The 144,179-nt window shown below is 43.3% G+C and overlaps 3 protein-coding genes across 10 annotated transcripts in view; all 3 read right to left on the bottom strand.

The window, feature by feature from the left end:
• dip2ba (disco-interacting protein 2 homolog Ba) overlaps positions 1–65,127 on the bottom strand; it is a 74,550-nt gene extending 9,423 nt beyond the window's left edge. The window contains exons 1-32 of one of the 6 annotated variants that reach the window (XM_024383865.2): positions 64,871–65,127; positions 32,483–32,554; positions 23,324–23,503; positions 22,745–22,870; positions 21,936–22,169; positions 21,529–21,675; positions 20,541–20,552; positions 20,081–20,200; positions 18,170–18,367; positions 14,125–14,216; positions 13,804–13,914; positions 13,397–13,520; positions 12,985–13,094; positions 12,702–12,804; positions 11,907–12,065; positions 11,457–11,576; positions 10,583–10,697; positions 10,166–10,305; positions 9,722–9,858; positions 9,300–9,380; positions 8,861–8,988; positions 8,305–8,419; positions 7,929–8,130; positions 7,623–7,735; positions 7,351–7,374; positions 6,840–6,920; positions 6,437–6,560; positions 6,161–6,282; positions 5,874–5,985; positions 5,619–5,728; positions 5,282–5,412; positions 91–259 (exon numbers count right to left, since the gene is read on the bottom strand). In XM_024383865.2, the coding sequence (XP_024239633.1) occupies positions 91–259; positions 5,282–5,412; positions 5,619–5,728; positions 5,874–5,985; positions 6,161–6,282; positions 6,437–6,560; positions 6,840–6,920; positions 7,351–7,374; positions 7,623–7,735; positions 7,929–8,130; positions 8,305–8,419; positions 8,861–8,988; positions 9,300–9,380; positions 9,722–9,858; positions 10,166–10,305; positions 10,583–10,697; positions 11,457–11,576; positions 11,907–12,065; positions 12,702–12,804; positions 12,985–13,094; positions 13,397–13,520; positions 13,804–13,914; positions 14,125–14,216; positions 18,170–18,367; positions 20,081–20,200; positions 20,541–20,552; positions 21,529–21,675; positions 21,936–22,169; positions 22,745–22,870; positions 23,324–23,503; positions 32,483–32,554; positions 64,871–64,955 (3,897 nt within the window). In that variant the 5' untranslated portion in view covers positions 64,956–65,127. Of the gene's footprint in view, positions 1–90; positions 260–5,281; positions 5,413–5,618; positions 5,729–5,873; positions 5,986–6,160; positions 6,283–6,436; positions 6,561–6,839; positions 6,921–7,350; positions 7,375–7,622; positions 7,736–7,928; positions 8,131–8,304; positions 8,420–8,860; positions 8,989–9,299; positions 9,381–9,721; positions 9,859–10,165; positions 10,306–10,582; positions 10,698–11,456; positions 11,577–11,906; positions 12,066–12,701; positions 12,805–12,984; positions 13,095–13,396; positions 13,521–13,803; positions 13,915–14,124; positions 14,217–18,169; positions 18,368–20,080; positions 20,201–20,540; positions 20,553–21,528; positions 21,676–21,935; positions 22,170–22,744; positions 22,871–23,323; positions 23,504–32,482; positions 32,555–34,406; positions 35,146–64,870 lie in introns of those variants that run through there. The other 5 variants (XM_042303625.1, XM_042303621.1, XM_042303622.1 and 2 more) reach the window with 5 other exon arrangements.
• Positions 65,128–75,001: 9,874 nt separating this feature from the next.
• atf7a (activating transcription factor 7a) lies at positions 75,002–125,606 on the bottom strand. 3 transcript variants are annotated; one of them, XM_042303618.1, is made up of 12 exons: positions 125,529–125,606; positions 97,269–97,340; positions 90,901–91,012; positions 89,347–89,477; positions 88,926–89,102; positions 88,380–88,567; positions 88,025–88,109; positions 87,490–87,609; positions 83,526–83,669; positions 82,944–83,132; positions 82,662–82,767; positions 75,002–78,926 (listed from the first exon to the last, which is right to left on the bottom strand). In XM_042303618.1, the coding sequence occupies exons 2-12, from the start codon at positions 97,314–97,316 to the stop codon at positions 78,646–78,648; spliced, it is 1,581 nt and encodes a 526-aa protein (XP_042159552.1). In that variant the 5' UTR covers positions 97,317–97,340; positions 125,529–125,606; the 3' UTR covers positions 75,002–78,645. The 3 variants fall into 3 exon arrangements, with proteins under 3 accessions (XP_042159552.1, XP_042159554.1, XP_042159553.1); XM_042303620.1 differs by having other exon boundaries at positions 88,941–89,102; XM_042303619.1 differs by having other exon boundaries at positions 90,916–91,012.
• Positions 125,607–130,802: 5,196 nt separating this feature from the next.
• On the bottom strand, positions 130,803–135,061 carry asb8 (ankyrin repeat and SOCS box containing 8). The gene is made up of 4 exons (XM_024383861.2): positions 134,930–135,061; positions 133,951–134,172; positions 133,536–133,640; positions 130,803–133,125 (listed from the first exon to the last, which is right to left on the bottom strand). Exons 2-4 carry the CDS (start codon positions 134,077–134,079, stop codon positions 132,490–132,492), a joined length of 870 nt encoding a protein of 289 aa, XP_024239629.1. The 5' UTR covers positions 134,080–134,172; positions 134,930–135,061; the 3' UTR covers positions 130,803–132,489.
• Between the last annotated feature and the right edge of the window lie 9,118 nt (positions 135,062–144,179).

Below are 144,179 nucleotides of genomic sequence, written 5' to 3'. Positions count from 1 at the left end.
GGATTTGTAAACCAGGACATCATCAGTACAGCTCAACTTGGCTCGGCTCAGCTCAGTAGTGTGAAAAGGGTAAGTGTGTGTGTCCCTCACCTTGAGTGCGTCAGTCTGCGTTCCCAGGCCCTTGGTGCAGAGCTCCATGACAGAGTAGGAACAGAAGGTGTCTCTGATCTTGTACTGGCTCAGGGTGCTCAGCCACAGAGGCAAGGACAGCTCCAACTCCATAGGAGGGATCAGGATGGACTGGTGACCTGAGTAGACACTAGACACACCAAGTATTTAATTACAATATATACTGAAATTGATCATCTTGCTATTACAATGGCCAACCTTACATACACACAAGACACTCACTGGGACGGAAGCAGCCTGTCTTTCAAATACTTGGATCGTTTGATTGAGCTTGTGAGCTGGATGGGCGGGGTTTGCACTATTCCATTGGTTACATTGAGCTAGCCAGACAAGCTCAATCAAGCACAGATCAAGTATTTTAAAGAAAACCAATACTATTTTAACTATATTTTTTAAGGACCAAAAAATTGACAGCTGTGCCATACAGGATGCAAATAGCTGGGAAGAGATTTCCAATGTACCGATTCCAAGGCACAACGACGCCAGATTCAAAACTTAAGAGTTTTCTATTTAAACGATCATACCAAATTCTTGCAACCAATAGAATGTTGTGTATGTATATATACAGTGCCTTGCGAAAGTATTCGGCCCCCTTGAACTTTGCGACCTTTTGCCACATTTCAGGCTTCAAACATAAAGATATAAAACTGTATTTTTTGTGGGACACAATCATGAAGTGGAACGACATTTATTGGATATTTCAAACTTTTTAACAAATCAAAAACTGAAAAATTGGGCGTGCAAAATTATTCAGCCCCTTTTACTTTCAGTGCAGCAAACTCTCTCCAGAAGTTCAGTGAGGATCTCTGAATGATCCAATGTTGACCTAAATGACTAATGATGATAAATACAATCCACCTGTGTGTAATCAAGTCTCTGTATAAATGCACCTGCACTATGATAGTCTCAGAGGTCCGTTAAAAGCGCAGAGAGCATCATGAAGAACAAGGAACACACCAGGCAGGTCCGAGATACTGTTGTGAAGAAGTTTAAAGCCGGATTTGGATACAAAGGTTTCCCAAGCTTTAAACATCCCAAGGAGCACTGTGCAAGCGATAATATTGAAATGGAAGGAGTATCAGACCACTGCAAATCTACCAAGACCTGGCCGTCCCTCTAAACTTTCAGCTCATACAAGGAGAAGACTGATCAGAGATGCAGCCAAGAGGCCCATGATCACTCTGGATGAACTGCAGAGATCTACAGCTGAGGTGGGAGACTCTGTCCATAGGACAACAATCAGTCGTATATTGCACAAATCTGGCCTTTATGGAAGAGTGGCAAGAAGAAAGCCATTTCTTAAAGATATCCATAAAAAGTGTCGTTTAAAGTTTGCCACAAGCCACCTGGGAGACACAACAAACATGTGGAAGAAGGTGCTCTGGTCAGATGAAACCAAAATTGAACTTTTTGGCAACAATGCAAAACGTAAAATTTTTTGAACTGTTAAAAAAGTTTGAAATATCCAATAAATGTCGTTCCACTTCATGATTGTGTCCCACTTGTTGTTGATTCTTCACAAAAAAAATACAGTTTTATATCTTTATGTTTCAAGCCTGAAATGTGGCAAAAGATCGCAAAGTTCAAGGGGGCCGAATACTTTTGCAAGGCACTGTATATACATACATACAACCATCCCAGCTCTGCAGATTTTGCTGCGAAGAGACAGAATCATTAGATCACTTGTTTTGGTACTGACATATGTAGCTTGTTTTTGGTCGCAGGTTCAGGAACGGCTGAAGAATTACAACATTTACCTGGAGCTAACTCTCCAAATAGCACTGCTGGGTGATTTGAAAAGTCATAGTCATTCGATCATTAATATAATAATACTCTTAGCAAAACATTATCTTTAATTTACAATCTGTAGAAACAATGAGAAAAGAAAGGTTCAGAACCTTAGTGAAACATCACAGCACATTTGAAAAATATATGGAAAATAGAAATAAAAACTGGACGGTGTTCAAAGATAGATGGGAGGAGTTGAGTGGAGCTGAAGGGTGGGGCTACTGGAAAATACTCATGTAAAATAAAAAATATACTGTGTCCGTAAAATGTATATAGTATGTATACGTCGGAAGTAGAAGCCTAAGTATTGTTGTCCAGTAGTTTACTCCAATTAGGGGAGGGAGGATGGGGTTACTGGAAAATAATAAGGAAAAAATATGTATTTACCCAAAAATATATGGGGGATCGGAAATGATGCAGACAATTACATTGATAAATGCCACAATCTATCTGCAATATTAAAGCTGATCCACCCCTCAAATAATAATAAAACATATGCATATCTATATATCTATGGAATCATGTAGTAACCAAAAAAAGTGTTAAACAAATCACAACATATTTTATATTTGAGATTCTTCAAATTAGCCACCCTTTGCCTTGATGACAGCTTTGCACACTCTTGCCACTCTATCAATAAGAGTGCATTAACCTGCAATGCTATTTCCAATAGTCTTGAAAGAGTTCCCACATATGCTGAGCACATGTTGGCTGCTTTTCCTTCACTCTGCAGTACAACACATCCCAAACCATCAGGTTGGGTGATTGCGGAGGCCAGGTCATCTGATGCAGCACTCCATCACTCTGCTTTTTGGTCAAATACCCCTTACACAGCCTGGAGGTGTGTTGTGTTGAAAAACAAATGATAGTCCCACTAAGCCCAAACCAGATGGGATGGCGTATCGCTGCAGAATGCTGTGGTAACCATGCTGGTTAAGTGTGCCTTGAATTCTAAATAAATCACTGACAGTGTCACTAGCAAAAGCACCCCTACACCATCACATCTCCTGCTCCATGCTTTATGGTGGGAACTGCACATGCAGAGATCATCTGTTTATCTACTCTGTGATTCACAAAGTCACGGAGGTTGGAACCAAAAAATCTCAAATTTGGACTCATCAGACCAAAGGACAGCTTTCCACTGGTCTAATGTCCATTGCTCGTGTTCCTTGGCCCAATCAAGTCTCTTCTTCTTATTGGTGTCCTTTAGTAGTGGTTTCTTTGCCGCAATTCGACCATGAAGGCCTGATATACAGCGTCTCCTCTGAACAGTTGATGTTGAGATGTGTCTGTTACTTGAACTCTGTGAAGCATTCATTTGGGCTGCAGTTTCTGAGGCTGGTAACTCTAATGAACTTATCCTCTGCAGCAGAGGTAACTCTGGGTCTTCCTTTCCTGTGGCGGTCCTCATGAGGCAGTTTCATCATAGCGCTTGATGTATTTTTGCGACTGCACTTGAAGTAACTTTCAAAGTTCTTTACATTTTCCGAATTGACTGATGTCTTAAAGTAATGACGGACTGTCGTTTCTCTTTGGTTATTTGAGCTGTTCTTGCCAGCAGGTTTTCATCAATGATCTCTCTGTACTTGAGTCAGAATCAAGGGAAAGATGAACGTAGTAGTTTCCCAGTCCCTGCCGCTGAAAAACATCCCCACAGCATGACACTGCCACCACCATGCTTCACCAAAGGGATGGTGGAAGGTTTCCTCCTTGGCATTCAGACCAAAGAGTTCAATCTTGGTTTCACCCAACCAGAACATTTTGTTTCTCATGGTGGGACCTTTCCAAATCTATATAAATATATATATTTACAGTTGAAGTCAGAAGTTTACATACACTTAGGTTGGAGTCATTAAAACTCATTTTTCAACCACTCCACAAATTTCTTGTTCACAAACTATAGTTTTGGCAAGTTGGTTAGGACATCTACTTTGTGCATGACAAGTCATTTTTCCAACAATTGTTTACAGATTATTTCACTTATAATTCACTGTATCACAATTCCAGTGGGTCAGAAGTTTACATACACTAAGTTGACTGTGCCTTTAAACAGCTTGGAAAATTCCAGAAAATTATGTCATGGCTTTAGAAGCTTCTGATAGGCTAATTGACATCATTTGAGTCAGCTGGAGGTGTACCTGTGGATGTATTTCAAGGCCTAACTTCAAACTCAGTGCCTCTTTGCTTGACAGCATCGGAAAATGAAAAGATATCAGCCAAGACCTCCACAAGTCTGGTTCATCAACAATTTCCAAACGCTTGAACGTACCACGTTCATCTGTACAAACAATAGTACACAAGTATAAACACCATGGGACCACGCAGCCGTCATACCGCTCAGGAAGGAAATGCGCTCTGTCTCCTAGAGATGAACGTACTTTGTGGCGAAAAGTGCAAATCAATCCCAGAACAGCAGCAATGGACCTTGTAAAGATGCTGGAGGAAACAGGTACAAAAGTATCTATATCCACAGTAAAACGAGTCCTATATCGACATAACCTGAAAGGCCGCTCAGCAAGGAAGAAGCCACTGCTCCAAAACCGGCATAAAAAATCCAGACGACGGTTTGCAACTGCACATGGGGAAAAAGATTGTACTTTAATGACCATCGTTATGTTTGGAGGAAAAGGGGGAAGGCTTGCAAGTCGAAGAACACCATCCCAACTGTGAAGCACGGGGGTGGCAGCATTATGTTGTGGGGGTGCTTTGCTGCAGGAGGGACTGGTGCACTTCACAAAATAGATGGCATCAGGAGGATGGAAAATTATGTGGATATATTGGAAGCAACATCTCAAGACATCAGTCAGGAAGTTAAAGCTTGGTTGCAAATGGGTCTTCCAAATGGACAATGACCCCAAACATACTTCCAAAGTTGTGGCAAAATGGCTTAAGGACTACAAAGTCAAGGTATTGGAGTGGCCATCACATAGCCCAGACCTCAATCCTAAAGAAAGTTTGTGGGCAGAACTGAAAAAGTGTGTGCGCGCAAGGAGGCCTACAAACCTGACTCAGTTACACCAGCTCTGTCAGGAGGAATTGGAAAAAATTCACTCAATTTATTGTGGGAAGCTTGTGGAAGGCTACCCGAAATGTCTGACCCAAGTTAAACAATTGAAAGGCAATTCTACCAAATACTAATTGAGTGCATGTAAACTTCTGACCCACTGGGAATGTGATGAAAGAAATAAAAGCTGAAATAAATAATTCTCTCTACTATTATTCTGGCATTTTACATTCTTAAAATAAATTGGTGATCCTAACTGAACTAAGACAGAGAATTTTTAAATGTATTTGGCTAAGGTGTATGTAAACTTCCGACTTCAACTGTATATATACATACACACTATTTGAAGCCAGGTCTTACCTGGAGAGGCACCACTGTACAAAGCCCAGGCCGCAGTAGGGGTCCAGACAGATGGCTATTTGGCGCGAGGAGTAGAGCTCACACTGTAGCTTGATGGAGCGACACAGAGTACTGACCGCCGAGTGGGACATCTGACACACGCATACACACCACAGACAGAGACAAAAAAGGGAGAGAGAGAGACAGAAGACAGAGAAAGAAAGAAAAGAGATGCATTTCAATATATAATGTGCAAAACAATTACTATGGTGTGTTCCTAGTGGATACAGTATTTAAGTGTACATAGACATTGAGCAAATATACTTTTGGTCTGTTCATGTTACTGCTGAGCCCTTACCTTGACCCCGGTCAGCATGCCTGTGGTGGAAACACTGAAGTCCAGGTAGGCCAGCATCTCTGCTGTGGGGGGCTTGTAGAGCTGGGGGGGCCGCCTCCTGGGGAGGTCGTCTAGAAAGGGAGTGGGAGATTGAACTTAGGAAAAGATACGACCGTCTCAAAAGGTACGACTCTCACAATTAACAGCGGGTTCACTTCACTTCTCTCCTTGCGGTGAGCTTTGAATAGGTTACCACCAAATATCTCAGATCAGTACCTGTGTCTATGATAGTGGGCCAGGTCTTGACGTTGACGCTGGCAGCAGCCTCTCTGGACCGGAGGATCCTCATAAGGGGCTGGGTGGTTAGGATACAGGCTGCTTTACTCACCTTTAACACAGACAGAGACAGGGACGTTAAGAGTAGATGGGGGCTCATTTTTCAAGAACATTTCAGCGCTTACCAAAGTGTTCTTTGTACAACTATATGCATGTCTACATTTTATGTTGATCATTGAGGCCAAGCATCTTTTATAAAGCTGTTATGGTGGCTGTAGTTGACTCACGTCGATGATCATGCGGACTGTGGGCAGGGTAGCAGCCAGGTTCTGGGGGTGAGGGGGCCGCACTGTTACAGGGATCACCCCCGCGTACAGACAGCCATAGAAGGCAGCTATCAGATCAATGCCTGGGGAGAGGGAGGGAGAGAGATGGGGAGGGGGGGGGCTTTTAACAATAGCATATAACTGACTATTCTAAGGACTAGATTTAATTGAGGTGAGGAAGGCCAGTCGCAGCAGTCAGGTGTGTGTGTGTGTGTGTGCGTGTGCGTAGCTCCTCACCAGGAGGGTATAACAGCACTACGTTGTCTCCAGTGTTGAGGCCTCCTCTCTCCATCAGGGCTGAGGTTATCTTCTCTGCTCTCTTATGCAGCTGACTACATGTGGCCGTGCACACCGCTACCCCCTGCAGAATGGAGGTGGGAAAACAGATACCATATACACAACAGAACGGCTGCAGCTCAAATTCCCAGGAAAGTCTAGCAATTGTGACTGACCGGGGTTCGAACCTTGATCTCCTGCATGGTACCTGACTAATTAGCCCACTGAGCTGAAGGCACCGCAAATCATCCAGACGCTGTTACTCGTCAAGCGAGCACGGTTCCAAACTACCTGCCTAACACGACCATGTTAATGCTTTGAAGCTCATAAAGAAAACGTGTGAACATGAATGTGTGTGTCGTACCTTAGCGTTGAGCAGCACATAGAGGACGTGGTCAGGGTCGGTCTGGGCTCTCCACTGTAAGGCTTCAGACAGAAACTGGTGCTGAGAGAGAGAGCGAGAGAGCACGAGAGAGGAGAAAGAGGGAGAGAAAGAAGAGAGAGAAAGCCGAGAGAGGGGGTGAGCTGTGAGAGCAGTCAGGATCATTCAATACTGATATTACGATTTCAGTTCAGGACTTTTCAGGGCCAATCACACAACCAAAGACCAGAGTACAAGAACAGGACGGTAAGGGTCACTGTAACTGGGGAGGGAGAACAGTTACAGTAGCAGGCAAGCAGCCACAGTAAAAACACACACTGACATAGTGAGTTCTCAGTTGCTCCCTGGACGGTAGCATGCTGAGCTTGATTCCCTTCTCAACCACAGCCAGCAGCAGAGGTGTACACTCAAATGACTATCACTGCAAAGCAGCACATCTGACAGAGGCAACAGGAGCCGAAGCAACACCCAGCTCAGCTAGTGGTAGACTTACCATCATGGTGGGCCAAGAACAGAGCTACCAGCGCCACCGACAGTAGAGACAGAACACAACACAACCTTAGGACAGGAAATCAGCAATAGTCACCCCTCCCTGACTCCATACCAGATATAAGGATCCTGCGTGGCCAACCTCTTTCGTACAATAATAAGGTTTAGTCAATGCTGGTATAATCAGTTGTGATGTGGTTTCTTCCAGGCGTCAGTCTGTTTAGGAGAGAAGACAGACAGTAGGGGCCAGCCTCACCAGGTACATTAAGGTCTTACCTTCCTGACCAGGCCCTCTTCCTCCAGCACTCCCAGCTCTCTGCCTGCAGCCTGGGCCATCCTCTTCCCCGCTACCAGGTTACCAACCATGATAGAGGCCGGGCCCACACCAACTGTACAGGATAGGAGGATGGGTGAGTGAGTCAGAGATACACAAAGACTGAGACATTAGGCTAGCCAATCGCTATCACCCTGTTCTGTATACAAACACACAAAAGTTCAAGGTGCGAGACACAATCCCGAATCGCGCCAGTTCATGGGGAACTGAACCTCCCCCCAACATTCAGGACAGCCCATCGTCTTTACCTGGCTGTTTCTGTCGTGGTTTGGGCAGGTTGGTGACGCAGGTGTGTGGACAGAGGAGGATGTTACAGGGGTGCAGGTTCCCCTCTAGGAAGTTCTGTTTGGTCTCAGAGATGTGGATCCCTCCCAGCGGGGTCTTGGGTAACGTGTTGGCCGGAACCAGGGCCAGACAGTACAAACCCACCTGATGAATACTGTCTATGGCCTGCCGAGGAAAACACAGCATAAATGGTCATGTTCAGCTAGGTGTGCTAACTAACAGTGTACATATCGATAGAAGATGGTGTACCCAGCTATACATCCATCTAACTGTAACTGAAAGACCGATGCTATCCTAGATGAATGCTTAGGTGACATGCCAGGTGATGTGACAGGGTACCTGTAGTACTCGGCTCATCCACTGGAAGCTGTCCTCTTCACTGGCGTCAGGCCTCTGCTCTGCTACGATCACTATCCTCTCATCATAGAACACGGTCACTGAAAACACAGCGATCCTACACCAGGGGAGAGAGAGATTAGAGAGAGGGAGGGTCAGTCGGCAATAACACACAACCCTGTGAACTACCATAACACACACACACCAAAAGCAACGTACTCTGACAACACAACACACAGTACATCAGGGAACACCGCCACAGAGAACACAGTGATCCTGGCCCCGGTGCCGAGAGGAAGGACAGCACGACCCCACACAGCACGGCACACTTTCATACCACGCCCTCACGCCGCCCTCTTACGTCACTTAAGGTCAGCACCACACGGAGACTACATTTGAAACGGATCCAAAACGTTTTCTCCAGTGTCGTGCCTACTAAACAGGACCCAGAGGCTTCTGTATATCTCACCTCCCTCCTCAAACCACACTGCTACAAAAGGCACACTTGAACACAGCATGTGTACATTCACACGAGAAACCTGAGCCCTCTGACACCCACCTCCCCCTGTAGACAGTTTTAACAGGCTCCACGGCCAGGGCGGTGGCCACCAGGTCATCAGCATTGTGTCGTCTACCACTGACCGTCAGGAGCCCCTCGTTCTTTCCCACTACAAAGACCAGACTGCCCTGTGGAGAGAGGGAGAAGATCTTCACCTACTGCACATCAACAGACTAAAGAAGCAAATTCTAGATGGACAGGTTTTTTTCTATTCCTCCAGATCAGTAGAGAGCCTGGTCCCAGATCTGTTTGTGCTCTTGCCAACTCCATAGGTGTCAAGCCAAACTGTCTGGCCTCACTGCAAACTAGAAGCGTGAACTTTTTATCATTCAGCCAGACTGTACGGCAGGACAATTCCATAAGGAGTTGGCAAGAAAAAGGACTGGCACCCAGGCTAGCTCAGCATGGCAAGTCCAAGGGGGACTCAACGTGGTCTTACCGGCCCTACAAAGCCCAGCAGGCCAGTCCTAGTGAAGAGGATCTCTCCTAACGGAGCTCCAGCCTGGTTCACGGGAATCACCTGCATGGAAGACAGAGGGACACACGTTCAGTTATGGGGTTTACGGAAGGGGCCTGTATTAAATATATTTCATCGTGACCATCGTTTCAAAAACATCACATTAACAACACTTTTTTACTGTCAACACAACTCCTCAACTCCGTTTAAAGAGTAGAGAGTCCATAGGCAACCATGCCCAGTGAAGAATAAAGGTGGGGTAGAGCTTTTAGAAGTGTAATGCTCTGGCAGAGGAGTATTGTTTTTTTTAAGGTTGATGGCTACACAACAGTGCCAGTACACCACACGGCGGCCAGAGACGCAGAGGCTTGATGAGAGAGTACGGTAAACAGTCCTCTCCTCACCTCGAAGGTGTTCTTGGTGACTCCAGGTAGGCCGTAGTACATGGTTCCGCCAGCCCTGGAGTTCAACACTATCTCTCCGATCTCATCTGTCTTACAGAGCTGCGGAGGGCCGTCTGGCTTCACGATACACATCAGAGCTGAAACACGAGAGGACAATGACATTAGGGCTAAAACACGAAAAGCACACACACGTAAGAAACTAACTTCCGAAGCGTCTTTGGGTCCAAGATAAGCGCGATATAAAATCTATGTATTATTGAAGCAATGACTCGAACGCTGAGCCAAGTAGACTTAACACCAGACATTGACATGACAGTAAAAGCCCCACTGTTAAAGTAAGCCAGTGAGGAACAACTGTGAAAAGGAATTGAACCGTAACAGTACACAAACAGAATGTAAACACGTGTACTGTAGTGTGGTGCACGGTGAAGTCAGTTCGCTGACCTCCAGGCATGACATGGCCCACGTCCTGTACAGTGAGGGCAGAGTTTTTATCCTCTGTGTTGACCCTGATGACCCCGTGACTCAGACCGCCCATGGACAGGATGGCTCTGGCTGGGAGGGCTGCACCACGGGCACCAGGCCTGGAAGGGGAGGGAGGGAGGGGGAGATGGAGAGAGAGGGAGAGTAAGGGCAAAGAAAATACGGGAGTGTGACGGCTATGGAGACATGAGACACGTTTTCTCAATTGATGTGAGGAAGATTACTTTATTGTTCATATACTACATGAGCACTGGAAATGGGTTGTGTGTACGATTCCTTAGAGGTTGTATGTACAGTATATATATATATATATATATATATATATATATATATATATATATAGTGCATCAGTAGCTGTGAACTGGTGCAGTGTAGTACCTGCGGATAGCCACAGTGAGGGCTTCAGGAGAGGAGGCACAGGGGCAGATGACCTCCGGCTTTAACCCGTGAGACTGGAACACGTTGAGGAAGGCGTCGCACGACGACACGGACCCTGACGGACATCCCAAATACAGTGAGTGTGTGTCAATATTCACACACACACAATGCAAACTTGACTATACTTCCAATGTACTTTGATTAAGGTTAGATACAGTGCCTTGCAAAAGTATTCATCCCCCTTGGTGTTTTTCCTATTTTCTTGCATTGCAACCTGTAATCCAATTGAGAATCTGTGGTATGACTTAAAGATTGCTGTACACCAGCGGAACCCATCCAACTTGAAGGTGCTGGAGCAGTTTTTCCTTGAAGAATGGGCAAAAATCCCCGTGGCTAGATGTGCCAAGCTTATAGAGACACGCCCCAAGAGACTTGCAGCTGTAATTGCTGCAAAAGGTGTCTCTACAAATTATTGACTTCGGGGGGGGGTGAATAGTTATGCATGCTCAAGTTCTGTTTTTTTGTGTTGTTTGTTTCACAATAAAAATATATTTTGCATCTTCAAAGTGTTAGGCATGTTGTGTAAATCAAATGATATAAACCCCCCCCCAAAATCAATTTTAATTGTAAGGCAACAAAACAGGAAAAATGCCAGGGGGGGGTGAATACTTTCGCAAGCCACTGTATGATTGTTGACCGGCGGATGCACTGTAGCTTACAAATACTAAATCACAGTCTACCTTTGTAAATAAAGCAAGCACACTTCATGGCTTGCCATGTATATGTGACTCACAGGAAAGGTTGTGTGTGTGTGTGTGTGTGTGTGCCCAAAGCGTCCATGTGTATGTAGCCCACGCACGTGTGTGTTACTCACAGGGGTTGGCTCCATCGGCTACTATGAGCATGCGTATGGAGGACAGGTTGGTGTCTCTCTGGTCCCTGTGAGCCATCATAGCCCAGTGGAGGTCACGACACTTCACCAAGGCGACACGTGCTGCAGGGAGGGAGGAACAGTAGGGACAGCTCAGCCTCTCACACATAGTAGTTAATGACACAGGCGCTAATGCCAATTCTACACATTTAGGTTGTGTTCATTAAGGCACAAAATGGAAGAAACGTTCCAAAACAGAGTGAAACCGAGAGGTAATATCTGAATTTGCTCAATAAGAAACGCTTGTTTTCATTTCCCAGCAGACAACATCTTAAAACATTTTGCTACAATGTCTCCTAATGAACCCGACCCAAATTACCTTAATCCATAGTATGCAGTTTAGGATGCTAGTCTCTATGCAGTTTACAATACAAATGCTAACTGTAGCCTTACCTTTGTGTATGTGGACCCTCTGCACCCAGGACATGGGACAGGCCTTCATGACAGCGTAGGGTACAGTGATGGTGTGGATCCTGTTCATCACACTGGTTAACACCCCGTGCCACAAACCCATGTCCTTCTTACAATCTAGCACGTTGACCAATGTTTCTCCTGAGAGAGGACACACACACTCAATTGAAATACTTGATGTCAATCCACAAATTACATTACAGCCACGAAGGATTCCAACATTTCAACAGTTACAGATACTCGGACACTTAAGGATAGCGAAAGCAGCTTCTCCATATAGCTAGGCTGCCACAGGGCATATGATAATAGCTTTATATCACATGATAAGTATGTAGGCTACAATAAAAGTAAACTAATTATGGACAGGGAAACACCGTGTTCCAGGAACAGTCTTGCTGCCTGCCTCTGTGGATTCCCCTCACAGGATCTAATGTTCTCTGAGACACAGAGGCTAAAGTTCCCTTTGTCTAACAGATGATCTGAGTAGAGAGAGGAGAGAAGAGAGACAGAAAGAGACAGAGAGAGTACAGGAGAAGAGACCTCAGGCCCGATCAATTATTTAACCTGAGCGTGAGTATTCATGGTGAAGACAAGAGTAACAACATCACCCTAACCTCCTACAAAGGTTCCAGTTCCTTTAGCTTCTTCATGCTCCTCCTTGCATAATTCACAAACTAGTTTTGGGTCATCTCTGTGTATCTAGGTTACTAAGAGGGCTTGAGTAGATATATTGTCACTAAAACAATATGTGTCGGTGTGTGTTTTTCATGTACTGACCTTCACAGTAGTTGCAGGCCTGTGTCAGGGCCTGGCAGTGTGTCAGCAAGGCTATTTTAGACACGGCTACTCCCATCACTGTGCCCTCTTTACTGGCCTTGTACTGGAAGAGCAGAACACACACACACAGTCAGTCATAGAGTTAAATTAATTCACAAAATAAATCTGCGATACACAGCATAAACAGAAAGACAAACGATCATATTTTTGTATTTATTTTTTCAAATCTGTCAAATACACGTATAAATGGTCTGTATACTTCCCACAAGGACGCTGGTCTCACCTCGATGTAAGCTGTGTCTGTGTTGGCGGTGGGGATGTGGGGCTGCCAGTCTTTAGAGGGCTTGGTCAGGTACTTGGTGTCTGTCACAACCCACTTCATACGGGGCCAACCTGGGAGGCAAAACAACAACATCATCAGCGGACACAGGACAATACTAGAAGTCAGTTTGACGACTGGACAAAGATCCACCGTGGATCGAAACCTTGTAGCTTTCAAAAAGGTGGTATTAGGACCATTAGTGTGTAGGCCTCATTTCATTCATATGGGACAATGGATGTACAAATGTACATCTACCCACAGATAAACAGTATGATGAGCAATGGGCTCCTCCTAATGTGCCTAGCTAATGAGTCCCAGAGAGAAAGTGAGCGGGGTGACAACTGCAGTGGAGCATTTTGTGGTGTGTGCTGACCTTTGAACTGCATGATCTCTCCCTGGGGTGTCTTGGGCAGTCCTTTGAGACAGATCTCGCTAGTCAGGGCCAGGCCTACCCCACAGCTGCCCAATAGGAAGCCAATCTGAAGACTGCCTGCGTCCTGGGATGTGAAACACAAAGGTAACCATTACAAATTGACAGAAAATCTATACTGCCACTATTGGTCTGTAATGAGTCAGGTGACCACGTGGATCTAGCTATGTTGTTTGTGTTGCTATAGCTGGTAAGAACTGGCCCATGTCTACTGCATAGTGACTGAAAGCTGGATTTATGCTACTCTGATTTGATTTGGTTATTTGTCAGGAACCAAATATTCCATGAGATTGAGCTACATAGCTAACTAATGATGTCACTATAAAACACTCAACATCCTTGTCCCTTACCTGTCTAGACAGTGGTACCTCTATGGGTACAGGGATGACCTCTGCTAGGAGACAGCCATAGAAGGCCACCCAGAACATAGCAGGGTCACTGTTGGGGTACACCAGCGCCACCTAGGGGGCATAGACACGCAGTACAGTTTCAGAAAGAGCACCACACGTCACAACGGGAACATCTTACATTGTGTATTGTGTCGTCTGTGCATGTGCAATGCATCTCGAAGACACGTTTCACGTTTTTGAATAAAGATCAATCAATCAAAGTGGTCAAGTGGGAAGAAGAGGAATATCCCGTCTGAACCGCTGTGTGTTTTGACCACGTACCCTATCTCCAGGTCTCAGGACAGGCTCGTTCTTGGTGCCCAGTTTGTTCAACAGAGTGTAGGCCAGCTTCAGACTGCGGCTCCACAGTTTACCTAAGGGAGAGAGAGAGAGAGATACATACACCGTTGGCACAAGAGCAATTTCTTAGAGGAGATTAAAACGACTTGAGTTCTCCATAGATTGACTGAGAGGAGTGTGATCTTTGGTGTCGATGAACTATGGTAGCACAAGTCACAAACTAAAAAGGTCAGATCTGAGACACCCGCAATCCTCCTCCCACCTCGGCAACAGCATCCTCCAGGTCTGGGTTTCATGTTGCACTTGTAATGACTGGGAAGCCCCCTACCATGTTGCGTGTAGAACACCCACGTTTCAGGAAATCATTCGCGAGCTATTGATTGTTTGATAGCCCAAATGTCTGGCGAATATCGAAACTCAAGCCAACTTGACCACGTTTTTTTTCACCAAGCTTTTCGCTTTGGATGTTTTTATCTGCTCTTAACGCGCACCTGTCTGGTAAGGTTGAACGCCTCCTCTCCTACTCAGCCTCCCGAAAAAAGCTGGTGTGACACCTACTCCCGTTGCCTGCTGCACTGCTGTTTGGATCCCACCCATCGATCTGTTCCCCGTCTGCCCTGGTCTGTCTCCCTACCCCCGGCACACTCTCCAGCACAAACGCACACACCGCAGACTTGTGAATTTACTGAATTTTATGTAGGCTAATTAACTTGTGAAGCTTATTACATGAACTTACTCAAACGCTTTAATTAACAAGTATAGGACTACTATTTATTGATTTTTTTATCTCAGACTTTTATAGCCTACTGGACTCAGAGAGCTACTCTCTCAAGTTAATTTGAGTGAGTGAGTGACTCTTTGAACTTACAATGGCTAGCCCCAAGTCATTTGTATTATTTTCATGTGCTTTATGTTACTTGCCCTATGACTCCTGCGTGCTTTGTTGACTACAAACTTGCTTGTTTACCCGACCGTGGGACAGACAATGTTTGTTCCCACACTCGCGACTCGACTCTCTACTGGTTACTTCGGACTCTTGGCCTCCCATCCTATTCTAACCACCTCTCGCTGGCTTTGTATTTGTGTTACCTGATGAATTTGCTGTACAATACGATCTTGTTACCATCTGATGCACATTCAAATGTCATAGAGAATCAACACTGCAGAGCTCTCCCTGTCCTCTGCCGTGCCCTGATTGTATTACTGCTGATGATATCTGGAAATGTGCATGTACACCCTGGGCCATCTACTGTTGCTAGCCCCAATTCTGATTTATGCTCTGACATCTGTTTCACAGATTTCTGCTCTCGTAAAAGCCTGGGTTTTCTGCACGTTAACATTAGAAGCTTATTACCTAAAATTGAAAGTGTGGGTTCACAGCTCCAATCCAGATGTGTTGGTCATTACTGAGACGTGGCTAAGAAAGCGTGTTTTGAACACTTGATGCTAATCTTTCTGGTTATAACCTTTTTCTGCAAAACAGATTTCCCAAATGGTGGTTGAGTGGCAATCTTTACCAAGGAACCCCTTCATTGCTCTGTTGTCTCCACCAAGTCTGTCCCCAAACAATTTGATCTGATGGGTTTAAGCATTACACTTTCAAATAGCTCTTTCTTGACTGTTGCTGGGTGTTATCTTCCACCAATAGCACCGGCGTGTACCCTACCTGCCCTAAGCTCTCTCCTGGCCTCTTACACGGAGTCTGAATTTGTCCTGCTAGGTGACCTAAACTGGGACTCCCTAAATCTCTCTCAGATTATTACCAATCCCACAATGTATGACTCCAAATACCCAGAAAAGGCTACTCTCCTTGATGTTATCCTCACAAATAATCTGTTGTAATAATCTAATAATCTGTTTTCTGTAATGACCTTCATGATCACTGTTTACAGCCTGTGTTCGTAATGGCTGCTCAGTGAAACAACCTGTCCTGATTTGTCAGATGCTTGCTGAAAAACTTTAATGAGCAAGCCTTCCTTCATGACCTGGTCTCTGTAAATTGGTATAGAATCAGCTTGATCCCCTCTGTCGAAGACGCTTGGACCTTCTTTTTTAATATTTTCAGTGGTATCATTAACAAACACGCCCCCATAAAGAGAAATTACAATAAAAAAAAAGGTTCAGCCCCTGTTTTGACCGTGATCTGGTAGAGTTACTCCACCTCAAGAACACCATTTGGCGAAAGGCTCTGCACACAAATACTTAGGCTGACTGGCTGTCGTTCAGGCAAATGAGAAATAAGTGCACTCAAGCTATCTAGAAGGCCTTAGTTAGTTACTTTAAGGAGCAGTTTTCCCTCTGTGGGTCTAACCCAAAGAAGTTCTGGAAAACAGTGAAAGACCTGGAGAAGAAACCCTCCTCCTTACAGCTGCCCATGGCCCTTAATGTTTTTATTTTAAAAAGTAATTATGATTTAACTAGGCAAGTCAGTTAAGAACTAATTGTTATTTACAATGACAGCCTAGGAACAGTGGGTTAACTGCCTTGTTCAGGAGCAGTACAACATATTTTTACCTTGTCAGCACGAGGATTCAATCTAGCAAACTTTCAGCTACTGGCCCAATGCTCTAACCACTAGGCTACCTGCCGCCCCAAATGTTGATGATGTGGTTGTTCCTGACATGGAGCACATGACTGAGCTCTTTAAATCATCACTTCATTAAGTCGGGATTCCTATTTGCCTCCTCCTTGCCCGTCCAACATTTCCTCATCCCCCATTCCTTCAATGCGACTATCCCCAATGCTCATCCCTATTTTCTACCTGCCCCACTACACCACTTCTCCCTGAGGTACAAAGTAGCTCCTATGACCATTACATGACCCCAAAAAACAGCTGGGTCAGATAGTTTAGATCCTTTCTTCTTTAAGGTTGCAGCCCCTATCATCGCAGAGCATATCTCTGAACTTTTTTTTTACCTGTCTCTCCTCTCTGGGGAGGTTCCCATTGCTTGGAAGGCAGAACAAGCTGATCCTAACTGTTATAGGCCAATTTCTATCTTGACCTGTTTATCAAACGTGTTGGAAAAACTTGTCAATAATCAACAGACTGGCTTTCTTGGGGTCTATAGTATTCTCTCAGGTATGCAATCTGGTTTCCGCTCAGGTTATGGATGTGTCACTGCAACCTTAAAAGGTCCTAAATGATGTCACCATTGTCACCATTGATGATGTCACCATTGCGCTTGATTCTAAGCAATGTTTGTATTATTGTGGAACGGAAAAGGAGTATTGGTGTCTCTGAGGGGTCTTTGGCCTGGTTTGCTAACGACCTCTCTCAAAGAGTGCAGTGCCTGTCACCAAGGGAGTACCCCAAGGCTCGATCCTAGGCCACACGCTCTTCTCAATTTACATCAACAACATAGCTCAGGCAGTAGCAAGCTCTCTCATCCACTTATATGCAGAAGATACAGTCTAATACTTAGCTGGTCCCTCCCCAGATGTTGTGTTTAACGCTTTACAACAATGCTTTCTTAGTGTCCAACAAGCTTTCTGGACCGTTTTATCTCAACGACTCAATCATGGACACTCTTACTGACACTTGTGTCTGCTTCGCGTGATGGATTGTTATCTATACCTTTTTGCCCTTTGCGCTGTTGTCTGTACCCAACCATGTTTGTGCTGCTGCCATGTTGTGCTGCTGCCATGTTGTGCTGCTACCATGTTTTTCTGCTACCATGTTGTGTTGCTACCATGTTGTGTTGCTACCATGTTGTGTTGCTACCATGTTGCTGTCATGTTGTGTTGCTACCGTGTTGCTGCCAGGCTGTGTTGTCATCTTACGTCTTTCTTTTTGTAGTGTGGTGGTGACTCTAGTTGTGATGTGCTATATCTACATGTTTTATTTGAATCCACGCAGCAGGCCTTTTTCCTATTGGTAGGCCGTCATTGTAAATACGAATGTTTTCTTAACTGACTTGCCTAGTTAAATAAAAAAGCAAAATAAAAAAATTAAGTGGGTTAGCTGGAAATTACTCCCTATATAGCAGGGAATAAGGAGTCGAGTGCCATTTAAGACGGTGAGACCAACCGTATGTCAGCGTATAGAGGGGTTTCCCGGTAACGTCCAGGGCGGTGAGAGCGGGACTCTTGGCCTGTGTGGCTCCCCAACGTGCCAGGGCTGCCTGAAGGGCCGGGGGCCAGTTACTGACCACCCCCAGGGGCTCCCCCTTCACTGGGATGATCTGACGGCCCTCTGGCCTGGGGGTGTTGGGGTCTGGCTGGGGCACTACGGACAGGGGAGGAGACGGGGATGAGGGTGAAGAGGAAGAGGAAGAGAAAAATAAAGTGGGGTATAGTGAGTTAAATGTCTACTGTCTATATATTTATTTCAAGAAAGGAAGAATGCATTGTATTCAATGCAATGTAAGTATTGGAATGTACAGTGCCTTCAGAAAGTATTCACACCCCTTGACTTTGTTGTTGTTGTGTTACAGCCTGAATTCAAAATGGATTACATTAATAATTTTCCTCACCCATTTACACACAATAACACATAATGACAAAGTGAAAACATGTTTTGATAAATTGTTCCAAATGTATTTAAAATGAAATACAGAAACAGCTCATTTACATAAATATTCACACCGGGTCAATACTTGTTAGGAGCTTTCCGCACCTGGATTGTACAACCTTTTCCCATTATTCTTTTCAAAATTCTTAAAGCTCTGTAAAACTGGTTGTTGATGATTGCTAAACATACATTTTCAGGTCTTGCCATAGAATTTCAAGCAATTTAAGTCAAAACTAACTTGGCCACTCAGGAACATTCCCGGTCTTCTTGTTAAGCAACTCTAGTGTAGATTTGAACTTAGGTTATTGTCCTGCTGAAAGGTGAATTAATCTCCCACTGTCTGGTGGAAAGCAGACTGAACCAGGTTTTCCTGTGCTCAGGATTTTGCCTGTGCTTAGCTCCATTCCATTTTATCTTGAAAAACTCCCCAGTCCTTAACAATTACAAGCATAAACATAACATGATGCAGCCACCACTTGCTTGAAAATATAGATAGTGGTACTCAGGAATGTGTTGTATTTGCCCCAAACATAACACTTGTATTTAGGAAAAAAAGTCAATTGCTTTGACACTTTTTGTGCTGTATTACCTTAGTGCCTTACTGCAAACAGGATGCATGTTTGGATATAAAAAAAATTCTGTACAGGGTTCCTTCTTGTCAATTAAGATAGTATTGTGGAGTTACTACAATTTTGTTGATCCATCCCCAGTTTTCTCCTATCACAGCCATTAAACTCTGTAACTGTTTAAAAGTCAGCATTGGCCTCATTGTGAAATCCCTGAGCGGTTTCCTTCCTCTCCGGCAACTGAGTTAGGAAGGACGCCTGTATCTTTGTAGTGACGGGGTGTCTTAATACACCCTCCAAAGGGTAATGAATTACTTCACCTTGCTCAAAGGGATATTTAATGCTTTTTTTTAAATTGACCAATAGGTGCCCTTCTTTGTGAGGCATTAGAAAACCTCCCTGGTCTTTGTGGTTGAATCTGTGTTCAAAATTCACTGCTGGACTGAGGGACCTTACAGATAATTGTATGTTTGGGATACAGAGATGAGGTAGTCATTCAAAGATCTTGTTAAACACTATTATTGCACACAGAGTGAGTCCATGCAACTTAGTATGTGACTTGTTAAGCAACTCTACACCTGAACTTACTAAGGCTTGCCATAACAAAGGGGTTGAATACTTATTGACTCAAGACACTTCAGCTTTTAATTTTAAAACATAATTCCACTTTGACATTATGGGGTATTGTGTGTAGGACATTGACACAAAATCTCTTAATCCATTTTAAATTCAGGTTGTAACACAGCAAAATGTGGAAAAGTCAAGCGGTGTGAATACTTTCTGAAGGTGCTGTAAGTATCAGAATGGAAGTATTGTATTTTATGGAGCCTAAGTCTTGGAGCAGGTCCTCTGTGCTTCTTACCCTCTACGATCTCCTCGGAGTCATCCAGGAAGAACTCACTGAGCGCTTGTCTCTTGGGCCGCTTCAGAGTGTTCAGCAGCTGCTGGATCTTAGTGGAAACACGGCTGTTCACTGGCACACCTGGAGAGCACAGAGGTAGAGGCAGACAATCACAGACATGACCATAGACACAAACACACACTCACTAATAGTCCCAATCACGCACAAAAACACACACACTCATACACTCAGACATTAAATAGGCAAGCACGCACAAACGGACACAAATGCTCACAAACGGACACACACAACAGGTAGATGCAACTTTATTCTTGGTCAAAAACAGAAGGATATTTCTATCTGTGGAGAGTAGATGGAGAGACAGGGCAAACAGACGACAGAAGAGGTGAAAAAGCAAGCTGATTGGAATTGATCCCTCCATCGCCCCTCCCCGGCCCCGTCCCATTTTGATTCATATTACCTTTTCGCTTTCCTTTTTTTAATGAAAGACACGACACGTACAGCCGAAAAAGGGATCACCCCAAAAAAGAACAAAATATAGTATGTTAGCAGCTTTCCCAACACAACGCCTAGAATGGGGATGAGAGTGAGTGAGATTCATTCAATGTTATTATGTCTTGTCAGTGTGTCATTATGTCTGAATAAAAATAGATTATTAAAAAAGAGGGAGGTTGACATGAGCACCTAAATCATCCGAATGGATTCACATAGGTACTGTCCCAAATGGCACCCCATTCCCTATATAGTACACTATGTAGGAAATAGGGTATCATTTGGGATGCTGACATAGCCATTTCAAACACGGCAGGGTACAGGCTACATTCATGATTACTGCAAATGCAGTACAACAGTGCTTTGTCAGTCAGCCAAACCATCACCAGATTAAGGATGTTACAGAGATTATGGTTAAAAAACAGTGAGTGATCGCAGTGTGGTAGTTTTCTGCGGGGTGTTACCAGTCTGCTGCCGTATGTGTGTGAGATCGTACATTCTGAAGTGTGTGGTTGTTGTTCTACAGTGCGTTCTATAGTGTGTGGTTGTTGCTCTACAGTGTGTTCTGCAGTGTGTGGTTGTTGCTCTACAGTGTGTTCTATAGTGTGTGGGTATTGCTCTACAGTGTGTTCTATAGTGTGTGGTTGTTGCACTACAGTGTGTTCTATAGTGTGTGGTTGTTGCTCTACAGTGTGTTCTACAGTGTGTGGTTGTTGCTCTACAGTGTGTTCTACAGTGTGTGGTTGTTGCTCTACAGTGTGTTCTGCAGTGTGTGGTTGTTGCTCTACAGTGTGTTCTACAGTGTGTGGTTGTTGCTCTACAGTGTGTTCTGCGGTGTGTGGTTGTTGCGCTACAGTGTGTGGTTGTTGCTCTAGTGTGCTCTGCAGTGTGTGGTTGTTGCACTACAGTGTGTGGTTGTTGCTCTACAGTGTGTTCTGCAGTGTGTGTGTGCATACCGTCAGCGGTGGTATCCAGCATGCTGGTGCGGCTCTGTCCTCGGGGCATCCCCCTGGTCATAGCATTGGGGGGCAGGTCCACCCTGGACTCCACCCTTGAACCCCTCTCAGGGGTGTAGGACGTCACATCTGGGGGGACACTGTTCTCTGGAGGAGAAGGGACAAGGTTTAATACTCGGAGGTAAACTTACCTAAAGCTGTGGAGCTACAGACAATACATGTTCTTAAAGAAAGTGTCTCTGAGGGCACGAAGAAGGGCTGTTATGTGTGTGCGCGCCCACCCTTGTGCGTGTGCGAGTCAGTTCTCCCAATGCGTGTGCGTTGGATTAAATGTGTGCAGGGTGTGTTTGTCTTACCTATGTGTGGGGTGTGTGTGTTTACAGAGTGTGTGTGTGTGTGTGTGTTACCTATGCGTGTGCTTGCCAGTATGTCGGCCAGTGCTGAGGTGGGCTGTGGCTGCGGTTGCGTCTGAGTCTTATTTTCCCCGTGGGACAGGGTGGAGGAGGCGGAGGAGGAGGTGGAGGAGCTCTGCACTGAGCGGTTGATCCAGTAGTCTGGGCTCTGGAGACTCTGGGCCAGTGCTGCACTCAGAGTCGCCTGGCGACGCAGAGAGCCTTCATCCTCAGACGCTGACGATGTGTCTGACAGGGAGACAGAACGAGATCTATTTAGTAGATGACGCGTGGTGAGCTTTGTCGCACAAAATGGCTGCCTTGGCAGCACCCCAGGTGGTTTATATACAGTGTTTGTGGACACCCAATACACCTTCTCTTATTGGGGCAGAAGCAGTGATAACCTAACCAACCATCCCTGGTCCTGATGATGAGCTACAGGGTATGCAGGATTTTGTCCCAACCCACACCTGAATCGACTCATCAAAGGTTGTCCACTAACTGAACATCTAGACTTTGAATATGCTAAATCAGGTGTGTTAGTGCTGGGCTTGGAACTAAAAGCCTGCACAGCGCGCACCCTGTATTTTAGCTCTCTGGGACCAGGGTTAGTTATTGAACACTACAGTGTACTACTCAAACATGGCAGGGTTGGGGTCAATTTCAATTCATAAAGTAAACCAAATACCAATTCTAAAATCTCCTCATTGAAAAGCATTGAAGGGAATTGGAATTTCAGTGTACTTCCTGAATTGTGTGGAATTGAAATGGAATTGACCCCAACCCTCAAACATAGAATATAGTTTGATCTCTATGGTAGTGACCTGGAGGGGTGCAGTTGTCTACGGGTGACTGGACGAAGGCTGAGCGGCGCTTGGTGGGCATGGGCAGTGCCATCTTCTCCTCCTTGTGTTTGGCCAACGCTGCCTGTACCGCCTCCGTGTGGATATCTGACAGAGACGGTGAGTGAATGAGAACAAGATCAAGATCAGGACAGACCAATGAGAACAAGATCAGGACAGACCAATGAGAACAAGATCAGGACAGACCAAAAAACAGGGATGAGGAATGGAAAAAGTAGGTCAGTCACTGCATCAACTGTGTTCGATTAGACTCCTCTGTCACAATCAGAACCAACCACTATCCCTAAGCAAGGCAGCAGCTCCCACACATCCCACTACTACTGTGGTGCCATGCATGTTAGAGGTCTGTGTCATTTTTATGAAATTGCACTTAAGTCTACTTCCCATGTAAATATCCTTTGCTATGTTGTTGCTTTTAAATCTGTAATTTCCTCTGAATGCACTGTGTTTTCTGCTAAATGAATGGCCTCATTGAGGACATTAACGTTTTCGGAATCTGAATCAGTGACGTATGAATGTACAGTATGTGTGTGTCTGTACCTGATCTGTAGCGGTCATCCCTTGCCCCCCCGCTGCGGTTTCTGCGGCCCCCAGAGGAAGAAGAGGGACCAGAGGCCTCAGGACTGGCAGGGCTACGGTCAGAACTGGCAGGGCTGGGCTCACCACTGGTAGGGCCGGAGGACGACTGCTGCTGGACGTCTGGGAGAGGCAGATCCACACCTGGACAGAGAGGAACGACGAGATACTCAGCACCTAGCTCTAACACACACACACACACACACACACACACCCTAGGGCTGGTCGATATGGCCAAAAATCATTTACATTTTTTTTCAAACTTACGGGCGATTCACAAAATACACTATATATACAAGAAAGTATCTGGACACTCCTTCAAATTAGTGGATCCGCCTATTTCAGCCACACACGTTGCTGACAGGTGTATAAAATCAAGCTCACAGCCATACAATCTCCATAGACAAACATTGGCAGTAGAATGGCCTTACTGAAGAGCTCAGTGACTTTCAACAAATCAAATCAAATGGTTGTCACTGTCATAGGATGCCACCTTTCCAACATGTCCAGTTTGTCAAATTTCTGCCCTGCTAGAGCTGTCCCGGTCAACTGTAAGTTCTGTTATTGTGAAGTGGAAAAGTCTACGAGCAACAACGGCTCAGCCACAAAATGGTAGGCAACACAAGTTTACAGAACAGGACCGCCAAGTTCTGAAGTGTGTAGTGCGTAAAAAATGGTCCGTCCTGCAGCACTCACTGCCGAGTTCCAAACTGCCTCTGGAAGCAACGTCAGCGCAAGAACTGATCATCGGGAGCTTCATGAAATGGGTTTCCATGGCCGAGCAGTGGCACACAAGCTTAAGATCACCAGCCCAATATCAAGCGTTGTCTGGAGTGGTGTAAAACTCGCCGCCATTGGACTCAGGAGCAATGGAAATGGGTTCTCTGAAGTGATGAATCACGCTTCACCATCTGGCAGTCCGACGGACTAATCTGGGTTTGGCAGATGCCAGGAGAACGCTATTTTCCCCAATGCATAGTGCCAACTGTAAAGTTTGGTGGGGGAAGAATAATGGTCTAGGGCTGTTTTTCATGGTTCGGGTTAGGCCCCTTAGTTCAAGTGAAGAGAAATCTTAACACGACAGCATACAATGACATTCTAGATGATTCTGTGCTTCCAACTATGTGGCGACAGTTTGGGTAAGGACACTTCCTGTTTCAACATGACAATGGCCCCGTGCACAAAGCGAGGTTCATAAAGAAATTGTTTGTCGAGATCAGTGTGGAAGAACTTGACTGGCTCGCACAGAGCCCTGACCTTAACTCCATCAAACACCTTTGGGATGAATTGGAATGCCGACTGTGAGCCAGGCCTAATCGCCCAACATCAGTGCCCAACCCTCACTAATGCTCCTGTGGCTGAATGGAAGCAAGTCCCTGCAGTAATGTTCCATCAGTAATGGAAAGCCTTCCCAGAAGAGTGGAGGCTGTTTTAGCTTTATCAAGCTATATTTATAACGCACATTTCAGACATGGAATGGAACTCAATGTGCTTTACAAGAAAATAAAAGCTGAAACATTTACTATACAACAAACATAATATTAAAAAAACAAAAGAATGACAAACTGAACTACTAAAAAGCACCCTAAAGAAAAGTTAAGATCTCCTTTTGAAAATGTCCAGTTTCAGCCTCCTCATGCTCTCTGGCAGGCTATTCCAGAGGCTGTGGGCACAATAATTAAAGGCTGCCTCTCCATGCCTCTTGGTCCTAGGCTTTGGGATAGTTAAAAGGCTAGTGCCAGAGGACCTGAGGGACCAACTGGGTGCTTAACTTAAAAGCATGTCTGACATGCATTGAGGTGCACAGTCGTGGATTGATTTACAAAAAAAACAATATAAGAATCTTAAAATGAACTTTAAAAAATAAAAAAACTCACATGCAGCCAGTACAGAGACCTTAAAGCCGGTGTAATGTGTGCTCTCCATGTGGTCTTGGTCAGTACCCACACTGCAGCATTCTGTATGCTTTACAGTTGAACAATGGCTTTCTTGGGTAGACCAGACAGGAGAGCATTACAGTATTCAAGCCTGCTTGTTTGTTTGTCGAAGCATGGATTAGTCTATCTGTATCAGCCGGAGAGAGAAACAGCCACAGCTTGGCAATGTTCCTCAGGTGTTTAAAAAAAAAAAACATTTTTGGTTACATTCCTAATGTGCGATTAAAAATTTTGTTCAGAATCTAAAATAACACCTAGCTTTTTTACCTAATGTTTTATCTCTATTGCCCGTGAATTAAAATGTGCGGCTAGATTCTCTCTCTGTGCTTTGACTCCAACAATAAGTTCTTCGGCATTGCCTTGATTTAGCTGGAGGAAGCTGTGAGCCAGCAGTCTTATGAATATTAAAATCGCCCAACACATTGATTTTTTCATAGTTCTGAAGGAGTATAGACAATAGCTCAGATAAATCGGTGAAGAAAGTGGGGCAGTGCTTTGGTGGCCTATACAGGGTTACGGCCAGCACTGGTGGCCGACATTTAAACAGTATATCATGATGCTCAAAAGACCCAAAGTTGCCAAATGAAATTTACTAATGAAAGCATTTGTAAAACTAGAGGCTGTCGCCCCACCCCTTTTCTATTTTCTGATAGAGTAGCAAATCAAAGGTTGTCACAAAAAGAGACATTCCTGTCGTTGATAAGTTTCTTCAAATACTCATCCAGGGCAATGAATCGGTTGAAATGTTCCGAACCCTTTCGGTACCGCGGGAGTAGGCCAGAGGTAACTACTCTCTTCCCTGTGCTAGCGACAGTGCTTAAAACGAAAGTCATTAAAACCTACGTGAGTGACAATGGTGGCAATATTGTAGTAGTTGGCCAGAACCGTGGGCACTAGGGAGTTGATGTCATGGGCACGGACTCCTGAGTGACAGTGGACCTTGGTCAGTCCAAAATCTCTCACCATCGATCTTCCCACAATGATGGTGGATGTGATGGAATCCGATGGGGAAGCAACCTGCTGAACTGTGGTAGCTGTGGGGGAGGGGGGTGCCACTGGGCTTCGGAGTTGAGCTTAACATTGGTCCGTTGGATTGGGACAGATCAACGCCACCCGACTCATTGACAGCTTTACTACAGGAGGCATTTAAAACTGAGATTTGGTTTGCCTGGGTTACAGCTAGGTCGGTGAACTTAGAAAGCAGGTTATCCTTTTCTTGCAACCGAGCTAACAGACGGAGGATCTCTTCCCTAAACTGCTTGATGGTGGTGCATTTAGGGCAGACAAATCCCTTGTCCATTTTACTGTTACACCGTATCTTCCTTCTGTGATTGTGTGGAAACATCTCACACCTGACGCACGTGTCCAGCTGTGGATAAAAACACTGATGGGCTAGCACAGCAAGCATTAGCCTGATCCATTTTCATGATGGCTAGCAGCTATCTGCTACATCTCCATTTTTTTTGGTTTAATTTAAATTAGCGTCATTGTACAATTAAAGGTCAAATAGACTGCATTTAATTATTTTTACCAAATAGTTCAACCTTCTTTTTTTGTTGTTGCAATAATCACTGATCTGGCTTTCAAGTCAGTCTATGAAAATGCCATTTTTTGTTACAAACTTAACTAGAACCATGCATAATGCACATCCACTAATAATGACTGACTTCTTGTAGCAGGCATTAGACTATAGAACATTAAGAGGTCTTATCAACAATCTCTCAAGCCCACGAGCTAGTGATTGGCCAGCTAATCTTCATATTTCAGGTTTAGCCAACTTGGAACTATTTGCTAGCTAACAAGGTTGAACAGTTGGATTGCTTTGAACACACCCTTCTGTCTGTCTCCAACTGTTTGAAAAACACGTTAGCCTGTCCAGATGTTGAAATCAAGTGGCCGACATTATTTCTCAAAATGAAAACGAGTTGCCAAGTCCTTATAGATTAAACAGCTAGTATAACAGTCTTCGGCTAAAATGCTGCTAGCGGTACATGGTACCCCAATAATGCTGCGCACGACAAACAGCATTCATTTTCCAGAATCAATGTTCAATGACACTCTCGTTTTAGTAGTGTCTGCTCTAAGCGCTATTAAAGTAGTGGAGACATAAAATGGGTATCGTTAGAAAAGACCACTTCTCCTCTATTACAGTAAACTAAAGACCCAATGTGTTTGAGTCCAGATGACCAATTATGTTGGACCAAACCTCAAATGCAAATAGTAAGTTAAAACCACTTGTCCGGTAGGAAGATGTGATATCTCAACGTTGTTGGCGTGAGAGGTTTCACTTTCTAAAATCTGTCCAAAATAAGGCCAATGTTTTTCTTTGGGCTTATTTTACACCTAAGCTTGTCATCTGTTTTCCTGCCTTTGGGACAACAACTCCCATTGTTAGGGCTGAGACGTGCATCTCGTCATCATATAAAGATCTCTGTTAAAAATGGAAAGGCGCACAGAGGACCGAAGGAGACGAGACCAAAAATACAACATGAGAACAAGCGTACATAAACGCTCATAAAAAATGAAAACTAAACCTCGATTCTGCAATACAGGCATTTGCAATATCGCGCAAAAAAAATACATTCAAATGAATGTATTTTATATACCGCCCAGCAATAACACACCCACACAAACACGCAGACACACCATTTTGCATTGGTCAGGTAACTCTTGAAACAATATTTAATTTGATATAACCTTACTACTAACTAACAGACCACTTACAGTTGAAGTCGGAAGTTTACATAAAGTAGTTCTAATGACTATTGTTTTGTTAACAAACTATAGTTTTGGCAAGTCGGTTAGGAAATCTACTTTGTGCATGACACAAGTCATTTTTCCAACTATTGTTTACAGACAGATTATTTCACTTATAATTCACTGTATCACAATTCCAGTGGGTCAGAAGTTTACATACACTAAATTGACTGTGTCTTTAAACAGCTTGGAAAATTCCAGAAAATTATGTCATGGCTTTAGACGCTTCTGATAGGCTAATTGACATAATTTGAGTCAATTGGAGGTGTACCTGTGGATGTATTTCAGGGTCTACCTTCAAACTCAGTGCCTCTTTGCTTGACATCATGGGAAAATCAAAAGAAATCAGCCAAAACCTCAGGAGGTTCAGGCCTTTATGGCAAGACAGAAGCAACTCATTAAAATGCACATGACAGCCTGCTTGGAATGTGCCAAAAGGTACATAAAGACTCTCAGACCATGAGAAACAAGATTCTCTGCTCTGATGAAACTAAGATTGAACCTGAATTGGCCTGAACGCCAAGCATAACATCTGGAGGACAACAGGCACCGCTCATCACCTGGCCAATACCATCCCTAATGGTAAGGTGTGGTGACAGCATCGTGGTGTGGTGATGTTCTTGGGGACCTTCAATGCTGCAGAAATGTTTTGGTGTTCTTCCCCAGATCTGTGCTTCAACACTTTCCTGTCTCAGAGCTCTACGGACAATTCCTTCAACCTCATGGCTTGGTTTTTGCTCGGACGTTCACTGTCAACTGTGGGACCTTTATATAGACAGGTGTGTGCCTTTCCAAATCATCTCCAACTATTTGAATTTACCACAGGTGGAATCTAATTAAGGATGATCAGTGGAAACAGGATTAACCTGAGCTCAATTTCTAGTGTCATAGCATAGGATCTGAATACTTATGTAAATAAGGTATTTCTGTTTCTCATTTTTATTAATGAACATGCATATCAAAAAAGCTGTTTTCGCTTTCTCATTATGGGGTATTGTGTGTAGATTGATGAGGATTTTTTATTTATCTAATACATTTTAGAATAAGGCTGTAACGTAACAAAATGTGGAAAAGGGGAAGGGGTCTGAATAATGTAGATACTGTAAAATTGATTCATCTAGCTCTAAACTCACAATGGCAGGTAGTCAGTTAGTCAGCCAACAGAGTACCACTGGATGATGTCCATGTCAATTTTGTGGTGTGACCATCCCTGTACTGCTCAGAAAAAAAGCAGAAGAAAGCAGATATGGCCTAACAGGCTTTCAGGGAAGTATCTCACAGTTTTTAGTTTGTTTGTCATCTCGAACCAGTGGCCCAGAGGGACCTCTTGGGTCTTTAGTTGTTTCTACTCCCCAGTTTACCTCAGCTATGTCACATTGTGGTTCTGTGTTTTCTGTGGACACAGTTGAATGGGGGGAACGTAATGATCAATTTGAAGTCGGAAGTTTACATACACCTTAGTCAAATAGATTTAAACTCACAATTCCTGACATTTGATCCTAGTAAAAAAATTCCCTGTCTTAGGTCAGTTAGGATCACCACTTTATTTTAAGAATGTGAAATGTCAGAATAATAGTAGAGAGAATGATTTATTTCAGCTTTTATTTCTTTCATCACATTCCCAGTGGGTCAGAAGTTTACATACTGTACACTCAATTAGGATTTGGTAGCATTGCCTTTAAATAGTTTAACTTGGGTCAAATGTTTTGGGTAGCCTTCCACAAGCTTCCCACAATAAGTTGGCTGAATTTTGGCCCATTCCTCCTGACAGAGCTGGCGTAACTGAGTCAGGTTTGTAGGCCTCCTTGCTCACACACGCTTTTTCAGTTCTGCCCACAAATCTTCTATAGGATTGAGGTCAGGGCTTTGTGATGGCCACTCCAATACCTTGACTGTGTTGTCCTTAAGCCATTTTGCCACAACTTTGGAAGTATGCTTGGGGTCATTGTCCATTTGGAAGACCCATTTGCGACCAAACTTGAACTTACTGACTGATGTCTTGAGATGTTGCTTAAATATAGCCACATCATTTTCCTGTCTCATGATGCCATCTATTTTGTGAAGTGCACCAGTCCCTTCTGCAGCAAAGCACCCCCACAACATAATGCTGCCACCCTCGTGCTTCACGGTTGGGATGGTGTTCTTCGGCTTGCAAGCCTCCTTCCTTGCTGATCATTATGGCCAAACAGTTCTATCTTTGTTTCATACAACCAGAGGACATTTCTCCAAAAAGTACGATCTTTGTCCCCATGTGCAGTTGCAAACCGTAGTCTGGATTTTTTATGGCGGTTTTGGAGCAGTGGCTTCTTCCTTGCTGAGCGGCCTTTCAGGTTGTGTCGATATAGGACTTGTTTTACTGTGGTTATAGTACTTTTGTACCTCTTTCCTCCAGCATCTTCACAAGGTCCTTTGTTGTTGTTCTGGGATTGATTTGCACTTTTCACACCAAAGTACGTTCATCTCTAGGAGACAGAATGCGTCTTCTTCCTGAGCGGTATGACGGCTGTGTGGTCCCATGGTGTTTATACTTGCGTACTATTGTTTGTACAGATAAACGTGGTACCTTCAAGCGTTTGGAAATTGCTCCCAAGGATGAACCAGACTTGTGGAGGTCTACCATTATTTCTCTGAGGTCTTGGCTGATGTCTTTTGATTTTCCCATGATGTCAAGCAAAGAGGCACTGAGTTTGAAGGTAGGCCTTGAAATACATCCACAGGTACACCTCCAATGGACTCAAATGATGTCAATTAGCCTATCAGGAGCTTCTAAAGACAAGTTGTTTAAAGGCACAGTCAACTTAGTGTATGTAAACTTCTGACCCACTGGAATTGTGATACAATGAATTATAAGTGAAATAATCTGTCTGTAAACAATTGTTGGAAAAATGACTTGTCATGCACAAACTAGATGTCCTAACCGACTTGCCAGAACTATAGTTTGTTAACAAGAAATTTGTGGAGTGGTTGAAAAACTAGATTTAATGACTCCAACCTAAGTGTATGTAAACTTCCGACTTCAACTGCACATATGGTCACTGTGGGGACGATGTTGTCGATGCACTTATTAATGAAGCCGGTGACTGACGTGGTAAACTCCTCAATGCCATTGAATGAATCCCGGAACATATTCCAGTCTGTGTTAGCAAAACAGTCCTGTAGCTTAGCATCTGCTTCATCGGACCACTTCCCGAATTGAGTGTCACTGGTACTTCCGGTTTGAGTTTTTTCTTGTAAGCAGGAATCAGGAGGATAGAGTTAATCTCAGATTTGCGAAATGGAGGGCGAGGGAGAGCTTTGTATGCATCTCTGTGTGTGCACTAAAGGTTATCGTTTTTTCCCTTGTAGTTGCACAGGTGACATGGTGGTAGAAATGAGGTAAGATGGATTTCATTTTTTCTGCATTAAATCACTGGCCACTAGCAGCTTCGCTTCTGGGTGAGCATTTTCCTGTTTACCTACGGCCCTACACAGCTTGTTGAGTGCGGTCTTAGTGCCAGCATCAGTTTGTGGTGGTAAGCAGACAGGTATGAAAAATATAGATCTCTTGTAAATAGTATGGTCTACAGTTTATCATGAGGCATTCTAACTCAGGCGAGCAGAACCTCGAGACTTACTTAATATTAGAGATTGCCCACTAGCTGTTAACAAAGAGACACATACCCCCCGCCCTTGGGTTTATGAGACGCTGCCGTTCTGTCCTGCCAATGTATAGAAAAAACAGCTAGATTTATATTAACCATGTCCTCATTTGAAATTTAAAACGGTAAAGGTTAGGTACCGGCTTATGTTTAGAGTAAGGGTTTAGGGTAGGGTCGTCTGAAGGATTTCACTAAGCATCCACCATTGTACTTCGTTTGAGCAGCAATGTAGCTGTTCCGTCATCCACCACTAGAGTGCAGCAGAGAGCCATAAACTCTCCCATCGCCATAGGAACAAACAGAGGGAGGTCAAAAACAGATATAGTGGAAAAACAATCATGGGGAAGTCAGTTCAGTAACCCACTATTTGTGGAACAGTTTTGGTCTATCTGTGCATTCTTTCCCCATAAAAATGACTTGTTGGTACAAAACTGACTTAGTTGATGAGTTTGGTCATTGCTGTCAGTTGGATTGAAAAGGCATTTGTTTGAGTCTGGGGTTAGGCTGAAAACAGATAGTCATGTCTTGTTCTCTCTGCTACTGTATCATCTGTGCGTGGATGACAAATCAAGGGAGGTCAGAAGAAGAGAGCAATGAGGAGGAAGACAATAGTGGAGCAGGAGGAGGAGAAGGGACTGAAAAGACGAGAGGAGATGTCATATGAATAATTTATAAAAGGACAATGACAAAAGGGACAGAAAGAAAAAGATAAGAGGGGGAGATGCGTCTTACTGAGGAAGGTGAAAAGAGAAGGAGGAGGAGAAGGAGAGAAGAGAAAGGCCTGTACTTACTGGTGATCTGAGGGAGGAAAGGGGCCAGCAGCCTGGCTCGTTTCTTCTCATAGCCCTTCTGTGTGATGTCACCTAGCAGAGAAGAGAACAGGACACAGCCACATTAGTCACCAGTCAGTCAACACACACTACCATCAATCAATCAATCAACACACACACACACTGACTGTCTGGGGTTTGAGTATTAGGCCTTGACTGATTGATAAACACTATTACAATCAATTAAGATATAGGGCATCAAGATTGAGAGAACACTAACTCTAAAGTCTCTGATTATAGACATGCACACGCTGGTCATCACCCCCCCCCCCTGTATTTTTCCAGTTTTATTAACAGGGAGAAACATGAAATAAGGAGGGAGACCGATAGAGGACAGAGAAGTGTGTTGGGACTGGGTTTCGATCCCATGCGGTCAGGGGATTGCCTAGGTGCCGAGGGCGGCAACCTTAACCGCTCAACCACTCTCAGGCATCCTAACACACTTCAAAAAACCTTCCAGGGGAGATTCCGTCAGCTTCGGGTACAGCTTCACATGTCCTGTGGCTCACTGCAAACAGAAACTAATGTTCATTTGTCACATGCGTCGTAAAACAACAGGTGTAGGCTAACAGTGAAATGCTTACTTCAGGGTCCTTATCCAACAATGCACAGTAGAAAAAAAGAACAAATATTGAAATAGTGACACGAGGAATAAACACACAGTGAATAATGAATAATAATATTGAGTAAAAAAGGATCAGGTAAGATTATCGTTTCCCCTCCTTTAGTGGACAAATATGACAAGATCACACAAACCCCAGGGCAGGACAAACAACTAACAAAAGTTATTACAGCTACGGTTATAGTCTCCCACCAGAGAACAATACCAAAGTAGCTAATCGAGCCACAGAATAGTAAACATGGACATGGCTTGCATCTCAAATGGCACCCTATTCCCTACTATATATAGGGCACTACTTATGGCCCCTCGGGTACCATTTGGGATTGTAGCCATGGCAAAAAAAAGCAAAGAGGAAGCAATGGGAGGTAGTTTCACATGGAACCCAACTCCCCCCTCTCCTCTTTTCCCCTATTCTTCATTCTCTAGGGAGGGTGTGGGGGTAGAGGGGAAGGGGGAGAGCGTTTGGCCCAGCCCTCCCACAACTGCAAAGAGCAAAGTCCAAACACTCCCTAGGCTCCCCCAAAACACACACACGCACGGGCACGCAGGCAGGCAGGCACGGGCGCGTACACACTCACACACATCCCCTTATCTGTGACCAGCGATAGCGTCACAGGGAGAGATAAGAGGCAGTCTAAGTGGAGTAGAGAGGAGGCCTGGGGGTCTGTATCTCCGCATCCCATTCCTCCTAAACCTCCCTTAAAACTGTGATGATTTGAAAAACTTTTTTAAAATAGAAACTCAGATGTTTTAGGCTTAGTTATAGTGAAACATGTCAATTCTGGTCTTCATTTTGACAGTTTGTTGCAAAAGTGATGTATTTTGATAATTTAGTAGGAAATCTAGCTCTTTTTGCCCCTAATGGTTCAACTCTACTATTGAAATCGTGATGTAGAGCCTCTCAGTCATCTCAAGGGGGGTTCGGCATGAAATACACTCCCTTCTAGATGTGGTGGGTGGTACCACCTCAAAGCTAACTATAAAAGCAAGTGACGGCGCGCCTTATTTGGCAATGGTCGTGATAGGTGGGGTGTGCCAAAATATTTAGCATATGACGCTTCCTTGACTAGACGACTGACGTATCACAACATTTGTTTTTAAAAGCAGTAAGGCACATTTCCACGTATGACCAAATTCGAAGTTTCTGCTTACCGTGCTTTTACGAAGAAAGAAAACGTATAGGCTATGAGGATTACACGCTTATACTCATAGCTACATCCATCGTAATAATGGGCAAAGGCTGAAATTGGGGTTGAGAGTTACCCTTTAAGGCATCCGCATGCTTCCATCCGAAACAAACGGTTTTGGTCTTCGGCAAGGTTTTTTTCCTGGCTGTTCGTGCACACGTCATTTATTCTTGAGCAAAGTCGAACTTCGGGAGCCGAAGTCTACGCCCCTTCATTTGTGATTCGTCAAATGTAAGGGTAAATCGAGGCTCTTCTTCTTCTCGATTCAGCCGCAACTCAGTGTGGATTCAAAATGGCGAACGACAACAACTTGCAGCGTCGCTTGGTCGAGGAGGTACCTGCACCTCTACGATTCCAGCCCTTGCATCATATAAAGACTAGCATGTAAAGGCCAATTCATCCTTAAGTACACAAAATGTTGCTCCTCATCAATTGGGCGCATTTGTTGAACCAGCATGGCATACACCCCCCTCCGTTGTTCCTTCTCTGTTGAGTGGTCGCACTGACTATCTTCTCCCTTCACTCTCCTTTTATATGTGTTGCTAGGTAAAGTGAATTTAGTAGATACCGGGCCATTTTCCATTTTCTCGCCAGTCAAGTGTCTCTCTGTGAACACCATATTATTTCTACAGCGCGCCTCTTCCTTGCTTGGGTGTCGTCGTCACTTCCTTGTTTCGCCGTACTTGAGTATTACCAGCACTATTTCCGCTCTTCCCCTTTTCAAGCAAACGTCTTTAAAAGGGAGTATGCGAGCGAGCACGCTCGTTCAGTTTGCTTAGCCAGGTTCTACTAGGCGCCAGCCGAACCTGTCTGGGACGGCTTTATACCCCTACACCACCTCCTACTACAACTCCCACTGACTTGTGGAGGGACAGGGGTGGTGTGTGCTGCAGCCCAGACTAGAGGAAGATAAACGTACAATGAGAGAAACTGGTTGGGGAAGTGAGAAGGAACAAATAACGCGAGGGAGCGAGAGAGAGAGACCGATGGAGGCGTTTGATAAGCTGCTGGGCCTGGGGTGGTGTGTGTTTTATCTTGAAGGGACCGGCATCTCTCTCTCTCCCTCTGCGCTTGATATTACTGAGTAGAACAACAACGATTGAACATGAGAGAACTACTGCTGTGGGTTGTTTTTGGGGGCAGTATTATTTGCAACCTCAATCAGAGAAAAGGGGCAGGGCCCACAAGAGCGAGAAAGTAGAGAGTGACTGCAGGAGTGAGAAAGAGTAACAAAAAGAGAGACCTAGTGGGAAAAATAGAAAGAGTGACAGAGAGAAGGAGAGTAACAGAGTGATAGGTAGAGAAACCAACAAAGTGAGAGGAGAGAGAGAGAGTTCTGAGTGCTTTTTCATTCTGTGTCAGAGTGCTGTAGGGGCTCCCAGTATTCAGCAATGTGTTCATGCCTGGATACACACATTGTTACCGCTGCCTGAAAATCTGGCACGGAAACAGCAACTACAAGACACACACAAACAGGGACACACACACACACACAAACGTACGCAAAGGCCTACATTACAGACAAACACACTCTTTCCGTCTTTCACACACAAACACACAGAGAGGGAGTTGGCCCCACGCTCTGCCACAGTAAGTGGTAGATTGATGTTAGTGAGGAGTAGTGGACTGGAGCGCCATTGTGTGAGAGAGAGTTCTGGCCTACTCCAAGCATGAGCTCTGAACTGTGACTGATGTTGGGTCATTAACACAGAGAGACAGAGGGGTGCCTGTACTGGTGATGGGGTGGGACACAACAACAGGCACAGACTGGCACTACCACACAGCACCGTCATAGACAGCAGCAGACATCCAGACCTGGAGTTGGAGCTGGGCAGACAGAGTGGGCTGTGACCTGGTCAAGTCTGCACTGACCAACAGCTTGTGAGCAACACTTGCTACAGTTTGTGTATTAGAGAGAGATAGAAATAATGCTTTTGCAAAAACTGTTTGTGTGTGTGTGTGTGTGCGCGTGCGTGCGTGTGCGAGAGGTCTAAGGGCAGGATATGAGCGTTACCCCACCCAGTCTCCCCTGCCAAAAGCAGTTCGCAGTTTATTGAGACTACAGGAATGTGCACCAAATGGCACCCCATTCCTGAAATAGTGCACCACTTTTGACTAGGGCACATAGGGCTCTGGACAAAAGTGGTGCACTATATAGGGAATAATGTGCCATTTGGGACACCACCTAAAGGAATGTGCTGATGGGAGAACAGTCTCCTAACTGACTGGGCCAACTGGCTCACTGGACAAACTGTGTATGTGCATGTGTGAGATGCTATTCTGATAGTGTGTGTGTGTGTATGCGCGTGCGTGCACAGTGCTTTTCTGTGGTGTGTGGATGATGCTATTCTGCGGAGTGTGTGACTGTGTGTGTGTAACGCTGGAGCAGGTTAATGCAGGGTGGGGGGGGTTACAGTGTTTAGAAGAATGAGTGCTGAATTAGCTAGTGATGCAGTGGCACGGTGGGCCACCAGATCCATATGTGTCAGCACAGCAGCACCAGTTAGGGCTGCAATATATCGAATTCATTTGAATGTATGTTTTTGCGTGATATTCCAAACGCATGTATCGCAAGAATCAAGGCTTTGTTCTTTTTATGGGCATTTATGTCCGCTGGTTTCAATGTTGTATTTTTGGTCTCGTCTCCTTCGCTCCTGTGCTCTGTTCACTTTCCCATTTACACCAGAGATCGGTGTATAATGACGAGATGCATCTCCGCCCTAACAATGGGAGCTATTGTACCAAAGGCGGGAAGGCAGGCGTCAAGCTTAGGTCCCAAATAAGCCCATAGAAATGCATTGAACATATTTAGAAAGTGAAACCTCTCGCTTCGCCTCTTCTTCTGGTTTACAAACACCAAGCCCCTCCCCCTACCTCTCACGCCAACAACGTCGAGAGTTCACATCTTCCTCTCTGACAAGCGGTTTCAACTCGACATTTGCATTTGAGGTTTGGTGCAACAGAATTGGTCATATGGACACAAACACATTGTTGACTTTATTTTACTGTAATAAAGGAGAAGTGATCTTTTCTAACAATACTCTTTTTATGTCTCAACTACTTTAATTGCATTCAGAGCAGACACTACTAAAACGAGAGTATCAATGAACATTGATTCTGGAAAATGTATGCTCAGTTTGTTCCGCGTGGCATTGGGGTACCAAGTTCCGTACCGCTAGCAGCATTTTAGCCAAAGACTTATACAGTACTAGCTGTCTAGTCTGTGTTTCATAAATGTGTAATAAGCAGTGTTGTGTTCGAGACCACCTAAAACGAGACCGATTCAAGACCAGAGCAAATCGAGTTTGAGTCGTGACCGAGACCGGGAGCGAGACCGAGTCGAGACCGGGAGGGGGAGCGAGACCGAGTCGAGACCGGGAGGGGGAGCGAGACATGACCGAGACCGGGAGGGGGAGCGAGACATGACCGAGACCGGGAGGGGGAGCGAGACATGACCGAGACCGGGAGGGGGAGCGGGAGGGGAGCGAGACATGACCGAGACCGGGAGGGGGAGCGAGACATGACCGAGACCGGGAGGGGGAGCGAGACATGACCGAGACCGGGAGGGGGAGCGAGACATGACCGAGACCGGGAGGGGGAGCGAGACATGACCGAGACCGGGAGGGGGAGCGAGACATGACCGAGACCGGGAGGGGGAGCGAGACATGACCGAGACCGGGAGGGGGAGCGAGACATGACCGAGACCGGGAGGGGGAGCGAGACATGACCGAGACCGGGAGGGGGAGCGAGACATGACCGAGACCGGGAGGGGGAGCGAGGCATGACCGAGACCGGGAGGGGAGCGAGGCATGACCGAGACCGGGAGGGGGAGCGAGGCATGACCGAGACCGGGAGGGGGAGCGAGGCATGACCGAGACCGGGAGGGGGAGCGAGACATGACCGAGACCGGGAGGGGGAGCGAGACATGACCGAGACCGGGAGGGGGAGCGAGACATGACCGAGACCGGGAGGGGGAGCGAGACATGACCGAGACCGGGAGGGGGAGCGAGACATGACCGAGACCGGGAGGGGGAGCGAGTCATGACCGAGACCGGGAGGGGGAGCGAGTCATGACCGAGACCGGGAGGGGAGCGAGACATGACCGAGACCGGGAGGGGGAGCGAGACATGACCGAGACCGGGAGGGGGGAGCGAGACATGACCGAGACCGGGAGGGGGAGCGAGACATGACCGAGACCGGGAGGGGAGCGAGACATGACCGAGACCGGGAGGGGGAGCGAGACATGACCGAGACCGGGAGGGGGAGCGAGACATGACCGAGACCGGGAGGGGGAGGAGACATGACCGAGACCGGGAGGGGGAGCGACATGACCGAGACCGGGAGGGGGAGCGAGACATGACCGAGACCGGGAGGGGAGCGAGACATGACCGAGACCGGGAGGGGGAGCGAGACATGACCGAGACCGGGAGGGGGAGCGAGACATGACCGAGACCGGGAGGGGAGCGAGACATGACCGAGACCGGGAGGGGGAGCGAGACATGACCGAGACCGGGAGCGAGTCATGACCGAGACCGGGAGCGAGACATGACCGAGACCGGGAGCGAGACATGACCGAGACCGGGAGCGAGACATGACCGAGACCGGGAGCGAGACATGACCGAGACCGGGAGCGAGACATGACCGAGACCGGGAGCGAGACATGACCGAGACATGACCGAGACCGGGAGGGGGAGCGAGACATGACCGAGACCGGGAGAGGGAGCGAGACATGACCGAGACCGGGAGAGGGAGCGAGACATGACCGAGACCGGGAGAGGGAGCGAGACCGAGTCATGACCGAGACCGGGAGGGGGAGCGAGACCGGAAGGGGGACAAGGGGTCCGAGCACAGGAAAATGTTCAATTCAAGACTTTGCTTGTAATTTTGTCAAATCACCACTATAATAAGAGTTCAAAATGTTCAGTATTTCTGTGTTCATATTTCAGAACATATGGACTCTTTATACATTCTGAACAGTGAAAAATTGCATGCTGAGGGAAAATAGAGCCACTACAAATTATTACTAACCCAAACACAGTGGGGAACAATGGGCCTTCTACGCCTTCAGAGAAGGGCTAAGGATTTCTAAAATAAGGATTATAATAATAATATTAATTACAGTGCATTCAGAAAGTATTTCAGTTTTCAAATGTCAAGTTACAGCATTATTCTAAAATTGATTAAATGGGGGGGTTCTCATCAATCTACACACAATACCCCTACAGGGTTTGTAAGTAAGCATTTCAACATATGATGACCTTGGTCTCTACACTGATTGTATTCGGCGCATGTGACAAAATGTGATTCGATTTAAATGACAAAGCAAAAACAGGATAAGACATTTTTGCAAATGTATAATTACATTTTAAAAATGAAATATTACATTTACATACAGTACAGGTCAAAAGTTCATAAGCAAAAATTAATTCCAGGGTTGATTTATTTTGACTATATTATACATTGCAGAAGACATCAAAACTATGAAATAACACATATGGAATCATGTCGTAACCCCCCAAAAAGTGTTGAACAAATTAAATATATTTTAGATTCTTCAAAAGCAGCCCCATTAATATATTTTGGACTTGCCCCACAATCTAAACTTACTGGGGAGAAATAAGATCTAACATTGGAAAAATAATGGGATTTGATATAGAACAAACATTCATTTCTTTGTACTTGGAGAAAAGTACCTCTTGAAGGTCCTACTTGCAGCCAGGAAAAAGGATGTCAGTAGGAAATGGCTACAAAAAGAGCCTCCCACAGTGACACAATGGATAGACAATGTAAAAGAAATACACCACATGGAGCGTATGACCTTTGCTTTAAGAACACAAGAGATCATACGCGAGGTCAGGAATACTTTAAAAACAGGTTTCATACTTGAAAAAGGTTTAATTCAAAGATGTCAATGTAACTAATATAATGAAGGTATGACGTGCACTGTAACTGTCAGATCTTTTTTGTTCTTTTATTTTACTTGTTGTACTTTGTGTTCCTACAATAAAAACAAAGTATACCTTTTTTTTTTTTAAGCGGCCACCCTTTCCCTTGACCGTTTTGCACACTCTTGGCATTCTCTCAACTAGCTTTACCTGGAATGCTTTTCCAACAGTCTTGAAGGTGTTCCCACATATGCTGCGTAGTTGTTGGCTGCTTTTCCTTCACTTTGTGGTCCAACTCATCCCAAACCATCTCAATTGGGTTGAGGTCGGGTGATTGTGGAGACCAGTTCATCATATGGCACTCCATCACTAAAGGTCACTAATAAGAAGTACTGTAGGTATTCAGACCCTTTAATCAGTACTTTGTTGAAGCACCTTTGGCAGCGATTATAGCCTTGAGTCTTATTGGGTATGACGCTACAAGCTTGGCATACCTGTATTTTTATGGAGTTTCTCCTATTCCTCTCTGCAGATCCTCTCAAGCTCTGTCAAGCTGGATGGGGAGCGTTGCTGCACAGCTACATCCAGAGATGTTCGATGGGTTTCAATTCCGGGGTCTGGCTGGTTCACTCAAGGACATTCAGAGACTTGTCCCAAAGCCACTCCTGCTTTGTCTAGGCTGTGTGCTAAGGGTTGTTGTTCGGTTGGAAGGTAAACCATTGCCTCAGTCTGAGGTCCTGAGTGCTCTGGAGCAGGTTTTCATCAAGGATCTTTCTGTACTTTGCTCCGTTCATCTTTGCCTCAATCCTGACTAGTCTCCCAGTCCCTGCCGCTGAAACACATCCCCACAGCATGATGCTGCCACCCACATGCTTCACTGTAGGGATGGTGCCAGGTTTCCTCCAGGCGTGACACTTGGCATTGAGGCCAAAGAGTTCAAACTTGATTTCATCAGACCAGAGAATCTTGTTTCTCATGGTCAGAGTTTTAGGTACCTTTTTGGAAAACTCCAAGCGGGCTGTCATGTGCCTTTTACTGAGGAGTGTCTTCTGTCCATTTACCACAGGTGGACTCCAAACAAGTTGTTGAAACATCAAGGATAATCAATGGAAACAGGATGCAACTGAGCTCAACAGGATGCAACTGAGTTTCATAGAAAAGGTTCTGAATACTTATGTAAACACTTTTTTATTTTTTTTATACATTTGCAAAAAGTTCTAAAAACCTGTTTTTGCTTCGCCATTATGGGGTATTGTGTGTAGATGGCTGAGGATATGTTTTTATTTAATTTTAGAATAAGGCTGCAAAGTATCAAAATGTGGAAAAAGTCAAGGGGTCTGAAAACTTTCCGAAGGCACTGTATATTATTATTTTCAAGGATGTTCTGATTTAATCTCCTCAGTTTTTGTTAGAAATTAAAGGGTTGTCACCGGGGAGATAAGTCTAGCTAGCCAAGTCAGCCATTGGCTAGGCCATGAGAAGCTAGATGAAGGCATCTGTCATTCAACTGTATTAGGGCAAAATTTGTGAGTGACATTGGAATCAACCAATCACATCGAGTTAATGGGTGGGACATTTTTTACAAAAACGTATGGAAACTTCTGCCTCCTTGAAGAACAACAGGTCACTGTGCAATAGCGAGCAGTAGTTATCCCATGGTCTAGCTAGCCAGCTTTTGTTGTCGGTTAGTTTGCAGTGGCCGCAGCTACAGCAGATTTTATCAAAGAGGATGTTGTTGCTAATTTGTTAGCTTCACCCTTTTCAAGAATAACTTTCAACAAGAAGTAAGGTTCCAAATGATTCTCTGGTGAGGGGAACTGTGTTGTTTATTGCAGCGCGCTTGCTGCTGTTAGCCATCTCTTTGAAAATAACTTCTGTGTGTGAAACATTATTGCATTTAAAGTGGAACAGCATTTTAGCTAAATTAAATCTTATAAAAATCTGTTCATATACACCCCCAGGAAGAATGACTCTGAAAAGCGACCACTTCGATATGGACATTTCATTAATTCTTAGAATGTTTAGGAATTACATATACTAAGGCATTTGTGAAAATTCGATAGCAATGTAGAGCGGGAAAGCGGCCGTGCGTTTGGACAATTAATAGATAAATAAAATAATAGTCAATAAAAACACGTCTTGTCCAGGACCGGAGTCTACACAGACTGGTGCACTATAGAGTATAACAGTACTCCTTTATACAAACAAGCCATTTGCCACACAGGTCTGCCATCATTCCCTTTGAACTGGACTGTATGTTTACAAGCAGTTGCAACCGCGCGACTTTAGGTCATTAGAATGCATTTGTCCAAAAAAAGCCACAAAATACACCTGAATGGATTTCTGTAAATATGTAAACACCATGAGAGTCCCCTTACATTTGGGAACTTTACAGTCCTATTGATCAAACAACCATGAAAAGGTAGGCTCTATCTCCCTCAGTTATAAACATCAACAACACGATCAACAACTAATGCTAGCCAGAGCTAAAATCGAACAGAGGAACATTAGATAAACCCTCTCAAACTTTTTCAGCTAGTTGGCCGTCAAAATTGCAATGGGGAATTGCAGCCTCCACTTCCTTCTGCAGCTTGCCTGCCAATATGCATGCTTGTCCCAACCAAGCACCCATGCTAACTGGCTAAAGTTGGCTAGCTTGCCACTTCCAGACACAAATGAAAGAACACCTCACTCTGACCATTTTATTCACCCTAACAGACCTGGTTAGGCTGTTTGAATGTTATCTGGAGCGTTCTTGACTAATTATTACTTTTATTGCCTATGTTAACGGACACCGGTCATATTCAGGGGATGTTGCGCGTTTGTAAATTCATCAGTTGTTCTGCGCTCTGACGAGAGTGCTCTGAAGTCAGAGTAGATAGCCAGAGTGAATTTTCAAAAACAAGAGATATGCTAACTAGATAAGTCGTTCAAGTTCTTGCTAGCTAACCAAATGACACCTGTATCTCTAGCTGTGTATATCCACCAAAAAACAATATGAGGGGAAAAAGTCAGTGACTCACCCACTCCTCCAATGTCATGACATCCTGCTAGCAGCTAGCTAGCTAACATTAGGCTGTGTTTTTAGCTTGCTACATAAATAGATACGCTAGCCTATTAGCCACGTTACGACTGACTTGTGATCATTGCCCGTGCTAGCTTGATTGTATTGACATTCCCAGCCTTAGTTACATTTGTCCCTTTTTGTCCAGAATATTGAGTAATTTAAACTGAAACAGTGCATCCTGAACAGGAGGCAGAAAACAATGTACCAGGCCAGCTGTGATTTACAACCTGATCTAGGACTACCAAGAAATGAATTGGTGAATTATACATTGAGTCAAATACAACCTATTTTTAAAACCTCAAACTTTTGACTGATATTATGATTGTTTGTTTCATATCTGCAAAGTAGTCAAAACACTGTCAGTTCCACTTGAAACTATAGGTCACCAGTTACTTTGTGTGCTGAACTTTGTGTGCTTAAACGTGAAATGTTTTTTTTTTGTAATGGGAAGTAATAGTTGTACATTTCGATTGGGAAATGCTTAATGGTTGTGTTTTGTATTCTTATGATTGGGACCTAATGGCTTATTGTGTCAGAGTTTATGGACTGCTTATCCTTTAGTATTATGCTGTGTGTGACTGCTCTTTCCATCGCCCTATGCAGTGGAGTAGTGGTGCCTGGAGAATTTGCTATACTCTAATTTTGCCCAGTGAAGGAAATGAACCCTGTGTGCCCAGAGTGAAAGAGTTTTCACTCTGAAAATCACATTTTTTTAATATAAAAAATACAAACATGATGGTTAAAGTCAACAACAATGCTTAAACCACATCAATCTGATTGGGTCCCCAGTGGGCCTCTGTCCACCCAGGCCCATCCATGTCTACACCCCCGATGCAAACTACCATGATGACAATTGCGCATCACAAATAGTCTACTAACCAACACTTCGGACTAAACTTTTTGAATACCTGGTTTGCATACCCATTGTTTCCTACCCAACCGGCTACCGATGTCATTCTTCTGCCAATTCTTCCATGCCAAAACCAGTTCAGAGCTGCACTCTTGCTGCCTGCAGATGATATTCCACTGAAACTAGGGGTGCATGTGAATATATTTCGCGTGCGTCACGATTGTGTAGGCTACTTTGTCCATGATTTCCCTATTGTACTACATAATTGATAAGTCGTATACCTTCACTACACTACTTTGATACGCATCAGTGGGGATTAAAGAAGTGAGTATACGCAATGCCCACCAAGACAAGAAGAGACACTCAATGTGGTCTCAGGTACTGAGAAATAAGGTAGGCCACTTGATTTCAACATCTGAACAAAGTGGACAGGCTAACATGCTTTTCAAAAAGTTGAAAACAGACAGAAGGGTGTGTTCATAACAATTCGACCTTGTTAGCTAGCAAATAGATCCAAGTTGGTTGGACCTGAAATATAAAGATTAGCTGGCTAATCACTAGCTCGTGGGCTTTAGCAATTGTTGATGAAACCTCTTAATGTTCTATAGTCTAATACCTGCTACAAGAAGTTAGACATTATTACTGGATGTGCATTATGCATGGATCTAGTTAAGTTAATAACTAAAAAGGGCATTTTAAAAGACAGACGTGAAAGCCAGATCAGTGATTATTGCAACAAAAAAAAGCAGGTTGAACTATTTGGATTCAATTATTAGGTACTTATGGTTATGGAAGGCTTTATTTTATTTTAATTTAGATATAACTTCACAATTTATTAGATTATGGCTGACTGTTTGAAATGCAGTGTATTTGACCTTTAATTATACAACAATGCTTCTTTAGAGGAACCCCCCCAAAAATTGAGATATACAGTATATCGTGAATCACCCATAAATTAGATTTTTTTTTGTAAGCCATATCACCCAGCACCAGTATGTGTTTACACTTCATCTGTTTCTGTCTCAGTGAGTGTGTCTCAGTCAGTGTGTGTGTGTGTTTATCAGTCGGATATGAGAGGTTTTGGGAGCTTCCTGGACTCTCTGTTCTTGGTGGGGAGGGGAAAGGACCCAGAGTACAGAGAGGAAGCGTGTGTGACGGTGCCATGACGTCACACAGCTCCCGTCAGCAGGGCTGAGAGATCTGACTCCCTAAACATGATTAAGTTACACACTTATCATACACTGCCCTCATAACATTACCATCTTCTCCCTTTACTTAAAATAAGGTCTTTTAAGGGAGTATGCGAGGAGACTTATTCGGTTAGCTGAGTTCGGCTAGGCGTCAGCCGAACTGAAGGATGCTGACGCCTTAAGGTCTGATCTCTGACAGACAGCTGAAGCACAAGGGTCAGCTTGAGGTCATTGACCCGCCTTCTCTCCCTCGCTTGTCACTGTTCCCAGACCAGTTTATAGAAATACAAAAACACATAGTTTACCTTAACTAGTTGTTTGGCTTTAATGTTAAAGCCATTCTGTCATTACTGACCCCTTTTTACATTTAACCCACAGGGAGGCCAGGATGGATATTATGCCATTTTATCAAGGAATTAGTCTGATGTTCCATTATATAGTCATTCAGCCACTCAACACCCTTGGACAGCTCATCTTTTCAGCTCAACCCCTTAGTTCACTGGTGATTATGTTTCTTCATGTTAAACTTTGACCTTGGTGGGGTTGAGGTCAGCACTGTAAATGCTGTATGTTCTAATATACAGACTAGTAACTGACCCCAGAGAGATTTCTTGCCATGCTAGGGTAGCAGTCTAGCTACTGTATTTCATTCAACTACTAACCAACACTTCTTCATGTATAACTCAACCAGAGTAAATGCTGTAACTAAAATGGTATTTAATATGTACTTTAGGCCTAAATATAAAATAGGCTACCATTTATAGCTTCCACAGCAGTATTGGTAGATTAGGAATATGGTCATGGTCAGTGATAACTAAGGAGAGAGAGAACTGTAGTAGTTTCTATTCTAAGAGACTTGGATGAGCCTGGGATGAGCTAATGGTTGATGCTAGCAGACAGGAGGACTGGGTTGGTGTGGTAATGCGCTGATTAACGCCCACACACCCCCAACTAACACACACACACACACACAAAATCAGATTAGACTACAGTCACTGTAAATACGCTAAAATAAGCATTTGAGACTAGGGGGCTTTGGGAATCCTGGCTCAGGGACACTAAGCCCTTCCTGAAACAGTTGAATTAATTGTGAAATGGTGTGAGTAAACAACATCTTTAGTAACAATGCATCTTTATCCATTTTAGAGCTTGTGTAACGGATTTAAGATGTACCGTAAACTCACTCCACAGCAGCTTGGAATGTCGCCGGTGGAGCTATCGAATTAGATCTTTTTTTGACGGCTGGTATGTTGTCAAGGAGGGCGGTTACGTGTGCACGGTCACGTGTGTTTGTGAGCAGAGGATCACTGGTTCGAGTCGGGTATGATGACAGGGGCAGCGGAGGAAGCTTTAATGTTAGCAGCACACTGACATCCAAAATGTAAAGTGATAAACTCAACATCATTCTCATTGTTATTCTTGAGGTTGTGGCTGAAAGTGGCAATGGATGTCAATCAATTCTAAACTGATCTGTGTCTTCCTGTGTCGATCCCCCCCTCACCCACGTGTACCACAGCGGAGCGTGAAGAACACAGCGAAAACACATGCTCATATAACATACACACAACCTCTTGCTCTCTATAAATGTCTCTCAACATGTCGGTAAATGACCCCTCTGTGATCAGTCAGCCCCCTACTGAACGTATGCAGATCGACAGGTCTAATTACGGTTGAATGGACGGATCGGACTGGTGGCTGGTCCCATGCAGCTCTGGGAGGAAGCAACATCTTTATCTCCCACTTCCTCTTTCCACAGGCACACTATCAGTTCCCCTCGGCCTGAACTAGGAACACTACAACATGAGACACTCCCACTGTCTTAACCAGAAAGACTGGTAATAGAGGAAAGACAATACAACTCTGGCATCCATAAAGGTCCTTGCATCAATAACGGTCTATGAATTTGAGAATGGTTACATTTTTCCAGCCAGATCGCTCTTACCACCAAACCAAGTTGAGGGGCTGCTGTTGGGCTGAAAAACAAACTCCGAATTTAACCTGAGGTCCTGTTAATAGATCAGAAGGCAATAAAAATCTGCATTGACTCAGTTCATCATTATAACTAATACCATCTCTCTTCCATTAGCTGAGTAGTACGTACAGTACAGTCAGAGGGAGTGGGACATTCCCGCTGAGACCTCTCTATCATCTATTATCTCCATTCCAAACACACTCCCATCTCATGCCTGCCGTAATCCACAACTCCCTCTATAATCAGATTATTTCATGCAAAATCTGACAAGGGGGATAACTAAGGCTGACTACTGTCACTTTATCATAATCATGTCTCTCCGCCCTTGGCCAGTCTGTCCGTGCCTGTAGATTAACTTGTATCACCTCACCTTTAACTGGTTTGTTATAGATTAGCTTCAATATGTTTACAGATCAAGATGGAGCCTTGGATGGTTGTGGTGGATTGAATATTTTTCCTATTTGAGGTTATCGTGAGTGTTGAAATGAGTTCTAATTTAAGTAGCCGTCAGCCCTGGCCTGTATCACTTTACATTAATACTACAACATTACTGCAGTGAAACATGATACTTCACTTTCCCTGGTGGTGTCACACAGAGCTATGTTGAAACACTAGTCTGCCATGCAGTCAGGCAGCACTCCCTACATAACGGCCCTTTGTCTTTCTAAAGTGAGAGAGGAGGGTGTTAGAGCTCGAGTTTTGTTTACCTGTATATTAGCTAAACTTAAACCTCTATTGTTTTTGTGATTGAAACATGGATGTCCCATGGTATGGTGGGGTATGCAAAATTGGTCAATTTATGCACCTCTAGCTCCTGATTGTTTTGGCATTCAGGTCCAAAAAGTTACTTCCCGAACACTCCTACCATGGACAAGGTTTTGTTCAAATCAAAAGGGGTGCAGTCAGAAACTGACTGAAATCATATGAAACGTCCCCTTAGTAAGCAGGTTCAATAGTCCTGACAGCAGGGCCATGAGCCATCATGTAGGCTACTGATGAGTGGGTGGGAAGGAGGCAGACAGTACCTGCCTGGGAGAGGTTAGCGAAGTCACACTAGGTCGGACTACCCACCACAGGGAAGTCTCTCACATGACCATGAAGCTAGCCTCGACTCCGGCCGTTCTAGGAATACGGTGGAATGTCTGGATGTGCAAGAATACTGTAGACTAGAGAGCTAGCATCAATGTAGGTTAAGGTCCCAACAGTAATCACCATTATTAACCTAGCCAGTATGCTAACAGTCAGACAACTGTATAGCAGCAACAAAGTAGGTGTGTTTAGGTACCTTCTAAACCTTCACTGACTGACTCAGCAATTTACAAGAGCTACAAATGTTGAACTCTTTCATTTTGAGGAATTAAGTAACAAACTGTGGATTATCTATAAGAAGGCTTATAGGCTAGTCGTGAGAATCTGAGCGAGAACGATGATAGACAGTTTTTGTGTGGAGAAAAAGTGTTGGCCTGGATCAGACAGTGTGGGAAAGTGGGACGGGAGGGTAAAGTAAGATGGGAAACTCCTATTCAAATGGAGTTATGGATGTTGGGAAGAAAGGTGCAGGGGGGAATGGAGGATTGGTCTTGAGCTGGAGGATGAGTGGAATTTGCTGAAGTGGGAGCCTGGGAGGCAGCTGCGCTGCACTGCAGGGGTGGAGGATGGAGTGGGTAGTGGAGATTGGAGAAGAGGAGGGATTTCTCCCTGCCTATAGCTTGGCTAAATGTAGCCTGGAGTCTGGCACAGAACAGAGCTGCCGTCTCCTCTCTCCCACGCCCCCACCATAGCTGGGGGTAGTAACTCCCCCTTGGGGTCTGCTGTTCATAAACTGCAGCCTAATCTGGAGTGGACTCAGTAAAGATGAAATCTTGGTTCAGAGCCGCTGGCCACGATGACATATTTACAAGCCTTGTTTAATTGGCTCTTATCCAGATGTGGAAGTATGATGATAGTTCACAGCGGTAAATGTATGTTTGACGCTTTAGCCTACTCTCCCCTACTGAACTCACTATGTCACACTGACTCACTAAGGTCAACACACTCACAGTCGAGCTGGCCAAGGAAGAGTGCTGTCTGAAACACTACATAGTATGTTGTTGGCCGATACTAAAATATAAACTTAATGTAAAAGGCAAGAAGATGTGCAAGATAGAATAGGCCTATATGTATTATTGATAATCACATTCTCAAACCAAGCTTAGTTCACTGCTTGTATTTTTTATTTTATTGTTATTTTTTATTTAACTAGGCGAGTCAGTTAAGAACAAATTCTTATTTACTATTACGACATACCCCGGCCAAACCCTAACCCGGGCGATGCTGGGCGCCACCCTATGGGACACAGCCGGTTGTGATACAGCCTGGAATCGAACCAGGGTCTGTAGTGACGCCTCTAGCACTGAGATGCAGTGCCTTAAACCTCTGCGCCACTCGGGAGGCAGGCTACATATTGGGCTAGGTAGGCTACATCTTGTAATCGTATTAGCTAATTCCCACACCAATAGAGTAGTACTATTTTGAACTGGTAGAGGAAGTCTTGATTTAAAGAAAGGATTATTCGGGTCTGGATTCAGGCAGGGTTTAAACTAACTGCATTCTTTAGAGCTCGTTGCAGTGGGTCAAGACAGAGGAGGAGCATGCCAGGTCTCTTTGAGGAGGGACAAGGCAGGAGTAGCTAGAGGTGAACAGAGGACCTCAGTCTTTGATACCATCCAGACCACCACAGTCATCAGTGTGTCATTGGAGTCTGTGTGGGAGAAGATACAGATGAACACACACAGAGATGAGTTTGTGTAACAGATACTGCTAGTCCTGCTTCCTTACCTCCCATTAGTCATCACAGTGACAGACGGATTACCTCATTAGGCCAACCCATTACCCCCTCAGTCGTCAATGACACCATTCACTGACAAAGGCTACTGCATAACATAACCCACTACTACAGCAATAAGACATCTCTAGCTGACCATAAAATGACATGTTTTAGCTCATATTCAGGAAGTGACTAAGACTGGACTAATTTTCACTAATGGATTGTAATGGTTATAATAACACTTCCTCTACGGCAGGTATTCCCAAACTGGGGTACGCCCAATGCCGTCAGGGGTACGCCCAATAATAATGTGATTCACATAAAAATAATAATTTTGAATTCAATTTTATTCCCCCCACATTTTCAAACAGTACATTTAGATTTTCCAACAGGGCTATACATTTTTGACTCGCCTGAGTAGCCTCATTTCACTGCCAAAAATAAAATGAAACAATCTAGTGTTCAGAGAAATAACAACAATGTCAAATACAGGTAGCCGAGTCAAATAATTAACATCCGATCACATTAACCGTTACTCTCTCGCGGAAAACCTTCAGTCTTGCGCAGACATTTAGAAACGAAACACGCCAATTTGAAAAATAAGCCACAGGAGTTTTTGGAGCGAGAATTAAGATGACTTTCGAGTAGTAAGACATGTATAAAATTGATATTTTTTTAAGTACTGGACAGCTTTGTGACATCAAATGGACTTTGGTAGTCAAGATGTGTTGGTATCTGTACTGATGGCGCAAAAGCCACGACAGGGAGACATAGTGGAGTGGTAACGCACGTGCAAGCAGTTGCTCCCGACGGCCACGAATACACTGCAGCATCCACCGAAAAGCTCTTGCCGCCAAGGGAATGCCTGACAGCTTGAAAGATGTTTTGGACACTACAGTGAAAATGGTTCACTTTGTTAAAGCAAGGCCCCTGAACTCTCGTGTATTTTCGGCATTATGCAATGATATGGGCAGCGACCATGTAACGTTTTTTACAACATACCAGTGCACTGGTTATCAAGGAGCAAAGTACGGTCACATTTTTTAATAGAGAGACTAGCTTAAAGTTGTCTTTACTGGCCATAATTTTCACTTGTCTGACCGCTTGCATGATGACAAGTTTCTCACACGACTGGCCTATGTGGGTGATGTTTTTTCCTCACCTGAATGATCTGAATCTAGGATTACAGGGACTCTCCGCATCTAGATTCAATGTGCAGGATAAAATTGAGGCTATGATTAAGAAGTTGAAGCTCTTTTCGGTTTGCATTAACAAGGTCAACACACAGGTCTTTCCATCATTGTATGATTTTTTGTGTGCAAATTAACTCAAGCTTGCAGACAATGTGAAATGTATTAGGTGCTTCGCTGTGAGTGAGCTGGGTGTGCCATTACGCAGGTACTTTCCTGAAACGGACGACACAAACAACTGGATTCGTTATCCCTTTCATGTCCTGCCTCCAGTCCACTTACCGATATCTCAACAAGAGAGCCTCAAGGATATTGCAGCAAGCGGTTCTGTGAAATTTGAATTTAATCAGAAGCCACTGACAGATTTCTGGATAGGGCTGCGCTCAGAGTTTCTTGCCTTGCCATATCTCGCTATTAAGGCAATGATGCCCTTTTTAACCATGTACCTATGTGAGAGTGGATTCTCGGCCCTCACTAGCATGAAAACTAAATACAGGCACAGACTGTGTGTGGGAAATGATTTAAGACTGAGACTCTCTCCAATACAACCCAAAATTGCAGAGTTATGTGCATCCTTTCAAGCACACCCTTCTCATTAACCTGTGGTGAGTTATTCACAATTTTCGATGAACAAATAAAGTTTTATATGTACGATGGCTAAATAAAGAGCCAAATTATTTATTATTATATTATTATTTGTGCCCTGGTCCTATAAGAGCTCTGTCACTTCCCACGAGCCGGGTTGTAACAAAAACTCACTCATTCTTATGTTTAATAAATGCATTGTATAGTGTGTGTGTGGCAAGCTTACAATGATGGAAAAAAAAAACATTTGAGAGTGTGCTGACCCTGGTGCTAGAGGGGGTATGCAGCTGGAGGTTGAATGTTTGAAGGGGTCCAGAACCACTGCTCTAAGGTATAGTTCAATGTTATTCAGTTGTTGTTACACCGTTGCTATAGGCTACAGTTGGTATAAGCCTATGAAATGATAGCCTCAAACTAATAAATGTCTACCAGACCTTGATGTAGAGCTTATTACAGCCAACTGAACTTTTCTTTACCTTTTAAACCACACCCATTCAGTGTTTTCATACCCTTTGTTCTGGCTTTCCTCTAGAGAGTTGAATTAAGGGGTCCACACACACACACACACACACACAGCTTTGAGACAAACACAAATTATAAGGATCAGTGGGAGGGTGGGAGGGTTTCCTGAGGACTGTGAATTCTCACAAACAAAGTAACGGAAAATCAGTCCATAGGGATTTAGACAGACAAAACTTTGTTGAAATCAACCACTGGATTCCTGAAAAGTATCCCCAAGGCAGCGACATAGCCTGCACTAGAAAGATATAAACAATTGTTGAAATGACCACCAACAACTAGATTCCTAAAGATTTCCCCCAGTGACATAGGCTACACAAACCAGAGACAGTACTGATACTGTAAAAAACTATGCCCCCCTATCAAAATCAGCCCTAAATCCCATGACATATCCATGAAATTGAATAAACCCAGTAACAGACCATACGTCCACAGGGATTTAGAAAGATATCAAGCACCATGGGATTCCTTTACACATACCACCCACCACACAGTCCAGTACCGTATCAAACTATGTTGCCCACTATCAAAAATCAGCTCTGGCTAAACCCATGAGCTTGTTTTATATTTAGAAAGTGACCAACTGCTTAGAAAATGTTCAGTGCTCTCCACACCCTGTCCAAACAATCCACAGTCTAACGACCACATCCAGAGAGCCTAGCCCACTGTTAAAGAGAGACCGAGAGACGGGGGGACGAGAGGGGGGGGAAAAGATTGAAGAGAGAGGACACTGGGAGAATGAGGACAAGATTAGAATGCTAAAACATTACTGAGAGACTAAATATAGATTTATCCAAAGTCAAACAGCTTGTTTGAAGTTGCTTCTCAGTTCATAATCATACACAGGCAGACCGACAGAATCTGGTATTTTTCATCAAATTGACACCATTAATCAAGTTGTTTATTTTTATCATAACACTCCAACTTGATCTCACGAGCGTAGGTCAAATACCACAGACAATGAGTTGATAAGAGATGAGAGAGAGATAATATCTACCTGTAGCAAAAAGTCAGTCGGTAGGCCTAGTGGTTAGAGCGTTGGACTAGTAACTGAAAGGTTGCATGTTCAAATCCCCGAGCTGACAAGGTACAAATCTGTCGTTCTGCCCCTGAACAGGCAGTTAACCCACTGTTCCTAGGCCGTCATTGAAAATAAGAATTTGTTCTTAACTGACTTGCCTAAAATAAAGGTAAAATAAAAATAAAGGCCAATGTCGGTAGGCCATGTGTGTGTGTAACAGTGACTCGCATATAGCAGCCAAGCCAAGTGGTTAGTTAGACTGACAGTGTGAAACAGTGTCAACAAACCATTCTGCTTTGGCTGTGCAAGCAGGGCACAGGAGAAGAGAAGAGAAAGAGAACGGACAAACACAAATATGCCTGCCTTTATGAGTCCTACATGGAGCCTCTAAGGGGGCCCTACTTCAGCATAGCTTTTGTGAAGTGGTGTCAAAGAGTGGCTTGTTTTCCCCCTGCTCAGCCATGAAAGTGAATTTGTCTCGCCAGGTTTATTTGGTCCTATATTTAGTGAGAACAGCATTCTCCAACATCACCAACAGTCACATGGTTGCCATGGATAACATGGGGCTGGAGGGGAAGATTCCAGACCAAGAACATTATCGGTTAGCACATTCTGACAACAGGATTGTGTTCATTCGGGCACCAATTGGAACAAAACAGACTGGATCAGGGAGGGACTAACTGGAGTTGTCCAATAAGAAGCACTGGTTTTCAGGTCCGTTGCACGTTTCGTTAGTGTGTCATAATGAACACGACCCAGGCAAAGACACCAAGGCTGTAGAGCAGTGTTCCTGTCTCTAGGCCCTTGAGAGTCACAAGGTGTGCAGGCACTCTAGCACTAAAACACCTGATTCAACTGATCATAATCTTGATCAGTTCAATGTAACTTAGTTGTGTAGGCTAAATACTGGGTTGGAATAAAACCCTGCACACCCTGTAGCTCTCAAGGACCAAGCGTGAGGAATACTGCTCTAGTCTATGGAGACATTGTCCCACTGATCCTCCTATCTCAGAGCTCTAAATCAGAGAAAGTGACAGTTGTATTTTAGTACCAACGCCCATCTTCTCTGCTGCATCAGTGTGATGATAGAGTTGTAACTTGTAACGACTGGGTGTGAGTGAGTGACTGGCATGTGGTGGTTATAGTGGTGGTAGGTGTTAGCACATGTCTATGAGAACCTGGTGGGCCTCTGACAAAGGCTGGCTGACTGACTCCCAGGCAGTTTAGTAAAGCAGCTCTGTGCAACAGAGCTGCTTCAGCAGCACAACACCACCACGTATCCTCGATTTCAGGTTTGTCCGGTGACATGAACTACAAGTGCCTTGGCTTGTTGTTGTGACTTGAGAGTAATCTTGGAAACCCAGAACTAAAATCTTTCGGAGTTGCATCAGATGCTCCATTAAGTTCTGTGGGCAGACGTGTTAGAAAAGATACTAGAACGAGGAGCTGAAGCAGGACTGTAGCTCCACCCCACTCTCTCTGATGGGCCAACTGTTGCCTCCCCTTCCGAAAGATGCGATCACCTGCGAAGTCGTGATTTGTCCAAATGACCAGTGCTGAAAAATAAGGGCACCAGAGAAGGAAAAAAAAATGTCCTTGTCAGTCATCACATCCAATGTATGTTACGTGTGTCTGTCCTTGAGAAATTAACTTGAGTGAATCACCCAACTTCTCAAGGCCCCCTATAACCACCCGTCATAGCTCTATGAATCATAGCTTTAATGTGAAAGAGGTGCATCCCACTCACAGTAACACAAACAGCCCTACGGTGACTGGAGCACTGAACAGGTTCTCTCGCTCTGCTATGCTGTGACTGACAGCGTTGCCCTGAAGGGGAGGACGCTGATCTTAATTGCATTGAGTAATGCCCCTAATGCTAACTTCATGCATGGTTTAACAGTGAGAATATATATAGATCATGTCCGGGGCTCTAAATTATAATTTTTCATTGATAGCACTGGTGCTCCTACCTTTAAAAGTTAGGAGCACCACATGAAATTTAGGAGCACCAGAAAATAAGACATTAAATTGATTGAGATACAGCCTATATTGGATCTGAATTAATTCGAGCTACTTTCAAAGTACATGTTGTGCCCCACTTTATTATAAAAGCTCAAATGTTGATACAAAATACCCATCATTGAACTTAGTCATTTTTGGAATATCAGGTTTCGACATTGTGCAAAAGCACTATACTCCTATTGAGATGCAATACAATGCAAATTGTACACAGTCTCTTTAGATTTATGATGATCATTGATCTCCCTTTTACTTTCTTCATGTGCCCCCAAATGTTTGTATATTACTGGTCAAGTTAGTGTAACAGTATAAGCTTCCGTCCCTCTCCTCGCCACTACCTGGGCTTCAACCAGGGACCCTCTGCACACATAGACAACTGACACCCACGAAGCATCGTTACCCATCACGGCCCTTGCAGGGCAAGGGGAACAACTACTTCAAAATCTCAGCGCAAGTGACGTCACCGATTGAACTGCTATTAAGCGCGCACCACCGCTAACTAGCTAGCCATTTCACATCGGTTACATTAGCAGGTTGTTAGCTAGCTAGCCAATGGGGGAACATAATTGGATAATGTAAACAAATGGTTGACGACTTTGAGATGCGAGTAGTTTTAGAACTGCCCACAACATGGTTTATGAATGTAAAATGTGGTCCCGGCCTTCCGCTATGGTGCCGTTCATATGGGTCAGAACTTTTGCCTTGGTTGGGCTAGAAGCAAGCTGTTTTCGCTGTAGTAATGGTGCAACCACTTGTTTCTTTAGGGCACTCGGAAACAACGGTACAGCGCGAAAACTTATGAATACAATTATTATCTGGGAGAATTTTTGTTCATAGTCGCAGTGCTCCCAAAATAAAACTCCTGGTTGCACAGCAAATTATTTAGTTGCATATGCGACCAAATTGGTCACACTTTAGAGCCCTGACCATGTCTGTAAACATGTCAAAAGTCATGCTTTTGTCGGTATGATTGAAGCCAAGAGACAATATCTCCTGTCTGAGTCAGCATCTGGAGCAGGCCTCATATTCTGTATATTTTCACCCTCAACTCAAAAGACAACATGCCAGTGTACAATAGCGAAGGTGCATAAAGATGACGGCCCCCATGCACTCACCACAAATTCCTATGTTCGCCTGTATTGTACATTGCTCTCGTTACTCTTTTTTTGTATGGTCATTAGCAGAGTAAACATGATCCCAATTTTAGCTAGAAGACACCGACAATTACAAAACCAAGTAGATTTTGCTGATTTTGTCACGCCCTGGTCTTAGTATTTTGTGTTTTCTTTCTTTATTTGGTCAGGCCAGGGTGTGACATGGGTTTATTTTGTGGTGTGTTTGTGTATTGGGTTTTTTCGTAGGTTTTGGGATTGTGGCTTAGTGGGGTGTTCTAGCAAAGTCTATGGTTGCCTGAGGCGGTTCTCAATCAGAGGCAGGTGATTCTCGTTGTCTCTGATTGGGAACCATATTTAGGCAGCCATATTCTTTGAGTGTTTCGTGGGTGATTGTTCCTGTCTTTGTGTTAGTTGTCACCAGATAGGCTGTATAGGTTTTCACGTTCCGTTTGTCATTTTTGTATTGTTCGTTTTTTCTTCGTTATTAAACATGTATCTAACTTACCACGCTGCATTTTGGTCCGACTCTCTTTCGACGGAAGAAAACCGTAACAGATTTATCGGAACACTGAACCAAATTGCGCGGCGTCGCTAATTTTTTTTTTTTTTAAACTCACTGGATGGTGCTAAAACAACGACGTCATATTTGAATTTGGCTAATCTTCATGCGCGTTCACCATTAGGTTAAAATGGTGACTTATAATACAAGTTAGTAACGATATTGGGATGCGAGCACTGTTCTACAGGGTCGTAAAAAAACATTTCTTATGGGATTCATTCAGGTAGTACTCAACCCTCTACCCTCGCTCTTCCTACCCTCTCTCCTCCTACCCTCTCTCCTTTCATGCCAACTGAACACGACACAGGTCGTTGCCACATACGCCTCAACTCTTAACTGTGAAGTAGGCTGACAGACACACACACACCTACACACACCTACACACACCTACCTCCTGGGACAGAGGCCGAGTGGTGACAGCCTTGTCTCCTGGTGTTTAATGAGAGCATGTGAATTATTCATTCAACCCTGAAGGAGTGAAGGGAACACAGCCCTTGGTCCATCCTAAAGGAGAACCATGGGATGGGAGACATCATTAACTATTCACAGCCCACAAGCTGTTTGGACTAAATCGTTATATAGCCTAGCCTAACAAATAATGAGTTAAGGAGATGCTGCCCTGCGCTCTATTCTCCATTAGACTTGGCACAAAACAGAAGTCACAGATGCAGCCTGAATACAACAACTGGCTGTCAATTTGATATAGGCTAGCCCATTTCAATATGGTATGAATTGGAAGAGAAAGCTTTACTGCATTGCCTATGTACTCACAACAAGTGCTTGGTCCAAAAAGCTCTACTGTAAAAGTAGACTGACAGCAAGTGCTTGTTCCAAACAAACATCTGGTACAAGAAGGCTCAGTGTATCATGGCCAGTGGATTCTAAAGCCCCTAGAGAGGAGAGGGATGATTGGCTGAGATTCAAGCTAGATGTACTTGCATGGCTCAGCTTTAAAGCCCATGTTCCCGTTCCTGGCCGGACTCAAACTCTCCCTTCTCCACCATACGTGCAACACAACACAATGGCTCATCAGCTGTTCTAAAACAAGCGGAAGGAAGTGTCTGTCAGTCACAAGCTTGTCATCTCTCTCAACTGAATCGCTCTAGGCCCTGGCAGGCATGCACACAGAACAGCATGCTATTTTACTGTAGGCTCAATCCCATCCACGTCATCCACAGTTCAGTTCAGACAACTTAGTATTTCTTAGGAAAACAGCAGCTACTCTTCCTGGGGTCCACATAAAACATTACATTAATAGGCAAGCATAGCACAAGGGCAGAACTACATACATTTAAAATGAGAAATGCACGCTTTCATACATTTATGCATTTGCATTCCATGCATCGTGTACTCATAACAGCAACATTGTAGTCATTAATTTCCCCATATATATTGCTATCCCTTGCTCTTACTGCTACAATTGCTTTGTCTAAGCAGGTCCTGATATCCTAATCTCACAGCACCGGTTGTTCTGTAAACAGCAGAGAGAATCTCAGGAGGGCAGGAACCATCTGTGTCTTTGGTTCAATATCATGTGACTCAGACGCAAGTGCAACACACGAAAAGGCAATAATATTGGGGGGGTGGTGGGTTCACCGAAGTCGTTAACTGCTGCTCAGTTCCCCTGGCATGAACAGAGGCACATCTCATATGGAGTTGCACATCATTTTCACCCCTACCATGTTCTCCTGGTGTGAATGCGGCAACAACGAGAAGGAAGTGGACATTAATAAAGGCCCTATGCAGTCAAATGGGATTTTCCTGTGTTTTATATATATATTTCCACACTATGAGGTTGGAATAATACTGTGAAGTGGTGAAAATGATTTCTGTTCAAACAGATGGAAAAGATGGTGTTAGAAAACACCTACCAGAAAAAGGTCAGAAAAGGGTATTAGAAATACAAGGCCCCTCCCAAATAATAGCAACACATATTTTGTTTGGAAGAATTTTCTTGGCCTTCTGTAAGAAACATTGCCTTGTGCCTAAAAATACCATTTACCCCAAATCCCACATATCTTTAAGATACAGTGCCTTCAGAAAGTATTCACACCCCTTCACCTTTTCCACATTTTGTTGTGTAACAAAGTGTGCTTTGAAATTGATTTAATTGTCTACACAAAATACTCTAATCTCAGAGTGGAAGAAAAATTGTAAAAAATAAAAAAATATATATATCTTGATTAGATCAGTGCTAGAGGGGTCACTACAGACACCCTGGTTCGAATCCAGGCTGTATCACAAGCGGCCGTGATTGGGAGTCCCATAGGGCGGCGCACAATTGGCCCAGCGTTGTCCAGGTGTGGCCGTCATTCTAAATAAGAATTTGTTATTAACTGACTTGACAAATAAAGGTTAAATAAATAAATAATAATATAAGGATTCAACCACCTGTGTCAATACATGTTAGAATCACCTTTGGCAGCGATTACAGCTGTGAGTCTTTCTCGGCAAGACTAAGAGCTTTCCACTTGTGATTGTGCAACATTTGCGCATTATTCTTTTAAAAATTCTTCAAGCCCTGTAAAATTGGTTGTTGATCATTGCTAAACAACCATTTTCAGGGCTTCTCATAGATTTTCAAGCAAATTTAAGTCACAACTAACTCGGCCAATCAGGAACATTCACTGTCGTCTTAGTAAGCAACTCCAGTGTAAATTTGGCCTTGTGTTTTAGGTTATTGTCCTCCTGAAAGTTGAATTTAACTCCCAGTGTCTGGTGGAAAGCAGACAACCAGGTTATCCTCTAGTATTTTGCCTGTGCTTAGCTCCATTCTGTTTCTTTTTTAAATTCAGAAACACTCCCCAGTACTTAATGATTACAAGCATACCCATAACATGAGGCAGCCACCACTATGCTTGACAATATGTAGAGTGATACTCATCAATGTGTTGTATTTGCCTAAAACATAACACTTTGTATTCAGGACAAAAAGGTCATTGCTTTGCCACATTTTTGCAGTATTACTTTAGTACCTTGTTGCAAACAGGATGCATGTTTTTGAATATTTTTTATTCTGTGCAGGCTTCCTTTTCATTCTGTTGTTGATCCATCCTCAGTTTTCTCCTATCACAGCCATTAAACTCTAATTATTTTAATGTCACCATTGGCCTCATGGTGAAATCTCTGAGCTGTTTCCTTCCTCTCCGGCACTGAGTTAGGAAGGACGCCAGTATCTTTGTAGTGAATGGGAGTATTGATACACCATCCAAAGTGTAATGAATAACTTCACCATGCTCAAAGGGATATTCAATGTCTGCTTTTTTATTTTTACACATCTACCAATAGGTGCCCTTCTTTGCGAGGCATTGGAAAACCTCCCTGGTCTTTGTGGTCGAATCTGTGTTTGAAATTCACTGCTCGACTGAAGGACCTTACAGATAACTGTATACGTGAGGGTAGTCATTAAAAAATAATGTTAAACACTCCCGAGTGGGGTTCCCAAGTGGCGCAGCGGTCTAAGGCGGTGTTTTTACTGAAATCAGTTTTATTCATGAGTTATTAAGTGATTAAAACTGGAAATTCCACTATCAAATCAATTGGCTACAATGGGAAATCATAGTAGTCACACACATCAGTTGGGTTGACAAGTTTGGACAGCATAGTAGAGTATAGTAAAGTAAAGTACAGAAAAGTACACAGAGCACACTAAAGTGGAGTACACTATAATATAATGTATTGTACTATACTCTACTCAGCTTTAATGAATTCTACTCTACTGTCCAAACTTGTGAAACATAGACGTCTATGATTGGTTCAGATGTAGTCCGGTCAGGACAAACCTAATTTGGTCATGTTTGGGAGCAGAGGTCATTAAAATAATAGCCAGTGTGAAGCATATCCAAATATGCAAGGTGGATGTTGCATCTTTTGTGTACCTATTTAGGATACATCACCATGAAGACAATGACATTCATTTCCATAATTATGCATTTCTGTGTAGTACAGATCAGGGACCCACAATGTAAATCCACTTCACTTCAATAACCAAAATACATTTTCAAGGTCAAGGTGCCATGTCATAGATGACACCCCATTGTCTCTGCAGACATCTTTGAATAACAATTCAGAGCACAGAGTTATTGGAAAAAGTGGACACAACCACAACCAGCAAATTCCTAAAAGTAGTCCTTCTGCATTGGTTTGTTAAACTTTGAGATCAATGGTTTTTGTTTGGCATACATTTTAAGGGAACATTCTGAGTCTCAGCACAATTCTGTTACTGTGGAATTTCCCTTTTTAGACCAATAAGAATGAGATCCAAACCTCTCTGCTAATAACAGCTAGTTCAGTTTTTCCCTCCCCACTCAGAACACTCCCAGAGAGTCCATCAAAATCCTTGCTTGAAAAATTGCTCTTTGCTAAGAAGCTATTTTTGTTTCTTTTTGACCACTAACTGAAAACAATTGTTACCCAGAAATTATTTGACATGGAGATAAAAATGGCTGCATTGGACCTTGAAGGACCTGCCTTATTCTTGTTCTCCATCATCTCCTATCTACAGTGCTGTCACTAATGGGTGCAGTTGGTGGATGATAGCATCAGATATCACTGGGGTTCAAATAGGATTCAAATTCTTTCAAATACTTTAAGTTTTGGGCAAGGTTTGCTTTGCACTTTTGGGACTATTCTGTTGGTTACCTTGCGCCAGGGCGAGCTCAAATCGAACACAGCTCAAAGCTTTTGAAAGAATAGGCCTACTTACTTGAACCTATAGGTCTGCTGGGCTGCCACTAACGGCTAGAGAATAGCGTAGCACGGCATTGTGCTGCTGCGGATGCCCTTATTTCTCAGACTGGGCCTTTTTAGATGCTGTTCCTCTGCTGTGCTGCCTGACCCACTGGATAAATGACTCAGATAGGGCACAAATGGCTGGCTGGCCTAGATAGGAGGCAACTGGCAATAATCTGGACTCCCAATCACACACTGGCCACAGCAGCAGGCAAAGTCAGTAAGTACGTAGGGCAGGACCTCATCATACTGTATTGTATACACGCCGATGCACACACCCATGCCACATTATGTTACAGAAAACACTCAAGAGGATTTTTTTTTTTTTTACGGTTTCCTATTGAACAATATGAAAGCAGCAACCGACAAAAAAACAAATTCAAATATCAAAAACACCCCGAATAATCTATCATTCACAAGTAAACTCAGTGAACCCTTGCTGACGAAAGCAAGTACCTCTGAAAGCAGAAAATAGCCAAATGCTTCTGTAAACTAAGGACGGAAGGACATTTCTCAGCTCTCAATGAGGAGAAACTGCCGTTAGTTACCTAGGAAAGGTGAGTCACGTCTAGTCACTCCTGGCTGAACGCTAACACAACAACACGGGGGGCTTTGAACATACACAGTACACTACAGTACATCATCCTCCGAACTATGTCCAACCCCTCCCCTCCCTTTTGTATAAGAGCAGCTCATTTCTACTGCAGCACGCAAAATATGCATCCCAAATGGCACCCTATTCCCTATACAGTGCACTACCCAGGTCAAAAGTAGTGCACTATAAAGGGAATAGGGTGTCAATTGGGACACAGATAAAGAGTTTAGTTGAATGGCCTACTAAATGCCACCATGGCCGTGACCAGCTGAATGAGGCGCATTGTGTCCTCACTGGTCACTGGGGGCTTTGCTCACACACACACACACACACACACACACACACAGAACTGGATTGTTATTTAAGAGGCCACTTGGCTTGCCTCTGTTCTCATCTAAGCAACCCAACAACAGGCATTTCCGCTCCGACTCGGTTCTGTGGTGGTGTTTGTTATGAGCTGGGCAGGCAAGGGACAAAATATGGTTGTGTATGTCACTCTTTTTTAGATGCTTGTCCCTTGAAGCACACTCCAGCATAGATTAGCTACTGTCACAGGGGTGGTGTGTGTCACACAGGCTAGCCTACTGAATCTGGGCTAGGGTGGTCATTCAAGGGGCTGCATCTAAAAAGAGTCTGGATGGAATGAGTCATGTGAAACATGTTAATGACATCTAGTCTCTACTTTCCACTTTGTGACCATGTTATCACTCCTTTATTACACGATCTGAAGGGCTATCTTTCTAATGATCAATCACAATCCATAAATCAGTTGGTTAGGTGATGGAGCGAGCAAGCTTCTCCAGCTGAATGCATTCAGCCCAGGGATGTATTCAGTGAAGTGTAACGGTCAGATTGAACGTTGCAGATAGGCTAGAGCTGACACGCTTCAAACCCTCTGCCTGGCCGACATTCATATCTGTTGTACTACTCAATGGCTTATATTTTATATGTAAACATTCTGAAACGTTGCACCCTCCTGAACAGACCCCAGGGGCACGTTGAGCAGGGCACAACATTGTGTAACGTGCAGATAGAATGTTACGTAGAACAAACTTGTTTCTCTGACATGTAGAATAAGGAATCATGTCAACTATATTCATGACATTTCTATTGGTAACGTTCCACAACATCTGACTTCTGAACGTTGCCCTGGTGTCAGGGAGGAGGAGACCCGGGCTGCGTTCAGTTCAGTTCAACGTTTCCTATGTCGCGTGGCAGTTTGTACTGAATGACTCATTACTCTAAAACGGTGCGAGCCATTCTTCCTCCCGTTTGGTGCGTGCAATGTGGCCTCATCAATATGGGTGTGACCATTAGAAGTTGCAGCACACCACCATAATCAGGCCCTTCTTCAATCAACTGGTCGTTTAGTACAGTACCGATTCCGTTGAATTAAATGTTTAACACCATTCTGTCATACCCTGTGTTGCAGCTGTTTGAGATGGGAGGGAAGGGGGTGGGCATGTGCCACATGTGCACACACACACACACACACACACACACACACACACACACACACACACACATCCCCACCCCAACAAACACACAGCTCAAGTTAATATTGAGTGTGCCTCAGCAAACAATGGAGCCTAAATGTCATTGGTGTCCAAAGGTTACCCTATCTGGTCAAGCCATGCAAAGGACCATATGATGTCACATCCTGTCATGTGCTATGAGGTTGTCATACCAACATAATATAGCCTAGACTGGCTACAGGTGCATTTATGATATGTGATGACTATCAGTACTCATGTTTCATTTCAATGATGTTGTCGTTAGTCATCTCCAATTCTTCCAATCACAAACCCACACCCACACATTGAGTCGCAGGTTGTGCAATGCAGAATTAACCAACTGAAAACCCAACATTACACTACGAAATCCACTGACTTACTGGTTATTGACGCCAACCCTGAACTGATGGTCAAGAAGACCCATGATTGCTAAAGACAAAGGCTTTGGCTAAAACCAAGCTGTCATAGCCAGATGACTCTGACAAGTTTGGCTTTGACATTAAATCACAACCGAAATAGTATTAGTATTTATCTGCATAGTTATTTACAGATGAATCAATGGCTTTACATATAAAATAGCTATGAAACGATTGAACCTAGATTGAACGTAGACAAGTGCGAGACGGTCACAGACTAGAGAGCCCATGGCCACAGGGGTTGAGCCATTCTCTTTCTGCTGTCTGTCAATGCAATGCTAGCAGAAAAGGGTTGCTAGCTGGCCAGACATTGGCAGAACACGATTGTGTATGGCTATAATACACTCAAATGTTGCAATTTGCCTTGTATACTCAAAGAGATACATAAGACATAGCGCTAATTTGATAGCCGCAACTGGTGTCTATCTATCTAGCGTAACTACATGAGGTGAATTTGAATTCACTACTCTAGCTTGCTGGCCTCATCCCCTCGTCGCCCTCCTTACCTTCCGATAGCTCCAATTCCAACTCTGCCAAATGGTCTCGAAGCTCTTTCGGTATACCAGAGAAATCCACGCCACGGTCTGCCATGACTTAAAACGAAGTGTGGTTGAAGTAAAACGAAGTGTGCTCTAAGTAAAAACGAAATCTATTCTGGGTTAAAATACCAGCATCAAGACACAAAACGTGAATTTGAAAAGAAGAGACAATCCATTCTCCGCCATAATGGGGAGAGCTCACCAATGGCAATGAGCCGTCACGTGATCTCTCACATACAAGCGGCCAGGCTGCACCCAAAACAGGGTGTATGGATCGAGTCATACAGCTTGTGCTCCCTCTTGTGGTGCTCTAGAGATAGTACAACTGTGCACAATGGATTACAAAATAATCATTTGATAGGGAGTCCTAAATTAGCATTAAGGTAGAATTGTAAATGTACAGTTTAACTTGACTTCATTTGTATGACACCAGATGACCTGACATGTGGCCTACCATCTCAAATAATTATCTGTGTGAATCATAGACTGTATAAGATTTGCAAATCAACTCAAACTTTATTTGTCACATGCGCCAAATACAACAAGTGTAAACATTACTGTGAAATGCTTACTTACAAGCCCTTAACCAACAGTGCAGTTCAAGAAGAGTTAAGAAAATATTTACCAAATAAACTAAAAGTAAAAAATCATAAAAACACAATAACATAACAATAATGGGGCTATATACAGGGGGTACCGCTACTGAGTCAGTGTGCGAGGGTACAGGTTAGTTGAGGTCATTTGTACATATAGAAAGGTGAAGTGACTATGCATAGATAAACAGCGAGTACGGGGGGGGTTCAATGTAAATAGTCCGGTGGCCATTAGATTAGTTGTTCAGCAGTCTTATGGCTTGGTTGGTAGAAGCCTTTTGGTCCTAGACATGGCGCTCTGGTAACGCTTGCAATACGGTAGCAAAGAAAACAGTTTATGACTTGGGTGACTGGAGTCTCTGACAATTTTATGGACTTTCCTCTGACACCACCTATTATATTCACTACTGTTCAAAAGTTTGGGGTCACTTAGAAATGTTCTTGTTTTTGAAAGAAAAGCACATTGTTTTGTCCATTAAAATAACATCAAATTGATCAGAAATACAGTCTAGACATTGTTAATGTTGTAAATGACTATTGGAGCTGGAAACGGCAGATTTTTTATGAAATATGCAATTCAAGGGGCTTTATTGGCATGGGAAAGCATTGCCAAAGCAAGTGAAGCAAGTGAGGCTCATCTTAAATGAGGCTCACCTCCAGGTTACACTAGTGACCATATCCCTGTGCATCCCACAAAGGCAGAGGTGTTGCTAATATTTATGACAGCAAATTTGAATTTACCCCCCCCAGCCTACTGTAATGGCATTCCTCCTCTTCCTCTGAAGAGGAGAAGCGAGAAGGATCGGAGGACCAATGCGTGTCCATAATGTTTTATTTTAAGATATAAACTGAACACTATGAAAATACAGAACAATAAACGTGAACATGAACGAAACTGAAACAGTACCGTGTGGCAACAAACACACACACGGAAAACAAACACCCACATCTCAAAAGTGAAACCCAGGCTACCTAAGTATGATTCTCAATCAGAGACAACTATCGACACCTGCCTCTGATTGAGAACCAAGGCCGAAACAGAAACCCCAACTCACGCCCTGACCATACTAAATAAAGACAAAACAAAGGGAATAAAGGTCAGAACGTGACAGTACCCCCCCAAAGGTGCGGACTCCGGCCGCAAAACCTGAACCTGAACCTGAGCGCCGGACAGGCGGGAGACTCCGGCAATGCCAGACAGGCGGGAGACTCCGGCAGCTCCGGAGTGAAGGGCGATTCTGACATCGCCTGGCTGACTGACGGCTCTGGCAGCTCCTGGCTGACTGAAGGCTCTGGCAGCTCCTGGCTGACTGACGGCTCTGGCAGCTCCTGGCTGACTGGCAGCTCCTGGCTGGCTGACGGCTCTGGCAGCTCCTGGCTGACTGACGGCTCTGGCAGCTCCTGGCTGGCTGACGGCTCTGGCAGCTCCTGGCTGGCTGACGGCTCTGGCAGCTCCTGGCTGGCTGACGGCTCTGGATGCTCCTGGCTGGCTGACGGCTCTGGAGGCTCCTGGCTGGCTGGCGGCTCTGGCGGCTCCTGACTGACTGGCGGCTCTGGCAACTCCTGGATGGCTGACGGCTCTGGCAGCTCCTGGCTGACTGAAGGCTCTGGCAGCTCCTGGCTGACTGACGGCTCTGGCAGCTCCTGGCTGACTGGCGGCTCTGGCTGCTCCTGGCTGGCTGACGGCTCTGGCAGCTCTTGGCTGACTGACGGCTCTGGCAGCTCCTGGCTGGCTGACGGCTCTGGAAGCTCCTGGCTGGCTGACGGCTCTGGAGGCTCCTGGCTGGCTGGCGGCTCTGGAGGCTCCTGGCTGACTGGCGGCTCCTGACAGACTGGCGGCTCAGGACAGACTGGCGGCTCAGGACAGACTGGCGGCTCTGGTGGCTCAGGACAGACTGGCGGCTTTGGTGGCTCAGGACAGACTGGCGGCTCTGGCGGCTCAGGACAGACTGGCGGCTCTGGCGGCTCAGGACAGACTGGCGGCTCTGGCGGCTCAGGACAGACTGGCGGCTCTGGCGGCTCAGGACAGACTGGCGGCTCTGGCGGCTCAGGACAGACGGGAGACTCTGGCGGCTCAGGACAGATGGGAGACTCTGGCATCGGCGGACAGGAGGAAAGCTCTCGCAGTGCTGGACAGGCGGGAACACCAGTAGGCAGAAGACGGAGAGACAGCCTGGTGCGGGGGGCTGCCACCGGAGGGCTGACGCGTGGAGGTGGCACCAGATAGACCGGACCGTGCAGGCCCACTGGAGCTCTTGAGCACCGAGCCTGCCCAACCTTACCTGGTTGAATGCTCCCCGTAGCCAGGCCAGTGCAGCGAGGTGGAATAGCCCACACTGGGCTTTGCTGGTGAACTGGGGACACCATGCGTAAAGCTGGTGCCATGTACGCCGGCCCGAGGAGATGCACTGGAGACCAGATGCGTAGAGCCGGCTTCATGGCACCTGGCATTCTAGCCCGGGCCGATACGAGGAGCTGGAATGTACCACACCGGGCTATGCACACGCACAGGAGACACCGTGCGCTCCACCGCATAACACGGTGCCTGCCTGGTCCCTCTCGCTCTCCGGTAAGCACGGGAAGTTGGCGCAGGTCTCCTACCTGGCTTCGCCACACTCCCCGTGTGCCACCCCCCACAACCAAGACATTTTTGGGGCTGCCTCTTGGGCTTCCAGCTGCTGTGCTAGCTCCTCATAATGCCGCCTCTTTGCTTTCGCTGCCTCCAGCTCTGCTTGGGGCGGCGATATTCCCCTGGCTGTTCCCAGGGTCCTTTACCATCCAGAATCTCCTCCCAAGTCCAGTTCTCCAGGTATCACTGCCTCTCCTGCTGCTGCTGCTGCTGCCTGTTACCACGCTGCTTGGTCCTCTGGTGGTGAGTGTTTCTGTAACGGCATTCCTCCTCCTCTGAGAAGCGAGAAGGATCGGAGGACCAATGCGCAGCGTAGTAAGTTTTATTTTAAGATATAAACCGAACACTATGAAAATACAAAACAATAAACGTGAACATGAACGAAACCGAAACAGTACCGTGTGGCAACAAACACACACACGGAAAACAAACACCCACAACTCAAAAGTGAAACCCAGGCTACCTAAGTATGATTCTCAATCAGAGACAACTAACGACACCTGCCCAACTCACGCCCTGACCATACTAAATAAAGACAAAACAAAGGAAATAAAGGTCAGAACGTGACACCTACTCAATCAGCAGCCTACTGGGCCATATACAGCGTTCCTCACTGAGTTCCCTGAATTCCTATCGGACCTTGTAGTCATGGCAGATAATATTACATTTTTTGGTGACTTAAATATTCACATGGAAAAGTCCACAGACCCACTCCAAAAGGCTTTAGGAGCCATCATCGACTCAGTGGGTTTTGTCCAACATGTCTCTGGACCTACTCACTGCCACAGTCATACTCTGGACCTAGTTTTGTCCCGTGGAATAAATGTTGTGGATCTTAATGTTTTTTTTCCCCTCGTAATCCTAGACTAACAGACCACCATTTTATTACGTTTGCAATCGCAACAAATAATTTGCTCAGACCCCAACCAAGGGTCAACAAAAGTTATGTAATAAATTCTTGGACAAACCCAAAGATTCCTAGAGGCCCTTCCAGACTCCCTCCGCCTACCCAAGGATGTCAGAGTACAAAAAAATCAGTTAACCACCTAACTGAGGTATTCAATTTAACCTTGCGCAATACCCTAGCTGCAGTCACACCCCTAAAAACAAAAAACATTTGTCATAAGAAACTAGCTCCCTGGTATACAGAAAATACCCGAGCTCTGAAGCAAGCTTCCAGAAAATTGGAACGGAAATGGTGCCACACCAAACTTGAGGTCTTCCGACTAGCTTGGAAAGACAGTACCGTGCAGTATCAAAGAGCCCTCACTGCTGCTCGATCATCCTATTTTTCCAACTTAATTGAGGAAAATAAGAACAATCCAAAATGTATTTTTGATAAAGTCGCAAAGCTAATTTAAAAGCAGAATTCCCCAAGAGATGATGGCTTTCACTTCAGCAGTGATAAATTCAGAACTTCTGTCACGAGTCCTACCGAAGGTGGCTCCTCTTCCTGTTCAGGTGGCGCTCGGGGGTCGTCGTCACCGGCCGACTAGCTGCCACCGATCCCTTTTCCCTTTTCTGTTGGTTTTGTCTGATTTGTTTCACCTGTTTCTTGTTAATTTAATTTACGGCCAGTTTCGTGGAGAGTACTACTTTTTCCCTGTGCGTAATAAAGCGCAATTCTGAACTTTCTGCCTCCTGCACCTGACTCTGCACCCACTACGCCTAGTGTGTTACAACTTCTTTGAGGGAAAGATTATGATCATTAGAAAGGAAATTACGGACTTCTCTTTAAATGTGCGTATTCCTCCAAAGCTCAGTTGACCTGAGTCTGCACAACTCTGCCAGGAACTAGGATCAAGGGAGACACTCAAGTGTTTTAGTACTATATCTCTTGACACAATGATGAAAATAATCATGGCCTCTAAACCTTCAAGCTGCATACTGGACCCTATTCCAACTAAACTACTGAAAGAGCTGCTTCCTGTTCTTGGCCCTCCTATGTTGAACGTAATAAACAGCTCTCTATCCACCGGATGTGTACCAAACTCACTAATAGTGGCAGTAATAAAGCCTCTCTTGAAAAAGCCAAACCTTGACCCAGAAAATATTTTAAAAAATATCGGCCTATATCGAATCTCTCATTTCTTTCAAATTTCAGAGAAAGCTGTTGGCGCAGCAACTCACTGCCTTCCTGAAAATAAACTATGTATACGAAATGCTTCCGTCTGGTTTTAGACCCCATCATAGCACTGAGACTGCACTTGTGAAGGTGGTAAAATGACCTTTTAATGGTGTCAGACCGAGGCTCTGCGTCTGTTCTCGTGCTCCTAGACCTTAGTGCTGCTTTTGATACTATCGATCACCACATTCTTTTGGAGGGATTGGAAACCCAAATTCTACACGGACAAGTTCTGGCCTGGTTTAGATCTTATCGGTCGGAAAGATCTACGTTTTTTAAATTTTTTTAGCATTATTTTTTTTATCCCTTTTTTCTCCCCAATTTCATGGTATCCAATTGGTAGTAGTTACAGTCTTGTCTCATCGCTGCAACTCCCGTACGGACTCGGGAGAGGCGAAGGTCGAGAGCCATGCGTCCTCCAAAACACAACCCAACCAAGCCGCATTGCTTCTTGACACAATGCCCATCCAACCCAGAAGCCAGCCGCACTAATGTGTCGGAGAAAACACTGTACACCTGAGCGCTGGACCAATTGTGCGCCGCCCCATGGGCCTCCCGGCTGCGACCGGGAAGCACAGCTAGCATTGCAATGCAGTGCCTTAGACCACTGCGCCACCTGGCAGGCCCTGGAAAGATATCAGTTTGTCTCTGTGGATGGTTTGTCCTCTGACAAATCAACTGTACATTTTGGTGTTCCTCAAGGTTCCGTTTTAGGACCACTATTGTTTTCACTATATATTTTACCTCTTGGTGATGTCATTCAGAAAAATAATAATTTTCACTGCTATGCGGATGACACACAGCTGTACATTTCGATGAAACTTGGTGAAGCCCCAAAATTGCCCTCGCTGGAAGCCTGTGTTTCAGACGTAAGGAAGTGGGTGGCTGCAAAAGTTCTACTTTTAAACTCGGACAAAACAGAGATGCTTGTTCTAGGTCCCAAGACCTGATCTCTCTTCTGAGGAACATATCAAGACTCTTTCAAGGACAGCTTTTTTCCATCTACGTAACATTTCAAAAATCAGAAACTTTCTGTTAAAAATTGATGCAGAAAAATGTATCCATGCTTTTGTCACTTCTAGGTTAGAATATTTCTAGGTTAGACTATTAACTTCAGTTAGTGCTCAACATGGCTGCTAGAATTTTGACTAGAACCTAAAAAATGTATCATATTACTCCAGTGCTAGCTTTTTATGGCTGCAGGGGCAGTATTGAGTAGCTTGGATGAAAAGGTGCCCATTGTAAACGGCCAGCTCCTCAGTCTCAGTTACTAATATATGCATATCATTATTAGCATTGGATAGAAAACACTCTGAAGTTTCAAAACTGTTTGAATTATGTCTGTGAGTATAACAGAACTCATATTGCAGGCAAAAACCTGAGAAATTCCACTTTCTATTTGTCTTTTTTCTGGGGGTGGCAGATTTTCAACCAAGCTCTCATTGAAATTACAGCGAGATATGGATGCGTTTTCACTTCCTACGCCTTCCACTAGATGTCAACAGTCAATAGAACTTTGTCTGATGACTCTAATGTGAAGGGGAGTCAAATGAGACAGGAAATAGTCACCAGTGCCACGAGTTGACCATTCTTTCACCATGCGCGTTCACAGGGGAAGGACCTCCGTTCCACCGGTCATCTGAAGTCATTCTAATCCTCCGGTTCAAACATTATTCAAGAAAAATGTAAACAACATTCTAAAGATTGATTCAGTACATCGTTTGACATGTTTCAACTGACTGTTACGGAACTTTTGGACATTTCGTCACATTATAGTGGACTCGCTTTGTGACTTTGGAATTGTTTACCAAACGCGCTAACCAAAGTAGCTAATTGGACATAAATAAAGGACATTTTCGAACAAATCAAGCATTTATTGTGGACCTGGGATTCCTAGGACTGCATTCTGATGAAGTTCATCAAAGGTAAGGAAACATTTATCATGTATTTTCTGGTTTCTGTTGACTCCAACATGGTGGCTAATTTGGCTACTGTTCTGAGCTCCGTCTAAAATTATTGCATGGGTAGCTTTTTCCATAAACTTTTTTTGAAATCTGACACAGCGGTTGCATTAAGGAGAGGTATATCTATAATTCCATGTGTAAAACTTGTATTATCATCTACATTTATGATGAGTATTTCTGTTGAAACGATGTGGCTATGCAAAATCACTTGATGTTTTTGGAACTAGTGAATCTAATACGCCAATGTAAACTCAGATTTTTTGCTATAAATATGAACTTTATCAAACAAAACATGCATGTATTGTGGAACATGAAGTCCTATGAGTGTCATCTGATGAAGATAATTCAAGGTTAGTGATTCATTTTATCTCTATTTCTGCTTTTTGTGAATGCTATATTTTGCTGGAAAATGGCTGTGCTTATTGTGGTTTGGTGGAGACCTAACATAATCGTTTGTAGTGCTTTCGCTGAAAAGCCTTTTTGAAATCAGACACTTTGGTGGGATTAACAACAAGATTAACTTTAAAATGATATAAGACACATGTATGTTTTAGGAATTGTAACTATGAGATTTCTGTGGTTTGAATTTGGCGCCCTCTATTTTCACTACTAGTTGTCATATCGATCCCATTACCGGGATTGCAGCCATAACAAGCTAGCCTCTACACTGGCTTCCTGTTAAGGCAAGGGCTGATTTCAAGGTTTTACCTCTAACCTACAAAGAATTACATGGGCTTGCTACTACCTATCTTTCAGATTTGGTCGTGCAGTGCATACCTACACATACGCTACGGTCACAGGAAGCAGGCCTAACTGTCCCTAGAATTTCTAAGCAAACAGCTGGAGGCAGGACTTTCTCCTATAGAGCTCAATTTTTATGGAATGGTCTGCCTACCTACAGTATGTGAGAGACGCAGACTCGGTCTCAACCTTTAAGTCTTCATTGAAGACTCATCTCCTATGATTGAGTGTAGTCTGGCCCAGGAGTGTGAAGGTGAACGGAAAGGCACTGGAGCAACGAACCACCCTTGCTGTCTCTGCCTGGCCGGTTCCCCTCTCTCCACTGGGATTCTCTGCCTCTAACCCAATTACAGGGGCTGAGACACTGGCTTACTGGTGCTCTTCCATGCCGTCCATAGGAGGGGTGCGTCACTTGAGTGGGTTGAGTCACTGACATGATCTTCCTGTCTGGGTTGGCACCCCCCCTTGGGTTGTGCCGTGGCGGAGATCTTTGTGGGCTATACTCGGCCTTGTCTCAGGATGGTAAGTTGGTGGTTGAAGATATCCCTCTTGTGGTGTAGGGGCTGTGCTTGGGCAAAGTCGGTGGGGTTATATCCTGCCTGTTTGGCCCTGTCCGGGGGTATCGTCGGATGGGGCCACAGTGTCTCCCGACCCCTCCTGTCTCAGCCTCCAGTATTTATGCTGCAGTAGTTTGTGTCGGGGGGCTAGGGTCAGTCTGTTATATCTGGAGTATTTCTCCTGTCTTATCCGGTGTCCTGTGTGAATTTAAGTATGCTCTCTTTCTTTCTTTCTCTCTCTCGGAGGACCATGCCTCAGGACTACCTGGCCTGATGACCCCTTGCTGTCCCCAGTCCACCTGGCCGTGCTGCTGCTCCAGTTTCAACTGTTCTGCCTGCGGCTATGGAACCCTGACCTGTTCACCGGACGTGCTACCAGTCCCAGACCTGTTTTCAACTCTCTAGAGAGAGCAGGAGCGGTAGAGATACTCTGAATGATCAGCTATGAAAAGCCAACTGACATTTACTCCTGAGGTGCTGACCTGTTGCACCCTCGACATCCACTGTGATTATTATTATTTGACCCTGCTGGTCATCTATGAACATTTGAACATCTTGGCCATGTTCTGTTATAATCTCTGCTTATAATCTCTGCATTTGTGGTTCCCACACTGAAGCATGGAGGTGTGATAGTGCTTTGCTGGTGATACTGTCTGATTTATTTAGAATTCATGGCACACTTAACTAGCATGGCTACCACACCATTTTGCAGCGATATGGCATCCCATCTGGTTTTTGCTTAGTGGGACAATCATTTGTTTTTCCAACAGGACAATGACCCAAAACACACCTCCAGGCTGTGTAAAAGGCCTATTTGACCAATAAAGAGAGTGATGGAGTGCTGCATCAGATGACCTGGCCTCCACAATCACCTGACCCCAACCCAAATTAGATGGTTTGGGATGAGTTGGACCGCAGAGTGAAGGAAAAGCAGCTAACAAGTGCTCAGCATAAGTGACAACTATTTCAAGACTGTCGGAAAAGCATTCCTCATGAAGCTAATTGAGAGAATGCGTGGGGTGGCTACTTTGAAGAATATAAAATATATTTTGATTTGTTTAACACTTTTTTGGTTACTACATGATTCCATGTGTTAATTCACAGTTGTCTTCACTATTATTCTACAATGTAGAAAATAGTCAAAATAAAAACTCTTGAATGAGTAAGTGTGTCCAAACGTTCAACTGGTACCGTGTCCCCCCATTTTTCACTTATCCCTGATGTTGACTATTGGCTCTATCATTATTTTCCTCCGTAAATATCTGATGCTGTTACAGGTGGCAACACTGGCATGCATGTATGCATCTAGGGTAATCACAAGATAAGATACAGCACAGATTGCACATTATTAGTTGGACAAAAATCTTTAGTACAGAGATTGATTGCTGAATTCGGCATTGACCTATGAAGTGACCATGTAAAACAAACAGACAGAATGAGATCTATTGTGTGAAATTGTCTGAATCAAATGATTCAGAAACGGTTGATATCCATTAGGTCCTTTTGTTTAATTAAATCCGCAGCACTGTAAGTGTTCATAGTAGTTCCACTTGGACATGCATGGGAAAGTAAATATATTCATATAGTACAGATGTACAGTACAATAAAGGACCATTTCAGAAATGATTAGTTCAATTCTGTGCAAATTGACAATTCAAATAACTAATAGCAACTGTCATAATGTCTTCTCATACATAAAATTGTTAATTTTTCTTATACAATTCTGTTACTTGTTCACAACAACGGTTAATATTTTGAAATATTTATAATTAAAAAAAAACATTGATTTCCATGAAACCAATGCAACAATAACTTAGTTGGTTTGTGAGTTATGGGCAGTCCAGACAGAGCAGAGTTCCAACCATCGAATTAGAATCATGATTTAAACTCTCTGGTTCCGGCTCAGTCCGGCTGATACAAACAGTTGGGTTATATTAAAAGTCTTTTAGATAGGAAAAATAAAGAAATCGATGTTCTGTTACAAATTCATTTCTATATATCATCATTACAACACAAAAATATATAATAGAAGCGTTTATTATGCCAGCGTATTTGTATATAGTCCTGATGACAAATAGCACGCAATAAAGAAAATACCAAAGACAAAAATGAGAAGAAACAAAGTGCCAATGACAAGATCAACTAACATGAAAGCTAAATACATTTTTTTTTTTTTAAACCATTTCATATGAACAATCGTCTATTAATAAGGGACAGCTAGCCAACTATAGCGTCGGGCTCAGAGTACTACACAATGCCATACAGGGTCACCAATGGGATTGTCATTGTTGGGTAGCATCCCAAATCACACCCTATTCCCAATATAGTGCAGTACTTTGACCAGAGCCCTGGTTACTATTGGGATTGTAGGCGTAGAACAAAGAAGTTCAGTCATTTGTGAGATGTGTCAAGTAGTTACTGAGTAGCAATCCTTATTGGACTAAGTACTTTCAATTGCGAATGTCCGTTGAACATGCTTTAAAGTTTAGAACCAGGCTAAATCTGGATCCGAGAAACAAGCCCATTATGTATAATATACATTTAAGACAAAATAGCCAACTTTTGATGTCACTGAAAGTATTCAAATTAAACCAAAGTATATACAAACACAAACAAAACACATAATGAATGATAAACCTGCATATTTAAGTGCCTTTAGACATGTCCTTATGTTTTTTTGACTGATACTCTAGTTACTTCTGCAGTAATACACCCTGCAAATTGTTACATACATTTTCAGATGGATTATGGGGGAATTTGTTACATACAAATGCAAAATAACAAGATTATCCCTTGTTTCGGAATTGTTTTTCTAAAACAAAATGTCTAAAACTTTGTTCAAAAAAGGGGATCCCTGAAGAATTGAAACTGTTCCCAGACTGCCACAGGAGTTCTGATAGAATTTCCCTCAAGGTCCATGTCCAATTCCCATCCTTGTGAGAAGGTGAAGTTCCTCATGCTCCACTACATGGCAGCATTATTATCACCCAACAGTGAAGTGTGGTGACTGCAGTGGTGAAGTGTGGTGCCATTTTACTCCTGATTTTTTGAAGGCATCTTCTATACAATCAGCATATAAAATAAATGAATCTATTGTTACTCCTTGTGAATGGCTTTTAACTTCTGAGACAATTATTCATTTTTTTTTTCCTAAGGCAGAAGCATTATGTTTTATCATGCAACCCAATCGTCTTTGAGGGGTATTTTGGAGGCACGAAAGTGATTCTTTAAGGCAAAATTGTTTTCAAACACATTGTGTGTGTGTGTTGAGCAGAGATGGAGCTGTCACTGAGTGAGTGCTGATCCACAGTATAACAGTTCGGTTACATGTTTGTTCATGTGTCAGTGCCGTTTGTAGACACACAAACGTTACAGGGGAACACGGCTTTGTTTTGGATAGTCATTCATAAGAGCAGCAACGGTCCTGTTCATTAGGGCGCCCAACAAAAAAACCCATTCCAGAACGTTTTGTAATGGCAAACAAAAATAAGCATTTCTTATTGGACAGATCCAGGTAGTTCCTCATCGTTTCAGTCCATTTTTGTTCCGTTTGGTGTCTAATGAACACGACCTAGAGAGACTAAAGCGCAGCACATTCCACTCCAGAAAGCAGCAAGGATGAACTGCTACAGTACCACATAAAGACAAGAGAAAGGCCAGATAGACAGCCAGACAACCATTAGAAGAAAAGCTTTCTGCCAGCTAAGATGTCATAAAAGATGGTAAACGTTTAAAAACTAATACATACAAACATTGCATGGGAAAGAGGAAATGGTTACAGAGGAGAGGGGAAGTAGTCCGGAAAAAATGTCTGTGTATAATACGTGTATAAGTCATTTAGAAATGACGGTGTACAGTGAATCTATTACTTTTAGCTTTCCGTTTCTGTCGCACGGCTTCAGTGACAACCAAAGACACAATTTGGTTCGCTATGGACCAAGCTGCAAATAAATGTGCCGTTAACGTAAAGAAAGCTGCACAGGAACACAACTAAAATGCTAATTAAAAAAAAATGTCACATGCTACCAAACCGGATCTTAGTGTATCAGATATTGAAAGAACAAATGGCTATTTTCTGCTGTACATAAAAACACACACGGTTTATTAAAACGTATCATAAAAGGCTATAAATGAGGTCCACTTTTGTGAACGACTGACACAGATGCTCAAAATGAAACCACTTACAAACTACTAGGGATTCAGGAAAACAGACCAAATTTAAAATATTGGATCCGACCATCTTGACAATGAAAGTATAAAAAAAAACAATGCATCTTTGGATTCGGAGCATCAATCATCTTTGTGAGTGTGAATAAAACATGTCAACATGTGCAGGAGAGCAAGGCCACAATCCCTTCTTACAATAATATGGACCCCTGCAGTGCTCAGTGAATCCCACGTGATCAACAACAAATGTGAATCAATGCAATTGTTAACGTTGAGTGTATATGTATGTCTAGTATGTGCACGTGGGTTGTGTGAGTTTGACCATGTGTTACCTGTATTTGTTAATTAAAGTCTGAGTGATGAGTTTATCACAATGACCATTACCACCCTCTGGAAGATGCTATGCAGTCCTACAGTTCAGTGTTCATAAGTGCTTGAGGGTGAGGCGAGAGGTTTGTAGGGAGATTTTTTTGGGGGGGGGGGGGTGGAGTCCAGCCCTGTATGTTGTCTATGGCATAGTGAACAGAACATGAAGCTCTTTCTCTCTTATTGTCCCAGTCCATTCCCAGAAGGCTGTTGTTGCTGAGCTCCAGCAAGGCTCCAGGCCTGAGACAAAATGGCTGACACAAAATGGCAACCACAGCAGGGGGAAAGAGGAGGAGGAGTTTGTTTCATTTTAGTAGGAAGAGATTATTTCTTCGGGTGTCCCCCCTCCTCCCATTGTCTTACGTCAGGTCGCGTCACTCCTACGCAATGCTCGGAGGCAGAATTGTCACGCTATCTGATGTAAGACAACGTTTCCTTCCTACTCTTCTGGTCACCTGAGAAGAGAGGAGTTCTTTTTTATAGATTTTGTATATGTATATATATATATATTTTTTTTTTAAACTATCTCCTCCACTCTCCTCCTGCCCGTGTGGGGTGGTATCGCCGTAGAGTCCCGGGCCGTGATGTGTGATACGCTCATCATCTGGCAGAGTGGTGCGACTGTGTAGCCATGATGACGTGGGAGGAGGGACCATCCCTCCCTCCATCCCTCTCATCTCTCCCTCCATCCCTTTCTCCTCTCCTCTGCTGGTGTTGACCCATCCCAGCCAGCACGGACATGGCCATGGCCTCGGCAGCCGCCCGGGCGCCCATGCCGTTGGGGCCCGAGGAGGGAGAGGGGCTGGGCAGGGAGCTGTGTTGGATGACAGGGGCTGGGGAGCCGGTGGGCTCCGACATGTCTCTCATAGGACTGTCCTCTCCTGTAAGATGAAGACACAAGAACAGTGTGTGTTACAGGGATGGGCTTACCAGAGTGACTCTTTATCAGAGATGGGCAGCTTTGGTGGAGGCCACAAAAGAAAAAAAAAACGAACTCATCTGTGTACCCACATCCATACCCACAGCCGGCCCTAGCCTTTTGGGGGCCCTAAGCAAAATCATTTTTGATTTGCTGCAATTCTACACATTTTGCCATTCGGCAGAGAGAAAACCTAGCAATTTTCTAACACATTTTATGCAATTGTAATGTGCCGTTTTAGAGCTAATTTCTTGCAATACTATAGATTTTGCCACAGGGTGGATTGAAATGTTTGCCGTTTTTAATGACATCGGAGTGAGTGACTATCAAAATCAATGGGGGCCCCACGGTCGGTAATTCGACCTTGATTACTAAAAGTTTAGATAGATTGGTAAGTCTAGTGGCCAGCTAACACATTTTAGCTGCTATGGGCTACTTGAGTGACTGACAAAATAAGAGAAAAACTGCTGATGCACAACCAAATTTTGAAACCCCACCTTATGTATTCTACTATTCTAAGTAAATTGAGACCCCAAATGAGTTCCCCCTGAAAAAGAGAGAATTGATCCGCGGGCCACCAGTTGCCCGTCCCTGCTCTTAGAGGGTAGAAGGAATCGAGCTACCAGAAACCACAATCAGCTATTTCAACCACTATCCCCTATAAATTAAGAGATTTAGTATTTTTTTATTTTTTTTATTTAACCAGGTAGGCAGGTTGAGAACAAGTTCTCATTTACAACTGCGACCTGGCCAAGATAAAGCATAGCAGTGTGAACAGACAACACAGAGTTACACATGGAGTAAACAATTAACAAGTCAATAACACAGTAGGAAAAAAAAAGGAAAAAAAGAGTCTATATACATTGTGTGCAAAAGGCATGAGGAGGTAGGCGAATAATTAATTTTGCAGATTAACACTGGAGTGATAAATGATCAGATGGTCATGTACAGGTAGAGATATTGGTGTGCAAAAGAGCAGAAAAGTAAATAAATAAAAACAGTATGGGGATGAGGTAGGTAAAATTGGGTGGGCTATTTACCGATAGTACAGCTGCAGCGATCGGTTAGCTGCTCAGATAGCAGATGTTTGAAGTTGGTGAGGGAGAGAAAAGTCTCCAACTTCAGCGATTTTTTTCGTTCCAGTCACAGGCAGCAGAGAACTGGAACGAAAGGCGGGAGCGAATATGTAGATGACCTGCGAGGGCCAGCCGACTAGAGCATACAGGTCGCAGTGGTGGGTGGTATAAGGTGCTTTAGTAACTAAACGGATGGCACTGTGATAAACTGCATCCAGTTTTCTGAGTAGGGTATTGGAAGCTATTTTGTAGATGACATCACCGAAGTCGAGGATCGGTAGGATAGTCAGTTTTACTAGGGTAAGTTTGGCGGCGTGAGTGAAGGAAGCTTTATTGCGGAATAGAAAGCCGACTCTAGATTTTAGATTGGAGATGTTTGATATGAGTCTGGAAGGAGAGTTTACAGTCTAGCCAGACACCTAGGTACTTATAGATGTCCACATATTCTAGGTCGGAACCATCCAGGGTGGTGATGCTAGTCGGGCATGCGGGTGCAGGCAGCGAACGGTTGAAAAGCATGCATTTGGTTTTACTGGCGTTTAAGAGCAGTTGGAGGCCACGGAAGGAGTGTTGTATGGCGTTGAAGCTCGTTTGAAGGTTAGATAGCACAGTGTCCAAGGAAGGGATCTCAGACAATATGAAAGAGAGGTTGAACAGGCTGGTAATAGGGGTTGCGACAATGGCGGCGGATAGTTTCAGAAATAGAGGGTCCAGATTCGATAATCATGGATTTATCGGTGGTGACCGTGTTACCTAGCCTCAGTGCAGTGGGCAGCTGGGAGGAGGTGCTCTTGTTCTCCATGGACTTTACAGTGTCCCAGAATTTTTGGAGTTAGATCTACAGGATGCAAATTTCTGCCTGAAGAAGCTGGCCTTGGCTTTCCTGACTGACTGCGTGTATTGGTTCCTGCCTTCCCTGAACAGTTGCATATCGCGGGGACTATTCGATGCTATTGCAATCCGCCACAGGATGTTTGTGTGCTGGTCGAGGGCAGTCAGGTCTGGAGTGAACCAAGGGTTATATCTGTTCTTAGTTCTACATTTTTTTAACGGAGCATGCTTATCTAAAATTGTGAGGAAGTTACTTTTAAAGAATGACCAGGCATTCTCAACTGACGGGATGAGGTCAATATCCTTCCAGGATACCCGGGCCAGGTAGATTAGAAAGGCCTGCTCGCAGAAGTGTTTTAGGGAGCGTTTGACAGTGATGAGGGGTGGTCGTTTGTCTGCGGATCCGTAGCGGATACAGGCAATGAGGCAGTGATCGCTGAGATCCTGGTTGAAGACAGCGGAGGTGTATTTGGAGGGCCAGTTGGTCAGGATGATGTCAGTGCATTAAGAGTCCTTCCCTTTTCCCACATTTTGTTGTTACAGCCTCTAAAATGGATAAAATACATTTGTTTCCTCATTAATCTACACACAATACCACATAATGATAAAGCGAAAACAGGATTTTAGATGATTTTTTATCTACTTAAGTCTTCACAACCCTTTGCCATGAGACTCGAAATTGAGCTCAGGTGTATCCTGCTTCCATTGATCATCCTTGAGATGTTTCTACAACTTGATTGGAGTCCACCTGTGGTGAATTCAATTGATTTTACATGATTTGGAAAGGCACACACCTGTTTATTTAAGGTCCAACAGTTGACAGTGCATGTCAGAGCAAAGACCAGGGATTGTCTGTAGAGCTCAAAGACAGGATTGTGTCGAGGCACAGATCTGGGGAAGGGTACTACAAAAATTGCTGCAGCATTGAAGGTCCCCAAGAACTCAGTGGCCTCCGTCATTCTTAAATGGAAGAAGTTTGGAACCACCAGGACTCTTCCTATTAGCTGGCCACGGGCCAAACTAAGCAATCGGGGGAGAAGGGCCTTGGTCAGGGAGGTGACCAAGAACCCCAAATTTACTCTGACAGAGCTCCAGAGTTCTCCTGCAGAGATGGGAGAACATTCCAGAAGGACAGCCATCTCTGCAGCACTCCACCAAACAGGCTTTTATGGTAGAGTGGCCAGACGGAAGCCACTCCTCTGTAAAAGACACATGACAGCCCGCTTGGATTTGCCAAAAGGCACCTAAAGGACTTTCAGACCATGAGAAACAATATTCTCTGGTCTGATGAAACCAAGATTTAACTCTTTGGCCTGAATACCTGGATACATCTGGAGGAAATCTGGCAACATCCCTACGATGAAGCATGGTGGTGGCAGCATCATGCTGGGGGGATGCTTTTCAGTGGCAGGGACTGGGAGACTAGTCAGGATCAAGGGAAAGATGAATGGAGCAAAGTATAGAGAGATCCTTGATGAAAACCTGCTCCAGAGTGCTCAGGACCTCATCCTGGGGCGAAGGTTCACCTTCCCACAGGACAACGACCCTAAGCACACAGCCAAAACAACGCAAGAGGGGCTTCAGGACAAGTCTCTGAATGTCATTGAGTGGCCCAGCCAGAGTCCAGGCTTGAACCGGATCGAACATCTCTCGAGAGACCTGAAACTAGCTGTGCAACGACGCTCCCCATCCAACAGAACAGTTATAGACAAGAACAACATAAGATAATATTACAAAAGTACATAGAGTTTTCCATGTGTTTTCTAGCTGCTGCTAGCTAGCAGGCTCACCCATGTAGGCAATCTTCTTCTGTAGAGTGGTGACAGGGCAGTCCTTGTGAGCCAGCAGTAGCTGTTTGAGATGAGCCACCTCATTCCTCAGGAGAGACACTTCATTCTGAAGAAACACAGTAACACAATGAGTCAATGCTCTGTCTCTACCCAGTACAGCCAGAAGAGGACCGAATATCTTCTATTTTCAAACTGGTTGAAATGTTTCAATGAGTAAGTGGTTCGGAGAAAAGGAGAGATGAGACCGAAGTACAGTGCTGCTTTGAAAACCATCACACACACCGCCAATGAGACGTTCATGGAGACGAGCTCCTCTGCCTTCTTCTCCAAGGAGTTGACCCAGACTTTGCGCTTCTGTCGGCAGCGCGAGGCGGCCGCCCGGTTCCTTTCCAAGAAACGCTGTCGACGGTCGTCCGGGTCGTCCTCCGCCGCACGCCGCCGCCGACCACCAGTAGGCTGGGCCGGAGACACCTGGAGGGAAGGGGGGAAAGGGCGTGTTGGAAATGGAGAGAGAGTAAGGTGGGAGAGAGAGTGAGGGTTTGAGTCAGATTGTCAACACCTAAAACAAGACTGATACAAAATTGTCTTTCAGTGCCTAAATTATAATGCCCCTGCCCTTCTACTGATGTCAACGAACGACAGGTCATGAAGATTGGGGTTGGGGTCAATTCCATTTCAATTCAGGAAGTACACTGACATTTCTATTTACTTTCAGAATTGACTGGAATTGAAATGGATTGACCCCAACCCTGATTGCCAGAGAGTAAAGCCTTCATGTGTATTCTTTACAATGAACATGCATGTGTGTGAGTGAGTGAGTGTTTGAGGGAGTAAGAATGTGTCCATGTCGCCACGTCGTCCTACCTGTGGTTGTGCTGGGGAGGGTGCGTCCGGGTGCTGCACCAGTAACTGGCTCTGTTCCATCCTCTGGGGGTGCATGGGGCTGCCGGCCATACCTCCCATACCATGACCTCCTGAACTCTGCTGGGCCAGCGCTGCCTTCAGCCTCTACAGGAGACAGGACAACCAGGACCATTTTAACATTAAAAACACACATGGACAAAATACACACACAAAAAAAACCCCACAAACACGTGTTCCGTTATGTTATCACAATTGCTTCTGGACTATGCCATCTCAGTCACGTGACAAACAAACCGAGATAGAAGGAGGGATCGAAGGGTAAAGGGCAACGAAGGGAGATAGATACATAGATACAGTTTAAGTCGGAAGTTTACATACACTTAGGTTGGAGTCATTAAAACTCGCTTTTCAACCACTAACCGACATCTACTTTGTGCATGACAAGTCATTTTTCAAACAATTGTTTACAGATTATTTCATTTATAATTCACTGTATCCCAATTCCAGTGGGTCAGAAGTTGACATACACTAAGTTGAATGTGCCTTTAAACAGCATGGAAAATTCCAGAAAATGATGACATGGCTTTAGAAGCTTCTGATAGGCTAATTGACATCATTTGAGTTAATTGAAGGATGTATTTCAAGGCCTAACTTCAAAACTCAGTGCCTCTTTGCTTGACATCATGGGGAAATCAAAAGAAATCAGCCAAGACCACAGAAAAACAATTGTAGACATCTACAAGTCTGGCTCATCCTTGGGAGCAATTTCCAAACACCTGAAGGTACCACGATCATCTATACAAACAATAGTACGCAAGTATAAACACCATGGGACCACGCAGCCGTCATACTGCTCAGGAAGGAGACGCATTCTGTCTCCTAGAGATGAACGTACTTTGGTGAAAAAAGTGCAAATCAATCCCAGAACAACAGCAAAGGACCTTGTGAAGATGCTGGAGGAAACAACAAAAGTACGTACAAAAGTATCTATATCCACAGTAAAACGAGTCCTATATCGACATAACCTGAAAGGCCGCTCAGCAAGGAAGAAGCCACTGCTCCAAAACCGCCATGAAAAAGCCAGACTACGGTTTGCAACTGCACATGGGGACAAAGATTGTTCTTTTTGGAGAAATGTCCTCTGGTCGAATGAAACAAAAATAGAACTGTTTGGCCAAAATGACCATTGTTATGTTTGGAGGAAAAAGGGAGAGGCTTGCAAGCCGAAGAACACCATCCCAACCGTGAAGCACGGGGGTGGCAGCATCATGTTGTGGGGGTGCTTTGCTGCAGGAGGGACTGGTGCACTTCACAAAATAGATGGCATCATGAGTGAGGAAAGGATAGGATATTTATGTGGATATATTGAAGCAACATCTCAAGACATCAGTCAAGAAGTAAAAGCTTGGTCGCAAATGGGTCTTCCAAATGGACAATGACCACAAGCACTCTTCCAAAGTTGTGGCAAAATGGCTTAAGGACAACAAAGTCAAGGTATTGGAGTGGCCATCACAAATCCCTGACCTCAATCCTATAGAAAATCTCTGGGCAGAACTGAAAAAGCATGTGCGAGCAAGGAGGCCTACAAACCTGACTCAGTTATGCCAGCTCTGTCAGGAGGAATTGGCCAAAATTCAGCCAACTTATTGTGGGAAGCTTGTGGAAGGCTACCCAAAACATTTGACCCAAGTTAAACAATTTAAAGGCAATGCTACCAAATACTAATTGAGTGTACAGTATGTAAAACTTCTGACCCACTGGGAATGTGATGAAAGAAATAAAAGCTGAAATAAATCAATCACTCACTACTATTATTCTGGCATTTCACATTCTTAAAATAAAGTGGTGATCCTAACTGACCTAAGATAGTGAATTTTTACTAGAATTAAATGTTGGTAATTGTGAATAACTGAGTTCAAATGTATTTGGCTAAGGTGTATGTAAACTTACGACTTCAACTGTACATACATAGAGAAAGGAGAAAAGGGGGAGATTGAGGGGGAAGGGGGAGGGGGAACCAGAGAGAGAGAGAAGGTGGGTGAGAAAGAGCAAAAGAGCACCAGAAAGAGAGATAGATCTCACCATTTTGGTCTCAAAGTGTGTGGTGCACCCGAAGGGGTAGACCAAGGGGGACAGAGAGCCTATAGGTCTACAGGATAATTTGCATAACTGAGTGTCATTAAATTGGCACGTGTGTATTTTCATTAGTTTGTAATGCGTCTTAATTATCACACGGGCACCACGCGCATTAAAAAGCCTAGTTTGAGCGGACAATCACCCGTCAGACACCGAGAGCTGCAGGGCCCGGTTGGATAAAACATTGAAATAAATATTCCCCTCATCTTTTCCATTACAGTTTCCTTAACTTGAAGTCAGTCGCAAACAACTTAAGGTGAATTTCCCCTTTAAATTAAGTGAAAATGTTCACATTGAGGGCCCGGTTGCATAAAACATCTTAAGTGTTTCCCTTAAGGGTTTACTTACCTTAAGGAATACTTTTCCCTTACCTAAGGGAATTGTTTAAGGGCGTTGCATAAAGCCCCACAAACATTTCCTTAGGTAAGGGCAAACAACAATGCTTAATCCCCATCAGGATACATTTTTATTTTGGGGTGTAGTTACCCTTTTATTCAAGTGTGCACCTAGCAAGAGGATGTTGTTTAGAAGTGTTTTTGTAGGGCACTTTGCAACTCCCTTATTTGTTTTTGGATTGCAAAACAAATATCTGCTGGATTGATGAAAATAATCATGACATGATTCTGTCAGGTAAGCATAGGCAAATTTTTAGTTAGCATTTCATTGAGAAGGCTTTTGAGAAACATTTCCATCTACACACAGACATTCCCATTGCCTCTTCAGAAAGTTGCAGGAAATACGAATCACTGATGCATTCTGTTCATGTCTTATGATAAACTTGGGCAAATTAATAATTGTTCGATACATTTAGTTGATTCCCTACTAAAACGGTAAATAGATTTTAGAATATTGTTGAAATCCGTTTTAATACCTGGATTACGTGAGGGACCTAATTATGATATTTGGACCAGAATGAGGCTACCTATACTACCTATTGTTCCTGTAGTGATGATTCACCATCTTCATCTTTTCATAAATGATCTGCAGATAAATTGCCAAAAAGTAGACTATGGAAATTAGGGAGTTAAATGAACGGCTCTCTCATCGATGCGATTCGGTAGGCTGACGAGACGAGTCACTCACTTTACCGTCACTGTCTGGCAAGCCCCAAAATCCTAGGAAAGGAAGCCTAGGAAATATGAATGATACCAGAAAACAATAATTAGGATTTTGACTCATCGTTACCACTTACATTACATGGGAGGTGCAAATTCACGAGCATCATGCTCTCTCCCTCCTCCGTGCAAAGAAATTTGACTGCAACCAACCATAGCGCACACAAATTAAATCGGGGAGGCGGGACAGACAGCAGGTGCCTATCCTATCAATACATCACTAGAAGATGCATATCGTTCATTCTAGCGAGAGAGGGCTTGACGGACAAGCAAAATTAAAGTAGCCTACTTAATTTGAAGTGGAAAATTTGTCTGTAGCCGCAGCCGGCGCTAATGGAAAACCCTGCTTGCTATTGTTTCAATAGTTTAAAAAAAACGTCTGTTGTTTGTATGAACGCATAGTATTTTCTGTTGGTCACATCATTTTTACTGTTTGGAACAAATGTAAGCGTTTGGTTAAGCGGTTAATGAGGGTCAGTTAGATGGCAGAAAAATTGACAGGAATGTGCATCCCTAATAGAGAGAGACACACAGAGAGAGAGACAGAGAGAGAGACAGAGAGAGAGACAGAGAGAGAGACAGAGAGAGAGACAGAGAGAGAGACCGAGAGAGAGACAGAGAGAGAGACAGAGAGAGAGACAGAGAGAGAGACAGAGACAGAGACAGAGACAGAGAGACAGAGAGACAGAGAGACAGAGACATCTGTTCCTAACCATTTTGGCCTCCGAGTGTGTGGTGTACCCCGAGGGGGAGTTGGAGCCGCTGCTACCACCTCCCAGAGGAGGACCAGGGATGCCGGGAATGTTTGGCACCATGTGCATGGGCCGGGCCAGCTAGAGACAGGATGCACACACAAACACACATTTTAACAACCAAGGTTGGGGCTCATACAGTGTTTCAAAGTGCTTCATGTATTCTCCATGTGAATTAATACTCATTATAAACAACTAGTGCAAGCGTACAATTGAATTATTATATGATCAAACTAGACTCTCCGACTGATATGTTATTACTCTGTTGGTAATGTAATAATAATTATAATAAATGCCAGTCATCTGTGCAAACATTTTACATACGGGCATTCCGAGAATCGAACCCACTATACTGGCGTTCCAAGCGTCATGCTCTACCAACTGAGCTACGGGAGACCAGCTTCCAGGTATTGGTCAGCTTCCACTTGAATCAGAATTGGCAACAACCAATTCAACAAACCAGAGAAGGACAGAGTGATGAAGGCAGGTTACTTACAGATATGACAGAGGCTATCTGCATGGGTCCAGGGAGGAGCCCGTTGGGAAGGTGCATCATCATGGGGTAGTGGCCTGTGGGAGAGCTAGAAGAGAGAGGTAGAGGGTTACTGATGGGAAGAAAAAAACATCTATTTGGAAATCTTCATCTAGGATACACTTATCCAATCCTTTCAGTTCTACAGAAATGGCCTAGGGGGTAGGGATAGTAAAAAAAAAAAAAGGGGTTGAAGTGGGATTTGGCATATAACAGCCATCTTTAACTGGATCTCCAGGCGGACTAGCTTGGTTCCAGAACTGCTTATGCCATCTTCAGATCTGGAACCAGGTTTGTGGCGAGAAGACTAGTCACTCACCCCAATACGGTGCGGTTGGATGGTGGGGTGGGTGTGATGACAGAGGTGGGTGAAGGCATGGTGGGCTGCAGGGCGTCGAAGCCCAGGTGGAGGGGCAGAGAGCCTGGTCTGGGCCGCACCGGGAGGGCGCCTGGTCTCATGATTGTGGGGGTGGGGGCCGAACTCAGCGCTGGCCTCGGGGAGGTGTCCTGAGGAGAAGACAGGAGAGATGCTCAGTTCAACACCGGGTGAGTATAAGGTCCGCATGAGGTCAATAATGACTTGTTTCCAATGCATTCTGGATTGTTCCTTGATAGCACATAGACATAGTAAAGGAGGAGTCCTCTATCCTGTCATCCATTCGATCCCCATTAACAAACCACAGTGCCCATCCTGGTCTCTCACACCTACTTACTACGTGTTCCTCTGGCCCTCCCCTGTCCCCTACCTTTGGGTGTGACTGAAGGAACGTGACTGGCATGCCAACCCAAAACTCTAATCCTAACCAATTAGGTCATTCAACATGGGTTTGCTGGTCAGTCATGTCCCCTTAGTTTTGACCCCTACCTTTCCTCTTCTCACCATGGTGTCCCTGCTACTGTCTGACATGCTGGAAAAGGAATCTGGACTTCCTGGTGGGGAGGAGTCAACCTCAACAGACGTCTCCTCCTTCACCTTCACAGCTTCTGCTGAAGGCGTCTGTAGGCTCATGTCCAGGGCCACCTCCCTGTTCGGGGCAGGGAGCTGGAGGAGAGGGGGAGAGAGGGAGACTATGAGACACTACAAAGCACAGGAGAGATAACCCTTCAGAAGATCCAGGACTCCAATCCCATTCCACCCCATTGCTCATGTGACTGACTGGGTTCCGATCCTAGTCTTCTGCGTGCAACACTACCATTAGTCCACTGACCTAAAGCCTAGAGCTTACGCAAGTCTTCAGGTCTCAGATGGAGTAACTCGTTAGGCAAACCACCTGGATTCTACTCACAGGGTTCTTGGCCCGCTTGTCGTCATCCTCCTGGGCCTTCCTGAACTCCTCAGCGAAGGAGCTAGCCAGCTCGTTGAACAGCCCCACCTCCTCGCAGTTCTTCAGGAAGCGAGTGGGAGTAGGGGTCTGGTCTGGAACAGGAGGAAATGAGACACAGAGAAACGTCTATTTTAGAAAATCTCTCACCTTTTTTTCCATTCTTAGCGTGCAAAAAAACAGCCAACGGATGGATGTTTTATTCTGAAACATTTTGGCATGGAGATTTAAAGCTAGAATCCTTAGTTGCTACATACATTTTGTGGACATATAAATTAGTTATATATACACCCATTGATTATTGAATATAACTTAGAAACGGCTCATGAGCTTATATCAACTACCATACCCCCATCAGAACCCAAAATATAAACTTGAGGGCATTCGATTATCTGGCCCGGGTTACCCCAGTGGAAGGAGTTTGCACTGGAAAAGTGACTGCATTCGTTTTGGAATCGGGCTGCCTCCCGGGCATGAGGATTCTGTATTTTCACATGCAAAAGTGATTGCTTTTGATAAAATAAAAACTATCTGCCTTCCCAATGAAAACAAGTTTGAACATTTGAACATATTTTATAGTCTCAAAAACCAACCCTAGGCAAGTGTCCACGGTTTTGTTTCAATTATGGACTCTTTTGGCATAGAGGAACGACATCTCTGCCTACATCACTACTTTATCTGCTAGATTACAATATCCGCTTGAATAAAAATAGTAGCTAGTAAGATGGAGATCACAGAGGTTCTTTTTTTATGAGTGTATTTCACAAGTGGCTAGTTTGCATCAACTACCACTACAAAGGTTATGCCTGCAAACTTGGGTTTTGAATTGCGGAGATCTGGCATGTCTGCCTCGTGACTCGTTGGGAGAGTCCCCAGAATGTGGTTTTTTCCCCTTTATCGACGTAGGCAGTGGCGTAGTTCCTCTATGCCAAAAGAGTGCATCAGTGTTGCCTAGGGTCGGGTTTTCGAGACTATATATTTTTTTTAGGAAAAGGTTGTATGTTTCTGGATGTTGCACCACGCTGCCTTGTTGACAGCCTGACAGTGAGGTGCAGGAGGACGCTCCTCCCTCACCACTTTTGACCTTTCACATCACGGACCATACACCGGTGCACCACGGCTCAGGATAATAGAACTCCCTCCTCGTTTTACTCCAATGTTTGTAAACAATAGCTAAAACTATCATTTTGATATCATGGAAGGTCATTTATTGCATCCCTAGCTCTATGAATTTGAGAAAGGCTACATTTCTCCAGGCCCTTCCCTCAGCCCCCCCCAAAAAAAAAAACAAAGGCAGGGTGACCCTTTGTTATTCTTCAACTAAGGGTTGTAGCTTTAAAGATAAACAAAACAATCCAATATTCAACTAAAGGTATTCAGGGAAATAAAACAGAACAGGACAGGTGGTGACAGAGATGCCATTTCTGACTAAAATGTTTCGGTGATCACAACAAGTGACAATAGTACCAAAGTAAAGAGGTGACAGTAAAGTAATAAAGTTGAATAGACCAGACTCACTAGGAGAACCAGTACCTTGGATAATGACAGAGTCAGTCCTGGCAGGGGCAAACTTCAGACTCATCTCATGTTTGTGTTTATGTACAGCCAGGTGGTCCTCGTTGGTAAACCTCTGAAGAAAGGGGGGGGGGGTTTATGAAGATAATTAAAACGCACGCACACACATACACAACTAGAGGTCTCCTCGGATCCCGAAATGAGATTCGAACCGGATCCACAAAATTCCCACCCGACCCCGACAGGATCCAGTAATTTTCTTAGAAAATCCGATTCAGATCCGAGGTGGACCATATGTGACACGAAACATGTCAGAGTTGAGAGAGAATCTAATCCAAATTGGATCGGGTCTGCATTCAATCCAAAACATTTCTTTTTAATTTAGCTTTAACATACGGAGACCAGCAAATAATTCACTTGTCTGTAATCTATAATATTCTGTATTCGTATACTGTTCAACATTAAAATCTAGTCTATTTAACTGTTTTTATAATAATTGATTTAGACTAAAAAAGGTAGGCTATAGCCTGTTTGACCAGCACGCTTCAAATAAAAAATAAACGTTGAATAGTCTATGGAAGGTCTGCTGCATTCATTTGCAACAATTGGGATTTAAAGCGAACATGTAGGCCTACCGTCCGGAGAGTTAATAAAAATTGAAGAGAGAAGTCCTGATACTTCTTATACCATGCCTTACACAATGAATCAAATCGGGAGCCTTTCAACATAAGGAGACAATATTTTCTACAATATCAGTCTACTGTACAAACACAACATGAGCAGATTAATAAACAACATTATTGACCAAGTTAAAGACGATCTGAAAGAATGTGTTGGTAACTCTGCATTAAATGATATAACTTATTTATTTTGAACGAAAGCCACGAAACTAGCGTATGAGTGAGTCCTAGCTTTATGCCTACAAATAGCCTATCACTCGAGTCATTCAACATTACTTACTTGGATTTTTTTTTTATTAAGATAGCAAAATAGCCTACTAAATAGGCCAAGCCTAACCAAATAAATTAAATAAACTAGTAAATTGACTAAATAAAACTCAAATGCAATAGCTATGGTCTGTAAAATATGGGCAACCTTTCTCCCCTCTTTATATACAATGTGCATAAATGAGGCCCATACAGACGATTTGGCTGTTGGTTTTTCCATCCCTGGCCTGTAGGCTACTCTCTTTCATTCAGTTTCTTCTTCACGTCAGCAACTCACTTCATATAACCTATGGGCTATACCCGATTACCGCTGCATCGTCGTCCTCTCCTACAAGGAGACTATTTTACCATGCGTCACGTGCAGTGCACACTGGCTCGTTTTCAGAATCTGAGGGTTAACTACAAAATGTTTTAATCTGACCTGGTCGGATCCCGGGTAATCGGGTTGGGGTAGATCCGTGAAAAAACAAACAAAGAGAGACAGACAGAAGGAGAGAGAGAGAGAGAGAGAGAGAGAGGTGATAATCTATTAGGCCTGATGCTCAGTCAGTTAGGTGCTAGAAAGCACCTCAATATCAGATGTCAAGTCACAGAATCATATACATTTGACTTGCTATCTTTTGGAACACATTCATACTGTATCACTTTGGGTTGCACCACAAAGAATATCTGTGATGTACAATACACTCTGGTTTTTGTACCGCAGCCCTTTCAAACTAGACAACATGTCTTGGAAGAGCCATGGCTGACTATCGCTATATGCCACAAAATGCTGCTGACACTGAAAACACATTGACTCAACAGTTTGCTCAGCAGGGAAGTGGAATGCTAGGCCTGCGTGTTGGCTTACTGTACATCATTTGTTCTTAACTGACTTGCCTAGTAAAATAAAAAAGGCAAAATAATTGATCTAGCATCTGCTGTGCACTTGTTCTACTACTGCACTTGTAAAACATATTGTCCACTAAACAAGTAGCCTAGAGCACAAGTACGTGTTCATTCAGGGTATGCGTTCTTCTCTAGTGCTACAATAGTCTTCCTCTGTCAGTCTTTCTGTATTTGTTCTCTTCCCTTTTGGAGTTGCTTTGGTTTTAGTTTACAGAACTAGGTTGTGTTCATTAGGCACCAAACGGAAGGAAACGCGCTGAAACCGGAATGGACTACGTGTCACTATGTCCAATAAGAATAACAGCAAACTGAATTGTTTCAAAACTTTTTGATACATTTTACCCTGATGAATGTGACCGTGGAGGTGAATCAGGAGGGGATGCAGTTGGTGGAATTTGAATCATCTTGGCTTTAGCATTTAGGCTGAGGCCCAAACGTTACCCTATTTCCTATTTAATGCACGACTTTGATCACGGCCCAAAGGCTCTGGCCGAAAGTGGTGCACTACATAGGGGATAGGGTGCTACTTGTGACGCAGACTTTAGTTTCTCCTCCGTCGTCTTCTGAAATGAAGGCTATTTCTGGCTGCGTGAGTGTCACAGTAACAAGTTCAGTTGTGAGAGAGGGGGGAGAGAGGGAGACAAAGAGAGAGAGCGCCAAGTGGAAACACTGTCAAGTGTCAGGAGCATATTTTTAGCCAGTACCAGCTAGCGGTAGCATCACCAATACACTCATACGTCTCACAGACTGACAGTATCTTTCCTGTGACCAAGTAAACTGGGTCGGGCTGGGGGAAACCATCTAAAATTAGCCTCTGACCTGTACGTACGTAGGAGATACTGGAAGTAAGGATTATCATATCTAACAATAAATAGCAAACAGGTCAAAATGGAGACCCTGTCGCTGTAAACTCAAATTGTACAGAAGGATTCTTGGAAAGGCCAGACTAACACCAGGGCAAGGTTTCCCCGTATGAATATGCTATGTGCCATAGCAAGACAAGGTCTGGACATGACCTGAATAAAATCATACTTCTGTTCTGTTTGGACTAAATAACACAGACACAAAAAGGGCAGCCAAGTGTTTGAGTGTGAAGGTGTCAAAACACACAAGGAGCATCAACACACTATGCTATGATGATTCACAACGTGCTGACACACACACACACACACACACACACACACACACACACACACACACATTAGGGTTGGGCGATGTCAATCTTCATCCTATCGTGATTATGTAGCCATAAAACCCCACATTGTGATATACGAGGGTATTGCCCCCTATTGGCCAACCCCATATTATTTTTACTCAGCTAAAATTACAGTTAGGCTATAACGTGAAATCGAATAATTCAACAGGACAAATCATGACAAAAGATCATGTTGAAAGCCCAGGTAGAGACTAAGTGCAGGCAAATCTTTTCTAATATTTATTTCTGATGGAGGAGCTGCAGCATATAACAGGTGTGTGTGTGTGTGTGTGTGTGTGGCGCCCACATGATGGAACGGTGACTGTCTGATGAGGAACGGTCTTACCGTAGTGGGTAAGTAAGAGAGCACTCTAGGTTCTTCAGAACTGGAAAATAAATAGCTTCATTCGCCCCATAAAATAATAAATAAATAATATTGTTTCTTCTATCTCTCGTAAAGCTTTGATTGAGAAGAGCATATGCCTAGGCTATTAGACTTCCATTCTTGCGATTTTTGAAAGCAGCAACTTTACAACACCAGGCTAGAATATTTGGCAAATAAGTGACTGACTAATTTGTCTTACATTTTTTTTAAGACAGGTTATTTAAAAATAATAATAATAATAATAATAATAATAATAATAATAATGTTGCATGGAGGGATTTTTCTGGCCAACATGGATCATTTCTTTCTCAATAAGCTTAAACTTGATTTCGTTTTTCTATTGATATTGTTTGTTCTCGCTCTCTCCCACTCATTATTAGTAATTGTTACATTTTAATCATTTAGCAGATGCTCTTATCCAGAGCGACTTACATTAGTGGGTGTATGAATGTTAATTTAAAAACAAATGTGTGGTCTTCTGGCTACCTTAGGTTTTTAGGCTGTTCAAACAACTTTTTAAGATGGAACTCCGTTACGTTTATTATTTGATCAGGAGAAAGCCACGCATAAAACGATCAATGTGTAGCCTATAGCCCAAAGTCATATTCATAGCCTATCGAATGGAGAGAGAGAAGGCTATATTGTATATAGCCTACGTTTTTTTTTAAAACAGCTCCACACAAGATAGTTAAGTAGTGTCATTTTACGCCGCGTCGGTGGAATTCTCGGCTCCGTCTGGCCTATATTCCTCGCTTGCGTTCTGCATGCAACATACTTATTGAAATAGGTTTAAGCAAATAGGAATTACCCAGAATGTCACTTGTGCTGCCGTGTTGTGCACTTCGAGACACCGTTCTTTCCTGCCAAGTTCAAATAGGCTGAAGCATCGTCTGTCACATCATGTCAACCATCGTCAATCATCGACGATACTATCATAATATCGCTCAACTCTTCACACACACACACAGACACACACACACACAGGCAAGTCAGCTACAGACAGACATCAGTGTTGATTCAACCAAATCTCAAAGGACATCCTGTACCTTTTATTTTAGCATCCATTGTAGCCTTTCTGTAACTGATTAATAAATGAATCATGTCAATAAATTAAATATGTTACAACATTGTTGTCCTTACAGAAGCAAGTCAAGTGGAAGCTGAAGTGTTTGTTGTGGTAGCTTGAATTTCCTAACAGAAGCAAGTCAAGTGGAAGCTAAACTCAGTGTTGTGGTAACTTCAATCGAGTCCCTTGGTGTCCTGAAGGTTCCGAGAGGGAAAAGGAGCCAACAAGCAATCAATTATTCATTCCAGACGCATGTTACGGTGTGTGTGTGTGCGCGGCACAGTGTCTAAACACTAAAATGCAGAGGACAACACAGACTACAACACTAATGATTTCTTCTATAACAAAAAGAGACAAAGTAATAACATCAATAATTCCATCTCCACTCTCTTAACAATACAGTCGTCTGTTGCCTGCAAGCTGTCCACAGTAAAATATGTGGTAACACTTTTAGAAGCATGTGGGAGCCTTTATAATGTTTCCTAATAACACGACGTATAAGTCTCAAGTCATGGCATCAATAGTCAAGGAGGGAAGAACCAGAGAGCGAGGTGTTGAAAAGACATCTTTCTTAACATCTTCACTAGGATTGTATTGTAATGTTGTACTAGGCTTTAAAACAACTAGCCTATAGGTGAAATCTAGCACATTAGGACAGAGTACAACAACACCTGTCTTGTTATGACTGCTATTCATCATGTTCTGCTGGCCAAAACCAACATTACATTAGACATGATTGTGGCTTGTGTAGTCGTAGACATACATAACTGCCAAAGCAGTCACTCGTGTTGCACGTCGCTAACCTCCAGTACGGTTGCGTCCCAAATGGCACCCTTATCCATATATAGTGCGCTACTTTTGATCACAGCCCTATGGGACTAGGGTGCCATTTGGGATGCCGTCAGCCACAGACATTTAGTGCCCAGCAGAGTCACTATATGGGTCTTCAACCTCCGTGTCTGCAGGGCAGTAGAAGTGAGACAGAGACGGGTTGAAACAATAACGGCGCCTAGATTACTCATCTGTACTGCCTGCTGCCTGTGACTCACTGGCTGGCTGAATGGGAGGAGACACATCCTTGTTAGCAATGTATCGCAACACCGCTAGGCTAGCTGTCTCTGTCAGTGATCAGTGTATTGTCCATGCGGGCTCTCACTGAGAAAAAGAAGTAGCCAAGAGACCCATGTTCGACTAGCTAGCTATCATTAACAGTGCGATCAGTGTGTGTGTGTGGTCCATGAGGGCTCTTCCAGAGAAACTAAAGAGCTAACCCATGAAATATCCTACATTAAAATTGTTTCGCAATTCTAGCTTCCTAGCTAGTCATTGTCAAGCCAATAAGGAGTTGGCGAGAGAACAGAAGCAGACTGGCAATAGGAACGTGTTGTGTTGTTCATGTGGACACTCAGTCAGTGACAGAAACAGACTGGCAATAGGAATGCTTTGTCCATGTGGACACTCAGTCAGTGACAGAAACAGACTGGCAATAGGAATGCGTTGTACATGTGGACACTCAGCCAGAAACATAAGCCGGTTGATGGCTAACTAAAACATGGTCTACTCTCTACCCATGTTCTATTCCACTGACAGCAGTGGGAAATTCCATTAATTTCACTATAGAACTAGGCCATGTACAGTATGAATGAATATCGTCAGTTTCAACTTCCCAATCAACTGATTGAGGAGGATGCTCACTTCGAGTTATTCCAGAGTCAACTGCTATAGACAACACACACTAAACACAAAGCCACACACACAAATACCTAGTACAACCATACAAGCACACACACACACTATTGTACAAACACACACAAATACCAAGTACAACCATACAAGCACACACACACACACCTGAAACCCGAGACAAGACAGAGGTAGTTGACGGCTTACCTGTCCACAGCCCGGAGCGTTGCACACAAAAGGTCGGTCGTCCCCCATCTTTGCAAAGAGTTTGCAATGTAACTGTGGGAAAGGAGAAGAGAACATGGTTGTCTTTTCTTTTCTTAAATTTCCTCAAAGCGGTTCAGTTGGTCCTCCAGTAGACTAGTCCAGAAAACAACAAAGCAGGAATACTCCTGTCCTGCTGGTAGGCTAGCTGTAGTCAGGGCAGCCAGGAAGCAGAATGGATTTAAAAATAACCTACCCAAGCAGGGAGGAAAACACACACACACACACACACACACACACACACACACACACAAAGCTAGGCAGCGAGATCAGGTCTCCCTGGTGGTGTTTCCTTCATACAAGGGGCTTTCAGCTGGCCAATGAATGAGGAGAAGCTTACAGGGGAGAAGGAAGCTAGCATTTGGTTAATACATAGACTTCTCCATCACACCCACCACTAGTCCCCAAGCACCCATTCTTGACTCCGTCTCTCGCTCTTTTTTTCTGTAGGCTCTCTCGCTCTCCCTCTTTTTGCCAGCTCCCTTAACCTTTCAGATTCAACTACCACTCTATAGTCCTGTAGCCTACACGTCAATGCCCCCTACTTTTTGAAGGATGTCATCTCTAATTCCACAGCTTAAATATCTGTGCGCCATACTACCCCCCTAGTGACCCTCAACAACCGTCTTTCAACTCACCTCGGATACGTCCCAAATGGCACCCTGTTTCACTGCATAGTGCACTACTTTTGACCTCAACCCCATGGGCCCGGGTCAAAAGTAGTGCACTACATAGGGAATAGGGTGCCATTTTGGACGTAGCCCCTTATCGAATGATCTCATTTGCCTTTTCTTGTCTGCTGCTGTCACCCCACTTTCTCAGTGACTTTACTGCCACAAGCAAAACAGAAACCAAGCACGTTCAGAATGCCGTACCAAGAACCCCTAGTCTAACGAGAAGAGACATAGCTCATAGCTGAGAAGGGAAGGGCACTACAGTTGATGAATGGGAGACACACTACTCTCAGCTGGTGTTGGAAGGTGTGAATTGTCAAGAGTTTGAAACTCGCTCGTCAAAACTTGTTGCCAATAAGGTACAACACTGTAAATTCGATTTAGGCCTATGCTGCTCTGGGTCGTACTCATTAGTGCACAACGTAGCAAAACATTATGCAACAGACAAAGAAAACAAGCATTGGACAAAATCAGATTGTATTGGACAAATTCCCTCCCGGTTTCAGGACATTTCCTCTTAGGCCATTTAGGCCCACCGACCTTCCTCTATAATCTGCAGTTTCAGTTGATTTCACCCACCTCTCTCAACTCACATTTCCTTGCATATGCCTACACTCTACTATTGACAAATGTGACATAACACACATACAACACCGTTAAGTTTCTCCTCCCAGACCGTGTGCGAGTACAGTTGAACTGACATGACCTAAAAGCTTGTTTGGCGGTTACAGGCCTGGGTTCAACTTTGTCTGTCAACTCTCTCTGTGGAGTACTCCTTCCCTTCCTTGCTCGCTCTTCTCCTCACCTCTTCCTCCCTCTTCTATCCCACCCTCTCTTCTATCCCACCCTCTCTTCTATCCCACCCTCTCTATTTTCCTCTCTTCCCTCTCTCCCCCACAGTGAAGACAGGTTGGGAAGTTTAGTAAAGATAACTTGGTCATGAAATGTTTATCATGGGATGTGATGTAATGTTGGGGATAGGACATTAACATTGAATGACCAAGTTATCTTTACTAAACTTCCCAACCTGACTTCAAGTGGAGCATGGGAGAAGAGAGGGATGGAGAGACAGGAGAGGGAAGGATGAGAAGAGATGATACTTGGGGGCGGGGGGGCGTTATGGCATACATTTTTCAGCAGCACTCTGTTCTAACGTCCCAACACAAACCTCTAGATGACGTCTGGCAACAACTATTACACAACGCAAGTCCCACAACACACACACACACACACACAACAGATTATACAACAGCATCACGTTCTCCTCCAATAACATCCACTGAAGATGCCATGTAGATCGGTAACCATGTAAATATCTGTAAGAAACCAAGTAATTACAACCTGTTATAGGCCTTTTTACATGGTAATTACATTGCCAGGTAGGCCTACTGTGTAACCGTATTGTAACTGTACATTTACATAATTGACTTACAACCTTTTATAGACCACTAGTTTTAGTAGCACTTATCATGTTTCCACTGTTCAATCTCTCGTCTCTCTCGAAAAATACAAAGGCTGCATCTTATTTGCCTATAAAAAGCAGGCTGGCCTATCCTTCCCCAGTGTGATCAAAAGGAGGAAACGGAACACATACAAGGCAGAGGAGCAGAGGGCAGAGACCTCACAGGCTGTGTCAGCGTCCCAAATGGCACCCTATTCCATATTTAGTGCACTTCCTTTGACCCTTTGGGCCCTCGTCAAAAGCAGTCCCCAAATTCAGTAATATGATGACATTTGGGATGCAGCCTTGTGTGTGGAGCGGAGAGCAGCAAGCCAATACAGCAGGCTGGTGTTAGGCCTCTTACACTGCCCACACTAAAACACAATTCTCTGAGTCTATTTGGGCAGAGATGTGTGAGTTCAGTCCGTCTACACACGACAATACACCAGCAACTCTTTACACTCATGGTGTGGACTAACATCAAGGACAAAACCTGGACGGAGCAGAAGGCGGGGTGGGGGACAGACTTTTACTTGTACACTTGATTACATGGATATGCTTCTTGAAACAAGCCATTACACTTCGTAATTATCATGGCATTTCAATATTATTCAGGTAATTACTTCTAAATATTAAAATCAACAAATTAAGAAATGCCAGGATCTGTCGCATTTTTGTATTGACAACATTAACAGAGTCAAAATAAAGATATATGCCTAACTTGTCCTTGTCTGTTGGCTTTTCTGCACAAAAGTCAAAAGTTTTTTTTTTAATACAGATTCTATCTCGACGCACAAAACCACTCAAACAAAGTCGGATGGATTTTTTACCCCACTTTTCCCAAAATATTCACATTACGTCACAGACCTTGCAGCTGCGGTCATTTGATGGCAGTGGCATAAGTTCTTCAAAGAGAGAAGGCTGTCATGAGAGAAATCATGTAGCTTAAGCTACTGAAAATAGGCCTTTTACTAGATTAAATCATAAAAAGGAGTGTTTGAGTCTTATTAAAGAGATAGATATTTTAGGAAACTTTCTTAATGGAAGTCCAGTGCATTCGGAAAGTGTTCAGACCCCTTGACTTTTCCCACTTCGTTACATTACAGCCTTATTCTAAAATGGATTAAATACCTCCCCCTCAATCTAAAGCCCATAATGGCAAAGCAAAAACAGGTTTATAAATAGTTTGCAAATGTATAAAAGCATTTTTTTAACTGAAATATCACATTTACATAAGTACTCAGACCCTTTACTCAGTACTTTGTTGAAGCGCCTTTGGCAGCGATAACAGCCATGACACCATAAGCTTGGCACACCTGTATTTGGGGAGTTTCTCCCATTGTTCTCTGCAGATCCTCTCAAGTGCTCTCGGGTTGGATGGGGAGCGTCACTGCACAGCTATTTTCAGGTCTCTCGAAATATGTTAGATTGAGTTCAAGTCTGGATTCTGGCTGGGCCACTCAAGGACATTCAGAGACTTCAAATGAAATCAAATTGCGCAACAGGTGTAGGACCTTACAGTGGAATGCTTACTGACAAGCCCTTAACCAACAATGCTTTAAGAAGTAAAGAAGTTAAGAAAAAAAGTGTTAAATAGAAAATTGTACAAATAACTAAACAGCAGCAGTGAAATAACAAGCGAGGCTATATACAAGGGGTACCAGTACAGAGTCAATGTGCGGGGGTAATTGAGGTAATATGTACTAGTAGGTAGAGTTAAAGTGACAATGCATAGTTTATAAACAGAGAGTAGCAGCAGAGGTCTTGGTAGCCCTTTGATTAGATGTTCAGGAGTCTTATGGCTTGGGGGTAGAAGCTGTTAAGAAGCCTTTTGGACCTCGACTTGGTGCTTCGGTACCGCTTGCCGTGTGGTAGCAGAGAGAACAGTCTACGACCAGGGTGGCTGGAGTTTTTGATCATTTTTAGGGCCTTCCTCTGTCACCACCTGGTATAGAGGTCCTGAATGGCAGGAAGTTTGGCCCCAGTGATGTACTGGGCCGTACGCACTACACTCTGTAGCGCCTTACGGTGGGAGGCCGAGCAGTTGCCATCCCAGGCTGTGACGCAACCCGTTAGGATGCTCTTAGTTGTGCAACTGTAGAAACTTTTGAGGATCTGAGGACCCATGCCAAATATTTTCCGTCTCCTGATGTGGAATAGGCTTTGCAGTGCCCTCTTAGTGGGTTTGGACCATGACAGTTTGTTGGTGATGTGGACACCAAGGAACTTGAAGCGCTCAACCTGTTCCACTACAGCCCTGTCAATGAGAATGGGGGCGTGCTTGGTCCTCCTTTTCCTGTAGTCCACAATCATCTCCTTTGTCTTGATCATGTTGAGGGAGAGGTTGTTGTCCTGGCACACACAACCAGGTCTCTGACGTCCTCCCTATAGGCTGGGTCATCGTTGTCAGTGATCAGGCCTACCACTTGTGTCATCGGCAAACTTGATGGTGTTGGAGTCGTACCTGTCCGTGCAGTCATGAGTGAACAGGGAGTACAGGAGGGGACTGCCTTCGTGTTTAGGATCAGTGTGGAGGATGTGTTGTTACCTACCCTTACCACCTGGGGGTGGCCCATCAGGAAGTCCAAGATCCAGTTGCAGAGGGAGGTGTTTAGTCCCAGGCTTAGTGATGAGGTTTGAGGTCACGATGGTGTTGAACGCTGAGATGTAGTCAATGAATTGCATTCTCACATAGGTGTTCCTTTTGTCCAGGAGGGAAAGGGCAGTGTTGTGTGCAATAGAGATTGCATCATCTGTGGATCTGTTGGGGTGGTATGCAAATTGGAGTTGGTTTAGGGTTTCTGGGATAATGGTGTTGATGTGAGCCATGACCAGCCTTTCAAAGCACTTCATGGCTACAGACGTGAGTGCTACGAGTCGGCAGTCATTTAGGCAGGTTACCTTAGTGTTCTTGTGCACAGGGACTATGGTGGTCTGCTTGAAACATGTTGGTATTACAGACTCAGTCAGAGACAAGTTGAAAATGTCAGTGAAGACACTTGCCAGTTGGTCAGTCCATGCTCGGAGTCCACGTCCTGGTAATCCGTCTGGCCCTGCGGCCTTGTGAATGTTGACCTGTATAAAGGTCTTAATCACATCGGCAACAGGGAGCGTGATCACACAGTCGTCCGGAACGGCTGGTGCTGTCATTCATGTTTCAGTGTTACTTACATAGAAGTAATTTAGCTCGTCTGGTAGGTTCGTGTCACTGGACAGCTTGTGGCTGTGCTTCCCTTTGTAGTCTGTAAGTTTGCAAGCCCTGCCACAGCCAACGAACGTCGGAGTTGGTGTAGTACGATTCGATCTTAGTCCTGTATTGATGCTTTGCCTGTTTGATGGTTCGTCGGAGGGCATAGCGGGATATCTTATAGGCTTCCGGGTTAGAGTCCTGCTCCTTGAAAGCAGCAGCTCTACCCTTTAACTCATTGCGGATGGTGCCTGTAATCCATGGCTTCTGGTTGGGGTATGTAAGCACGGTCACTGTGGAGACGATGTCATTGATGCACTTATTGATGAAGCCAGTGACGGTTGTGGTGTACTCCTCAATGCCATCAAAAGAATCCTGGAACATATTCCAGTCTGTGCTAGCAAAACAGTCCTGTAGCTTAGCATCTGCTTTATCTGACTACTTTCTTATTGACCGAGTCACTGGTGCTTCCGGCTTTATGGTCAGACTTGCTAAATGGTGGGCGAGCTTTGTATGTGTCTCTGTGTGTGGAGTAAAGGTGATCTAGAGTATTTTACCCTCTGGTTGTACATTTAACATGCTGATAGAAAGGTAAAACTGATTTGAGTTTCCTTGCATTAAAGTCCCCGGCCACTATGAGCACCGCCTCTGGATGAGCGTTTTCCTGTTTGCTTATGGCCGTATACAGCTCATTGAGTACGGTCTTAGTGCCAGCATCGGTCTTGCGTGGTATATTGACAGCTACGAAAAATAAAGATGTAAACTCTATCGGTAAATATTGTGGTCTACAGCTTATCATGAGATACTCTACCTCAGGCGAGCAAAACCTTGAGACTTCCTTAGATTTCGTGTACCAGGTGTTGTTTACAAATATGCATAGGCCGCCTCCCCTTGTCTTACCAGAGGCCGCTGTTCTATACTGGCGAAAAAGTTTAAAACCCGCCAGATGTATGTTAATCATGTCGTTGTTCAGCCACGACTCGGTGAAACATAATATATTACAGTTATTAATGTCCCATTGGTAGGATATACACAATCGTTCAAAAGTTTGGGGTCAGTTAGAAATGTCCTCGTTATTGAAAGAAAAGCACATTTAATGTCCATTAAAATAACACCAAATTGATCATTAACGATGTCTACACTATTTCTGATGTAAATGACTATTGAAGCTGGAAACGGCAGATTTTTAATGGAATATTTAAATAGGTGTAAAGAGGTCCATTATCAGCAACCATCACTCCTGTGTTCCAATGGCACGTTGTTAGCTAATCCAAGTTTATAATTTTAAAAGGCTAATTGACCATTAGAAAACCCTTTTGCAATTACGTTAGCACAGCTGAAACTGTGGTCCTGATTAATGAAGCAATAAAACTGACCATCTTTAGACTAGTTGAGTATCTGGAGCATCAGCATTTGTGGGTTCGATTACAGGCTCAAAATTGTCAGAAACAAAGACCTTTTTTCTGAAACTCGTCAGTCTTTTCTTGTTCTGAGAAATGAAGGCTCTTCCATGCGAGAATTGCTATTAAACTAAAGATCTTGTACACCGCTGTGTACTACTCCCTTCACAGAACAGCGCAAACTGTCTCTAACCAGAATAGAAAGAGGACTGGGAGGCTGAACAAGAGGACAAGTACATTACAGTGTCTAGTTTGAGAAACAGATGTCTCACAAGTCCTCAACTGGCAGTTTCACTATGATTTTTCAACGCCGATACCGATTATTGGAGGAACATAAAAGCCAATACCAATAACTCGGCCGATAGTTTTTTTGTAATAATGACAATTACAACAATACTGAATGAACACTTACTTTAACTTAATACATCAATAAAATCAATTTAGCCTCAAGTAAATAATGAAACATGTTCAATTTGGTTTAAATAATGCAAAAACAAAGTGTTAGAGAAGAAAGTAAAAGTGCAATATGTGCTGTCCCTGAACGAGGCAGTTAACCCACCGTTCCTAGGCCGTCATTGAAAATAAGAATGTGTTCTTAACTGACTTGCCTAGTTAAATAAAAAAAGATATAAAAATAAAAATAAACTTTAAAAAATAAAATAAAAATTGGCAAATCGGCGCCCAAAAATACCGATTTCCGATTGTTATGAAAACCTGAAATCGGCCCTAATTAAATCGGCCATTCTGATTAATCGGTCGACCTCAAATCTCAACGTCAACAGTAAAGAGCCGACTCCAGGATGCTGGACTGATTGGAGTGCTGCTGAGATGGTTGTCCATCTGGAAGGTTCTAGTGGTGTGGGGGATGTACTTTGGCAAAGTGGATGAGGTTATATCCTGCCTGTTTGGCCCTGTCTGGGGGTATCGTCGGATGGGGCCACAGTGTCTCCCGACCCCTCCTGTCTCAGCCTCCAGTATTTATGCTGAAGTAATTTATGTGTCGGGGGGCTGTCTGTTATATCTGGAGTACTTCTGTCTTATTTGGTGTCCTGTGTGAATTTAAGTATGCTCTCTTTAATTCTCTTTCTTTCTCTCGGAGGATCTGATCCCTAGGACCATACTTCAGGACTACCTGGCCTGATGACTCCTTGCTGTCCCCAGTCCAGCTGGCCGTGCTGCTGCTCCAGTTTCAACTGTTCTGCCTGCAGCTATGGAACCCTGACCTGTTCACTGGACGTGCTACCTGTTCAACGCTCTAGAGACAGCAGGAGCGGTAGAGATACTCTGAATGATCAGCTATGAAAAGCCAACTGACATTTCCTCATGAGGTGCTGACCTGTTGCACCCTCGACAACCACTGTGGTGATAATAATAATAATAATAATAATAATAATAATCATTATTATTATTATTATTATTATTATTATTATTATTATTATTATTATTATTATTATTATTATTATTATTATTATTATTAGACCCTGCTAGTCATCTATGAACATTTTAACATCTTGGCCATGTTCTGTTACAATCTCCACCTGGCACAGCCAGAAGAGGACTGGCCACCCCTCATAGCCTGGTTCCTCTCTAGGCGTCTTCCTAGGTTCTGGCGTTTCTAGGGAGTTCTCCCGAACCACCGTGCTTCTACACCTGCATTGCTTGCCGTTTGGGGTTTTAGGCTGGGTTTCTGTACAGCACTTTGAGATATCAGCTGATGTACGAAGGGCTTTATAAATACATTTGATTGATTGATGATCTCCACAGAGGAGCTCTGTCAGAATGACCATCGGGTTCTTGGGCACCTCCCTGACCAAGGCCCTTCTCCAGTGATTGCTCAATTTAGCTGGGCGGCCAGCTCTAAGAAGAATCTTGGTGGTTCCAAACTCCTTCAATTTAAGAATGATGGAGGCCACAGTTCTTGGGGACCTTCGATGTTGCGGCAATCTTTTGGTACCTTTCCCTAGATCTGTGCCTTGACACAATCCTGTCTTGGAGCTCTATGACAAGGTAAAAATCTGTCGTTCTGTCTCTGAGCAAGGCAGTTAACCCACTGTTGCCCGGGCGCCGAAGATGTGGATGTCGATTAAGGCAGCCCGACCCCCGCACCTCTCTGACTCTGAAATGTGGAAGACACATTTCAGTTGAAGGCATTCAGTTGTACAACTGACTAGGTATCCCCATTTGCTTTCCCTTTTTACACACAATTCCTTCGACCTCATGGCTTGGTTTTTGCTCTGACATGCACTGTCAACTGTGGGGCCTCATATAAACAGGTGTATGACTTTCCAAATCATGACCAAACAATTGAATTTACCACAGGTGGACGCCAATCAAGTTGTAGAAACATCTGAAGGATGATTTGCAAAGAATTCTAAAAACCTGTTTCACATTGTCATTATGGGGATGTGCAGGTTACGACAGAGCCTGGGTGCGAACCCAGAGTCTCTGATGGCACAGCTGGCGCTCCAGTACAGCGCCCTTAACCAGTTTGCTGACTAGAGTGTTGGAGGCTATTTTGTAAATGACATCCCCCGAAGCCAAGGATCGGTAGAATAGTCAGTTTTACAAGGTTATGTTTGGCAGCATGAGTGAAGGAGGCTTTGTTGCGAAATAGGAAGCCGATTCTAGATTTCATTTTGGATTGGAGATGCTTAATGTGAGTCTGGATGGAGAGTTTACAGTCTAACCATACACCTAGGTATTTGTAGTTGTCCACATATTCTAGGTCTGAACCGTCCAGTAGTGATGCTAGTCGGGCAGGAGGGTGCGGGCAGCAATCGGTTTTAGAGCATGCACTTAGTTTTACTAGCATTTAAAAGCAGTTGGAGGCCATGGAAGGAGTGTTGTATGGCATTGAAGCTCGTTTGGAGGTTTGTTAGAACAGTGTCCAAAGAAGGGCCAGAGTCGGCCCGAGAATTGAACCCTGTGGCACCCCCATAGACTGCCAGAGGTCCGGACAACAGGCCCAGAGGTCCGGACAACTGAACTCTGAGAAGTAGTCGGTGAACCAGGCGAGGCAGTCATTTGTGAAGCCAAGGCTATTGAGTCTGCCGATAAGAATTTGGTGATTGATGAAGAAACAATTTAATTTAATCAATTTTAGAATAAGGCTGTAAAGTAACAATTTTGAAAAATTGAAAGGGTCTGAATACTTTCTGAATGCACTGTATAGGCCTTGGCCTAGAGAGAATCAGAAAACTCACACACCCCTATAAAAGTCACCAGCATGTCAGGCACAACCTAATATTTCTGTGTGGTTTCCACCGTGAAGCATGGAGGTGGTGGTGTGATGGTGCTTTGCTGGTGACACGGTTATTGATTTATTTAGAATTCAAGGCACACTTAACAAGCATGGCTACAAGAGCATTCTGCAGCGATACACCATCCCATCTGGTTTGCACTTAGTAGGATTATAATTTGTTTTTCCAACAGGACAATGACCCCAAACACACCTCCAGGCTGGCCAAGAAGGAGAGTGATGGAGTGCTGCATCAGATGACCTGGCCTCCACAATCACCTGGTCTCAACCCAATTGAGATGGTTTGGGATGAGTTGGACCGCAGAGTGAAAGAAAAGCAGCCAACAAGTGCTCCGCATATGTGGAAACTCCTTCAAGACTGTTGGAAAAGCATTCCTCATGAAGCTGGTTGAGAGAATGCCAAGAGTGTGCAAAGCTGTCATCAAGGCAAAGGATGGCTACTTTGAAGAATCGAAAATATATTTGATTTGTTTAACACTTTTTTGGTTACTACATGATTCCATGTGTTATTTCATAGTTTTGATGTCTTCACTATTATTCTACAATGTAGAAAATAGTAAAAAAATAAAAACCCTTGAGGTGTCCAAACTTTTGACTGGTACTGTATATTTAAAAGGACTTTGTTGACATACTGTGTGAGGTGAAAAAAACATTACTAAGAAGCCCAGCTGGGCTCTTTCCTACATTTGACATTTGTTAGAAGCAGACCAGATACTTCTATGCTCGCTCCGGCAACATTAACAGGACAGAGAGACCAGTCACTTGCTCATTGCTCACATGGAGCGCGTAAATGATGGTATGAAATAAACCAAAACCTGTTTCTCACAAGTGTAGCAGGATGTGAACTCTGCAAACAACGTTTCCACTCAGAGAAGGAGAACAGTCAATTACTGTAATTAATACATGCATTAACAGAAATGAATATAACCAAATGACAGGGATTAACAGTAAATTGCCTGTTTTATAAACGGTAGGCTACCACATGAGCATTCATTAAAGGGCATTGCGAGCCGACACTGTATAGCCTAGCCTACTATTCTACTTTGTGGGGATTGGTGGGTCCGGCATTATTCGCCTAGGGTGGAATATCGGACCCGGCCTGATCAGCGTTGATTAGTCTATACATTTAAAGTAAGAAAAGATTCTGCATCAAATTATACCATACCAGGTTAGATAGGATTGGCGCACTGTCCATTTGACACAACATTAGCGCATTATAGGACAACCTTGTCTACTGCTGTTTAATGAGTCATGAATAGTCAGACATGTCCAACCTTTTTTAAAGGAAGACCGATGTATTTATTTACTAGCAAGCAATGAAAATGTGCATTGCATGAAAGTTCACACATCCTATAGCGCTCTACACCCCTGTGTATCTAGCGTTTTAGCTGCTGCTCGAGCATCAAAGCACAGTTGGAAAGAGAAGGAGATGTATAAAGTTTGACAGACTAAGTCAGCAAAACAAATGCTTATAATCATTAGTAAACACTCCCGCTATTGTGTCAACTTTATCTACACTGAACAAAAATATAAACCCAACATGTAAAGTGTTGATCCCATGTTTCGTGAGCTGAAATAAAAGATCCCAGAAATGTGCAACACACACAAAAAGCTAATTTCTCAAGAATTGTGCACAAATTAGTTCACATCCCTGTTAGTGAGCATTTCTCATTTGCCAAGATAATCCATCCACATGACAGGTGTGGCATATCAAGAAGCTGATTAAACAGCATGATCATTACACAGATGTACCTTGTTCTGGGGGCAATAAAAGGCCACTAAAAATGTGTAATTTTGTCACAACACAATGCCACAGATGTCTGAAGTTGAGGGAGAGTGCAATTGGCATGCTGACTGCAGGAATGTCCACCAGAACAATTCCCAGATAATTTAATTTTCATTAATCTACCATAAGCCGCCTCCAACGTCATTTTAGGGAATTTGGCAGTAGGTCCAACCAGCCTCACAACAGCAGACAGCGTGTATGTTGTCGTGTGGGTGAGCGGTTTGCTGATGTCAACCTTGTGAACAGAGTGCCCCATGGTGGTGGTGGGGTTACGGTATGGGCAGGCATAAGCTCGAGACAACCAACACAATTGCATTTTATCAATGGCAATTTGAATGCATTGTCATGCTATTTATCTGCCGCCATTACCACGTTTCAGCATGCCTAGTTAAATAAAAAAATATGTTTTTAACCTTTAAATGCACGGACCCATGTCGCAAGGATCTGTACACAATTCCTGGAAGCTGAAAATGTCCCAGTTCTTCCATGGCCTGTATACTCAGACATGTCACCCATTGAGCATGTTTGGGATCCTGTGGATCAACGTGTACGACAGTGTGGTCCAGTTCCCGCCAATATCCAGCAACTTTGCACAGCCATTGAAGGAGGGTGGGACAACATTCCACAACGTACAGCCTGATCAACTCTACGCGATGGAAATGTGTCGCGCTGCATGAGGCAAAAGGTGGTCACACCAAATACTGACTGGTTTTCTGATCCACGCCCAACCTTTTAAGGTATCTGTGACCAACCGATGCATTCTCAGACTAGGGTCCACAAAATACATTTCGGTAAAATCTTTGAATAGTTGCATGTTGCATTTATATTTTTGTTCAGTATACATGAAAATATAATTCATACAAAATGTTGAGAAAAAAAACAAAATGAATGTAGGCCTATTTAAATTAGGGATGCACAATATATCGGTGAGCATATCGGAATTGGTCGATATTAGCTAAAAATGCCAACATCTAGTTTAATGCCGATGTGCAAATCCAATGTCAAAGCTGACGTGATATAGGCATGCACGTATGTAGAAGACGTAAAATACAGTGCTACACAGAAAAGCAGAAAAAATACTAAGCGCACACTTCCAACAACTAAACAAGTTCCAAGTCGAGCAGTCATTTGAAAGACTTCCCTTGACAATCAACCTGTCGTGGATGATGGTGGCTTTCGCCGACTGGTCTAGCACCTCGAGCCCCGGCACACGTTATTTTATTTTTCAGGTGTTGCCCTACCGGAGTTAAACAGTATTGTTGAAATGCACATCTATGAGCTACTTGTTATGGGTGTCACTGCTATTAGCTTCACGATTGACTGACATTTGGACCAGTGATGTCAGCCCCATGAGCATGCGGAGTCTGACAGCACAGGGGGTCGACGACGATTTCGTACAGAGGAAAGCCGTATTGCATTCTCAAGAATGTGCCGGTTCTCATACCGCTGCTGCCATTTCAATGGCATTTGAGAACATGTTTGAAACACGAACAACTGACTCGAGAAATAAACTAATCAACTGTCTGCAGCAGACGTGATACCCTCTGTCATGGCATCGAAACTAGAGGTCGACCAATTATGATTTTTCAACGTCGATACCAATAAAAGCCGATACAGATTTGTATATATATATTTGTAATAATGACAATTACAACAATACTGAATTGAACACTTATTTTAACTTAATAGAATACATCAATAAAATCAATTTAGTCTCAAATAAATAATGAAACATGTTCAATTTGGTTTAAAGCAACTTTTTTTTTTTATATATAATGCAAAAACAGTGTTGGATAAAAAAGTAAAAGTGCAGTATGTGCCATGTAAAAAAGCTAAGGTTTAAGTTCCTTGCTCAGAACATGAGAAAATATGAAAGCTGGTGGTTTCTTTTAACATGAGTCTTCAATATTCCCAGGTAAGAAGAATTAGGTTGTAGTTATTATATGAATTATAGGACTATTTCTCTCTATACCATTTGTATTTCATATACCTTTGACTATTGGACGTTCTTATAGGCACTTCAGTATTGCCAGCCTAATCTCGGGAGTTGATAGGCTTGAAGTCATAAATATCGCAATGCTTGAAGCACAGCGAAGAGCTGCTGGCAAATGCACGAACGTTCTGTTTGAATGAATGCTTACGAGCCTGCTGCTGCCTACCACTGCTCAGTCAGACTGCTCTATCAATTCATAGACTTAATTATAATAAAACACAGAAATACGAGCCTTAGGTCATTAATACGGTCAATTCCGGAAACTATAATTTCGAGAAAAAAAACGTTTATTCTTTCAGTGAAATACGGAACCGTTCCGTATTTTATCTAACGGGTGGCATCCATAAGTCTAAATATTGCTGTTACATTGCACAACCTTCAATGTTAAGTTATAATTATGTAAAATTATGGCAAATTAATTTCTGTCTTTGTTAGGAAGAAATGGTCTTCCTAACACAGTTCGCAATGAGCCAGGCGGCCCAAACTGCTGCATGTACCCTGACTCTGCTTGCACAGAAAGCAAGAAAAGTAACACAATTTCTAGAGTTAAAAGAAATTCATGTTAGCAGGCAATATTAAACTAAATATGCAGGTTTAAATATATATACACACACTTGTGTATTGATTTTAAGAAAGGCATTGATGTTTATGGTTAGGTACACATTGGTGCAACGACAGTGCTTTTTTGGCGAAGTAGGCTGTGATTCAATGACAAATTAACAGGCACCGTATCGATTATATGGAACGCAGGACAAGCTAGATAAACTAGAAATATCATCAACCATGTGTAGTTAACTAGTGATTATGTTAAGATTGATTGTTTAATATAAAGATAAGTTTAATGCTAGCTAGCACCATACCTTGACTCCTTGCTGCACTCGCATAACAGGTAGTCAGCCTGCCACGCAGTCTCCTCGTGGAGTGCAATGTAATCGCCCATGATTGGTGTCCAAAAATGCAGATTACAGATTGTTATGACAACTTGAAATTGGCCCTAATTAAATCAGCCATTCCGAAATACCTACTCAACAAATCTGCCGACAGACAGTGGGGTTAACACTTGCAAAAGTACTCTACGAGAGGCTGTGAACAAGTGATGCGGTGGAATTCTCTGAGCCTCTTTACTGTGTTGCCACCATTGTCGATGCTAGGTACAAGGGCCGCTACTTTGATGCAGACAAGAAACTGGGTTTACATGAAATGTTACAGACACAGCTGGACAAGATGGAAACGGACACAGTGACAGTGTACACTGAGGAAGAGCGGCGACAGACAGACAGAGCTGACACTTCACTGCTTGACATGTATGATGAATCCTGGTTGAGACTGAAATGACTGAACAAATGAACAATGAAACAGCACAGCAAGTAAGTGAAAGAAATAGGTTTTGATTTGGTTTTATTGATAATGGGGACATGCGTAAATGCCAACAAAATAATGTTTTGGTAAGTGTGGTGTGTGTAACCTTCATTTAACTAGGCAAGTCAGTAAATAACAAGTTCTTATTTACAATGGCGGACAAACCCGAACAACGCTGGGACAATGGGACTCCCAATCACGGCAGGATGTGATTCAGCCTGGATTCAAACCAGGGATTGTAGTGATGCCTCTTGCACCGAGATGCAGTGCCTTAGACCGCTGCATCCATATGTGTGTGTGTTAAATATTTAGCTGTACTAGGATGCCTAAAATGCAGCTAAAATGTTAAATATCGGTTATCGGCATAGGTTGGGTTTTTTTGGCAAGGGAAAGAGAAAAAAAAATTGGATATCGGTATCGGCCAAAAATGTCATATCGGTGCAGCCCTAATTTAAACGGTTTTGACAGTTATTTTATTCTCATGACAGTCTTCATCCATAACCGTTAGTTACACGGTTATTCAATTATCATCACAGCCCTAGTCCCATCGTACATCCTGATATTACCAGGTTCTGACCACTAGATGGTGTTATTCCAAGAGATTGTTGTTTTAAGAACCCCCTCCCCCTTAATGGAAACGGAATAGTTCACAAAATTACATATTGGTCTCCTTACCGTGTAAGCAGTCTATGGACAAAATATGACAGCAACCCATGCTTTGGTTATGTATACCTGGCCATGGTTTCAAATGCTTACTTTTTTGCATTTGTGGCAAATGGTACCACAGGAGGTTGGTGGCACCTCAATTGGTGAGGACGGGCTCGTGATGCCATTCCATTCTCTCCGTTCCGGCCATTATTATGAGCCATCCTCCCCTCAGTAGCCTCCTGTGAATGGTACCTATATGAGCATTTTCCCACTTAATTGAGTTACACAACACATTGATAGTTCATGTGATTTAGACATGAAGCATGAAAATGCTAATATTGGTACCATTGACTTGCGTTGTATTTGTGCCACAAATGCTAAAAGGTTTGCCTTAGAAACAGTGGACAACAAAACCAAAGCATGGATTACTGTCATGCCTTTTCCATAGACTGCTTACAGGGTAAAGAAACCAATATGTAATTTGGGTGAATTCTCCCTTTTTACAATTTCTTGGAGAGAATTTTTTTCATAAAAATCCCCTGGAACAGCACCATCTAGTGGTCATAACCTGGTAATATCAGGATGTAGGATGTAATTGACGTGGGGTGTGGCAGGAAGGCCGTGGGTAGCTTTTGACTATTTCTTTGGATTCCTCGTGTCTAACTCATAGCTGTAAAAAAGGTTTGGTCCAAATCAGATGTTGGGTACTATATTTATTGAATATTACATTATTTCTATAAATTATAATAACCAATTTGTTTGCGATAAATAAGAAAAAAAATGCAGAGCTCAAATTATATTTAAACAAAATAAATGTTGCAGAAAGACTAATTGTATCTGTGTTTCTACAACAGAAACAATTTCAGAAGAAGCAAAGATTGTGGGTGTCTAAATCTTCCTTGTGCTTTTTGGAGGTAAAACGCCTCCACATAAATCCTTTTCATTATATCCATTTCAGACATGCGATAGCCTACATATGAGTCAGACTCAGAGTCAGTCCACCCATCTATTTAAGCTTCCATTCATCCAAGGTGACATGGAAACATCAAAAGAAGTCAGCGCAGCCAGTGGGCCCTATTCCAATTGCTCTCTCGGAGCCTGCCGGCAATGTCCCCGTCGCTGTTAACTTGGTCTGCGTCCCAAATCCCAAATGGCCAGGGGAGCGAGCAGGTCGAGCGGTTCTCTGTCTATAATCGGCTACAGGCCTGCAGTGTTTGATGCAGCCTGCTAGGTAACTAGCTAAACAAACGTTATTAATAGTTCTATCTGCCTGCAGCCTTGGAGCCAAATGACTCAGGAATCTACAGGGCTAGAGTTGCCAGGGTTAGAGGGTATGGGAGACCAAAAAAAACAACAACAAAAAACATACACACAGAGAGAGAGAGAGAGAAAGAGAGAAGAAATTGGTTGACTCGGACCTTACTGTGAGATCAAAGGGTATTTGGTAGCTTAAACAGGACATGACAGGTGATGTATATAAACCCTGGATTGCTGATCCTTTGTATTGGCCATTGAGAGGCTTTGAAGCCACAGGTCGGCCATATTGGCATTCCCCAGTAGGAGCAGTCCTCCAAAGGAATGAATGGAATTCCACGGTATTTAAATGAGATGTTTCGTGCACAAAAAGTATTTGTTGTAGCGGTGTCAGTATCATTAGTAATCTAAAAAAGTATACTTTAAAAGGAAAACGTTTTAATATATACTGAACAAAAAAATAAACATGCAAAGTGTCCCATGTTTTATAAGATGAAATGAAAGATCCCTGAAATTTTCCATCCTCACAAAAAGCTTATTTCTCAAAAATTGTGCGCACATCCCTGCTAGTGAGCATTTCTCCTTTGCCAAGACAATCCATCCACCTGACAAGTGTGGCATATCAAGAAGCTGATTAAAACAGGTGGTCCTTGTGCTGGGGACAGTAAAAGGCCACTCTAAAATGTGCCGTGTTGTCACAACACAATGCCACTGATAGCTCAAATTTAGAGGGAGAGTACAATTGGCATGCTGACTGCAGGGATGTCCACCAGAGCTGTTGCCAGAGAATTTAATGTTCATTTCTCTACCATAAGCCGCCACCAATGTTGTTTTAGAGAATTTTTCAGTACGTCCAACCGGCACCACAACCGCAGACCCCAATCAACAGCCTGATGAATTCTATGCAAAGGAAATGTGTCGCGCTGAATGAGGAAATGGTGGTCACACCAGATACTAACTGGTTTTCTAAACCACACCCCTACTTTTTTTTAAAGTACACTATATATAGTGTGTGTACACAGATTCAAATTAGCGGAGTCGGCCATTTCAGCCACACCCATTGCTGACAGGTGTATAAAATCGAGCACACACCCATGCAATCTCCATAGACAAACATTGACAGTGGAATGGCCATACTGAAAAGCTCAGTGACTTTCAACGTGGCACGGTATTAGGGCTGTGCCACCTTTCCAATAAGTTAGTACGTAAAATGTCTGCCCTTGTTAGAGGTGCCCTGGTCTTAAGTGCAATTATTCCAAACTGCCTCTGGAAGCAACGTCAGCACAATAACTGTTCATCGGGAGCTTGATGAAATGGGTTTCCATGGCGGAGCAGCCGCACACAAGCCTAAGATCACCATGCACAATATCAAGCGACGTCTTGAGTGATGTAAAGCTCGCCGCCATTGGACTCTGGAGCAGTGGAAACTTGTTCTCTGGAGTTATGAATCACGCTTCAACATCTGACAGTCTGACGGACGAATCTAACACTCACACCTGTGTTAACGAGAGAATCACTGACATGATGTCAGCTGGTCCTTTTGTGACAGGGCTGAAATGCAGTGGAAATGTTTTTGGGGGTTTCAGTTCATTTGCATGGCAAAGAGGGACTTTGCAATTAATTGAAATTCATCTGATCACTCTTCATAACATTCTGTAGGTATATGCAAATTGCCATCATACAAACTGAGGCGGCAGACTTTATGAAAATGTATATTTGTGTCATTCTCAACTTTTGGCCACGACTGTAGGCTGTTATAGCAGCAAAGGGAAAAGCAACTCCATATTAATGCCCATGTTTTTGAAATTAGACGTTCGATGAGCAGGAGTCCACATACACTACATGACCAAAAGTATTGGTGACTCATTTCTGTATTCCTAGTCATGTGAAACCCATAGATCAGGGCCTAACAAATTTATTTCAATTGACTGATTTCCTTATAAGAACTATAACTCAGTGTGTTTAAAAAAATAATCTGTGTATTTAAAAAAGTATATATATCTCATAATAGGCATATAATTTTAAAAGTATTAATAAAAAATAAAAAAAAGGTACAATATGCAATATTGCCTGGTTGCTAAAATACTAATAGTTCGCCTAATTTACATTTGTGTGACAAAACAAGCAATTGTGTAGAGTAGGTATTCCCCAGGGGTATGCGCAATGCTGTCAGAGGTATGCCAAATAAAAATGTGCTTCACATTTAAAAATAATCATTTTGACATTTCCCCCCCCACATTTTCAAACAGTCCATTTATATTTTCCAACAGAGCTATACATTTGGGTGAGGTTTTTGACTCACCTGAGTAGCCCCATTTCACTGCCAAAAATAAAATTAAACCATCTAGTGTTCAATGAAATAACAATGTCAAATAAAGGTAGCCTTGTCAGAATAATTAACATCCAATCACATTACTCTCTCGTGGGAATTCCAATAACGGTCCGTATGAAGCCAAACGTAGCAGATGCTCATTCCGTTTGCTGAAAATGTTATAAATGGTTAAAAAAAATAGGCCCGTTTCCATAGAGACACACATACCAGCTCTACCGGTACTGCTATGACCAGCAATACTACACCTGCACCTGTCGACGACACAAGTTGTTCAGCTTCCACAAGCACATCCAATGCTAACATCAGTAATTCTACATGTTGTAGTTAGCCCAGCTAGCATGGACACTTACAGTTGTGAATCTGACGCGGCCAAAGAGCTACTGCCCCTTCACCCGGGACAGCACCGAACAACAGACAGGGACGCTGGACAATCGAAGAGGTGTAAATATGATGAGAACTACATTGATTTGGGGTTCACTTATATCGGGTGCCTTTCCTCAGTTCTTTTGCACATATAACACACTGTGGCTCTCTCACAACTCGATGAAACCTTCACTCTTGTGCAGACATTTAGAAACAAAACATACCAATCTGAAAAAAAAAGCCTCAGGAGTTTTTTGAGCGAGAATTAAGACGACTTTCGAGTAGTAAGACATGTATAAACTGCAACAGATAAGAAGGTGCTAGAAGTGTCTTATATGGTGAGCTACCGAGTGGCTAGAACAGGCAAGCCCCATACTATTGTGGAGGACTTAATTCTTCCTGCTGCAGAGGATATGGCTAGGACAATGCTGGGGGAAAAGGCCCCCAAAAAAACTATATAGACAATGCCTTCATCAAACAACACTGTTTCACAACGCATCAGTGACATGACAGGAGATGTTTTGAAACAATTACTGGTTCGCATACAAGCCAGTGAATTATATGAGTTACATCTGGATGAGTGGGGGGGGGGGGATGTCAATTAAGACATCTTCTGAAAACCAGGAGAGGATATTTTTAAAGTACTGGACAGCTTTGTGACATCAAATGGACTTGTGGTCAAGATGTGTTGGTATCTGTATTGATGGCGCATAAGCCATGACAGGGAGACATAGTGGAGTGGTAACGCGCGTGCAAAGAGTTGCTCCCGACGCCACTTGAGTACACTGCAGCATCCCCCAAGAGGCTCTTGCTGACAAGGGAATGCCTGACAGCTTGAAAGAGGTTTTGGACACGACAGTGAAAATGGTTAACTTTGTTAAATCAAGGCCCCTGAACTCTCGTGTATTTTCTGCATTATGCAATGATATGGGCAGTGAACATGTAACGCTTTTACAACATACAGAAAGTGCGCTGGTTATTAAGGGGCAAAGTATTGACACGAGAGACAGACTTACAGTTGTCTTTACTAACCATCATTTTCACTCGTCTGACCGCTTGCATGATGACGAGTTTCTCGCCTGAATGATCTGAATCTAGGATTACAGGGACTCTCCGCAACTATATTCAATGTGCAGGACATAATTGAGGCTATGATTAAGCAGTTGGAGCTTCTCTGTCTGCATTAACAAGGACAACACACAGGTCTTTCCATCATTGTATGATTTGTGTGTGTGCAAATAAACTCACGCATACGGACAATGTCAAATGAGATATAGCGAAGCACCTGAGTGCTGGGTGCGCAATTACGCAGGTACTTTCCCAAAACGCATGACACAAACAACTGGATTCATTATTCCTTTCATGCCCTGCTTCCAGTCCACTTACAGATATCGGCAGGGTAGCCCAGTGGTTAGAGCGTTGGACTAGTAACCGAAAGGTTGCAAGTTCAAATCCCCGAGCTGACAAGGTACAAATCTGTCGTTCTGCCCCTGAACAGGGAGTTAACCCACTGTTCCTAGGCCGTCATTGAAAATAAGAATTTGTTCTTTAATGACTTGCCTAGTAAAATAAAAAAAAATAAAACAAATCTGAACAAGAGAGCCTCAAGGATATTGCAGCAAGCGGTTCTGTGAAATTTGAATTTAATCAGAAGCCACTGACAGATTTCTGGATAGGGCTGCGCTCAGAGTTTCGTGCCTTGCCATATCTCGCTATTAAGACACTGATGCCCTTTGCAACCACGTACCTATGTGAGAGTGGATTCTCAGCCCTCACTAGCATTAAAACTAAATACAGGCACAGACTGTGTGTGGAAAATGATTTAAGACTGAGCCTCTCTCCAATACAACCCAAAATTGCAGAGTTATGAGCATCCTTTCAAGCACACCCTTCTCATTAACCTGTGATAAGTTATTCACTATTTTCGATGAACAAATAAAGTTTTATATGTAAGATGGCTAAATAAAAAGAGCAAAATTATTGATAATTATTACTATAATTAGATTATTATTTGTACCTTGGTCCTATAAGAGCTCTTTGTCACTTCCCACGAGCCGGATTGTGACAAACTCACTCATCATTATGTTTAATAAATGTATATATAGTATAGTGTGTGTGGCAGGCTTACAATGATGGCAAAAAATAACATTTGAGAGTGCGCTGACCCTGGTGCTAGAGGGGGTACGCAGCTGGAGGTTGAATGTTTGAAGGGGTATGGGACTATAAAAACTTTGGGAACCACAGGTGTAGAGAATCATTGTACCATCTAAAGCGGAGTGAAATATATTTTCTATAACCAAAATGATTCTATTTTCAGCTGTTAGAAGACGGTGTACAAAATCGAAGACGCAAACACTAAACTTAAGAATGGGAAGCATAGAAAATCTACACATCATAGACTTGCTTTCAATAAGAATGACAGATGCATAACTGAGATTTCTATGTGAATTTGGGCAGGGGTTGTTAAAAAAGTTGCATATTGCAGCTTTACGGTGTCTATAATATAATAAATATGGCAAAAACAAAAATGTAGACATTCATAAATTAATTTCTATAGCTTCCAAATATATATATTTTTACAATCGTGGGGGACTGCCAAGATGGAGGCATGGTGGCTGTGGCCTCCATCATTCTTTAACGGAGGAAGTTTGGAACCACCAAGAATCATTCTAGAGCTGGCAGCCTGGCCAAACTGAGCAATTGGGGTAGAAGGGCCTTGGTCAGGGAGGTGACCAAGAACCCGATGGTTACTCTGACAGAGCTCCAGAGTTCCTCTGTGGAGATGGTTGTCCTTCTGGAATGTTCTCCCATTTCTGCAACACTCCAACAATCAGGCCTTTATGGTAGAGTGGTTAGACGTAAGCCACTCCTCAGTAAAAGCCACATGACAGCCCGCTTGGAGTTTGCCAAAAGGCACCGAAAGGACTCTCAGACCATGAGAAACAAGATTCTCTGGTCTGGTGAAACCAAGAATTAGCTCTTTGGCCTGAATGCAAAGTGTCACATCTAGAGGAAACCAGGCACTGCTTATCATCTGGCCAATACAGTCCCTACGGTGAAGCATGCTGTGAGGATGTTTTTCAGCGTCAGGGACTGGGAGAATAGTCAGGATGGGAGGGAAATATGAACGGAGCAAACTACAGAGAGATTATTGATGAAAACCTGCCCTAGAGCGCTCAGGACCTCAGACTGGGTCAAAAGTTCACCTTCTTTATTTTTTTTACCCCGTTTTCTTCCCAATTTCGTGGTATCCAATTGTTTTTTGTAGCTACTAGCTTGTCTCATCGCTACAACTCCCGTACGGGCTCGGGAGAGACGAAGGTTGAAAGTCACGCGTCCTCCGATACACAACCCAACCAAGCCGCACTGCTTCTTTAACACAGCGCGCATCCAACCCGGAAGCCAGCCGCACCAATGTGTCATAGGAAACACTGTGCACCTGGCAACCTTGGTTAGCGCGCACTACGCCCGGCCCACCACAGGAGTCGCTGGTGCGCGATGAGACAAGGACATCCCTACCGGCCAACCCCTCCCTAACCCGGGCGACGCTAGGCCAATTGTGTGTCGCCCCACGGACCTCCAGAGTCTCTGATGGCACAGCTGGCGCTGCAGTACAGCGCCCTTAACCACTGCACCACCCGAGAGGTAGGTTCACCTTCTAACAGAACAACGACCCTCAGCACATAGCCACTCCTGCATTGTATTGGCTTCGGGACAAGTCTCTGAATTTCGTTGAGTGGCCCAGCCAGAGCCCAGACTTGAACCCATCTAACATCCCTAGAGAGACCTGAAAATGGCTATGCAGCGACACTCCCCATCCAACCTGACAGAGCTTGAGAAGATCTGAAGAGAAGAATGGGAGAAACTCCCCAAATACAGGTGTGCCAAGCTTGTAGCGTCATACCAAAGAAGACTCGAGGCTGTAATCGCTGCAGAAGGTGCTTCAACAAAGTACTGAGTAAAGGGTATGAATACTTACGTAAATGTGTTCTTTTTATTTAATACATTTGCAAAAATTTATAAAAACCTGTTTTTGCATTGTCATTATGGAGTATTGTGTGGAGGGGGGGGGCGGATTTAAATACATTTTAGAATAAGGCTGTAAGCTAAAGAATATTGGAAAAAGTCATGGGGAAAGCTAGCGAAAACTCCCAGTGCTAACTTCGTACATCTCCCAGATGATTCCCCCTGAACATAATCTTGGTGATGATCTAGTCTTGGAGATGCATATATTTTTAATTTAACTAGACAAGTCAGTTAAGAACAAATTCTTATTTACAATTACGGCCTACAACGGCCAAACCCGGGAGACGCTGGGCCAATTGTGCGCCGTCCTATGGGACTCCCAATCACAACCAGTTGTGAAACAGCCTGGATTCAAACCAGGGTGTCTGTAGTGACGCCTCAAGCACTGAGATGCATTGCCTTAGACAGCACCACAGATATAACACCACACTTCGATTTGATATCTTTATTGACTTAGCAGACAACCAAACAAATACTTGTGAATATGGACACATCACAGAACCAGACAAAGTCCCAGACATGGACCCTCAAATCCTCAAAAAGTTATACATTGCACTAGAGGTCGACCAATTATGATTTTTCAACGCCGACACCAATTATTGGAGAACCAAAAAAGCCGATACCGATTAATCGGCAGATTTTTTTTTTTTTTTTTTAAATAATGACAATTACAACAATACTGAATGAACACTTATTTAACTTAATATAATACATCAATAAAATCAATTTAGCCTCAAGTAAATAATGAAACATGTTAAATTTGGTTTAAATTATGCAAAAACAAAGTGTTGGAGAAGAAAGTAAAAGTGCAATATGTGCTATATAAGAAAGCTAACGTTTCAGTTCCTTGCTCAGAACATGAGAACATATGAAAGCTGGTGGTTCCTTTTAACATTAGTCTTCAATATTCCCAGGTAATAAGTTTTAGGTTGTAGTTATTATAGGAATTATAGGACTATTTCCCTCTATACCATTTGCATTTCTATTGGATGTTCTTATAGGCACTTTAGTATTGCCAGTGTAACAGTATAGCTTCTGTCCCTCTAGTTAGTGCGCGCTAACCAGCTAGCCATTTCACTTCGGTCACACCAGCCTCATCTCGGGAGTTGATAGGCTTGAAGTCATAAACATCGCAATGCTTGACGCACAACGATGAGCTGCTGGCAAAACGCACAAAAGTGCTGTTTGAATGAATGTTTACGCGCCTGCTTCTGCCTACCACCGATACTTGTGTCAGATACTTGTGTGCTCAGTCAGATTATATGCAACACAGGACACGCTAGATAATATCATCAACCATGTGTAGTTAACTAGTGATTATGATTGATTGTTTTTTACAAGATAAGTTTAATGCTAGCTAGCAACTTACCTTGGTTTACTGCATTCGCGTAACAGGCAGTCTCCTTGTGGAGTGCAACCAGAGAGAGGCAGGTCGTTATTGCGTTGGACTAGTTAACTGTAAGGTTGCAAAATTGGATCCCCTGAGCTGACAAGGTGAAAATCTGTCGTTCTGCCCTGAACAAGGCAGTTAACCCACCATTCCTAGACCGTCATTGAAAATAAGAATGTGTTCTTAACTGACTTGCCTAGTTAACTAAAAAGGTATAAAAAATAAAATACCGATTTCTGATTGTTATGAAAACTTGAAATCGGCCCTAATTAAATCGGCCATTCTGATTAATCAGTCGACCTCTACATTGCACCATTGAGAGCATCCTGACTGGCTGCATCACAGCTCAGTAAAGCAAGTGCTTGGCATCCGACCCCAAGGTGCTACAAAGGGGAGTGCGTACATCACTGGGGCCGAACTCCGTGCCATCCAGGTCCTCTCTACCAAGCGGTGCCAGAGGAAAGCCAAAAATGGTCAAAGACTCCAGCCACTCAAGTCATAGGCTGTTCTGCACAGCAAGTCTGAGACCAAAAGGCTCCTGAACAGCTTCTTCCCCCATGCCATAAGATTGCTGAACAGTTAATTAAATGGCTACCTGGAATATTTGCATTGACCCCCTTTGTTGTACTGACATTCTTGTACTGGCTCCAATGCACACTCACTGCACTCTACTAATAATAATAATAATCTTAGACCACCAAGCCACTCGGGAGCCTTGTCAAATAAATTCATTCGGCCCTAATCTAAGGATTTCACGACTGGGGATACAGAAATGCATCTGTTGGTCACAGATTACTTTAAAAATAAAAAAAGTAGGGCGTGGATCAGAAAACCGGTAAGTGTCTGGTGTGACCACCATTTGCCTCACACAGAGCAACACATATCCTTCACATAAAGTTGATCAGGCTGTTGATTGTGGCCTGTGGAATGTTGTCCCTCTCCTCTTGAATGGCTATGCGAAGTTGCTGGATATTGGAAGGAACTGGAACACACTGTCGTACACGTCGATCCAGAGCATCCCAAACATGCCCAACGGGTGACATGTCTGTTGAGTATGCAGGCCATGGAAGAACTGGGACATTTTCAGCTTGCAGGAATTGTGTACAGATCCTTGTGACATGGGGCAGTGCATTATCATGATGAAACATGAGGTGATGGTGGCAGATGAATAGCATGACAATGGTCCTCAGGATCTTGTCACAGTATCTCATATTCATATTGCCATCGATAAAATGCAATTGTGTTCGTTGCCCGTATACCTGCCCATACAATAACCCCACCGCCACCTGGGGCACTCTGTTCACAACATTGACGTCAGCAACCCGCTAGCCCACAACGCCATACATGCTGTCTGCCATCTGCCCAATACAGCTGAAACCGGGATTCTTCCTTGAAGATCACACTTTTCCAGCATGCCAGTGGCCATCAAAGGTAGGCATTTGCCCACTGAAGTAGGTTACGCTACCGAACTGCAGTCAGGTCAAGACCTTGGTGAGGACAACGAGCATGCAGATGAGCTTTCCTGAGACAGTTTCTGAAAATCTTATCAGCTGTCCGGGTGGCTGATCTCAGACGATGCCACAAGTGAAGAAGTCGGATGTGGAGGTCATGGGCAGGCGTGGTTACACGTGGTGTGCGGTTGTGAGGCCAGTTGGACCTACTGCCAAATTCTCTAAAACAACATTGATGTGGCTTATGGTAGAGAAATTAATATTAAATTCTCTGTCAGCAGCTCTGGTGGACTTTCCTGCAGTCAGCATGCCAACTGTACGCTCTCTCAAAACCTGAGACATCTGTGGCATTGTGTTTTGTGACAAAACTGCACATTTTAGAGTGATCTTTAATTGTGCCCAGCACAAAGTACACCTGTGTAATGACTATGCTGTTTAATCAACTTCTTGATAATCCATCCCCGGTGTGGTTTATCTTGGCAAATGAGAAATGCTCACTAACAGGGATGTGAACAAATTTGTGGTCAAAATCGGAGATAAATAGGCATTTAGTGCTTAAGGAACATTTCTGGGATTTTTTATTTCAGTTTATGAAACATGTGACCAACACTTAACATGTTGCATTAATATTTTTGTTCAGTATAGATTTCAATACAGATAACAATAGTATCATAATCTTAGACTAGGATGAGGTAGAGTTATTATAACAGTGTATAAATATATGGCTGAAGTTAAAGTCACAACTGGCAATAGAATGGAGGATTGTATATGTTGAGGAATTTGAATCTCCCAGTTTTTAAAGAATCAAACTATACTGTAATTTATTGCAGGTTATTCTTTCAGCTACACATGGTGTGGATCGCTTACGATGATGGAGAAAACTTATTGTTAGCTAAAGTTATGAAATTCTCTTCTCAATAAGCAGAATCGAAATCATCTTCTCAAGAAGCAGAATCGCAATGACTTAACTTCTGCTAAAAGTTGAAACCATCAGACTTCTGGCTAAATTAGATGTCTAGCCAAGTTAGCATGCTAGCTGATACCCGAATACCCTTAACACACACAAGACCTGCCTTTTCCCGCATGAGACCGCCCTTTCTTTTCAAGGATTGGCTACCGACATGTCAATCACCATGATCTCGTACCCTTATCGCCCATTCGGCTGTCAATCAATTCTGACAGAGGAATGTGATTGGTTCATGACGATTCCACTCAAAAGATGGGAGTTTTCGCTAGCTATAACTTTCCCCAGTGCTAACTTCGAACAGGCCGCTACCACAGCCAGGGAAAAGCAATGTGCAGGACTAAAACCTCATCAACAACAACGAACTTCATGCATGACAACATGAGCATGTCATATAGTCGTGTAGTTTTGCTGATAAATAATTAGTTGACACTTTAGTTAGCTAAATACTAACCAACTTGTTAGCTAAAATATGCACTCGAGTGCGAGCGAGAAGACAGACCACAACAGTTCTGTCAACTAACGTTAATTGCCCACTCATATTTCATGGCCGACAGGGCAATGATAGAAACGTACACACTAACTGTAACGACTTTCAATACTTCTATGTCACATTTCCATCGGAATTACGCGTGGATTGTACATTTTGACAATGATATACTGTTTACAAACTCACCGTTGCGCCCCTCTCTCCTCTTCTCTAGTCTTGGAATTTGACACTCCCCTCCTCCTTGAATCATCGCGAGGTTCTACGTCGAGGTCTTCGTAATCAATTTTACTCAAATAAAAAACAGTGCACGGAATTTACTTTTTTTTAAATACAGTAGACTAGGCCTAATTCAAAGCTTTTTATGTCTTTTTTATTTTACATACGCCTACATGAATTATTTTAAGATGTAGTAGGGGGTGCATACAAAATGGTATAATATTTTTTCCCAGGGGCAACATATTCAATTCTATTCACCCTGTGTAGCTGATGTTTGAAATGGGGTGTCATAAGCCTACCATATTTCTGACTGAACACAACACTGAATTTCATACTCACATTGCTCATACTTACAACAAAAAAACAGGCACCTTTGTTTTTGCAGCTGTTTTGGTTACCTCAATAACCTGTTTCTGGAATGTGGCGATGAAATGCATGAAGTTTGTCTATCTATCTCCTTCTATATAGAATAATAGATACTGTCTGTTTCTGGGAAAGGGAATGTGCACAGTGTAAAGCTTTGTTTTGCAATCAATCTAAAGTTGTTCAAGCTATAATAGAAGCTGGTCGCTTTATAAGCTGTCCGGTTCTAAATTTATAGTTTGGAACCGTTCACATGAAGCAGGTATTCAATTCAAGATGCAACATAGGAAACTGCTTAAACAGTACACTGTACACTACCAGTACACTGTACTCTCTCCCCAAGGACACCACCCAGCAATGAGTGTTGCTCATAATTATTGCTAACATAACATTTTCAGCTCATTTGCTTTGTTTGCCAACTGTGTTGTTCCAATATTCTGTATCCTGACTGAGCCAGGAGTCTGTGGACAAGAAAACCATGCCTTCATCCCAAATGGCACCCTATCTCCTATATAGGGCACTAAAGGGAAAAGGGTGCCTTTTGAACTCAGACTATGTTATGAATTACTGTATGTATCCAGTCCCTAAGATCACAGTTTGCATAACAACCACTGGCCTGGCCTGCCTCCAACCTTGGGCATGTGGAGCCACATAACTAGAATGATTCCAGAACTAGAATGACCCCAGTTTATTATATTGCTATGTGTAGAAGGAGCACTGTTGTGAGGGATTGTTACAACATTATAGACCATCTCTGGTGAGGGCAGTTACAACAATGCTCTGTCACATTTAAAATGTCACATTTTCTCCTATCGTTTTTAATTTCATTTTCTCTTAACATTTTTTTCTTTCTGTTTTACATTTCCAAGCCTGATTGATATACAGTGGGGAGAACAAGTATTTGATACACTGCCGAATTTGCAGGTTTTCCTACTTACAAAGCATGTAGAGGTCTGTAATTTTAATCATAGGTACACTTCAACTGTGAGAGATGGAATCTAAAACAAAATTCCAGAAAGTCACATTCCAGAAAGTCACATTGTATGAAAGTCACATTGTATGATTTTTAAGTAATTAATTTGCATTTTATTGGAAGCCAGATCATCTGATGCAGCACTCCATCACTCTCCTTGGTCAAATAGCCCTTACACAGCCTGAAGGTGTGTTGGGTCATTGTCCTGTTGAAAAACAAATGATAGTCCCACTAAGCACAAACCAGATGGGATGGTGTATCGCTGCAGAATGCTGTGGTAGCCATGCTGGTTAAGTGTGCCTTGAATTCTAAATAAATCACTGACAGTGTCACCGGCAAAGCACCCCCACACCATCACACCTCCTCCTCCATGCTTTACTGTGGGAACCACACATGCAGAGATCATCCGTTCACCTACTCTGCGTCTCACAAAGACATGGCGGTTGGAACCAAAAATCTGAAATTTGGACTCATCAGACCAAAGGACAGATTTCAACCGGTCTGTCCATTGCTCATGTTTCTTGGCCCAAGCAAGTACCTTCTTATTATTGGTGTCTTTAGTAGTGGTTTCTTTACAGCAATTTGACCATGAAGACCTGATTCACGCAGTCTCCTCTGAACAGTTGATGTAGAAATGTGTCTGTTACTTGAACTCTGTGAAGCATTTATTTGGGCTTAAATTTCTGAGGCTGGTAACTCTCATGAACTTATCCTCTGCAGCAGAGATAACACTGGGTCTTCCTTTCCTGTGGCGGTCCTCATGAGAGCCAGTTTCATCATAGCGCTTGATGGTTTTTGTGACTGCATTTGAAGAAATGTTCAAGGTTGACTGACCTTCATGTCTTAAAGTAATGATGGACTGTCGTTTGATCGGTTCTTGCCATAATGTGGACTTGGTCTTTTATCAAATAGGGCTATCTTTCTGTATACCACCCCTACTTTGTCACAACACAACTGCATTAAGGAAAGAAATTCCACAAATTAACTTTTAACGAGGCACACCAGGTGATTAACTCATGAAGAGAAAGCCAAGAGTGTGCAAAGCTGTCATCAAGGCAAAGGGTGGCTACTTTGAAGAAACTCAAATACAACATATAATTTGATTTGTTTAACACGTTTTTGGTTATTACCTGATTCCATGTGTTTTTTCATAGTTCTGATGTCTTCACTATTATTCTACAATGTAGAAAATAGATTTAAAAATAAGAAAAACCCTGAAATGAGTAGGTGTCCAAACTTTTGATTCTTACTGTAGTAGAAATGTGCATTAGTATTGAACATTTACAGTAGAACTAATGTGAAGAAAATCCAGACATTGAACAGATGTGAGTGAATGATAACTACTGTATTGTCCTGTTTTTAAGGAAGGTAGTGTGAGAGAGTGCTGAGAGGGGGCCTTCTTCCTCTCTGTGTTGCTTTAGTTTCCTTCCAGAAATTCTCCCCCTTTTTTTCTGGTTTCCACTAGCTTCTATAGCCACCACATCAGATTCCAAAGCCACAAAGTCAAAATTAGAAAGATGCATGATATTTTTGGTCTTAATTTATGGTTAGGCATAAGGTTAGCAGTGTGGTTAAGGTTAGGATTAAGGTAAAAGTAAAAATAATAATGTAAGATGATCAATTGTAGAAATGGGCAGGGTTTATGAATTTGTGGCTATAGAAGCTAGTGACAAACCTTTTTTCTCTCGCTGGGAAGCAAACGTCCTGTCTGTGTCGGGATATGGGGCCAAAATATAGCATTGGAAATATCGAGAGACAATACCGAAGTAACTCAACAAAGGATTATTATTGAGTGGTACTTTTGAACCTGCTCATATGTCATCAAAGGGGAAGCAGCCAATTAAAACAAAGGCGGGATTTGAAATTTGTCCAATTGCTTTGTGTTTTTACACAGTGACAATAAAGTTAACAATTAGAGTGGCAGCCACTGTAAATACAGATAAACATTGAAATATATGTTGTTTACAACAATTCAACTGTCACGTCTTCAGTGGTGCCACACCAACAATGGCATACAAGAGTACACTGTATTATCCTGTAAATAGGATGTTATTTTGGCACAAGGTGTATACAATCATTTTGAGTAGAGTATATACTTCTCAAGATGTTGTTAAACCAACCTTTCTTTCTTGTCATATTTTCCCAATAACACAACATCACTGAAGATTATTAACAAGTTTTCCAATGCTATACTTAGATTTCCTGCTATTGAAGCAAATACAGATTTATTCAATGCCTTTAGAAAGTATTCACACCCCTTCCTTGACATTTTCCACATTCTGTTGTGTTACAGCCTGAATTTTAAATAGATTAAATTGAGATGTTGTGTCACTGGCCAACACACAATACCCCATAATGTCAAAATTGAATTGTTTTTAGACATGTTTACAAATTAATTAAAAATATAAAAGCTGAAATGTCTTGAGTCAATAAGTATTCAACCCCTTTGTTATGACAAGCCTAAATAAGTTCAGGAGTAAAAATTGCCCGAGACTCATTCTGTGTGCAATAATAGTGTTCAACATGATTTTCGAATGACTACCTTATCTCTGTACCCCACACATACAATTATCTGTAAGGTCCCTCAGTCAAGCACTGCATTTCAAGCACAGATTCAATCACAAAGACCAGGGAGGTTTTCCAATGCCTTGCCAAAGAAGGGCACCTAATTGAAAGATACAAAATTACATTTTTTAAAAAAGCTGACATTGAGCACGGTGAAGTAATTAATTACACTTTGGATGGTGTATCAATACACGCAGTCACAAATATACAGGCGTCCTTCTTAACTCAGTTGCAATGTGGAAGGAAACCGCTCAGGGATTTTACCATGAGGCCAATGGTGACTTTAAAACAGTTACACAGTTTAATGGCTGGAATTAGAGAAAATTGAGGATGGATTAACAACATACTAACATAAATGACAGAGAGAAAGGGAAGCTTGTACAAAATCCAAATACTTCAAAACATGTATCCTGTTTGCAACAAGGAACTAAAGTAAGACTGCAAAAATATTGGCAAAGAAATGTCCTGAATATAAATCGTTATGTTTGGGGCAAATCCAACACAACACATCACTGAGTACCACTCTCTATATTTTCAAGCATAGTGGTGACTGCATCATGTTGTGTATGCTTGTCATTGGCAAAGACTAGGAAGTTTTTTTATGATAAAAATAAACTAAAGAGTTAAGCACAGGCAAAATCCTAGAGGAAAACCTAGTTAATTCTGCTTTCCAACAGACACTGGGAGACAAATTAACCTTTCAGCAGGACAATAACCTAAAACACAAGGCCAAATATACACTGGAGTTGCTTAACAAGATAACATTGAATGTTCCTGAGTGGCCTAGTTACCATTTGTACTTAAATTGGCTTGAAAATCTATGGGAAGACTTGAAAATGGTCATTTAGCAACTTGACAGAGCTGAAAAATATATTAAAAGAATAATGTGCAAATATTGTACAATCCAGGTGTGCAAAGTTCTTAGAGCGTTACCCAGAAAGACTCACAGCTGTAATCACTGCCAAATTTGATTCTAACATGTATTGACTCAGGGGTGTGAATACTTATGTATATGAGACATGTATTTTTATTATCAATAAATTAGCAAACATTTCTAAAAACATGTTTTCACTTTGTGATTATGGGTCATTGCGTAGATGGGTGAGAATATATATATTTTTTTAAATACATTTGGATTTCAGGCTAACACAACAAAATGTGGAATAAGTCAAAGGGTATGAATACCTTCTGAAGGCACTGTTGCAGACTAAAGACTCCTGCTGGACAAATTCAAAATTGCATGTGATGAAACCACATGCACATGATAAGTTGTTGCCAATATCCCTACAGGAGTTTTTGGTGTCTAAACTAAAATAACATAAAAACAACAGCAAGGCGGTACATAGTATAAGGGAAGGCGTTTACTTATTTTTTTCCCATTATTTAACAGAAAAATGCACTTTGTAGGTTTACATTGGTGTCTAAGAGAACCAAATTAACTATCAATGTTATGCATGTACACACCTGGCAAACAAGCAAACAGAAACAAACACATTAAACAACTGTCAAAAATGTGTCACTTGAGTTTCACTACAAACTAAAGTACATTGGTCAAAGCTTCTATAGTTTATATATTTTAAATACAATTTTAAAAAACATCCAAATTCATGCCACTATGACAATTTCTACAATTACTGAAAGCTTTTGCCTAAAATAAACAATTTTGAAAAATACCTTTATATGGTTTGCTGGTTACATTGTTTATGGTCACATTTAAATCTGTGGTGCACAAAGTTTTGGACCATAAAAAGCACCATGGAAAATCCTGATGTAAAAATTATAAAATAAAACTTTACCTAGGTTCTATAGAAAAAATATCTATAGTTGGCTGTACATCAGCATACCTCAACTAAAATAAGCCAACATACACATTTTTGAATGGAAAAGGTACAGTGTATAGCTAACACAAATAGCAAATCACATTTTGACACATATATTTGACCGGCTGGCATACCCATATATTTAGTCCAGGATGCAGGGTTGGGGTCAATTGAAATTCGCCACACAAATTGAAATTCGAATTCGCCACACACGACAGGAAGCAGAATTTGAATTAAAGTAGAATTCAATTAAAAACCAATTCAAAATTAGATATGAAATATCAAGTTTCATTCCTTTGACAAATATTTTGCCAGAAGCATCTGCCACCTCTTACTGAAGAATACAGATACCATTTCAAATATTTGCTTTATTATAACTCACAGATGTTTGTATTTTTGTCATGAGATGTTCTGAGTGGTTGAGCTAATGCATTCTGGAAAACATTTTTATTTTATCTAATAACATGTAAGTGAATTTTAATTATTATAGACAACCTTCAAAATGATCTTACAATATTCCAAACCACTGTAATTATAATAATAATAATTCCTGTGTTATAATAATTCCTGTGGGGTGTGGCCAATTCAAATTCAAGAATGGAATTAAACACCAATTCGCAACTTTATTCAGAATTGACCCCAATCCTGCCAGGAAGTGCTATATGATACAGATGATTTTGTATAACAGTCACATATCTGTTAATCAACATTATGTAACAACATTACCCAGCACACTGATCTCTATAATATATTAGTGATTTTAATTGTAATCTACAATTTTCTATTATTTTGTAACATGAAGAGTGATTATACTCAATTATTATGAAATGCAACATTGAATGAAATGCAATTCCATATTTTACACTATGTTTTTTGGGATTGCAAGGCTGATTCTGCAGACCCACTGACGGAGAGGGAAGCACTGAGAAAAAGCGAATCACTCAAATTTTACACACACAACCACATAAGAACTAAGTACTTCCTCTTCTCATTGTGACCTTTTGGACTGCCTACAACACCTCATACTATCTAGAATCAACATCATTCCTCATTACGGAGAAATGTCAGAATATATGCATCATAAACTGTTAAATAGGTGAGATAGGTGCGTGCAACTCTGAGCTAATTTGAGCTAAGCACAGATTTCCAGTCTGAATACGATTGATAGTGATTAAACATCCTGTCACCTCTAGTCCCACCCCCTGTAAGTTCAGTCTCTCAGCAGTAAGTACTCTTTGACCGACTCTGGTAAAGGCAGCTCTTTGACTGCAGTGGGGAGGAATCTCACCCCCAGGCTCTGTCTGACAGCACACCGAGACAGCGCGCGTAGCGTCGGTGCTTCAGCCACCATACTGGTCAGCTTGGCCAGGAGCTGGGGATCCTTACTGAGCTCCCTGGGTAAGGTACCATCTGCCCGGCGGATCTCAAACCTCCCCGCTGCCTTATACAGCAGCTCCAGACACTCCTCCTCCTGCTCTGCCCCCAGGCCCCTGGCAAGTAGGGCCACCAGGCGAGAGATGGGTGTCTGGCCTTTTAGGTTAGTAACATGGACCTGGCCTCCGTATTCTAACAGAACCCTCACACTCTCTAGGTTGCCTTTCATGGCGGCCCAGCTTAACGGAGTGTCATTGTTGTAGTCTCGTGCGTTGGGGCAGGCACTGCTCTCCAGCAGAGCCCTGACGCACTCAGGGTTGTCCTTGAAGGCCGCCCAGTGTAGTGGGGTGTCCTTGTTGCCGTCCAATGCATTGGGCTGGGCCCCGTACTCTAGGAGGAGTTCCACACAGCCCTCGTCCTTCTCTGCTGCGTAGTGCAGCGCTGTGCGGTTGTAGCCGTCCAGGGCATTCACCTGAGAAGACAGGTAGGAATTCACAGAATACAATAAAACTTTGTTAGTCCATTTGAGAAAGGGAGAGAGAGCATGGTACATTTTACAATTGGAGGCATTACATAGTAACAAATAGCAGCTATTATAGACCTAAGTTCAAAGACAAGAGATCCACTATTATTTTCTGAGATTCAGGTGAAGGGGATTCAAGTGGGAGTAATCAAGAGCAGATTAGATGTATCGATGCCTGCAGCATGTACAATATAAAAACAAAAAATATATATAAAAACAAAAAATATATATTTCCTCAGGATGTTAAACTTTTTTTTTTTAACATTACAACATAACACCAGGCTAAGCAAGTAGCTAAATCTTTTCAAACAAAGTTAAAGTTGGATGAGTGAGAGTTAAAACCATGCCACCATACATACCTCTGCTCCTTTCTCCAACAACAACTCGACACAGTCGGCATCCGCCACCATACAGGCACAGTGCAAGGGCTTCAGAGTGCCGTGCATACGGTTCACATCAGCTCCCTGAAGGTAGACATGCAATTATGTCATTTTCAACCGTATGCAAAATATGAATAGATATCGATACCAGACACAACAAGTCATATTCAACTGAATAACATCAGGCACTCAAAATTGTGGCATAGTTAAAAGATAGCTATGAAACTACAAAACATTGACACAATTAAAAATGTGCAGAGAGAATGTGAGGTTGAGGGAGTTATTTTACTACAAAGAAGTCAACTCTGGGACACAACAAATTAGATAAGTACAGTGGTGTTCGTGTTAACATTTCATCTCTACAGTCCAAAGATAAGCCAACCAGCCAACCTACCCTTCGAATAAGATCCTCCACATTGTCGTGTGGGAAAGAGCGTATGGCAGCAATGGTGCGGATGAGCCGCTCGGACAGGGAATATTTACTTTGAATAGATTGCATGATGTACCACATAGTAGAGCTCATGTGGAGCTGAGGAACATTGCACCCAGGCTGGGGTGCACTGACGCCACACCACACTGTCTACAACACCTGGCTGGCCAAGTTGGAGTTAAAGATCTGAAAGAAAACACAGTGTTGGTATTATTATGGTAAAGAATTACAGGTGTTCACTTTGGAGACATGCTTGTTTTTAGCTAGGTCTACTATATATTCTAGGAGATCAATTACGTGCATGGGTATGGCAATCCCCCTCTGGTGAATTTGTAAATGTAACGTTGACTGACATTATGTGCATCAAATAATAACAACTCTCTTTTGACACCCGCCCACAAACTGAATGGCTACTACTCTGTACACGACAGCTATCATTTCCCAACCTAGCAAAAGTGTTTTTAGTTTTACCTGTGCATCATTTGGCAAAAAGTAGAAACTTTGCAATTTAGCTTGTTAGGTTAATAAAGGGTAACGTTAGCTAGCTAGCCTGTTAACCAGCTGTCGCAACACGTCAACTAGCAGCTAATGCTGGCTACTAAATGGCCAACTACGAGTTAGCTAACTTACTTGCATTAGTTAAGTTACCGATATATAAACAATAAAGCTAAGCTATCTAGCAAAATTCTTATCCATAATTGCCGTTGCTAACCAAAACACAATTTAGCTTAACTAAATGGCGCGACCTCAAGCAGCAGTAACGCTAGCTAGCTAGCGCGCTAATCGGCTCGCTGTTTTCCACTCCAAATGACAGTTCGCGCTAGCAAAGATGACCAGTATTATACATTTTATTGATTGTTTAGAATGTGTCAAATATTTCCATAGTTTGTTTTAAAATTCAAGTTGCATCGTTGGTATCTCGATATTTTGGGCCCTTACATACCGTTTATGGTCCACAGTTTCAAGGAATGCGCTGTCCAAGCTTGACAAAAACATGGAAACGGCAACGTCATATCATTTGCTGCGAAAACATGCGACTGGGCTACGCCCATAAAATATCAGCGGTGGGAAAAGTACCCAATTGTCATACGTGACTAAAGTAAAAGTAAAGACAGTTGAAACATTAAATTGACTCAAGCAAAAGTGAAAGTCACCCAGTAAAATACTACTTGAGTAGAAGTCTAAAAGTATTTGGTTTGAAATATATTTCAGTATCGAGAGTATAAGTAATTGTTAAAATATACTTTAGTAAAAGTATAAATCATTTAAAAATCCTTATATTAAGCAAAGCAGACCATTTTCTTGTTTTTTTAAATGTATTTATGGATAGCCAGGGGCACACCAACACTCAGACATCATTTTCAAACGAAGCATGTGTGTTTAGTGAGTCCGCTAGATCAGAGGCAGGGGATGACCAGGGATGTTCTCTTGATACTTTTGAGTTTCGGGAAAGATGTCTGGAGTAAAAAGTACATACTTTTCTTTCGGAATGTAGTGAATAAAAGTAAAAGTTGTCAAAAATATAAATAGTAAAGTACAGATACCCCAAAAAACGACTTAAGTAGTACTTTTTTTCAAGTATTTTTTACTTTAAGTACTTTGCACCATTGAAAAATATACACAGGAATATTCTCTGACTTAGAATTTTGTGTTTTTTTAATGTTGTTCAGCATCTTACATGTGTTATTTTAATAGTAACAGACTTCATGTAGTGCTGGCATTTATCACATACCATAGTAGCTATGCTTCCTCTCCAAGTATGGGCATCAGATGGCTCCATTGCTCTCTCTGGGAAGCACTTTAAAAGGCTGACTGCTTGGCAGTGCTATGTTAAATACCTTGTCGTGAAATGCAGCACAGGCAATGCCCATTAATGTGTGTGTGTATGTGTCAGATGTTAACATTGCGTGAGCCATGACATCTATCTATGACATCTATCATGACACAAACGTAATATTTGCTGACAGATTGAATCATTACATACCTTCTCTATACTTTCATTTCCATTTCTGTTGAACCTATAAACTCAGGGGCACATCACTGTATAACCTTCTTTTATATGGTACTTATCACAAAATTAGTAACATTTTTTGATTCATTTTTTTTAGATGTAAGTGGTAATTTCAAAACTCTTACTACAAAACTGATAACACTTGTAATTCCCTGTAACAACAGTCAATGCAATAACACTGGTTAATTTAACAGCTTTTCTAAGTGTGATAACTTTTAAAATGTTTTTTTTAATTATTATTATTTTTTTTTAACCAGGCAAGTCAGTTAAGAACAAATTCTTATTTTCAATGACGGCCTAGGAACAGTGGGTTAACTGCCTGTTCAGGGGCAGAACCTTTCGGTTACTAGTCCAATGCTCTAACCACTAGGCTACCCTGCTGCCCCTGTAATAAAACCGGTTAATGTAATAACTTGCTGGATAACGTAATAAACATGTTGAATGGACAATGTAATAACCTTTTCCACTTAATTTAAAATGTTATTATGTTATCTGGTGGTTATTATGTTATCAGGTGAGTAACAACATTTGTTATTAATAACCTAATTACTGCAACCAATCATATAATAATAATAACACACCAAAATCAATGTTTTTGTTTATTATTTCACTCATTTTAATGCCCATAGCACCCTCCACCAATTGCAATCACACACGCAAACCTATGTGTGTACTTATACACAAACACACACTCACAAGTACATATTGAAATGTACACATGTAACAGTTGTTAAAAGACTGTGAATTTCACCAGGTTCATATATTCATATTAGTCCAGGCAACATGTGAAAATGTAGTTTACTGTTTCATAAAAGCATGAAACTTCGTACACTTGTATAGTTTGGGGCCAATTATGTATATAAACCCTGCATTGCTGACGATATGCATTGGCCATTGAGAGGTTTGAAGCCACAGGTCGGCCATATTGGCACTCCCCAGTAGGAGCAGTCTTCCATAGGAATTAATGAAGTTCTACAGTACTTCAGGTAAATGTTTTCTAACTGTTAGGATAATTTTCCATCAACATACACAGAACATGGTTGCCATCTTCTCAGAATATAAGACATTAATGTTCTAGACACGTTTCGTAGGAACGTTGCAAGAACATTCATGTGTTTAGTTTTCTGAGGGTTAAGATAATATTCAATCAATGTGTATGAGTCATCAGGACGTCACCTGATGGTCCCAAACCACTGATCCATTCACAGCTCTTAGTTTTTTGGCAGAGTTAGGAACACACGTTATTTGACACACGTTGACATAAAAATTATTACATTGTGGATGTATACAGTAATTATTATTCAACATTTCACAACCTCTCCGTCATCTTCTTGAAATGCACTTTGAAGAAATTCTCAGCTCTGTTAAAAGTACACTTAAGAAAAAACAATTTTATTGATTACAGTGATTCAGAAGTAACTGTAAAACTGTCAAATGTTTCACCCTGAAGAAGGCACAGTGATGCCGAAACATTGGTGTTTTACCCATTCAATTACTGGGAGTTTATATATATAGAGAGTTTGCCACTCTCTTTATTTATTTTTCTATCTTACAGTATATTCTCAGTTAGTCAGCATCTCTACACTAAATAATTTTCTCTGGGTGTGCTCCAGCTTTTTAAAAGTACACTTAAGAAAAATGATTTTTATTGATCATCGTGATTCAGGGGTAACATTAAAACAGTGTGAAATGTTCCCTGGCTAACCAAACGTATGGCTCCTGCCAAATGCCACGCCCACAAACGTTTCTTCTCCACGATGAGTCTGGATTTGAGTCCCTCCTAGACAGCAAACACATTCTAACCATTCTGATTGTACCAGACACCGATGGGTTGGGCCAGAGCCCGAGCCCGTACGGGAGTTGTAGCGATGAGACAAGATAGTAGCTACTAAACAATTGGATACCACAAAATTGGGGAGAAAAAGGGGTAAAAAATAAAATAAAATAAAACACTTTGGAAACAGGACAAAACAACAATCAATCAGGGGCTTTTCATCTAAGGCAAGAACATCCTTCAGCAGCCCCGAAACGAAATCTGTGGCGCGATGCATTTCCGCTGACTCTGGGACCGATACAAGTCTCAGATTATTGCGGCGAGAGAATCCCTCTAAACTCACACAGCTCTCCTTCACCTTTTTCAAATCTGCAGCTAGGCGTTTAACTTCAGCCTCCAGGGATGTAGTTAAGTCAGAGACATTAGTAGCGGAGGTCTCCAGTGCTGCAATCGTTGTAGTGTGTGACGCAGTTGTTGTTTTGAGAGATGTGATTGCTGGGACAGTCTCGTTCCGCAGGATGGTTAAATCTGCTTTTAAAGTATCAGAAACCTCCTGTATTCTGGCCTCAATCATAGCAACCACCTCTGTTTTCATTTCAACTATCTCAGTTTGATGGCCTAGAGAATGTTCATTTCAGCGCCGCCAGGCCAAGCCGCACCCCCGGGTAAAGTGTGCGTCCCCGGGCTCTCAGACTCAGGAGAGGGCAGTGAAGAGAGCGGGTCTTGTAGGCCGGGTTTTCTCAAAGTCATGCTTTTGGCCTTATGTTTGGTCGACATGCTGACATTCGGAAGCAAAGTAGTCTTGGTTTTTACGGAAAGGGATCACCAAATTAATATTTGAAAATAAATACGGTTCTGCTGCAAAATTCACATAAACTTTACGAATACCACGGGAGCAAACGGAAAACACGTCAGTCGCACATGGCGTCCCTCCTATCCCCCCCGGTTTATACTTTTTCATTACGGTTTATATTTTTAGTTTTTCCCTCGCTCAACTTTTTTTCATTCAAATTTTTCATTCGGGATGCTTTATCTGGACGTGGTTCGTCTTGACCTCCACCAGCCGAAGCTAAGTAGTAACATTAACATGATGCCTTCTGATTGCAGTCGCTGCACTCATAATATACAGGAGAACGATCGCCTTACGGCGAGGATAGCTGTGCTGCAAGCCCAGCTTCAGACGCAATCGTTATAGGCAAGGGTAATTTCAGTGTAGGAAAGGATGAAACAGCATTTGTGCCACCAGTAAGTACAGATAGTAGTATAAATCCCCTCGCACAGTCCCCGCAGCCGGACAACTTTCTCATGGTTTCTGGAGGGAAATGCTGTAAGAATGCTCAACCGGTGTCGCTCATTCAGCCAATAGAAACATTAAATCGGTTCTCCCCATTAAGCAGCGAGTCGGAGTCAGAGGCCGAGCCTTCTCTGGTCTCTACTCCTCCCGTTACGGGGTCTGAGACGCCGAGGCCTCCCACCATTAGCTCTGACAAATTGAAAACCCTAGTCATTGGCGACTCCATTACTCCATTAGACTTAAAACGAATCATCCAGCGATCATACACTTTCTACAGGGGGCAGGGCTACCGACGTTAAGGCTAATCTGAAGATGGTGCTGGCTAAATCTAAAACGTGCGAGTGTAGAGAGTATAGGGATATTGTTATCCACGTCAGCACCAACGATGTTTGGATGAAACAGTCAGAGGTCACCAAGCGCAACATAGCTTCAGTGTGTAAATCAGCTAGAAAGATGTGTCGGCATCGAGTAATTGTATCCGGCACCCTCCCAGTTAGGGGGAGTGATGAGCTCTACAGCAGAGTCTCACAACTCAATCGCTGGTTGAAAACTGTTTTATGCCCCTCCAAAAGATAGAATTTGTAGATAATTGGCCCTCTTTCTGGGACTCACACACAAACAGGACCAAGCCTGGCCTGTTGAGGACTGACGGACTCCATCCTAGCTGGAGGGGTGCTCTCATCTTATCTACGAACATAGACAGGGCTCTAACTCCCCTAGTTCCACAATGAAATAGAGTGCAGGCCAGGCAGCAGGCTGTTAGCCAGGATGCCAGCTTTGTGGAGTCTGCCACTAGCACAGTCAGTGTTGTCAGCTCAGCTATCAACATTGAGACCGTGTCTGTGCCTCGACCTAGGCTGGGCAAAACTAAACATGGCGGTGTTTGCCTTAGCAATCTCTATTTTTCTTTTCTCTCGCCAATTGGTAGTAGTTACAGTCTTGTCTCATCGCTGCAACTCCCGTACGGACTCGGGAGAGGCAAGGGTTGAGAGCCATGAGTCCTCCGAAACACAACCCAACCTAGCCGCACTGCTTCTTGACACAACGCACATCCAACCCGGAAGCCAGCCGCACCAATGTGTCGGAGGAAACACCTGGTCAGCGTGCACTGCGCCCGGCCCGCCACAGGAGTTGCTAGTGAGACACGGATATCCCTGCCTGCCAAGCCCTCCCTAACCCGGGTGACGCTGGGCCAATTGTGCGTCGCCCCATGGACCTCCCGGTCATGGCCAGCTGTGACAGAGCCTGGGCTTGAACCCAGAATCTCTGTTGGCCTTAGATAACTGCGCCACCCGGGAGGCCTCGCCTTACCAATCACACTGGAATAAAGACCTCATTTATTTCTGCCATTATTGAAAGAGATTGTGATACCTCACATCTCAAATAGGGCTACTTAATGTTAGATCCCTTACTTCCAAGTCAGTTATAGTCAATGAACTAATCACTGTTCATAATCTTGATGTGATTGGCCTGACTGAAACATGGCTTAAACCTTATGAATTAACTGTGTAAATGAGGCCTCACCTCCTGGTTACACGAGTGACCATATTCCCCGCGCATTCCGCAAAGGCAGAGGTGTTGCTAACATTCATGATAGCAAATGTCAATTTACCAACAAAAAAAATACGTTTTCGTCTTTTGAGCTTCTTGTCATGAAATCTATGCAGCCTACTCAATCACTTTTTATAGCTACTGTTTATACAGGCCTCCTGGGCCATATACTAGCTTACCCTAGTAAAACTGACTATCCTTCCGATCCTCGACTTCGGCGATGTCATCTACAAAATGGCTTCCAACACTCTACTCAGCAAACTGGATGCAGTCTATCACAGTGCCATCCGTTTTGTCACTAAAGCACCTTATACCACCCACCACTGCGACCTGTATGCTCTGGTCGGCTGGCCCTCGTTACATATTCGTCGCCAGACCCACTGGCTCCAGGTCATCTACAAGTCCATGCTAGGTAAAGCTCCGCCTTATCTCAGCTCACTGGTCACGATGGCAACACCCATCCGTAGCACGCGCTCCAGCAGGTGTATCTCACTGATCATCCCTAAAGCCAACACCTCATTTGGCCGCCTTTCGTTCCAATACTCTGCTGCCTGTGACTGGAACGAATTGCAAAATTCGCTGAAGTTGGAGACTTTTATCTCCCTCACCAACTTCAAACATCAGCTATCTGAGCAGCTAACCGATCGCTGCTGCTGTACATAGTCTATTGGTAAATAGCCCACCCATTTTCACCTACCTCATCCCCATACTGTTTTTATTTATTTACTTGCTTTATTTACACCAATATCTCTACCTGTACATGACCATCTGATCATTTATCACTCCAGTGTTAATCTGCAAAATTGTAATTATTCGCCTACCTCCTCATGCCTTTTGCACACATTGTATATAGACTCCCCCCTTTGTTTTCTACTGTGTTATTGACTTGTTAATTGTTTATTCCATGTGTAACTCTGTGTTGTCTGCTCACACTGCTATGCTTTATCTTGGCCAGGTCGCAGTTGCAAATGAGAACTTGTTCTCAACTGGCCTACCTGGTTAAATAAAGGTGAAATAAAATAAAAATAAAATAAATAAAAAATACAGTGTTCCTCACGGAGTTCCCTGAATTCCTATCGGACCTTGTAGTCATGGCAGATATTATAAAAAATGTTGGTGACTTTAATATTCACATGGAAAAGTCCACAGACCCACTCCAAAAGGCTTTCGGTGCCATCATCGACTCAGTGGGTTTTGTCCAACATGTCTCCGGACCTACTCACTGCCAGAGTCATACTCTGGACCTAGTTTTGTCCCGTGGAATAAATGTTGTGGATCTTAATCTTTTTCCTCATAATCCTGGATTGTCAGACCACCATTTTATTTTGCTTACAATCGCAACAAATAATCTGCTCAGACCCCATCCAAGGATCATCGAAAGTTGTGCTATAAATTCTATAACAAACTATGCAGTATTTAGGTTTTTTTTACATGTTATTTATTACATTGGTACCCCAGGTAATCTTAGGTTTTATTACATACAGTCGGAAGGAACTACTGGATATAAGAGCAACGTCAACTCACCATCATTACGACCAGGAATACCACTTTCCCGAAGCAGATCCTGTGCTTTGCCCACCACCCCGGACAATGGATCGGATCCCAGCCGGCGAACCAGTACAACGACGCCGTAAAAGGGGCAGACGAAGCGGTCTTCTGGTCAGGCTCCGGAGATGGGCAAATCGCGCACCGCTCCCGAGCATACTACTCGCCAATGTCCAGTCTCTTGACAACAAGGTCGATGAATTCCGAGCAAGAGTAGCATTCCAGAGAGACATCAGAGACTGTAATGTTCTTTGCTTCACGGAAACATGGCTCACTTGAGACACGCTATCGGAGTCGGTACAGCCAGCTGGTTTCTTCACGCATCGCGCCGACAGAAACAAACATCTTTCTGGTAAGAAGAGGTATGCCTTATGATTAACAAGACGTGGTGTGATCATAACAAATACAGGAACTCAAGTCCTTCTGTTCACCTGACTTAGAATTCCTCAAAATCAAATGTCGACCGCATTATCTACCAAGATTATTCTCTTCGATTATAATCACAGCCGCATATATTTCCCCCCAAGCAGACTCATCGATGGCCCTGAACTAACATTATTTGACTCTCTGTAAACTGGAAACCCCATATCCTGAGGCTGCTTTCACTGTAGCTGGGGATTTTAACAAGGCTCACCTGAAAACAAGACTCCATAAATTCTATCAGCATCTCGATTGTGCTACCAGGGCTGGTAAAACCCGGGATCATTGTTATTCTAACTTCCGCGACGCATATAAGGCCCGCCCGCCCTCCTTTCGGAAAAGCTGACCACGACTCCATTTTGTTGCTTCCAGCCTATAGACAGAAACTAAAACAGGAAGCTCCCGCTCTCAGGTCTGTTCAACGCTGGTCCGACCAATCTGATTCCACGCTTCAAGATTGCTTCGATCACGTGGCTTGGGATATGTTCCCCATTGCGTCAAACAACAACATTGACGAATACGCTGATTCGGTGAGCGGGTTCATTAGCAAGTGCATTGGCGATGTCGTACCCACAGCAACGATTAAAACATTCTCCAACCAGAAACCGTGGATTGATGGCAGCATCCGTGTGAAACTGAAAGCGCGAACCACTGCTTTTAACCAGGGCAAGGTGACCGGAAACATGACCGAATACAAACAGTGTAGCTATTCCCTCCGCAAGGCAATCAAACAAGCTAAGTGTCAGTATAGAGACAAAGTAGAGTCGCAATTCAACGGCTCAGACACAAGAGGTATATGGCAGGGTCTACAGTCAATCACGGATTACAAAAAGAAACCAGCCCCGTCGCGGACCAGGATGTCTTGCTCCCAGACAGACTAAACAACTTCTTTGCTCGCTTTGAGGAAAATACAGTGCCACTGACACGGCCCGCTACCAAAACCTGTGGACTCTCCTTCAAGACAGCTGACGTGAGTAAAACATTTAAACATGTTAATCCTCGCAAGGCTGCAGGCCCAGACGGCATCCCCAGCCGCGTCCTCAGAGCATGCGCAGACCAGCTGGCTGGTGTGTTTACGGACATATTCAATCAATCCTTATCTCAGTCAGCTTTTCCCACATGCTTCAACAGGACCACCATTGTTCCTGTTCCCAAGAAAGCTAAGGTAACAGAGCTAAACGACTACTGCCCCGTAGCACTCACTTCCGTCATCATGAAGTGCTTTGAGAGACGAGTCAAGGACCATACCACCTCCACCCTACCTGACACCCTAGACCCATTCCAATATGCTTACGCCCCAGTAGGTCCACAGACGACGCAAAATCAACCACACTGCCCTAACTCATCTGGACAAGAGGAATACCTATGTGAGAATGCTGTTCAGACTACAGCTCTGCATTTAACACCATAGTATCCTCCAAACTCGTCATCAAGCTCGAGACCCTGGGTCTCGACACCGCCCTGTGCAACTGGGTACTGGACTTCCTGACGGGCCACCCCCAGGTGGTGAGGGTAGGTAACAACATCTCCACCCCGCTGATCCTCAACACTGGGGCCCCACAAGCGTTCTGAGCCCTCTCCTGTACTCCTCGTTCACC

Source organism: Oncorhynchus tshawytscha, linkage group LG22 (genome assembly GCF_018296145.1).
Source record: "Oncorhynchus tshawytscha isolate Ot180627B linkage group LG22, Otsh_v2.0, whole genome shotgun sequence".
NCBI classification, from domain to species: domain Eukaryota; kingdom Metazoa; phylum Chordata; class Actinopteri; order Salmoniformes; family Salmonidae; genus Oncorhynchus; species Oncorhynchus tshawytscha.
This window is presented reverse-complemented; position numbering and strand designations above follow the sequence as displayed.

What these genes read in the sequence shown, in the direction of transcription:
- asb8 (XM_024383861.2), bottom strand. Translation starts at nt 134,079, where the DNA reads ATGAGCTCTACTATGTGGTACATCATGCAATCTATTCAAAGTAAATAT. An exon ending in TGGAGGATCTTATTCGAAGG is followed by an intron (nt 133,641 to 133,950) that starts GTAGGTTGGCTG and finishes GTCTACCTTCAG; the next exon opens with GGAGCTGATGTGAACCGTAT. An exon ending in TGTTGGAGAAAGGAGCAGAG is followed by an intron (nt 133,126 to 133,535) that starts GTATGTATGGTG and finishes CTGTCTTCTCAG; the next exon opens with GTGAATGCCCTGGACGGCTA.
- atf7a (XM_042303618.1), bottom strand. Translation starts at nt 97,316, where the DNA reads ATGGGGGACGACCGACCTTTTGTGTGCAACGCTCCGGGCTGTGGACAG. An exon ending in AGATAGCCTCTGTCATATCT is followed by an intron (nt 87,610 to 88,024) that starts GTAAGTAACCTG and finishes TCCTGTCTCTAG; the next exon opens with CTGGCCCGGCCCATGCACAT. An exon ending in CACACTCGGAGGCCAAAATG is followed by an intron (nt 83,670 to 87,489) that starts GTTAGGAACAGA and finishes TGTCTCCTGTAG; the next exon opens with AGGCTGAAGGCAGCGCTGGC.